This window comes from Magnolia sinica, chromosome 3 (genome assembly GCF_029962835.1).
Source record: "Magnolia sinica isolate HGM2019 chromosome 3, MsV1, whole genome shotgun sequence".
In the NCBI taxonomy this organism is placed as follows: Eukaryota; Viridiplantae; Streptophyta; class Magnoliopsida; order Magnoliales; family Magnoliaceae; genus Magnolia; species Magnolia sinica.
The window spans coordinates 79,973,580-80,117,758 of record NC_080575.1 but is presented as its reverse complement, the minus strand read 5'-3'; the positions used below and the strand labels follow the sequence as shown (position 1 = coordinate 80,117,758).

General features: G+C 40.7%; 2 protein-coding genes across 5 annotated transcripts; one reads left to right on the top strand and one right to left on the bottom strand.

Moving 5' to 3' along the window:
* Positions 1-54,900: 54,900 nt before the first annotated feature.
* LOC131240065 (uncharacterized) lies at positions 54,901-103,426 on the bottom strand. 4 transcript variants are annotated; one of them, XM_058238084.1, is made up of 5 exons: positions 103,172-103,426; positions 101,485-103,011; positions 78,980-79,223; positions 57,519-57,696; positions 54,901-55,492 (listed from the first exon to the last, which is right to left on the bottom strand). In XM_058238084.1, exons 2-5 carry the CDS (start codon positions 102,758-102,760, stop codon positions 55,079-55,081), a joined length of 2,112 nt encoding a protein of 703 aa, XP_058094067.1. In that variant the 5' UTR covers positions 102,761-103,011; positions 103,172-103,426; the 3' UTR covers positions 54,901-55,078. The 4 variants fall into 4 exon arrangements, with proteins under 4 accessions (XP_058094067.1, XP_058094066.1, XP_058094068.1 ...); XM_058238083.1 differs by having other exon boundaries at positions 103,221-103,426; XM_058238085.1 differs by having other exon boundaries at positions 103,229-103,426.
* A 27,757-nt stretch (positions 103,427-131,183) lies between these two features.
* LOC131238952 (uncharacterized) lies at positions 131,184-132,146 on the top strand. Its single transcript, XM_058236527.1, has 2 exons — positions 131,184-131,596; positions 131,792-132,146. Exons 1-2 carry the CDS (start codon positions 131,184-131,186, stop codon positions 132,144-132,146), a joined length of 768 nt encoding a protein of 255 aa, XP_058092510.1.
* The last annotated feature ends 12,033 nt before the right edge of the window (positions 132,147-144,179 follow it).

The following is a 144,179-nucleotide window of genomic DNA, read 5'->3' as shown; positions in this document are numbered from 1 at the left end:
TTGGTCTCATACTATAAAACGATCTAGAAACATAGATGGATGAAACACATACATCATGGTGGGGCTCACATAGCACCGACCACAGGTGGCAGGGGAGTAGCCAATCTGTTGCTGCGGACGCGGATTGGATAGCGACGGGTTGAGTAGCGAGACTCGCCAATAAAGTGACGTCACCAAGTTATGTGGCCCCATTATAATGTATGTTTTGTATCCATGCCGTCCATCCATTTGAAAATATAATTTTACGTAAAGATCCAAAGAATGAGTCAAATCCAAGTGGACCTCACCATAGAAAACAGTGGGGAGAGTGACGCCCACCATTAAAAACTTAAATAGGCCACAAAAGTTCTTGATCAAACTGATATTTGTTTTTTCCCTTCTTTCATATCTGTGTTAACTTGTGAACAGATTGGATTTCAAAAAAATAAAAAAAATAAAAAATCACGGTGTGCCTTAGGAAGGTTTCAACGGTAGGCATCAATCTCCCCAGTGTTTTTTGTGGTTGGGTCAACTACATATTTAGATCTGCCTCATTTTTTAAATCATACCCTAAAATTAAATCTCCAAATAGATGGATGGTGTAGATAAAGCACATACATCATAGTGGCCCATGGAACTTGGTGACATCACTTCGATAACGAATCTTGCTATTCAACCTGTCAGTAGCTAATTCGCGTTCAAGTAGGATGCGGATTGGCTGGTGTACCTCACTGCAGTTATTTAGCTACTCTATTGATGTCTGAAAGTTCTGTGGGTCCCATCATGAGCTGTGTTATATCCAAACCATCCATCCATTTGGCGAGCCCATATTAAGGCTTAAGACTAAAAATAAGACATATCGAACTATCAAGTGGATTACACTTTTTGGGGTCATAGAAGTTTTGGATCAATATGATTTTTTTCCCTCTTCATACAATTATTTGTGACCTTATGAACATATTGGATGGAAAATAAGCGTTATGGTTTGGATAGCATTAAGTGAGCACCGTTGAATCATTTTTATGGCCATAAAAGTTTTGCATCAAGTTATATTTTAAGTGTTTTCACTTCATCCAATTGGTAATGACCTTATAAATGGTTTGGATAGCATATAAACATCATGGTGGACCTTGTTTGAAGGTTTTGTTGCCAAAGGTTGTCAACCCTACACGACACATAGTGACAATCTTCCCGGTAAGAGGAATTGAGGGCATTATGAATAATGATATTTTAGTTTTCTATTAAGTATTTTACTTTATTTGAATTAAATATAATGATTTTATTTTCATCTAATAAAAAATAATTTCTTTATAATGTAAAACATGTCCAAATGGGAGATAAGGGCAAATGTGTCAAATTAACATATTTCAGACATTTAAGATCTTTGTTAACAAACAGGTTGTTTTAAATTCAGTACTTAATTTTCCGACTTTAGCCATAATTATCAAACAAGTTTTTTGACTTCAGATTTCAGATTCAAGATTCAGATTTCAGATTCAGCCTTTAGACTTCAAATTTAACAAACGGGGCCTAAGTACATTTGTTTGTTATGTACATCACTTAATCTTACTCTAACTATTACACTATAATAATACATACATATTTAGGCAAATTAAATATAATTAAAACACGGGTCATTACATAATGTCAAATATTCATCCTCTGAGGCCTAGCTTCGATGTGAATAGTCTATCATGGTAGGCCCACCTTCAATGCGGACCTTCCATCATTCGGGCCCACCTTTTTTAAGGACTATCTATTATGTTAATACTGCCTTCGATGTAGATTTTCCATCATGTGGGGCCTGCCTTTGATGTCAATTGTCTATCATGTTAGGACCACCTTTGATGTAGACCTTCCATCAAGCAGGCCCACCTTGGATGTGGACCATCTATCACGTGGGACTGTAAACACTCCCCCAAAAACAAGATTAAAACTATTATTTGACTTCAATCAAAAGTATCCATATGGCTTGACACTCGTCATGAGGCCATGGAAGTTTGAGAGGGCATGACTTAGGTGGGCCTCATAAGCAATTGACATGCCGGATCGACAGATCGAAGGACCCACCTATCCAATTCTTACCAAATCATTAAGGTCTTCCAAGAATTCAAAATTGGCATTATTTCAATAAAGTTACTCCTAACTAACCCCAAGGGCCTTAAAAAGCTAGGACGAGCCAATTAAGAAAGACTCTTGGAGCAACCTAAAGATGGTCAACAAAATGGATTGATAGGCTCGTGACCCGTTTAACCATATCGCAGCCTCTCGCCTTTGGTATCTAGGGGTCACGAACCATTTGAACCACATCGGGCAGACTCCAACAATACCAAAGATTCACAAAAATTAGGTAAAAAAAATCTTTGGTGTCTTCAAGAAATAACCACAAGATTCGATTGGCTAACACCGAAATAGACAGACGATGAAGCAAAGTTGTGCACCCCTACCCACTTAAGCCTTAGGACCACCATATGCAGCAACAATTATATGAAAAAGAAAAAAGAAAAGAAAATCCTACAACATGCCCTTGAATACTATAGTGTACGTGCGTTAGGTCCTTATGTAAGGCCAGTGGGAGTGAAGTAGAGAACCGAACCACTATATATGCTTGTATTTGTTATTGTCATTTAGTACAATTTTATTAATGCTTATGTGTTTGATTAATTAAATTGTATGAATGCTTGAATGGAGTTGTATGCTAGGTACTTTACATATATTCACACACAAGCTCAATATCTCTTATAAACTACCAGGTGGGCCATACACCTTTTTGATAAATATGATATTTATGTTTTCCCTTTATATATGTATATTACATATAATGAATAGGTTAGATGACATATAAACATCACTTTGGGCCCCACAGATCTGACTTGTACCGTTTTGATTAATCACAGGTAGGTATAGAAAAAATGGCATGGGAAGCTAGATAGATTCACTCACAATTCCTGATGCCCTAGAACCAAGCATCGATCTTATCATTTTGATCACTAGGCCCATAAAAAATCAGATCTAATCCGTTAATTATATTCAAGGCTTATGATTTCCTAAAAAATGTGTAATCTTGACACCGTATTGAGCTAGCATTGGCCCACAGTGAGGAAAAAGGACCAATGCTTTGCTTATAGAATACCTACTGCCTTGAAATGTTATGGGCTACCAGATTTGAAGATTTTGATCACTCTTTGGACATTTGCCTTCTTAAAATTTACTAAGAGAATGGATGGAGCGAATTAGACCAAAAGCCCATGATAGGACCTAGATACATCGTACGGAGGTATGTACATAAAGTCAAAATGACTATATGGCCCCATACCAAATCCCGACCCTACCACTGCCATTTGAAGCTTCTTCTCTGGGACCTTCCACCACCACTCACCATGTTTATCACTTCTTCATTCCAGCTCTTGCATCTTCCATAGAAATGGCAAACCAAGGTATGTGGACAAGATCTTGTGTATGCCAAACACCACCCTCAGTCCATGCCTAAGTGTATGCCAACCTCGACCTCTCCGAGTATGCCAACCTCGGTCGACCATCAGTGTAATTCAAGGAGGAACAAATGTGGATCATGGTTAACATGCACAATCACATCGTCCTATTGTGTATGTCAACCATGATCCAATGTGGAGGTTAACATCGACCCAATGTGGATGTCGTCCTCGACCATCAGTGGATGCCAACCTTCAATTGGGTCGTGATTGAAATGCACAATAGGTCGTGGTTGTCATCCGCAATAGGTTGTGGTTGACTGCAGATTGAGAAGGGTCGTGGTTATTATGAAGAATTGGTCATGGTTGACATGAACAATGGGTCGTGGATGTCATCCACAATAGGTCGCGGTTGACAACCACAACCCTCAGTTGTTCCTAACTTACTAATCACAATGTCCCATTGTGTATGTCAACTATACCCAATGTGGAGGTTAACCTCGACACAATGTGGATGTCGACCTCGACCATCAGTAGATGCCAACCTTCAATTGGGTCGTGGTTGACATGCATAATGGGTCATCGTTGTCATCCATAATGGGCCGTGGTTGACTGTAGATTGATAAGGGTCGTGGTTATTATGAACAATATGTCATGGTTTACATGAACAATGGGTCGTGGTTGACATGCACAGTGGATCGTGGTTGACAAGTACAATGGATCATGGTTCACATGCACAATGGGTGGTAGTTGACAACCACGACCCTCATTTATTCCTATCTTACCAATCACATCATCTCATTGTGTATGTCAACTATACCAAATGTGGAGGTTAACCTCGACACAATGTGGATGTCGACCTCGACCATCAGTGGATGCCAACCTTCAATTGGGTCATGGTTGGCATGCATAATGGGTCGTGGTTGTCATTCACAATGGTTCGTGGTTGATTACAAATTGATAAGGGTCGTGGTTATTATGAACAATAGGTTGTGGTTTACATGAACAGTGGGTCGTGGTTGACTTGCACAGTGGATCATGGTTGACAGGTACAATGGATCGTGGTTCACATGCACAATGGGTCGTGGTTGACAACCACGACCCTCATTTATTCTTATCTTATCAATCACATCGTCCCATTGTGTATGTCAACTATACCCAATGTGGAGGTTAACCACAACACAATGTGGATGTCGACCTCGACCATCAGTGGATGTCAACCTTCAATTAGGTCGTGGTTGACATGCATATGGGTTATGGCTGTCATCCGCAATGGGTCATGGTTGACAACCATTACCCTCAATTATTCTTATCTTACCAATCACACTGTCCCATTGTGTATGTCAATTGTACCCAATGTGGAGGTTAACCTCAACCATCAATGGATGCCAACCTTCAATTGGGTCAAGGTAGACATGCACAATGGGTCGTGGTTGTCATCCGTAATGGGTTATGGTTGACGGATAAACTAAAAGGGTCGTGGTTGACAACAGATTGAGGAGGCTCATGGTTATTATGAACAATGGGTCGTGTTTTACATGAACAATGGGTCGTGGTTTACATGAATAATGGGTCGTAGTTGTGTTCGTGGTTGACATGCACAGTAGATCATGCTTGATAGGCACAATGGATAGTGGTTCACATATACAATGGCTCATGGTTTACAACTACGACACATTGTTTACATCAACCACGACTGATTGTGCATGTGAACCACGACCAATTGTGGATGACAACCACAACCCATTGTGCATATTAACCACGACCATTCACAATCTGATATCAACCATGGCCCATTGTTCCTTTCAACCACGACACATTGTTCCTATCAACCATGACCCATTAAGTAATACAACTATGACCCATTGTAAATGTCAATCACAACCCATTATGGATGACAACCACGACCCATTATGCATGTGAACCATAACCCATACTGTCCTACTATCAACTCCTTCCATTATTGCAAGACCATCTGTTGAGTGTCAAATATTGCATATTTTCCCCTATTTATACTTAGTTTTATGAACATGATAAGGCTTAAAGGTATATTTTATGCATGTTTGTGTTGCAAGGTGAATATGAGAGCTTGGATTGAAAAGAATGCTAAAAGCATGGATTTAATGCTTAAGAATCACCGAGGCAAAGAAGGGACCTTTGAAGACCAAGAATGAAGAATTCAAATGGCAAAGATCCAAGGAAACCAAGTACAAAAGTTGAAGAAAGGACTCGAAAGATCGTAAAATCTGTAATAGAAAATAGACAAGTTCGGTCCGACCGAACCCATGTTTAGTCTGACCGAAATTGCACAAAACAGTCTAGCAGCAAACAATAAAATCCAAAAGCTAATTCGGATCGACCAAAACCTAGTTCGATCCGACCGAAAGTAGGATTCGGTGTGACCGAAAGTGCATAGAAAGCTCCAGCGAAGAACAATGAATTTTAAAATTAATTCGGTTCGATCGAAGATTAATTCGGTCCGACTGATAACTTAAGTTCAATCCGACCGAAATCGGGCAACTGCTGAAATAGAATCCTTTCCAACTTCGGACTCGACTTTAGATTTGACTACGGTCCGACCGAAGGTGACTTCGGTTGGTGTCCGACCGATGCATAATGAGGCTGTGTAAATTAAGATGCTTTCGTGATCAGATTTTGAAAATTCCAAGACAGTGCGTAAGATGGAGCTTCGCAAGTATAAATAGGATTACCTATGACGTTCCTAGGTATCTTATAGGGTTTAAGGAGTGGAGTAAAAAGGTGGAGAGCCGCTGTCAAGATTTTTTCTTCTTATTCCTTAATTGTTTTTATGTTTTCTTTAAGAGTTTTTACTTCAATCATATTTATGGTTAGCTAAATCTCTTAGCTAGGGTAAAGAGGTGAAGCTTATAGCGTGATTAGGATATTTTTCTTCCTTTAATTCTTGTTTATATTGAACTTCATTGATTTCTAGTTAATTTTAAGGAATATTTTCAGTTTTCTTTGGTTTGTTGTGACTCAAATTACAATAGACTCTGCGATAGCTTTGAATATCTTCTTTTCTTATTTAAGATTATGAGATTGGTAAATCCTGTTCTTTGTCATTGTCTCCTGGACATGGTTTGGTGACGGAATCCCTTCCAAATATTCACAATTCTCTTCCATTAAGGCTAGATCAATGAGAAGTTTAGAGTTTTGATCATCTCATTTTCCAATCGGATAAGATAGGACTCTGATTCCAATTGGATCTCTTGAATTAAGTAAGGTAGCATCCCAATAGCTACAAATGGATCCTTCACTCCCTATTTCCCACCTTTAAAATCACAAGTTTCAATGTACAATATTCACAATTACTCAATTTATTCCAGATTTCTAATTTAGATCTTCTTCTAGCACTACTTTTAATTACTTTCAAAAACGTATGAGTTTAGTCCTTGTGGATTCGACCTCGATCTCACCGAGATTATTACTACAACACGACACTACACTTGGGGTTGTAAACAAGTTTTTGACGTCGTTGCCGGCGACTATGGTTGCGCTTTTTTGAATTTAATTAGTTTTGGAGTTAGGTTAAGATTATGATTAACTTTCTATTTTGTTTCTAGGTTAGGAATTTGTCTGAACTTATTTTTAGAAACTAACTTTGTTCTCTGTTTGTAGGATCTTAACCTAACATCTTCTATTTGGTAACTTCGTTCTTACTCTCTCTCTCTCTTACTTCTTATTTGCTGTAGTTTTCAATTCTTAGATTTTAGGTTAGATTCTGTACTTGAAAGCTAAGAGTGTTTCATACCCACGTGAGTTCGTGATAACACTCTACGTCTCTTGAGTGAAGGATGATTAGTTGAAGGGTTGACTATCCATCATAGGATTAGACACCACTTGAGATCCTCAGAGTCAATGGAAGTGATGGTTGCTAATCAACCTGCAAATCAACCTCAACCTCCAGTTGATGAGACCCAAGATGAGAATGAGGTGCATCATGCACCCCTGCCTCGTACTTTACGAGACTATTTACAACCAACGGGGCACACCATCCCGTATGATTTTTTCAAAAAATACAAGAAATATGGATATCAAGCCATGAGTAATCCAACTCCTTCAAAAGTTCCATGGTCTTAAATCTAAAAGTCCATATCTATATTTGAAAGAGTTTGACGAGATAATTGCCACTTTATATTTTCTTAATGTGTCTGAGGACACGATCAGGCTGAAACTCTTTCATATCTCCTTAAAAGAAAAGGCTAAGACATGGTTGCATTCACTACGTCCACGATCTATTGGCAGATGGAATGACATGGCAAGGGAGTTCATAAAGAAATTCTTCCCATACCATAAAACGAACACCATCACAAAGTCAATCATAAACTTTGCCCAAAAGGAAGATAAAACATTCTTCCAATGTTAGGAGCGGTTCAAGGATCTTGTTAGTTCATGCCCACAACACGGTTTTGAGACATGGCGCATTATAAATTTATTCCATGAAGGACTGACGTCTTTGATGCGCCAATTCGTCGAAACGATATGCAATGGAGAATTCATGAACAAATATGTCGATGATGTGTGGGATTACTTTGACAAACTCGCTGAAACCACACACTCATAGGACATCTCCCCAAGACCTAGCACCACTTCTAAGCCTACTCAATCAAAGGAGAAGGGCAAAATATATCTTTTAAAAGAGGAAGATGATATAAATACTAAAGTGGCCAGTCTCACAAGGAAACTCGAGGCCATGAAACTTAAGAAGGATAAGGCTAATGCTAAGGAAGTTGTCTGCGGTATTTGTGCTTGTAACGTTCATACAACTGAGAATTGTCCAATAAACATTTCTTTTTAAGAAATATTGAATGAACAATCGAATGCCGCGAACAACTAACATAGGCCTTTCAAAGGACCCACTTCAAACACATACAATTCAAGTTAGAGAAATCATTCAAACTTCAGTTGGAGGAATGGACAAACCGCTACTCCTCAAGGAATCCTTAAGCAATTCTTAAATCAATGGAAACCTCAAGAGGAATTGGTTCAAAATCCTCAAGAGCTCATTCAGTAAAGTACTCTCCAAGCCTTACAAGAACTTACAAAGGCTATACAAAAGATAAACTCATGCGTTGCGGTTATGGAGAAAAGGATCCTCCCAGCTCAACATATCCCCAATCCTAAACTGCAATATGGAGTTAGTAAACCAAGCTCTTCAAACCCAATGGAGCAAGCCAAGTCTATCACCACTCTTAGGAGTGGAAAAACAATTGACAAATTTATTCTAGTAATGGCCAAAAATTCTAAGGACCTGGAAGAAGACATAGATGATAGACTTAGTACTATTCCACATGGATTAAAACCGGAACCTCTGAGCAAGCCTCTTGCTCCATTTCCCCAGCAGTTGATTGTACCAAAACCTCTAACTAACTGACAGAATATTCTAGAGGTGTTAAAACAAGTGAAGGTCAACATTCCTCTTTTGGATGTTGTAAAATAAATTCCTTCATATGCCAAAATTTTGAAAGACCTATGCATAACTAAGAGACGGCAAACTATCAAAAAGAAAATTTTCCTAAAAGACAAAGTGAGTGCCATCCTCAAGCAAAATATGCCACAAAAATATAAAGATCCAGGTAGCCCAACTATCACTTGTATAATTGGGAATCACCAAATTGAGAATGCACTTCTTGACTTAGGGGTAAGTGTAAATCTAATCCCTTACTCGGTATATGAACAATTGGTAGGTGAATTAAAACCCACATAGACCACGTTACCACTTGCTGATCGCTCAGTTCATGTACCAAGAAGGATGATTGAGGTTGTATTAGTCCAAGTTAATAAATTCTATTATCTAGTGGATTTTATCGTCCTGGATACTCAGCCCATCATAGACATGAGCACTCAAATCCCTGTCATACTTGCCCGCCCATTCCTTATTACATCTATTGCTATCATTAATTGTTCTAATGGGGTCATGAATTTATCTTTTGAAAATATGACATTAATATCTTTTTCAACATGAGTAGATGGGCAAAGGTGACTTCGGTCTGACCGATGCGTAACATGGCTGCGTAAATTAAGATGCTTTCGCGATCAGATTGCAGAATTTTCAAGACGATGCGTAAGATGGAGTTTCACAAGTATAAATAGGAGTACCTAGGATGTTCCTGGGTATCTTATAGGGTTTAAGGAGTGAACCAAAAGGGTAGAGAGCTGCTGCCAAGAGTTTTTCTTCTTATTCCTGAATTGTTTTTATACTTTCTTTAAGAGTTTTTAGTTCAATCATGTTTATGGTTGGCTAAATCTCTTAGCTAGGGCTAAGAGGTGAAGCTTGTAGTGTGATTAGGATGTTTATCTTCCTTTAATTCTTGTTTATATTGAACTTCATTGATTTCTAGTTGATTTTAAGGAATATTTTCAGTTTTCTATGGTTTGTTGTGACCCAAATTACAATAGACTCTACGATAGCTTTGAATATCTTCTTTTCTTATTTGAGATTATGAGATTGGTAAATCTTGTTGTTTGTCATTGTCTCCTGGGCATGGTTTGGTGACAGAATCCCTTCCAAATCTTCACAATTCTCTTCCATTGAGACTAGATTAATGAGAAGTTCAGAGATTTGATCATCTCACTTTCCAATCGGATAAGATAGGACTCTGATTCCAATTAGATCTCTTAAATCAAGTAAGGTAGCATCCCAATAGATACAAGTGGATCTTTGGCATCTTAGTTCCCACCTTTAAATTCACAAGTTTCAATCTACAATATTCACAATTACTCCCTTTATTCCAAATTTCTAATTTAGATCTTCTTCTAGCTCTAGTTCTAATTACTTTTAGAAACATATAAGTTTAGTCTCTTTGGATTCGACCTAGGTCTCACCGAGATTATTACTACATCGCGACCCTACACTTGGAGTTGTGAACACCATATTATACTCTTATTGGTTAATAATGGAGAACCTTATTGGAATGCAGGTCGAAACCAATCAGGAAGGACCACCTATTTGGACTTCAAGAAGACACAAAACTCTCCAAAGTGTTCTATCAGTTTCGTGAAGGAGTACATGCTGGAAGATTTTGAGAAGAATCCTAGCGGAAAAAATTTGTTTAAGAAAAGTTGTTTTGGATATCTACTTGACTTTCTGTTAACTGGGTGGAAGGCTCATGCTCAAGTCATGCACTGCCTAATGCAGAGGCATATTGGTGACCTGACCTTCTATGTTCAGGGCACCATACTGAAGTTTATTCAGCTCGACTTTGCACTAATCATGGATCTTAGGTTTGGACCTATTAGGGTAACTGGAGATGGAGATGATAAGACCACAAAGGAAAAGTTAGGAAAAGGAATCAGGGAGAGATACCTGAAAGCAGGTAGTGTGACATAGGAAGAATTGAAAGAAGCTTATTTGTCACTCGCCGGGAAAAACAATATACGGATGCTGTGAAGCTGGCACTTATAATTTGTGTGGAGAATCTAATAGTTGCATCTTCACAAAAAAATAATTGTGTTGATAAATATATTGACATGGTTAATAACTTGGATTATTTCAATAATTACCCTTTGGGCAGCGTGGGGTACGAATATTTGATGGAGGGGGTTAATATTGTAATTGGCGGTGTTTGCGAGAGTGGTCAGTACCCACATTCATACAACATCTACGGATGCACGTATGCGTTACAAGTAAGTTATTCTTATCCCCAGTCAGAGTTTTTGTTTGACTTTTGGTTTCTTACATGTTAACTGATGTGTAATGCATGATAGTGGACTTTAAATAGATATGGGCATACAAGCGATTCCTTATGTTGATTGGTGATAGGAGGTGGGTTGCAAGATGACTACCCGTAATGATTCCTCAAATACTAATTAGGATCCTTTTAGGGTAGGTTGATATCCTTCGATCTCAGTTATCTTCAAGGTTATGCCGGTAAGAGTGATTCTCATTGTTGCTCCTACAGTGCTGGCTTCGGAGCTTCAACCAACGGTCGAAGAAAAAGAGACTGAGGTTGTTAAAACTATAAATGATAATACATACAGAAAGGACAAGGCTTTACGGGTGACAACTACGATGGAGAGTTTGATCGAGGACATGTTTATAAAACATATTGCCAGAAGGAAGCTCAAGAGAAAAGAAGCCAGAGTTTAAGTAGAAAATGAACTAAAGGAGTTGAAGAGGAAGGCTACAGAAATGGGAGAAAAAACAGATAGGAAGAGGTCGAGGAAATAAGGAGAGTGAGTGAGGAAAGTAAACTTGAAGCTGACCTTCTTGCCTCACTTGAGACACTTGCCGACAAGGTCTTCAAACATAATAAGAAATCAAGATTCGCTATAAAGAATTTTGACCACTAACTTGAGTTCCTTGTCAAGGAAGTGGAACAAATGAGGGAGGATATGAAGTAAATTAATGGGTTGGAAGAGGAAATCAAGCATCTCAAGGAGGAGAATGCTTCTATATGTGAAGAGGTGAAGTTAGTGAGGGAGGAGGTTAATGCAAAATATCTATATGACGGTGCATTTGGTTTAATCGTTAATAAGACATTATGAATGTAATATCTAATATATGATTTTAATATAGGTCACCAGCAATTCTACGCAATTTGAAGATGGGATGAACCATCTCAATGAGAAGAATGCTTCATTAAGGCAAGAGATGAAGCTATTGATGGAAGAGTTTTAAGCAAAGAAGGTGTGTGAAATTGCATTTGTTTTAATATTTAACAAGATATAATGAAATACAAAGATAATATATGATTTTCATATAGGACACTAGCAATTCTATGTAAGTTGAAGATGGGATGAGCCATCTCACGCAATTGGAAGATGTGATGAGCCATCTCAAGGAGGAGAATGCTTCATTAAGGCAAGAGATAAAGCTATTAAGAGAAGAGTTTCAAGCAACCTAAGTATGTAAAATTGCATTTGTTTTAATCTTTAACAATACATTATGAAATACATAAATAATATATGATTTTAATATAGGTAACCATCACTTTGATGCAAGATAAAGAAGAGATGAGGCATCTGAAGGAGGATAATAGTTCATTAAGGCAAGAGATGAAGTTATTAAGGGGAGAGTTTCAAACAAAAAATGTAAGTTAAATTGAATTTGTTTTAATCTTTAATAAGACATTATGAATTACATAGATAATATATTATTTCAATACAGGTCATCATCAGTTCAATGCATTTGAGTGAGGAAGGGGGAGGACACCCTACAGGTATGAGAGATGTGAGTGGGTGGGATGCTACCGACGTAGGTGCATCGATTGTTACTCCGGTTGCGGATGTCCATAGGCCCCAACATAATGCACCCACTTCAAAATGGATGTCCTCTCCTTATACAGCTCCACATTCTTCTCTTATAAATGATTATCGTCAAGGGTTCGTGGATCCACACAAAGCGCTGACTAATGAGGAAGACAATGAGTTGAAACTTGTTAGGGAGTCAGATGCCTATCAATGACTAAATAGCATTTATGACTTAAATTCTTGGGTCAATTCTGAAGTTAGTTTCTATCATTTCTCTTTCTTTATTTTATATAAATCATTGTATAAATATTATATGACACATTTTCCTCATTACATAAGGCATGAATTTATACCTAAGCTCACGTGTCTATAGATAGGACTGTGTATTCACACAATCCATTTTTACGGTAATGTGAAATTGTAAATTATTGTTTTCTTTATCGCATCATTAATTATTTATGTTTTCTAACATTATCTAATATTGTAATAGTAAATCATGGAGGTTCAACTTGACTTGTTGTGTAATTATGGAACTAGGAACCACAAGGACCAACACCTTATAAAGATGGAAAAAGTAAATGAAAATCTTGTGACTATAGTCGAAGGTGTCGGTAGACCAAAGCAATTGTGAAAATATGAAGTAATAAGATCTTACTTGCACATGTACTTAGTCTTAAATGATATTATTAACTTTAGAAAACATGCGTTTAACTGTTGTCTTATTTGTTGTGCTTGATAGATATACGTCCCATTGAATGTAAGACAACAACAATGGTTAAAGGGTGTTGTTTATCCAAAGAAGAGAGGGGTCATTTTGTATGACAACATAAATATCGAGTGGAAAGGTAAAAGTGATTTGGTCGTTGCACAGCTAACGAAAGGCCTTAAGTGGTTATTTCACATCCTTGACGGTGGATGTAAGTTTTGGGAGAAGGCATGGACTGTGAAGATGATAACCAATAGACCGGCGCAATAGAACAAAGATGATTACGGAGTATACATGCTAAAATTCATAGACTTCCTATATATCATGAATGCAATTGATTTTCAACCTGTAAGTATATATTTTATTCATCTACATTAAATCTTGATTGCTTAGTATTTTGTTTTAATATTATTTCATACTTTTTTGTAAGAAGAAATCCTTAAATTCTGAAAGACAATCGCGTACGACTGCCTGCAGTACAAGAAAGAATCTGATGCTGCCTTCTTGGCAAAACAACAACAAAGAACAATTAGACCAATGAAAAAAAATCCAAACACTGACATTAATGAATTGTTTTCAAATGGATTTGAACAGTCCTAGAGCGGGAGTGAATAGGACTATGCCAAATAAAAAATTAACTTACTAAAATAATAAATAAATTAGAAATCTTAATAGCACCAGTATTGAAAAATTGATTCAAACTTAGTTCGTATGACAACCTTCACCAAAAACAAAGTTTTAGGTAGGACAATCTTATTTCACGAACATTTATATCAAACCAAGCAAGAGACAATAAAAATATCTATTATAAACATTCACTACATTTGCATAAATAAAATTACAATCATTCTCCACATATGTAAAAAGTAAGCATTCACCACAACACAAAGAATTATAGTGGTTTGATGTGTACACCAACTGTTCTCAAACAGCCACACCTACTCTATTCCCAATAATCATAATCCACGTGATATTGGCTTCTGCTAAAAATAAGGTTTTTACAGGGTCACCTTAAAACCTGATGCATTTGTAATTTTAAAGGGCTATCACAAGCAAAAACCCCACACTGAGATTTTGTGGCTATCTTAGAAAAACCAACAAATGAGATTTTCTGGCTATCTCATAAAAAACTAAATAAAAAGTAAAATGATACCTATCTTCACCAAAGAAGAAGTTGTAGCCATAGATCGCTTTTCTTGAATGACGAATGTTCGATGTTCAGTCCAATAGAAAAGGTTCAGTGTTCTAATTGATTTTAATTAGTTTTAAACCTAAAGGCTACTTGTATTAATTCCCTCAAATCTCAATAAGAGTAAACACTCTTTTTTGATAAATCAGAATGACAGAATTTTGAGATAAATGAATTAATGAAAAAGTTATAAAATAAAATTATAAATACCGCTTGATAGGATAGCTTGACAATAAATGAGGTTTCTCTCTCTTTTGAATTAGGGCTTTCATCGACTTAAGTTGTATTTTTAGATTGAGAAAGGACCTCTATTTATAGTCACAAAATCTGTTTCTTCGACTGGTCGAAGGCAGTCTTTGACTGGTCAAAGCACTAGATTCAGTTCCAACAAATCTTCGACTGGTCGAAGAGCCTGTTCGACTAGTCGAGTCGTTCGATTGGTCGAGCAAGCTGAATTTGATTAGATTATATTTGTTAGACTTTGAGTTGAGGAACTTTCAACCGGTTGAAGGGGATTCTTCGACTAGTCGAGGACTCCACTCGACTGGTCGAAGATGCAACAAAAATTCTGTTATACTTCAGTTGTTCCCTGGACTAGTCGAGGAATTTCTTAGACTGGTCGAAGCAGAACTTTGACAAGTCAAAATTCAATCAATTATAAGTATAAAAACTTAAATTAAATATATTTTGAAAGCCCCTAAACCTAAGGTCTTTCTAGGATTTAAATTACCTGTATGGACTAAACTTTATAGAAACTTGAAGTTCTCAAAGGAGCATGATCTTATACTTTGAAGATTCATCAGTAGGAGTTGAAGTTGCACTTGGAGCTTGATCTTTTATTATCATTTTTAGTAGAACTTGAACTTGAACCTGAAGCTTGATCTTACACTCGGAGCTTGATCTTCCACTAGCATTTTTAGTAGAACTTGAACTTGAAGGTGAACTTTTCATCTTGATTCATGTGACTTGAACTTTAACTTGACTTCAACTTGAACATAAGCTAAACTTCAACTTGAACATGAGCTTGTCTTTAACTCTAAGAACACTATGCTAAGTTGTTTTCACAAGAAGAACTTTGAAAAATTAGGTGTAACATGTGCGTTAAACATAATAGCACTTACAGGATTGTTGATGATATTGTTTTTAAATGGATTGGTGTTGTTTTTTAATGGATTGGTGTTGATATTATTTTTGGAATGGATTGTTGATGATATTGTTTTTGAATGGATTGGTGTTGATATTGTTTTTTAATTATAATGTCTATAATGGATTGGTGAATGAAATGGGCCGTAGTTGTCTTCCACTATGGGTCGTGGTTGTCATCTACGGTGGGTCGTAGTTGTCATCCATAGTGGGTCATGGTTGTCATCCACAATGGGTCGTACTTGTCATCCATAATGGTTCGTAGTTGTCGTTCACAATGGATCCTGATTTTCATCCACAATAGGTTGTAGTTGTCATCCAAGGTGGGTCGTAGTTGTCATCCACAATGAGTCGTGGTTGTCATCCACAATGGATCGTAATTGCCATTTATGGTGGGTCGTGGTTGACAGAAAATTCAAAAGGATCGTGGTTGTCATTCACAGTGGGTCATGGTTGTCATCCACAATGGGTTGTAGTTGTCATCCACAGTGGGTTGTGGTTGTCATCCACAATGGGTCGTAGTTGTCATTTATGGTAGGTCGTGGTTGACAGAAAATTCGAAAGGATCATGGTTGTCATTCACAGTGGGTCATGGTCGTCATCCACAATGGGTTGTGGTTGTCATCCACAGTGGGTCGTAATTGCCATTTATGGTGAGTCGTGGATGACAGCCATAATGGGCCGTAGTTAAAATGCACAATGGGTCGTGGTTGTTATCCCTAATGGGTCATGGTTGACAGTTACATAGAAGGGATAGTGGTTGTTATCCACAATGGGTTGTGCTTGATAGAAAATTATAAAGGGTTGAGGTTGTCATATCTTAAATATCATCATCAATAAGTAGATACAATTCGGAGGCCCTAAATTCTCATTAATGTGATTACATTATGGCAAAAAAAAATTTAATAATTTTTTTAATAATTTGGAAAGTAATAAAATCCTCAACAGTCTTAGCCTGCAGGGATAAAGGTGTATCGATGCCAATTGTGACCTATTCAATTGCATCTCGAGCATTTAGGTGTTGGCCTATCTTCTCCTTGAGATGTAATTTAAATTTTTTTCATTCTTCCAGTAGATCTTCTCGTTTGTGGAGGTTTCATATTCTCACATAAAATTTTCACTTCATTTGTAATGTTCCATTGAGTCTTGTCAAGCACTAGTAAACTGACTCTTAGTATGTTCTACGTAATAATTATTTTGTGTACAATGAAGAGCAGTATTTGTAAATATCAAGATAATACTTACCAAAAGCTGCAATCACATGAACATGAGGTAACAATATAGAACTAAACTCACCACACGTACACTTCATTCCTTTTAGCTTCACTATATCGATCATGCCTCATGCTGTCACTTGAAACTAATCCATGGAAATCGCAGTACATTGTGTCTTTCGCACTTCTGAGTGATAATGTTCACTTAATCTTTTTTCTGTCCAAGGAGTCAAAATTTCATTATAAGCTGAGGCCTCATCTCTTTTAGGGAGGAAGAAGTCTTGAATTTTACTCCTTACTCTTTCGCGAAGTTTCGTGACGTAGTACTCTCGTGGATCTACGAACAATGCATTCATGCTCTTGATGATGTTAGTGGTTACGATATTATACCTCATGTCGAGAAAGAATACAGATGTCCATCTTTCCTTTTTTATACCATTAAGAAACTAATATGTTATAGGGTTCACCATTTGAATGCATCGCATTATCTTCGAGAACGTGGATGTCATGCATGTCTTAAAAGCACCCCAAAAGTATTCCTTCACATAATCATCTTAACACACCTTCTTCATGTTTTCCAAAATATGATAAGCACAATATCCATGGATTGCGTAAGGGAAGATGTTAGGGACTTCACTGACCAACCCTTTGTGACGATCTAACACTATAACAAGTCTTGGAAGAATCCTAATTGCTTTGGATAAATTCCTAATGAACCTCCTGCAGCTACTATTGTTCTCTGATTCCCCGATCCCATATGCTACAAGGAGGATGTGATTATTTTCATCTAATGTAGTAACCATGAAAAGAACACCCTTGTACCTTCCTGTCAAAAGTGTTGCATCAACACACAAAACCCTTCGAATATGCAGATGTAAGCTTCGGATACACTGTCCAATTGCAATGAAGTATCTTTTAAAACTGTTTGTTTCTTCATTCACTTGTAACTCTGTCACAATTCCTAAATTAACAGTTCTCAACTCATAAAGATACACCGAGAGCTCATTATAAGAACCCTCGTAAGATCCCAAGACTTGTTCCATTGCAATCTATCTACCTTTCTATGCTTTATTGTAGCTGATCTCAACCCTGTACGTCTCACTCATTTGATATTGAATTTCTTTTGGCATGCAAGTCAGTCCCGAACTTATATAACTAATGCCAAACTCATTACTTATTAGACTAGTGGCTTGGTGATGATTTCCTCCCTTCCTCTTCAAAGTTACTATATTATGTCTGTCCTCCACGATCATTGATTTAGAGTGGCATGTCACCTCAAATGACATGCTGCATGTATGCTTGAAGTTGTAAGTCTTTATTTTGAATATCCTTATGTCGTCCAATTTTGAAGCATGCATCCTTCAACTACAATTTCCTATAATGCACCTAATCGTATATTTCGGCTTGTTAGACTTCAAGACTTTATACTGGAAGTTATGGTGCATCGCATATTTACTAAGAAATTTTTGTAATCAGCCTTTGTCCTTGTACACTTGTCTAACAGATATTTCAATTGGATCTTCCACCAAATCCAGATATCCTTAATGATCTGAATTAACAAAAGCTTCACTAGATGGAGCGAAGACATTATCTAGTGATCCACGAATCTTCATTTTCTTCATTGACCGATATGGGTAAATTTAAGTTTATAGGTTGTGGATTGAACTGCACAAAGGGATCAAAAGACATAACATTGACGGAAGGGATTTGGATATTGCAATTGTCAGTTGTTCTTTAAAATTGATCGTTACTTGAAGGGCCGAGTATATCGCAATCGTCAAGTCCTCAATCATGATATCTATCATTACTTGAAGGGCTACGTATATCACAGTCATCATGTCCTCGATCAAGATATGTATCGTTCCTTGAAGGGTGAAGTATATCGGAATCATCGACTCCCCGATCATTGCATGAAGGCTTGAAATCAAGAGACGATAGGTTCAAATGTAAAGTAGAATGTATGTTATTCTCTTTTACGAGAGGTATACACCTCACTTTCTCTACATACAATGGTATTTGAGTTGGTGGAATTTGTCCACAGAATAACATATATACTTCGAGATCTTCATTGTCTTTTATTCTATGTGTATGGAGGGATCCATGTCTGCATTACCATACACAACCTTAATTATCAAATCAAATTCATCTGATGTAGTCTTCACAATTTGATGTATTTCATGTAGGAGTTGCTGATACGTAATATCATCTCTCATAAAAAATCCTTTCGAGTCTCCACCAACGTACAAAAAAATTCCCTTGTCGTATACACTCTCTCCATCATAATAGCATAGGATGGGCCAACGAGCCATATTCTTCTAAGATTGGTTAACCTGCAATAAAAATGAATGGGTATAGCTTGTCAGAAATAAAGGATTGTGGTTGTCATCTGTTAATGGTCATGGTTGTCATCTGTAAAGGGTCATGATTGTTAGAAATGAAGGGTCGTGATTGTCATGTGTTAAGGGTCATGTTTGTCATATGTTAAGGGTCATGGTTGTCAAATAAGAAGGGTTGTGATTGTTATCTATTATGGGTCGTGGTTGTCATCTGTTAAGGGTTATGGTTGCCATTTGTTAGGGGTCGTGGTTATCATCTGAAAAGGGTCGTTGTTGTCAGCTATAGCAGGTCATGGTTTGACAACATGAAGGGTTGTGATTATCAACTATGAAGGGTTGTGGTTTGACAACGTGAAGGGTCGTGGTTATCAACTATGAAAGGTCATGGTTGTCAACTATGAAGGGTCGTGGTTTGACTACGTGAAGGGTCATGGTTATCATCTGAAAACAATCGTGGTTGTCAAATAAGACGGGTCAATTTTTGAATTCTTAAAGGGTCGAGGTTGTCATCTATAGAGGGTTGTGGTTGTCACTGTCAATGGTCGAGGTTTCAACTGACATTGGTTGGGGTTTGATCAAGATGTGCCCTACGGTAAGCTCCCTTCATGTGACAACTACAACCCCCACCTTCTTTACATCGATCTTCCTTGACCTTAGCAAATGACTAAAATAAAATGCTAACCTTGTGGTGGAAGAAGCTTTCAGATGAGAGAAACGACTAAGAGAAACAACATCCATAACTGGTAATGAGTCCATCAATCTTCACTTTTCTAGGAAAATGATAAAAGAATAAGGTCTGTAAAAAGTAAATAAAGGCAACGTTTGGTCCTTTCTATCATTGCACATACACTGTATGCAGGGGTACTCCATCACATATGTGCGGATTCCACTTCATACGTTGCATCTATTAACCTCAGAATTTCATGGATAACCATGATTAGAAGAATGATCCATATCTATCAATCAAACTGACCACATCATGGGAAAATATTTCTTACAGAACAGACGCTATTACTTTTATGGGCCATGGAGAGATGATGTCAGCAAGATCTTAACATCTTATTATAAAAATAAAGGGCTTCAAACAAAATGAACGGATTGGATATACATTCCACCATGCACAATGAAAACATCCGTCTACATCACTTTCTCGTGATTAAAATAATACGTGACTTCGTCCGCACTCAAAACCATATAACTACTGATACAAGGATAAGGGCATTTTGATTTTAAAAAAACACCAGCTCTTGTCAGAAGGCCACCCTCAGAATATATGGAAAGTGGAATCCCTTTTGAGAATTCGAGGATAGAACGAGGCTAGTACGATCAAAATCCCTTCCTCTTACTATTTGGTTTTCAGTAAAAAAAAAAAAAAAACTATTTGATCAGGTTCGGTGGATTGCGGGCGTACACCCTGTTGTGTACACTCGATGCAAAGGTGGGGTCCACAGTGATGTGTCAAGAGATCTATGATGTCCTATAATTTGTAATAGTCCTATTAGGACTCTAGTCCATGATGGGGCAGATCCATAGATCAGGTGGATCACATCAGATGATATTGTATTCTATCTAATGATAAGCGACGACTCAACGGTCAAATCATGCTCATATTTGATTATCAATGTTCTTAAACATTCCTAGGCTAACCTGGATACACTTACACCATTGCTTTCAAAGTCTGGTGACTATATTGTTTAAGTACCCAAGCCGTCTTACAGGAGGTTGTCAGTCCGATGAAAGGTAGATTTCATGATTCAAACTTCTAGATCTAAGGTGGATGGTTCCATCTAAAAATGGGTTTTTCATATGATGTGGTGGTCAATCTTGCAAATCAACGGATGGATGGTTTGATCCATGGGTGAAAATTATTCTAGAGGGTTAGATTGATGTATATTTGACTTTATAAGTTGATCTCGAGGTTGATTACATGATCTGGCCTTATTCCATGGTTAAGATGAAGATTGTTCATATCAATTTAGGACCAAATTTGAGAGATTGGTTTATCTTTATATTTGGATCGATTTGAGGTGTTTAGGTATGATATTACACGCCTCAACGGTAGGTTCAAATCATGGGTTGAATAATCATAAATGATGTAATCCTACATTGAGAAGTCCTGGGTTAATTCAAGGGTTGGTTGATCTCAAATTAGACAGGTACGTTATGCATCGCAACATTAGGCAATTAAATGGTGAATTATGAGCAATCAAGCGATGTGTAAGTTATATGTTATATGTGTTCTCACACGTGTTCATGCTCAATTTGATTTAAATGGTAACACCTAAGTACTGAAAAGTACGAGGTGTTACAATCTACCCCCTTAAAGAGAATCTCGCCCTCGAAATTTGGTAATGTACATCCCAACAATTACTATTACAATTAGTAAAAGTATCCTAATGGTGTATGCTAACTCGAATATATCCAAGTGTGTCATCGCAACCTAGATTTCAACAGGCTACATCTAAGTTTTGTCACCATTCTTGAATCTCTAGTCTAGCAAATTAACTATTGTACATAGGTTTCACTAAAGGTTAGAAATCTTTCTAGTATTACTAAAAAATTAGGGATTTATTTTAACGCTCACCACAATCACAATTTTCAACAGTATCTACTAAGATCAGAAGTTTGTTTAGATGGCAACTAATACTAATATTATATCTTCTTCTTCTTTTTTTAAATGATAGTCCCCAACTATCTAGAGTAAATTAATCTTTTCTGTTTTCAATGTTCGAGATAACACAAACAGATGGTTATAATGGGTCTGAGCCTGATACAATGATCTTCTACCTGATCAGGGTAGTGAGTTCCTTGGTATCCCTTCCTAATCTTGGTAAATCTCGATCTTCTACTTGATCAGGACATTGAGATCATTGGGATTTGCTAGGATAATTCGGATCAAACTGCATATACTTTGCTTAAACATGATTCCATTAGTCTGTGATCCCAATTATTCTAGACTCCTGGGAAATATCATGTGATTTTTTTATTTTCACAATAAGAATGCCCGAAATCTATGTCAAACATGCCCAAGTGACCATCACACTTCCACTACGCACTCTAATTACCTAATATACTACCTGACAATTTTAGGACCAAAGTTTCTACATGAAAATTTGAGTTTGAAATTTTACTAAATTTATCCAGATTCTCAAATCTAGTCCCAATATGCTCAGTCTAGGGTTGAAATTTATCCAAAATTCCATAACCCCACCTCTATTTATTTCTAATTACTAGAATTTGTGAGAAATATTATTTCTAATTAAAGAGATGTATTAAAGAATTCAAATTGCAATTCTTAACTGCAAAACGTGCAGGCAACTACCCATTATAAACGATGAGCCTTACAAGCAATCATAAGGGATCATGTTGCATCGAAAAACTTCTTTTTCCTAATCCAAGTAGGTTATCATCGTAAGGCCCATAAAAAGCAGAGGGGCTCTAACCATAAAAAATCTAGACTCACAGATTTCTTCGATGTGTACACCGATCAATGGCGTGAAACGCTTACAATTTGATGCTGCATAAAGCCACAAAACACATAGGCAAATATTGCAACATTTTCCCCAACCCTTATGAGTTGTCTGCCCCATAAAGCTGTAAAACGCGTAGGGAAAGATTGCAACATTTTCCCCAACCTTTATGAGCTATTTGAGTTAAGCTTTTAACCTAGTAAGCTTCTTAATTATGACACTCTAATCAGATAGAGTCGATCTCCTCTTCATCTAATCTAGAGTAGGGTGTCCAGTCATTTTAGCATTTGGTTGTACTATAACCTCTACTAAAGAGGAGCATCTGTAAGCACTGCACTATCAAACAATGGTTAATTATCAGCTTTTGACTTCAAGTGGCCCCTGGTCAAGTCGTTTACATGGATAAAAACATGCCAAGAAGACAACCGACGAGCCAGATTGGCCCACACATCAGATCACTCAAAACCTACCCCCAGGTAGCCGATTTTGATCTCACAACCACCGGGTGGCCGACTTTAGTTAGAACCGGCCACCCCTTTGCCGATTTCGATCAATGTCGGCCACCCCTTGGCCAGTCCGAACCTACCAACATACCCTTACATGCCCTTCTCCAAAATGCCTATTTAAGGAGGGTCCTCCAAAACGCCTATTTAAGGAGGGCCCCGTACTTAGAAAAGAGAGACCAAAGAGAAAAGGCAAAAGGAAAAAAACAAAAGAAGAAGAAGAAGAGAGAGCAAGGAGGCGAGAGGCCAATGCTATTAGAGACCGAGTTAGAGAGAAAAAAGGCAGGAAGAACTAGAGAGCTCCGCAAAATTCTCTACGAGCTTTCTCTTTACTCCTTTCTCTTTTTCCTTCAATAGAGAAGTCAAAAGCAACTATCTAGCTGAGGGCTAATCCTTATTCCCTTCTGCACGCTCCCAACACATCCAAAGTCCCTACACGTGGTAGTCTTGTCAATTCACTATTTACATAGACCTTTCTATAGGTTATTATTATGCTGTAATTTCTTTAGTTTGTTGGAAGTTATTTGAATCCATTTTATATATTTTAGCAAAAAAAGGATTGTGCTCTACATGGGCGAAAAAGGGTGTATAACCTGTTCCTTTTTTTTTTTTTGTAACTGAAACCATTGCCCAGACTCTATGGAGGAGATCAATTCGAGAGTAGCTCGAGGCAAGGATTCCTCGTTCTCTTGGTGATTCTACTAATCCTAGCCAGCTATAGATTGTTTAGACTTTTTTGGACCAGGGGCAACTCCTTAACTACTCAGACAAACAATTTTATTAATCTTGGAAAAGGTATTGCACAACCAAGGAAAACAAGTTAAGTGAATCTTTCACACCCTTGGAGTTGTGCCAAAGGAAACGAGTGGGGTGCACATGATGCAAGTGACATTCATGACATCATTACTTCTCTCCTCAACTCATCTTTGCTAGACATTATGCTAGCTCCACTTGGGACTTGCCAAAACCCTTGACCTTGTCTCATATAAGGCTCGTGGTAGTCTAAGTAGTCACATTGCATTCAAGACACTTCTAGTTTGAGCTCTGACTTGCCTGAATCCTTGATCCTGTCTCATCTAAAGCCAGTAGTAGTCTAGATCTCACACATTACATGCTAGTCACATACTAGACGTATGCTCTATAACTTGCCAGAATCCCGAATCCTGTCACATCATAAATTCATTCGTGCCCAACCCTATACTTATCATTCTATCATACATGCCCATGCTCGGCACATGCAACAACAGCGAGTCCAGTGAACGCCCTTACATCCTTGTCCAACATTCACAATGTTATAACATCTTACATTGTCTTACCCATCATCATTAGCATCATATTTTTCATCATTAGAATCATATTTGTTGGTGCTAATATTTTGGAAGCTCAATTCACGGAAGAAGAAGTTAAGGCGGCAGTGAATGCTATGGGAGGGGTCAAGTCTCCAGGTCCAGATGGATTCCCAATCATCTTTTATCACACTTTCTGGGATGTAGTTCGTCAAGATGTTCTTCAATTCCTTTAGGAATTCCACTTAAGAGGCAGATTGTCAAAAGGGCTGGGAGCCACTTTCATTTCTCTTATCCCTAAAGTGGCAAGTGCCTCCTCATTTGCCCAATTCAGGCCGATCAGTCTCATAGGGAGCCCCTATAAAATTTTGGCGAAGATTCTATCTGTTCATTTATCTAAAGTGATCGACAATCTCATTTCCAACACTCAAAATGCCTTCATCAGAGGCAGACAGATCACAGATGGCACTCTTATTGCCAATGAAATTCTGCACACTTGTCACAAGTCGAAGCTTAAAGCTATTTTCTACAAACTAAATGTTGTCAAGGCCTATGATCACGTCGACTGGGATTTCCTTTCCTATATGTTAGGCAGGATGGGTTTCAGGGCCAAGTGGAGAAGCTGGATCTCTGCTTGCATTGGATCAACGCACTTCTCCATCATTTTAAATGGTTCACCTTTTGGTTTTTTCAAAAGCTCCAGAGGATTGCGTCAGGGGGATCCTCTCTCACCGTTCCTATTTCTGATAGTGGGAGAGGCTCTATCCCAAATGCTTAAGAAAGGTCAGGATCAAGGTCTCCTTCGTGGCATTACGATGCCCGGAATTTCAGATCCCCTCACTCACATTCAGTTCGCTGATGATACCCTTATATTCTCTGAAGCCTCAGATGAGAAAATCGACCACCTCCTCACTGCTCTACGCTGCTTTGAAGCGGTTTCGGGCTTAAGGATCAATCTAAACAAATCAAAGCTCCTTAGTATTAATGTCCCACAGAAGTCTTTGCAGGATTTTGCCACCGTGCTTGGTTGCCGCATCGACTCCTTCCCTACTTATTTTGTCGAATTGCCCCTTTCTGTGGGCCCCCCTCCGAAGAGCATGTGGGATAGGGTTATTAGTAAATTTCAAAAATACCTTGCTTCTTGGAAATGCCGATACCTTTCTTTGGGTGGTTGGTTGACGCTGATTAAAGCTACTCTATCCAGTCTCCCTCTTTATTTCATGTCGTTATTCAAATGTCCAGGGTCGGTGCTTAAGACTATGGAAAGAACCCGAAGGGAGTTCCTTTGGTTTGGCAAAGATAATTAGAGCAAGTTTTATCACCTTGAATGGACTCAAGTGTGCAAAGTTTTCAGCGACGGAGGTGTGAATGTGAAGATTTTGAAGTTAATGAATTCCACTCTGCTGGGCAAATGGGCTTGGCGATTTACGTCGAAAAAGGATGCCCTATGGACTGTCATAGTTAAAGGTAAGTATGGGGCTTCTTAGGGGAATTGGTGGCCTAAAGATAGCTCCTACTATAAGGCATCCCACATCTGGAAAGGTGTCCTTAAGTCAAAAAATCCCGTCATGGCCAACTGCAAGTATGTATTGGGAAATGGTTCAGCTACTCGATTCTAAGAAGATCTTTAGCTGGGGGAAAAGCCTCTCAAATTCTGTCACACCCCAGACTCGGTAACCGGACTCTCAAGGAACCCCAGGGCCGATTTTGGCCGCAACAGCCTCCGTAGTACCCCTTTCTCGACTCTTAAGGTAGGTTATGGTCCTGGGATCCTACAAGGAGGATTTTCATAATAATATAATCATTTCCAATACGAGCCTACCCAAGATCACAGCAAATATATCTAAGAATAACAAGGCACACATCATAAAATTCACTAAGAATTTAAACTTTTACAAGCTTTCATAAGGTCCAAAAGGACATACATAAGATAACAGAAGAAGGAAAGGAAAGTCTGCAACACTGGGTACTCAAGCTCAGCGCTACTCCAAGCTCTGCCGCTACGATGCCTGCCTAGGATATCCTGCATGCATCAATCGTGCATAAGCTTATAGAAGCTTAGAGGATGGTGAAGGTGTGTGATAATAGTGCACAGAAGAATAATAGGGGATACAGGAAGGAAACATGATCAAAGCCAACACTACCAGCCTTACTAGGGCTATCATGAACGTAAGAAGCTATATTAAGGCAGTACAATAATGTACGAAGCCATACCAAGGCTATATAATGCAATGAGTACTGGGCATCATGCCAAGGCTTAACATGAATACTATGCAATATGAGGCTTACACAGCCGATGCAAATGCAATACGAAGTAATGCCAATGCTCATATCCAATCCACATATTAAGTATATTTTCATCATAAGAAAATCACCGGGGTCCATTACACTGCTGAATGACTGCCGCTCTACAGACCCCGCACAGTCAAACGAGCGTAAGAGACCTCACTACCCGCTTGTGAACAGCCAATCACCAGCAAGGCCTGACGGTAGAGGACCCATTCACGAGCTGGTCAGACTTAGCCTAGAAATGCCTCCTTACATCAGGTGAGTAAGGCCACACCCTTATCCAACCGACTACACGACAGTGGGAGTCACAGCCTAACAGTATAAGGCCCTCGTGCGCTCATATATTCCACCCGATCACGACGTTGGAGCAGATCCTTGGTACCATGGAAGTTTTAAAAATTTCACCCATGGGCATCCTATACACTCGGTATGCTTAAGTAGCATTTTCGGTGTCCAAACATAGCCATCCATGATGTATCTGTGGAGGCTATAAACCTGATGAAGCAATGGCGATAATGCTCATATGTTATGAAATGCTAGATGCATGAATCACACAATCAACCATGCATCAATTCCAAGCATTTAATGTGCTCAAGAGGGAATGCTATGCCCTTCAAAGAAGGTAACATGCAATGCCCAATGGCACAATATGACCACACACACTGTCACGCCCCAAACTTGGAAACCGGGCTCACAAAATTTTTGATCGCCGAATCCGGCCCTGACAGCCTCCGTAGAACCCCATTCTCGGCTCCCGGCACCCATTTACCAGGTTCCGATCTTGGGATCCTACAAGGAGGATTTCTAATATCAATTTGATTCATAATGAGCACAACCATAAGCATAACCCACGAACAATAACCACAAGAACACCATCACAAAATCCACTATGAACAAAAACTTTAAGTACAATGCATATGAAAGGAAAATACAAGAAAGTGATAATAACAGAAACTCCAAAAGCTCGACTGCACGCTCTAACTCTGACGAGGCTACGGCTGCGTCCTTGCGTCACCTGCACGCATCAATCGTGCATAAGTTTATAGAAAGCTTAGAGGGTGGTGTAAGTGTATGCACAATATGAGCGTGCTCAGAATGCAAGGTCAGAGTAATATGGAATCATGCTGATGAGTACATGAATGCAATCAGCCGTACCAAGGCTATGTGTGCAAGATATGAATGTTATCGGCCATATCAAGACCATGTAATGCGAGATGCAACTCAAGCATGCCAATTCTCATCTACAATATCAAATATCAGTACAGTTCTCATTCTGGATAATCACTGGGGTCTAGTACACTCTATGCCAGCTTGCCGCTCCTATCCGAACGTACAACTGGGAGAGTGGAAGAGACCTCACTATCCACCTGCCAATATCGGGCCCGGCTCGTCGATAGCGGACCCATTCCTCAAGTTGATCAAACTTAACCTAGAAATTGCCCCCTCACTCAGGCGGGTAAGGTCACACCCCTTTCCAACCGACCACGACATAGTGGGAGACACGGCTTACTGGTATACGGCCCTCACGCGCTAGTGTATCCACTCGGTCTCGACATTGGAGTCATCTTCTGGTATCATCGGGTTTAGGGATTTTCACCCAGGGACATCTATGGCGCCCCGATGCTAGAAACAGTATTTTCGGTATCGAATCCAACCACCCACGATGTGTCTGTGGAGGCTATGACCCTGATTTCACTAGGGCATACAATAATCACAATCACACAAATGTTAGTGCATGAATTACACTACCAGACATGCAACAATCATGCGCGTACCACGCGCTCATGTAGGGCAACTCCGCCTATCAGGGAACCCATAAACAATCCACCCGTAGGCATATGCTATGATCAGTCACTCCTCATATTAGGCATACATATGATGTGTATGATCATGAATTATGGATCTATACTAAACATGTTATATGGTGATGGGCTCTATTCATAATGAAGATGGGCCTAGACGGCCTACACACTACAAGTATGGGCCTATCAATGGGCCTTGGGGAGAGTGACAATACGGACATTTAACCAACATTATCTTTACAATGTGGACGTCAAACCATTATTGCGCCCAAAGCATAGCCCGCTATAAAGGTCAACACACAAACCATGGTGGAATCACGTTATAATGGGCCTAATGTACATCCCATTGGGCCTCGACCCATGTGCCTCTAATACATCAAATGGGCCTCATGTACATGGGTCTTGTACATATTAAGATGGGCCCCAATGAATGGCCACAACTACATCAAGATGGGCCTAATCACATGGGCCTTATATCCGTCGAGTGGGCCGCACCAGTGGGCCTTGAATACGTCACAATGGGCCCTCATATGGCAAGTGGGCCACATCACATGGGCCACACGTATATCAAATGGGCCACACCCAAATGTAAGTGGTGATAATAATTTCCACTATTAAAATTCCCAAGGCCCGCCATAACATTTATTTCCCATCCAATCCGATCATAAGGTCCCAAAGGATGTCAATGGTAGCCGTTCAATCCTCACCGCACAGTGTGGTCCACTTGATAAATAAATCTGTCTTAATTTTGTCTCAAGCCTTAAAATTATTATTATTATTATTTATTTTCTTTTTTAAAATGGTTGGATGGTTTGGATGAAACTCATGCATCATGGTGGATCCCAAAGGGATGGAAAGGATGGACAACATTAATGAGGTACATACCTCATGGTGGGGCCCACACTGATGGAAGACGTGGATTAAAATTCATACATCAGTGGGTCCCATGTGGGGCCCACCATAGTGTTTATTTGCATCCAACCTGTTTATGAGGTCACACGGACCAGGGGCCCACCATAATGTTTATTTGCATCCAACCTGTTTATGAGGTCACACGGACCAAGGGCCCACCATAATGTTTATTTTCCTCCAATCTGTTGATAAGGTCACGTGGACCTTGGGCCCACCATAATATTTATCTACCATCCAAACTGTTCATAAGGTCACGTGGACCTGGATTGAGGAGGAAAAACAAATTTTGTATTAATCCAAAACTTCTGACCCCAAAAAGGGTCTCAATGGTAGGCGTCAATCCTCACTGTTCCCTGTGGAGTGGGCCACCTGAGTCCCTGGAGGGGCTGATTTTTGGGGGGTCCACTATCCTGAAGGGGACCTATCAAATGCATAGTGTTGGTGATCGACACTCATCATGATGGGGCCCACGACTGGGACCGTGGGTCCCTGCCAGGCCATCCGTCCGTCAGGCGCAGGCGCTGCCTGCGTTCTGCAGCAGCAGCTTCAGCGCTGCCTTCTTTTTTTTTTAATCAGGTTTTCCTGTGGTTTTTCACAAGTGGGGCCCGCATAAAGGAAATCCGGCCCAACCATTGAATCATGCAGCTTAAGACCGACCAAATGAGTCCAATATGCGGCCTATTTTTGGCGAGTAAAAGGATCCAGGTGGTTTTTAACGGTAGACACCACTATTTCCTATGGTATGACCCGCCAAAAAATGGGATCAGCTTCATTTTTAGGGTCAACCCCCAAAATAAGCTCGGGAACGGAATGGATGGCTAGGATTATATAGAAACATCAAGGTGGGGCCTACATGAGTGGCCCACCCCAAAAGTACTTTTTTTTGTTAGCTGGCAAGTACACACCCCTATCAATACACGCACTCCATGTTAGCCATGCCCATCCAACGTCCAGAGATGCTAGGCTACATAGATATAAAACAAGCATCATGGTAGGCTCCACGCACTACCATGGTGGGGTCCACGTGGTAGCCCACCAAGGTTTGGATCAGCTGATGTTTGTATTTTCCTTCATCCATGCTTGGACAGTAAGGTGGGCTCCACCAGTGGGTTGTAGTGTGGTCCACTAAATGGACAACATGGATACAATATATATATCATTGAGTGGACCATCAACAATGAAAGAGTGAGAGAGAGAGTAATAGAGAGAGACAATGATAATGAGAAGGGACCCCGCCACTATGGGCCCTCCATTGATACAACACATACATCAAAATGGGTCCCATCAACAAGTGGGCCCTAAAATCATGAAATCAACGGTAGAAACTCAAAAATCACCCACCTCTAGGCCTTCTCCTTGCTCCCTTAGGCTCCTAAGCTCATTGCCTTCATCTTTGATGGAGGTTGATGGGGTTTTGATGGTGGGGATGAGAGATGAGAGGGTGGGCCACACTTGGCTTGGGAGAGAGTGTTGGACGTTGGAAATTTTGGGTTGCTTGGGAGATTTGAGAAATGAGAGAGAGAGTGAGGCAATGGGAATGATATGGATGGGATGATGTAAGGAAGGAGATATGAGGGTATGGTTTAGTTTGATTTTTTTGTAAAAGAGGTATGGTTGTGGTTGAAATTTTGTAAAGGGGAATGGTGAGGGGAGAGAGAGAGTTGACTTATGGGAAAGGAGGAATGGGTTGATGTACTTGGGTATGGTTGTACTTGACATTGATTGATTAATTGATTGATGGGACATGTTGTAGAGATTCCCTTAAAATTTGCAACGTGCGGCGTTTCTTCGGAACGAACGCTAGCCCACATCTCCTGGTCTGGGCATCAATTCGATGCGCGAGTCGCGGCGACGGTACGGTCGCTAAGATACAAGTTTCGGGTCGAGTTGACTTCGGTATGCAAGACTCGACTTAAGATTGCGTGCAAACGTCGGATACGGGTCGAAGATTGTCAGAATTCGACCAGAAGGACTGTGGAAGTCCACGGAACGGTACGGACTATGATACGGGTCTTACAACTCTCCCCCCAAATAAAAATTTCGTCCTCAAAATTTATACGATCTTTGCAAGTAAACATAACTCATGATGGAAGAGGAATCATAGTATCGTCGTATAAAATCAGAGACAACATACAAGATGGATCATGTAATCAATCATCAAAGAGATGGGGATAGCGCTCTCGAATCTCAGCCTCGCGCTCCCAAGACGCTTCATCAACAGAATGATGACCCCACTGAACTTTCACCAAGGGAATGACCTTGGTCCGGAGGACCTACTCCTTCCGATCAAGGATACGAACTGGTTGCTCAATGTAAGAAGCGTCCTCACAAACCTCCAACAGCTGCCAATCAATAACAGGAACTACGTCTGACCCACACTTCCTCAACATAGAGACATGAAAGATGTTGTGGATGCCAAACAACTAAGATGGTAAGGCAAGCCGATAGGCCACAGCGCCAATGCGCTCAGTGATCTCAAAAGGTCCTATGAATCTCAGGGCAGCTTGGCTTTCACTCCAAATCGAACTACGCCCTTCATGGGAGAAACCTTGAGATACACATGGTCCCCTATAGCAAACTGCAAGGGACGACGCCGGTGATCAACAAAACTCTTCTACCGGCTCTGAGTTAGCGCATCATCTGCCTGATGATATCGATAACCTCTGACGTCTGCTACACAAGCTCGGGACCTAGGAGACGCCGCTCTCCAACCTCGGTCCAACAACTCGGAGATCTGCACGGTCTGCCATATAATGCCTCAAAAGGAGTCATACCAATGGTCGCCTGATAGCTGTTGTTGTATACGAACTCAGCCAATCGCAGATGCTCATCCCAATTACCGCTGAAGTTAATCACGCAGGCCCAAAGCATGTCCTCAAGGATCTATTGACCCTCTCGGTCTGGCCATCAGTCTTCGGATGATACGCGGTCTTGAGCTGCAAATCATTGCCCATCGCTCTCTGAAAGCTCCTCCAAAACTGAGACGTGAACCTCGAATCTCAGTCAGAAACGATTGAACTAGAACGTCGTGCAGTCTCACAATCTCCTCGATGAATATTCTCGCAAGCCGGTCCAAAGGCCAAGTCGCGCGAATCACAAAAAAATGTGCTGACTTCGTCAAACGATCAACGACGACCCAGATGGAATCATGACCGCACTGAGTCCTCGACAAACCCATAATGAAATCTATAGATATGTGCTCCCACTTCCACGTCGGGACGCTCAACGGCTGCAATAGACAAGGGGGTCTCTGATGATCGGCCTTGACACGCAGGCATGTGTCACACTCGGCCAAAAAACTAGCGATCTGGCACTTCATCCCCGCCTAAAAATACTGTCACCTCATATCAAGGTACATCTTCGTCGAGCCAGGGTGGATAGAAAACGGTGATTGATGTGCCTCGGTCATAAGATCTCTGCGTAACTCAAGAATATCCGAGACACATAATCGATCTCTGAAGTGAAGTCCACCATCAACCCTAATCTGCCAATCTATCTGACTCTCAGATGCTGCCTCTGCTCGATAATCCTGTAACGACTCATTTATCTGCTGAGCCTCGATCACCCTTACGACAAGAGAAGGTTGAATCGACATGCTCGATAGCTGAACAATAAAAGACTGTAGAACAAAATCGAAGTCGTACTCTGTTATATCCTCAAGCATCCTCCACTCTTGAATCATCATGTGTGCCACCAGGCCTTGTGGTTGACGGCTAAGGGTATCCGCCACCACATTCACCTTGCCTGGTTGGTACTGGAGGTCGAAATCATAGTCCTTCAGGAGCTCTATCTAGCGTCTCTGCCTCATGTTCAGCTCAGACTGAAAGAATAGATACTTCAAGCTCTTGTGGTTAGAGAAGAGCTCGAACCTGACCCCATAGAGATAATATCTCCACACCTTCAGTATGAAGACGACTGCTGCCAGCTCTAAATCATGCGTGGGGTAGTTCAGCTCATGGATCTTGAGCTGACGAGACGCGAAAGCTACAGGCCTGCCGTACTGCATCAGGACAGCACCTAAACTAATATGTGAGGCATCGATAAATACAACAAATCCATCACTCCCAGAGGGAAGAGTGAGGACAGGAGTGGACATCAGACGGTTTTTCAGCTCCACGAATGTCTACTCACATGCGTCAGTCCAAACAAAATTTGTGTCTTTCTGAATCAACCTGGTCAACGGGGCTGCAATACGGGAGAAGCCCTCAATGAAACGCCGATAGTATCCCGCTAAACCAAGGAAACTATGGATCTCGGACACAGTCGTGTACTGACCTCACTGACACACTGCCTCAACCTTCGAGGGATCCACTGCGACACCCTCCCTCATCACCATGTGACCGAGGAATTTCACCTCCTCCTGCCAGAACTCGCACTTCTCCAACTTCGCATTCAGCTGGTGGGCACGGAGGGTCTGCAAAACGATCTCCAGATGCTGCATATGCTCCTCACGGGTCCTCGAATATATCAGAATGTCGTCGATGAAGACCACAACAAACTAATCGAGATATGGATGAAAGACCTCATTCATCAACTGTATGAAGACCGTGGGTGCATTAGTCAGTCCAAAGGACATGACTTGAAACTCAAAATGACCGTAACGCGTCCTGAAAGCCGTCTTCGAGATGTCCTCCTCTCGGACATGAATCTGATGATAACCAAAACGCAGGTCAATCTTCGAAAAGAACTGTGCACCCTGCAGCTGATTAAACAAATCATCTATCATCAGGAGCGGGTACTTATTCTTAATCGTGACCTGGTTGAGCTCGCGGTAATCCACACAGAGCCTCAACGATCCATCCTTCTTCTTGACGAAGAGTACCGGCGCCCCCCATAGAGAACTGCTCGGACGAATGAATCCCAACTCACGCAACTCGTCCAATTGCCACTGCAGCTCACGCAACTCTATCAGTGTCATACGGTATGGGGCCTTCGAGATAGGCGCGGTACTGGGCATAAGGTCGATCTGGAACTCAATATGGCGGCGAGGCGGCAACCCCGGAATCTCCTGGAACACGTCGGGGAAGTCACAGACAATCGACAACTGATCGATACACAAGGCAACAGGCTCCTCGACGGCGCAGGACATCAAACATGACAATGGCTCTCTTCTAGGCTCGGTGATGAACTGAAACTGTGGCAAGCCAGGTATGTAGAACGTGACTATCCTCGCGGAACAATCCAAGATGGCGTGGTACTCGGCAAACCAATCCATGCCCAAGATAATATCAAAATCTGACATTGGCAATACAAATAAGTCAACAGACAAAAAAATATCACCGACCAGAATAGGGCAAGATGAACAAAAATGGCCCAATACTGTGGTCTTCCCTAAGGGCGTCGATACGGTCAATCCCTCTCTAGCAGACTCTGTCGGCAATCCAGTCGATTGACAAAAATCCTCAGACATGAATAAGTGTGAAGTACCGAAATCAAATAATACTCGGGTGATGCATGAAGAGACTGAAAGTATATCCTCGACAACTCCTTTGGATGACTGTGGGTCCTGCTGAGCTGCGTAGAATCTGCCCTGAGCTGGCTGGGGAGGTGCCTTTCCCCTCTGAGGTCCCTGGTGCTGTTGTTGCCTCTGTGGCTGCCTGTACTATTATCTCTACTGCTGCTGGGGTCTTGGCGGCTCGTGCTGCTGCTGCCTCTGCGACGGCCTGTACTACTGTCTCTGCTGCTGTTGGGGCCTCGACGGCTGAGGTGGTTGTAGTCGCTGCTGCTGTGGTACTCTCAGCTGCTGAGGTCGAGGACACTCCCACCTACGGTGTCCTATCCCACCGCATCCATAGCAGGTATCAGAAAGCTGCCTCTTAGGTGGTGCGACTGGAGGTGCCGACGGTGCTACTGGTGCTCTGGTGGATGGGTGGCTCCTTTATCTCTGTGGGCGTCGATGCTTCTGGGAGCTACTGGAGGGGGCCTGCCTCTTCCGTCCCCTCCTCTGATCTCGATCGGCCTGCGTGCTGGCCCACTCAATCTCATAAATCTGAGCTCTCAGCATTATGGCCTGGAAAGTCAGGAGCTCATGCCCAATAACATGGCCTCGAAGACCGTAACGTAAGCCGTTCTCGAAACGGCGGGCCTTTCACCCCTCATCATCAACCAAATACGGCGTGAACCTCGATAGCGCCACGAAACAGGCCACGTACTGCGCCACGGTCATGTCCCCCTACACCAGAGTCTCGAACTCCAGTGCTCTCTGGCGTCGAATGTAGTCAGGGAAGTACTGCTCCTCGAATCGGTCGATAAAGTCCTCCCATGTCCAGACATAATCAGGTCTTGCAACACAGGTAACAGAGGTCCACCAGTGCTCAGCTTCACCCTAGAAAAGAAATACTGTCAACCGAACTCGCTGCTCAATCGTACATGTCATAGTATCGAAGATCTTCTCCACATCGGAGCGCCATCTCTCAGCTGCAGTCAGGTCTGGCTGGCCCTGGAAACGCGGAGGATTAAGCTATCTGAACTCACGAAGAAGGGCGCTCATGCGCTCCTGCTCGGCCTGGGCTGGAGAAACAACTGGGCGCCTGCCCTGCCCCTGAAGCGCAGCAATCACAGCCTGCAACATCTGTTATAACTGCGAGGCACTCACAGGCACGATCGGATCCGCACTGGCATCAGGTGGAGGAACATCATCCTCAAGCAAGGGAGCAAGGATCTCTAGCGGTGGAACGGGAGGCGCAGGTGGTAAAGCTGGAGCCTCAGGTGGTGGAGCGGGGTGCGCTCGGGTCGCTCTCCTGGGTGGCATGTCCTATAGGAAGAATAAGGATGTCAATCAACCTTGAGAATCGCATGTTAGGGAACTCAAATGGAAGGTTACACACCCGGAACCTAATCGTCCTAAACTCATAGCAAATATGTGATGTTGTTCTTGGTTATTCCCAAGTTATGCTCTGATACTAACTTCTATCACACCCCAAACTAGGAAACCGGGCTCATAAAATTTTCGATCGCCGAATCTAGCACTGACAGCTTCCGTAGAACCCCATTCTCAGCTCTCGGCACCCATTTACCAAGTTCCGATCCTGGGATCCTAGAAGGAGGATTTCTAATATCAATTTGATTCATAATGAGCATAACCATAAGCATAACCCATGAACAATAACCACAAGAACACCATCACAAAATCTACTATGATCAAAAACTTTGACTACAATGCGTATGAAAGGAAAATACAAGATAGTGATAATAACAGAAACTCCAAAAGCTTGACTGCACGCTCCAACTCTAACGAGGCTATGGTTGTGTCCTTGCATCACCTGCATGCATCGATCATGCATAAGTTTATAGAAAGCTTAGAGGGTGGTGTAAGTGTGTGCACAATATGAGCGTGCTCAGAATGCAAGGTCAGAGTAATATGGAATCATGCTGATGAGTATATGAATGCAATCAGCCGTACCAAGGCTATGCGGTGCAAGATATGAATGTTATCGGCCATATCAAGACCATGTAATGCGAGATGCAACTCAAGCATGCCAATCCTCATCCACAATATCAAATATCAGTACAATTCTCATTCTAGACAATCACCGGGGTCTAGTACACTCTATGTCAGCCTGCCGCTCCTATCCGAATGCACAACTGGGAGAGTGGAAGAGACCTCACTATCCGCCTGCCAATATCGGGCCCGGCTCGTCGATAGCGGACCTATTCCTCAAGGTGATCAAATTCAACCTAGAAATTGCCCCCTCACTCAGGCGGGTAAGGTCACACCCCTTTCCAACCGACTATGATACAATAGGAGACACGATTTACTGGTATATGGCCCTCATGCGCTTGTGTATCCACTCTGTCTCGATGTTGGAGTCATCCTCTGGTACCATCGAGTTTAGGAATTTTCACTCAGGGACATCTATGGCGCCCCGATGTTAGAAACAGTATTTTCGGTATCCAATCCAACCACCCACGATGTGTCTGTGGAGGCTATGGCCCTGATGTCGCTAGGGCATACAATAATCACAATCACACAAATGCCAGTGCATGAATCACCCTACCAGACATGCAACAATCATGTGCGTACCACGCGCTCATGTAGGGCAACTCCGCCTATCAGGGAGCCCATAAACAATCCACCCGTAGGCATATGCTATGATCAGTCACTCCTCATATTAGGCATACATATGATGCGCATGATCATGAATCATGGATCTATACTAAACATGTTATATGGTGATGGGCTCTATTCATAACGAAGATGGGCTCTATTCATAACGAAGATGGGCCTAGACGGCCTACACACTACAAGTATGGGCCTATCAATGGGCCTTAGGGAGAGTGACAATGCGGACATTTAACCAACATTATCCTTACAATATGGACGTCAAACCATTATTGCTCCCAAGGCATAGCCCGCTATAAAGGTCAACACATAAACCATGGTGGAATCACGTTATAATGGGCCTCATGTACATCCCATTGGGCCTCGACCCATGGGCCTCCAATACATCAAATGGACCTTATGTACATGGGTCTTGTATATATTAAGATGGGCCCCAACGAATGGCCATAACTACATCAAGATGGGCCTAATCACATGGGCCTTATATTTGTCAAGTGGGCCTTGAATACGTCACAATGGACCCTCATATATATGGCAAGTGGGCCACATCACATGGGCCACACCCAAATGTAAGTGGTGATAATAATTTCCACTATTAAAATTCTTAAGGCCCGCCATAACATTTATTTCCCATCCAATCTGATCATAAGGTCCCAAAGGATGTCAATGGTAGCCGTTCAATCCTCACCGCATAGTGTGGTCCACTTGATAAATAAATCTGTCTTAATTTTGTCTCAAGCCTTAAAATTATTATTATTATTACTTAGTTTCTTTTTTTAAATGGTTGGACGGTTTGGATGAAACTCATGCATCATGGTGGATCCCAAAGGGATGGAAAGGATGGACGGCATAGATGAGGTACATACCTCATGGTGGGGCCCACACTGATGGAAGACGTGGATTAAAATTCATACATCAGTGGGTCCCATGTGGGGCCCACCATAGTGTTTATTTGCATCCAACCTGTTTATGTGGTCACACGAACCAGGGGCCCACCATAATGTTTATTTGCATCCAACCTGTTTATGAGGTCACACAGACCAAGGGCCCACCATAATGTTTATTTTCCTCCAATCTGTTGATAAGGTCATGTGGACCTTGGGCCCACCATAATATTTATCTGCCATCCAAACTGTTCATAAGGTCACGTGGACCTGGATTGAGGAGGAAAAACAAATTTCGTATTAATCCAAAACTTCTAACCCCAAAAAGGGTCTCAATGGTAGGCGTCAATCCTCACTGTTCCTTGTGGCGTGAGCCACTTGAGTCCTTGGAGGGGCTGATTTTTGGGGGGCCCACCATCCCAAAGGGGACCTATCAAATGTACGGTGTCGATGTTCGACACTCATCGTGGTGGGGCCCACGGCTGGGACCGTGGGTCCCCTGCCAAGTCGTCCGTCCATCAGGCGCAGGCGCTGCCTGCATTCTGCAGTAGCAGCGTCAGCGCTGCCTTCTTTTTTTAAATCAAGTTTTCTTGTGGTTTTTCACAAGTGGGGCCCGCATCAAGGAAATTCGGCCCAACCACTGAATCGTGCGGCTTAAGACCGACCAAATGAGTCCAATATGCGGCTTTTTTTGGCAAGTAAAAGGATCTAGGTGGTTTTCAATGGTAAACACCACTATTTCCTATGGTATGGCCCACTAAAAAATGGGATTAGCTTCATTTTTAGGCTCAACGCCTAAAATAAGCTGGGGAACTGAATGGACGGCTTGGATTATATACAAACATCAAGATGGGGCCTACATGAGTGGCCCACCCCAAAAGTACTTTTTTTTGTTAGCATGTAAGTACACACCCCTGTCAGTACACGCACTCCATGTTAGCCACGCCCGTCCAGCGTCCAGAGACGCTGGACTGCATGGATATAAAACAAGCATCATGGTGGGCTCCACGCACCGCCATGGTGGATCCACGTGGCAGCCCACCAAGGTTTGGATCAACTAATGTTTGTATTTTCCTTCATCCATGCTTGGATAGCAAGGTGGGATCTACCAGTGGGTTGTAGTGTGGTCCACTAAATGGACAACATGGATACAATATATATATCATCGGGTGGACCATCAACAATGAAAGAGTGAGAGAGAGAGAGAGTAATAGAGAGAGACGATAATGGAGAGGAGGGACCCCGCCACTATGGGCCCTCCATTGATACAACACATACATCAAAATGGGTCCCATCAACAAGTGGGCCCTAAAATCATGAAATCAATAGTAGAAACTCAAAGATCACCCACCTCTAGGCCTTCTCCTTGCTCCCTTAGGCTCCTAAGCTCCTTGCCTTCATCTTTGATGGAGGTTTATGGGGTTTTGATGGTGGCGATGAGAGATGAAGGGTGGGCCACACTTGGCTTGGGAGAGAGTGTTGGACGTTGGAAATTTTGGATTGCTTGGGAGATTTGAGAAATAAGAGAGAGAGTGAGGCGATGGGAATGATATGGATGGGATGATGCAAGGAAGGAGATGGGAGGATATGGTTTAGTTTGATTTTTTTGTAAAAGAGGTATGGTTGTGGTTGAAATTTTGTAAACGGGAATGGTGAGGGGAGAGAGAGAGTTGACTTATGGGAAAGGAGGGATGGGTTGATGTACTTGAGGCATGGTTGTACTTGACATTAATTAATTGATTGATTGATGGGACATGTTGTATAGATTCCGTCAAAATTCACAACGCGCGGCGTTTCTTCAAAATGAATGCTGGGCCACATCTCCTGGCCTGGGCATCGGTTCGGTGCGCGAGCTGCGGCGTTGGAACCACGGCGACGGCGCGGTCGTTAAGATACAAGTTTTGGGTCGAGTCGACTTCGGTATGCAGGACTCGACTTAAGATCGCGCGCAAACGTCGGATACAGGTCGAGGATTGCCGGAATTCGACCGGAAGGATCGTGGAAGTCCACGGAACGGTACGGACAATGATACGGGTCTTACACATGCAGAGCGTCAACCAAGCATACAATGATGTACATGGGTCATGAGGATGAATTTAATTGCACTATATGGCGATATACAATGTATATTACATTCCTCCTATCCAAGAAGGAACCAAGACTAGGCACTTAGACAATATCCTCAAGGAATCCAACTTCTAGTGGTGGCCCATTTACCTGGGGTATCCCACGAGGCAAAGTATACAAGCTACAGGTCTAAGTAATATAGAAATGAGCCTAGTAAGAGTTTAAGATGATAATCCAATCACTCTTAAATACAACCGGGCCTAGAGGGGTCCATAATTGGGACATTTAACCGTCATTCCCCAAAAAGGCATATCAACCATGAACTACATGGATAAAGGCCCAACGCCTACATTTAAGATAAAAATAAAGGTAACCATATACATATATTCCTCATAATAGGCCATAAAAAGATATAAAACCACTTTTAACAACATGGGCTCCAAGAGGGGAATTAAGGCCCGAGGCTAAATTCCCAATGGCCATAGAATCCATGCATTAAGTCGGACTTGGTGGGCAGCCTGCGTACACAATATACAACCCAAAAAATAAGTTTAACTTTAGATGAAATGAGCCCAACTACGTCAGCCTAATAACTAGCAATTTAAGTGGGCAACAAGGGCCCAATATTATCCTTATCTCAGCCCACAAGTCCATCAAAATGGTGGAAGTCGGCCCAATATATGGTTGGGCCAAATTGGGACGTCCCAACCCACTCTGGGCCCATGTGATGCCCCAAAAACCTTATCTGAGATGGGGTCCTAATGTGATCATTAAAGGTGACCCAAAAGAATGCACTGATTAAGCCCAGAGATTATAAGAAAACATAAGCATGTAACACGTACACAAGTTCTTAATATGGTCGGCCCTATGGCCAAATAAAGTTTTAACCATAAAATTATACTTCTAAGGCCATTTGATAAATTTTTGGCCCGTTTGACTTTCTGGACCTGTTAAGGTCCAGAAATTAGTTAACTATGTGGAAATAATCTCATGAAGGCCAACTATACTCACTGGAGGACCCTACCAGATGGAGAGTGTGTAAATATCCTGAAAAGATCAAGTGGACCTGCTACTGGATTGTGAGTCTAGCAGCAACCCAAGGCAAAGAGTGCTATGATCGGGCGATCCAAGGCTTGAATGGCGTGGACCATCATACGTTAAGGTAGGCTCCATATACATCCATATTTAGCCTTAAATAAATGGCCCAGGGTCTATGGTGGGCCTTTAACCATCCATAGAGAAACCCATGGGCCTACCTTAGGATCACCCAGGAGGACATCCAACCTCAACTGGGTCCCAAAAGGTAGCCCGCTACGCAAATAAAGTAAGGTCTAAGGCCCAAGCAATGCATGGCCTAATGGGCTATACACAAGCCCAATTCATAGGCAAAATGGTGGGCCCTCAAGCAAGGTTTGGGTCTAACCGTAAAGGTCATAAATCTATATATTGTAGTGGGCTTCATGGGTAGCCCAATAGTTCATCCTTATGGGAAAATTTCATATTTTACGCAAGTGAGTTGGGCCCCACTTTTTGGCCCAAGTACAGGGTCAACTTAGTGGGCAGTCAAGGGCCCAACTACTTGCATATTATAGCCCTTAAATCTATCACAATAGATAGGAGAGCATAGGCCCAAGATCAATAGGCCTATTTAAAAGGATTTAATCCACAAGGCCGAAGGAACTAGTCTTTCAATCACATGCAACATTCCATTAAAACTCAACTTGGGTGGGCCTCATATGGGCCCTAATTATACTCAATAATATTATAGAAAAATGGTAAGATAACTGATTTAAATCCTCTTCAAATCTAGTGGGCCATACTGCTCCAAAACAAACATTTATACGCAACAATTATTGGGCTCGTTGCCAAATTCCAGCCCAACCATTTTCTGAGTTGATTGGAATCCAACAACAAAAATTATTTTATAGTATATGAAATTTTTGATGGCCCACATACATAACAGTGGGTCCCACCAAATGAGAGGGGGACATACAACTCATATATCAAGTGGGTCATGTCGTTGGAGTGCAGGCCCAGCAGCAGCCAAGACAGGGATGCCTCATGTGTAGACAACCCTATGGGCTCGGGTATTTAGCCCAGAATCTCATCCAAATGAGCCCTAATTGGAAACCACCGAAGGGGAAGATGATCAAGTCCCTTAAGGACCCCATATGGGTGGATGATGGGATATACAATACGTCCAAGAGGGCCCACAAAGCAAGCTGGACGGCTAGCTAAGGCTGGACGCCCCAGCCTGGGCGTCCCTGCCTAATGGGGCACTCTTGGCCGCACTGCGGGCAGTACAAGAGCCCGATGGCTCTGAAATTTTGTAGGGTGATACTTCCATTTGTGGACCACACCCCCACAAATTTCAGAATTATTGGACATTTATAAATATTTTAATGAATTTAAATAAAGCAGTCTATCCAGAAAATCGGACTGACCTGGACGTCCTAACGTGGTGGGCCGGTCCAGCACATGCCACGGTGTGCACAGGGATCCGTTGGCCCCAAAAATTAGTAGGTGGATCCTACCATGGGTGGGCCACCTCTCCACAAAATGTCAAGATTTTTGGACAACTAGAGATATTTTAATTTATTTTAAGAAAATAATCTGTCCTGAGATACTTCCTGATCTGGATACCACAATATAGTAGGCCGGTCCAACCACCACCATGGTATGTACTAGTGTCCATTGGCCCCCAAATTTTGTTGGTGGGTCCTAAAATGGGTGGGCCACCTCTCTAAAAAATTTTACAATTTTTGAGGTAATATAAGTATTTTATTTAATTCTCACAAATTATGGACAACAAAGTCCAGAAATAATTCCTGCTGAAACAATGTTGCTGCCCTTGACTTGTGCACCCCATTAGAGTGGGCCCAGATCTGCCAAATTTTAAGAAAATCTAGGGTCAACATCCCTGTACAAGTATACAACAAGGTGGGGTCCACAAAGGTGGGCCACCGTTTCAGAAACACGTCGATATTTATGTTTTTACAACATGCAGAGTGGCTGGACAGTCCAGAAAATCTGGACTGACCAGCCTTCTTGGCCCACCTTTTTGGGTGATCAATCAAGGGTAGATGGAGGTGGGATTCAACACACTTCAAGGTGGGGTCCACACCTCCAAGAATTATCTATCAATGGGGGTGAAACATCTCTCTTATCAGTCCATAATCCTGACCCAAAAACCATCCAGCAACTGTCCAAAAAATTTCTAGACAGCAACATATATATGAAATGAACTGAGCATGGAAACCAAAATAAGGGGAAATCACCCCATGAAATCAATGTTGTGGTTCACCTCAGTGGGCCCCACAAACATCCAGACCAATTTCCCTTGATAAAACCTATTGCATACATCCGATATGGAGGAATTAGGGTGTCAACGTCTAAGGAATGGACAGTCATAGGCGTCTACCTTGCTTGGACGGTCTGGATATTCCAAGGCCTCTAAGTGGGCCACACACATCAGAAATGAAAGATAGAAAAAGGGAAAAATGAAGGTCCGGCCACAAGGGAGGATTTCCGCCACTATTGAGGTCCTCCCTTCATCACAACACATTCATGTCATCCATTAGATTATATACAATCTAGATCTGGCACATGCATAGAGTTAGGAATCAATCCAATGGTGGGAATGCCTTTCCCACTTAAATATATGGTCTAGATGACCCCTAAAAGACATGTATCAAGGAAAAATGCCATGATGGGGTCCAAGGAGAATGGTCCCATCCATGGAGCTTGCATGCAACAGAAAGGACCATTAGCCTCAATCATGGAAACAAGAGGGACCTCCATCATCACTTGATGGGCCCCACAAGTTCCTGAGGATGAGATGAAGGGGAATCTACCACAAGAAAATTAGAAAATACTAAGATAAGTACACCCACCTTAATGGATCTTCAACATTCTCCTATCTCCAAGCTCCTTAAGCTCCAGGAGTTATAGATCTATGGTTGAGATTACTTTTCAAAGGTTAGATTGGGAGGTTTTTGAGAGAAAATGGGCTGGAGTTGCTGGAATATGGGGGACGTCCAAGGGCTTCTCTTGGGTTGCTAGAGGAGAGAAATGAAGGATATGAGAAGAAGATGGAGTGTTGTAGAGAACTCATCATTGCAATGTAAGGAAATCATTGCTTTTTGAGAAGAAAGCTCATGATGACCCTTTTTGGGAAGAAAATCCATGATGGCTTGTAAGAGAGTTGACTAGATGGTTATAAGTAATGATAGCTCTCATAGGAAATGATGGAACCACGGTGGGTCCACCTAGGAAAATGTGTACAAGCACCAGGTGGGTCCCACATCTTGTTCAATAGCCCAAATAATGTGCAGCCTACAACTTTTGATGCACACGTCAGATTTATGCACGAGACGCGGCTTTGGAACCGCGGCGACGATGCGGTCACAATGGCATAGGTCTTCGGTCAATTCGAGTTAGATCTATATCACCAAACTTAAGGATGACCACAAACACTACCCAAGGGTCACGGGTCACCGGAATTTGACCGGTAGGACCGCGGGACCAAGATGAACAAGATGCATACTCACACACACACACACATATGCACACACGTGAACTCAGGTCGGGTCTAACAATCCTCCCCACTAACAAAGAAATTTCTTCCTCGAAATTGACAAAATCGGAACAATCAAATGCATAACATCATCACATATATATATCGCAATCATCAATCACAAGAGAAGATAATACAAGTAATACAAACAATCAATCATCAAACAAATGGGGATAACGCTCTCTAATCTCGGCCTCTCGTTCCCAAGACGCATCGGCATCCGAATGATGACCCCATTGCACCTTCACCAAGGGAATGACCTTGGTCTTGAGGACCTACTCCTTCCAATCAAGAATACGAATCGGCTACTCAATGTAAGTAGCATTCTCACGGACCTCAAGTGGCTGCCAATCAATCACAGGAATAGCGTCCGACCCACACTTTTGCAACATAGAAACATGGAACATGTCGTGGATCACGGACAACTCAGGAGGTAAGGCAAGCCTATAGGCCAAGCGCCCACGCGCTTAGTAATCTTAAAAGGTCCAATAAATCTTGGGGCGAGCTTGCCCTTCACACTAAAGCAAACCACGTCCTTCATAGGCGAGACCTTGAGATATACTATGTCCTTGACTGCGAACTCAAGGGGTCGACGCCGACGATTAACAAAACTCTTCTGCCGGCTCTGAGCTATGCGCATCCTCTGCCTGATAACATCAATAGCCTCTGACGTCTACTGCACAAGCTTGGGACCTAAGAGACGACGCTCTCCAACCTTAGTCCAACAACTTGAAGATCTGCACGGTCTACCATAAAGTGCCTCAAAAGGAGTCATGTCGATAGTTGCCTGATAGCTGTTGTTGTACGCAAACTCGGTGAGGCGCATATGCTCATCCCAACTGCCCGCAAAGTCGATCACACAAGCTCTGAGCATATCCTCAAGGATCTGGTTGACCCTTTCGGTCTGCCCATCCGTTTGCGGTTGATAAGCGGTGCTGAGACGCAAAGTGATCCCTAGCGCCTGCTGGAAACTCCTCCAAAACTAAGACGTAAATCTGGAGTCTCGGTCTGAAACGATCGAAATTGGGACGCCGTGCAGTCTCACTATCACCTCAATTAACACCTTTGCAAGTTGGTCCATAGACCAGGAGGCACGTACTGGAATGAAATGAGCCAACTTCATTAGATGATCGATAATAACCCAGATGGTATCGTGACCGCACTGAGTCCTCGGCAAACCTGTGATAAAGTCCATCGATACATGCTCCCACTTTCACTCTGGAACGCTCAACGGCTGCAAGGGACCAGGGGGTCTCTGGTAATCGACCTTGACACGTTGGCATGTGTTACACTCGGCCACAAAACTAGCGACTAAGAAAAAAATATTGCCTTGACAACAAAACAAGCCAACAAGCTCAACATTGGCAATACAAAACTATTTAGCGAGCAAGAACATCTCACCAACCAAAACGGAACACGATAATATCATCGGCTTAACACAGCGATCTTCCCAAAAATGTCGATACTGACAATCTCTTACGGCAGACTCTAATAGCAATTTCAGTGAACAAAAGCCCTTAGATACAAAAAGGGTGCGATGCACCAAAACAAAAGACTCACATACAGAGACAAGGAAAATACCCATAAAGACTCCCCTACTAACTAAGGGTCCCATTGAGTCGCGCAAAATCAAGCCTAAGGTGGCTGGGGAGGTGTCTATCTCTTCTGCATTTGTGGTCTCTGCTGCTACTGGGTCATTGCAAAGGTCCATCCAGTTGATGGTGACTCTCGCACCTATAATGTCCCATCTGCCCACAATCGAAGCAAACTCCGGCGAATGGTCTAGAAGAAGGGACTGCTAACTGCGCTGATGATGAAGCTAGTTGGGTAGAAGATGGCACTGGCTGTGCCGTTAGCAGTCGAAACCCTAAACATCTCATACTTCAACAATACTGACGCTAATAGTAGCCACTAGAATGCGCCTTCCTCTTTCAGTCTTCTCCCTGAAGTAAATACACAGTCATCAGGGCTCGATGAGAAGTCGAATCTCGCAAAAGGGGGCTTGCACGCTCCTGCTCTGCATGTCCGGGCACCTCAGGAATGGGTTGACGAGTCTGAAGAACATCAGTGACGACCTGCATCAACTGTTAGAGATGCTCAACTCCTACAAGAATCGTCAGATAAGCGGGGGTAGCACTGGCCTCTAACGAAGGCACGGGTACAGCGGGAGCCTCAGTAATAGGTACGGCAGGCTCTAAAGGGGAAACAGGAATCTCAGATTGTGGAGCAAAAGTCACTCGAATCGCTGGAGTGGAATGAGAACCATGTCCATGAGCACCACGACCATGGGCGTCACAATCATGGGCACCTTGACTATACGGCATGGCCTAAAGAAAGAACAAAGGTGATGGACACCTAAGAATTAGAATCCTTGAAGGCTCAAACGGAACAAGGGAAACGCACTCGGGACACTACTTGCCCTAAGCTCGCAGCAGATATGTGATACGATCCTAAGTTATTCCAAAATTACTTGCTATGCTCTAATACCAACTCCTGTCATGCCCCAGACTCGGTAGCTGGACTCTCAAGGAACCCGATGGCCGGTTCTGGCAACAACAGCCTCCGTAGTACCCCATTCTTGGCTCCTGAGGCAGGTTCCGGTCCTGGGATCCTACAAGGAGGATTTCCATAATAATATAATCATTTCCAATACGAGCATACCCAAGATCACGGAAAGTATATCTGAGAATAACAAGACACACATCACAAAATCCACTAAGAATTTGAACTTTTACAAGCTTTCATAAGGTCCAAAAGGACATATATAAGATAACAGAAGAAGGAAAGGAAAGTCTGCAACACTGGGTACTCAAGCTCAGTGCTACTCCAAGCTTTGCTGCTACGACACGTGCCTAAGATCTCTTGCACGCATCAATCATGCATAAGCTTATAGAAGCTTAGAGGGTGGTGAAGGTGTGTGATAATAGTGCACAGAAGAATAATAGGGGATACATGAAGGAAACATGATCAAAGCCAACACCATCAGCCTTACCAAGGCTGTCATGAACGCAAGAAGCTATACCAAGACAGTACAATAATGCAGGAAGTCATACCAAGGTTATATAATGCAATGAGTACTATAATGCAATGAGTACTGGGCTATAATGCAAAGAGTACTGGGCGTCATGCCAAGGCTTAACATGAATACTATGCAATATGAGGCTTACACAGCCGATGCAAATGCAATACGAAGTAATGCCAGTGCTCATATCCAATCCACATATCAAGTACATTTTCAGCATAAGGAAATCACCAGGGTCCATTACACTGCTGGATGACTGCTGCTCTACAGACCCCGCACAGTCAAACGAGCGTAAGAGACCTCACTACCCGCCTGTGGACAATCAATCACCAGCAAGGCTTGACGGTAGTGGACCCATTCACGAGCTGGTCAGACTCAGCCTAATAATGCCTCCTTACATTAGGCGAGTAAGGCCACACCCCTATCCAACCGACTACAAGATAGTGGGAGTCACAGCCTAATGGTATAAGGCCCTTGTGCACTCATATATTCCACCAGGTCACGGTGTTGGAGCAGATCCTTGGTACCATGGAAGTTTTGAGAATTTCACCCATGGGAATCCTATACACCCGATATGCTCAAGTAACATTTTTGGTGTCCAAACATGGCCATCCACGATGTATCTGTGGAGGCTACAGCCTTGATGAAGCAATGGCAATAATGCTCATATGTTATGCAATGTCAGATGCATGAATCACACAATCAACCATGCATCAATTCCAAGCATCCAACATGCTCAAGAGGGAATACTACGTCCTTTGGAGAAGGTAACATGCAATGCCCAATGGCATAATATGACCACACACGCACAGTATTAACCAAGCATACAATGATGTACATGGGTCATGAGGATGAATTTAATCACACTATATGGCGATATACAATGTATATTACATTCCTCCTATCCAAGAAGGAACCAAGACTAGGCACTTAGACAATATCCTTAAGGAATCCAACTTCTATTGGGGGCCCATTTACCTGGGGTAGCTCACGAGGCTAAGTACACAAGCTACGGGTCTAAGTAATATAGAAATGAGCCTATTAAAAGTCTAAGATGATTATCCAATCGCGTTTAAATATAACCGGGCCTAGAGGGATCCATAATGGGGACATTTAACCGCCATTCCCCAAAAAGGCATATCAACCATGAACTATATGGATAGAAGGCCCAAGGCCTACATTTAAGATAAAAATAAAGGTAACCACATACATATATTCCTCATAATAGGCCATAAAAATATATAATACCACTTTTAACAACATGGGCTCCAAGAGGGGAATTAAGGCCCAAGGCTCAATTCCCAATGGCCATAGAATCCATGCATTAAGTTGGACTTGGTGGGCAGCCCACGTACACAATATACAGCCTAAAAAATAAGTTTAACTTTGGATGAAATGAGCCCAACTACGTCAGCCTAATAACTAGCAATTTAAGTGGGCAACCAAGGGCCCAATATTATCCTTATCTCAGCCCACAAGTCCATCAAAATGGTGGAAGTCGGCCCAATATATGGTTGGGCCAAGCTGGGACGTCCCAACGCACTCTGGGCCCATGAGATGCCCCAAAAACCTTATCTGAGATAGGGTCCTAATGTGATTATTAAAGGTGACTCAAAAGAATGCACTGATTAAGTCCAGAGATTATAAGAAAACATAAGCATGTAAGACGTACACAAGCTCTCAATATGGTGGGCCCCACAGCCAAATAAAGTTTTAACCATAAAATTATACATCTAAGGCCATTGATAAACTTTTGGCCCGTTTGACTTTCTGGACCTGTTAAGGTCCAGAAATTAGTTAACTATGTGAAAATAATCTCATGAAGGCCAACTATACTCACTGGGGGACCCTACCAGATGGAGAGTGTGTAAATATCCTGAAAAGATCAAGTGGAGCTGCTACTGAATTGTGATTCTAGCAACAACCCAAGGCAAAGAGTGCTTCCATGATCGGGCGATCCAAGGCTTGAATGTCCTGGACCATCATACATTGAGGTAGGCTCCACATACATCCATATTTAGCCTCAAATAAACGGCCCAGGGTCTATGGTGGGCCTTTAACCATCCATAGAGAAACCCATGGGCCTACCTTAGGATCACCTAGGAGGACATCCAACCTCAACTGGGTCCCAAAAGGTAGCCCGCTACGCAAATAAAGTAAGGTCTAAGGCCCAAGCAATGCATGGCCTAATGGGCTATACACAAGCCCAATTCATAGGCAAAATGGTGGCCCTCAAGCAAGGTTTGGGCCCAACCGTAAAGGTCATAAATCCATATATTGTGGTGGGCTTCATGGGCAGCCCAGTAGTTCATCTTTATGGGCAAATTTCATATTTTACACAAGTGAGTTGGGCCCCACTTTTTGGCCCAAGTACAGGGTCAACCTAGTGGGCAGCCAAGGGCCTAACTACTTGCATATTATAGCCCTTAAATCTATCACAATAGATAGGAGAGTATAGGCCCAATATCAATGGGCTTATCTAAAAGGATTTAATCTACAAGGCCTAAGGAACTAGTCTTTCAATCACATGCAACATTCCATTAAAACTTAACTTGGGTAGGCCTCAAATGGGCCCTAATTACACTCAATAATACTATAGAAAAATGATAAGATAACCGATTTAAATCCTCCTCAAATCTAGTGGGTCATACTGCCCCAAAACAAACATTTATAGGCAACAATTATTGTGCTCATTGCCAGATTCCAGCCCACCCATTTTCTGGGTTGGTTGGAATCCAACAACAAAAATTATTTTATAGTATATGAAATTTCTGATGGCCCACATATATAACAGTGGGTCCCACTAGATGAGAGGGGGACATACAACTCATATATCAAGTGGGCCGTACCGTTGGAGTGCAGGCCCAGCAGCAGCCAAGACAGGGATGCCTCATGTGTAGATAGTCGTATGGGCCCGAGTATTTAGCCCAGAATCTCATCCAAATGGGCCCCAATTGGAAACCACCGAAGGGGAAGATGATCAAGTCCTTTAAAGACCCCTCATGGGTGGATGATGGGATATACAATACGTCTATGTGGGCCCACAAAGCAGGCTGGGCGTCCCTGCCTGGTGGGCCACTCCAGGCCACACCGCGGGTAGTACAAGGGCTCGATGGCTCTGAAATTTTGCAGTGTGATACTTTCATGGGTGGGCCACACCCCCAAAAAATTTCAGGATTTTTAGACATCCATAAATATTTTAATTAATTTAAATAAATCATTCTGTCCAGAAAATCAGACTGACCTGGACGTCCTAACATGGTGGGCCGGTCCAGCCCTTGCCACAGTGTGCACAGGGGTCCGTTGGCCCCAAAAATTGGTAGGTGGGTCATACCATGGGTGGGCCACCTCTCCACAAAATTTCAAGATTTTTGGACAACTAGAGATATTTTAATTTATTTTAGAAAAACAATTTGTCCTGAGATACTGTCTGATCTGGACACCACAATATAGTGGGCCAGTCCAACCACCACCATGGTGTGTACAAGTGTCCATTGGCACCCAAATTTTGTAGGTGGGTCCTACCATGGGTGGGCCATATCTGTGCAAAATTTTATAATTTTTGATTTAGTATAAGTATTTTATTTAATTCACACAAATTATGGACAGCAAGGTCCAGAAATAATTCTTGCTGAAACAATGTTGCTACCGTTGACTTGTGCACCCCATTAGAGTAGGCCCAGATCTGCCAAAACTTGGGAAAATGTAGGGCCAATATTCCTGTACAAGTATACAATAAGGTGGGGTCCACAAAGGTGGCCCACCGTTTCAGAAACATGCTGATATTTATGTTTTTACAACATGCAAAGTGGCTGGACAGTCCAAAAAATTTGGACTGACCAACCTTCTTGGCCCACCTTTTTAGGTGATCAATCAAGGGCGGATGGAGGTGGGATTCAACACACATCAAGGTGGGGTCCACACCTCCAAGAATCATTTATCAATGGGGGTGAAACATCCCTCTTATCAGTCCATAATCTTGACCCAAAAACCATCCAGCAACTGTCCAAACATATATATGAAATGAACTGAGAATGGAAACCAAAATAAGGGGAAATCACCCCATGAAATCAGTGTTGTGGTCCACCTCAGTGGGCCCCACAAACATCCAAACCAATTCCCCTTTATAAAACCTATTGCATGCATCCGATATGGAGGAATTAGGGTATCAACGTCTAAGGAATGGACAGCCATGGGCGTCCACCTTGCTTGGACGGTCTGGATATTCCAAGGCCTCTAAGTGAGCCACACACATCAGAAATGAAAGATAGAATAAGGGAAAAATGAAGGCCCAGCCACAAGAGAGGATTTCCGCCACTATTGAGGTCCTCCCTTCATCACAACACATTCATGTCATCCATTAGATCATATACAATCTAGATCTAGCACATGCATGGAATTAGGAATCAATCTAATGGTGGGAATGCCTTTCCCACCTAAATCTATGGTCTAGATGACCCCTAAAAGACATGCATCAAGGAAAAATGCCATGATGGGGTCCATGGAGAATGACCCCATCTATGGAGCTTGCATGCAAAAGAAAGGACCATTAGCCTCAATCATGGAAACATGGGGGACCTCCATCATCACTTAATGGGCCCACAAGTTCTTAAGGATGAGATGAAGGGGAATCTACCACAAAAAAATAAAAAAATATTAAGCTAAGTGCACCTACCTTAATGGATCTTCAAGATTCTCCTATCTCGAAGCTCCTTAAGCTCCAAGGGTTATAGATCTTATGGTTGAAATTACTTTTCAAAGGTTAGATTGGGAGGTTTTTAAGAGAAAATGGCTGGAGTTATTGGAAAATGGGGGACGTCCAAGGGCTTCTCTTGGGTTGCTAGAGGAGAGAAATGAAGGATATGAGAAGAAGATGGAGTATTGTAAACTCATCATTGCAATGTAAGGAAATCATTGCTTTTTGAGAAGAAAGCTCATGATGACCCTTTTTGGGTAGAAAATCCTGATGGCTTGTAAGAGAGTTGACTAGATGGTTATAAGTAATGATAGCTCTCATAGGAAATGATGGAATCAGGGTGGGTCCACCTACGAAAACGTGTACAAGCACCAGGTGGGTCTGACATCGTGATCAATGGCCCAAATAATGTGCAGCCTACAACTTTTGATGCACATGTCGGATTTACACACGAGAGCGGCGTTGGAACCACGGCGACGATGCGGTCACAATGGCATAAGTCTTGGGTCAATCCGAGTCGGATCTATATGACCGAACTCAAGGATGACCGCAAACACTACCCAAGGATCGCGGGTCACCGAAATTTGACCGGTAGGACCACGGGACCAAAATGAATAAGATGCATACTCACACACACACACATGCACACACGCGAACTCGGGTTGAGTGTCACAAATTCTCTTTTCCGTGAATCTATCGCCTCTCTCCTGACAGAGATATCCTCATTAATAGATTGGCTACTCATCTCCCGCCCACTTTGTCTGGGACATCTCTTGCACGAGAAACCTATATGAAACTGAGGTGGATGAATTCATGGCGCTAGACGATTAGATATCCAATCTCAAGATCATCCCCTCGCCGCCTGACAGCATTGAATGGATGCTTGAGAAATCTGGGGCGTCCTTAGTCAGGTCCCTCTATGCAGATCTCTACTCTGCGAACAAGTCTTCATGCGATGCGACTCCATTTCTTTGGAAATATCATGTCCCTCCCAATCTCAAATGCTTCGGGTGGTCAACGACCCGGATCGGGATCCTAACTATTGTCAATCTAGTTAAGAGAGGCATGCACATAGTTAACATTTGCTTGTGTTGTATGAGCCAGGCGGAATTGGTGAACCATTTACTGGTTCACTGCCCCTTTATTTCTTCCATCTTCTCATTTTTGCGACCTCTTTTCCCTCTCCTGGTGTCCCAAAGAGTCGGCTGCGAAGTTGTTGACAGTGTGGAACGGGGTTAAGCTTGAAAAAAGAAAGTTGAAGATCTGGTGTATGCTCATTCTGACAATTTGGTGGGCGGTTTGGAAAGAAAGAAATGACCGATGCTTAAATAACAAATCGTCGGTTTGAGAATGGGCTGTCAATGTTAAGGATATAAACAGTGTTGATCTTTCTTTCTTAGGTTGTTAGGAGTTTTCTGCTATCTCAGCAGTTTTGCTCCTTTTCTTTCTTTTCTTTCTGTATTGTTTTTTCTCCTTTTAATGGATTTTCAGTTCGTTGCTTAATAATAATAATAATAATAATAAAGAACTCAAATTTTTCATTCATTGTATTTACTTTACTCGAGCCAATTACATTGGCTACAATACCAAAAAAAATCACTCAATCCTCACAAAAAACGATCAAGCTTTTTTTTTTTTTTTTTGCCTTTCTTTGGAAAGGTCACAGTCAAACATCCAATTACAGTTATAGCCTATGAATTTTATAATAGTTTCTATCATACATGTGGTTAAGAGCCAACAATGGAAATTCATTTAACTGACCAAAATTACCTTCTTCAATAAAGCCTAGAAGCTTTCCCTCCGTACCAAGCCTTCCTCTCTCTGTTGTGGAGGGGACCATGATCGTCTACAACCCCTGTTTTAGGCAGTGTGCACAACACCCAAGCTTTGTGGGAGCCACCATGTTGTATGTTTGACATCCAATACGTCCATCATCTGATAACCCTTTATGTTCACTGTATATGCAAAAGATCAGCCCAATAGAGAACACAGATGGGCCACAGCATTGGGAACAATGCAAAAATTGTGCCTAAAACCTCGAAACAAATCATTGCAGCTTTTGATCTTCACTCATTGTTCGTCCATTTCAATCTTTCCTGCATCCAAGGGATTTTCTAACAAAAGCTTGAAAGCTGTGTGATCATTTTAGATGTACAAACAGCTGACACAACTGTTTTAGTTAGCAACTTTGACTTCTACATTATTATCAAAATTATGGAACCCAAGGAAACATTTGTAATCCCTAAACATAAACAAAAGCAAAAGCTTGCTCAAGTGATTTTTAACCTTTCAAAAATTCTAGTCTTCGGATTGTCGGAAATACTTCCCCGAGATTGCGACCAGCATGTTCAACATCACAACTTCATCATCCAGTTCTGATTTCCCAGCCCGGAGGCTTGCGCACTTCCTAAGCAAACACCTGAGGGAAGCACTCATTTCTGCATCAAGGGGAACATCAACCGCCGCAGAGAGAGCAAATACCCACAAGCAATCACCCCTGGATAGCCTGGCTGCAGTCTGCAGTGAGTTTATGCGGCTTCTTAGCATCTTAGCTCGGGAAACGGCATCCATACATAGAATCACCGACATTGTTGGGTTGCTCTTCGGGCTCAAGAGATCATCAGGAATTTTGGCCAAACCTGCATTGACCAATGCAGGAGATGGCAAGCCATGCAAATTTTCCATACTGGAACCTTCCAGCTGTGACAGAGCCTGAAATCAGTTGAGAGGAACATTGTAACAACACAAAAATTACTGTTCTCCTAGGAAATGATAAATGAGATTTTATCTACTATACTCAACTACAGAATATCTAAACTCCACTCAGCAAGGTATTCCATACTGGTAATGGTGGCCATAACGGTCACCACCATTACCGATACGGGTATCAACCGTTATGGCCGATACAAGGGCGTAATGACCGTTACAACCTTCGTAATGGTTGAAAATTTTCTTTTGCCTGAAAAATTCTGAATATATATATATATAGAAAATCCAGAATAATGTAAATATTCCAAATATGTGTTCATTTTTTGTTTTGAACATGTTTATGGTAGTGGAACGGTCCACTCTTTGGTGAGAGTGTTGTATTGGGCTATCTAGTGAATTTGTGAACATGATTATGTGTCTAATGTTTACACATCACAATCATGCATTAGAACTAGAAATCATGAAAAAGGCATAAATACTACTTTTTCAATTTTTTGAAAAAAAAAAAAGGCCTTCGGAGCTTCTATTCGCTCAAATCACTTCAATCTATGGTTGTAATCTTAAAAACTGTAGTAAGAGTGGTCGAAATTTGTTGTAAAATTATCTAGGAAAGTTTTTGGAATGAGAAAAGTGAAAAAATGAAGAGAAAAATGGATTTGAATAGGGAAAAAAAAAAGTGGTTGTTTTTCGACCATTACACATTATGGAGGTAACAGTCATTATGCCTCGTAATGGCCTTTGTGGCCACCGTAATGGCCGATACGGTCCCAAAAAGCCAACTGCCCCATTTCACCCCCTATCACGTAACGGACATGGCCATTACCTATACGTATTGGCCTTTAAGTGTGTATCGTAACGGATACGGAACACCATGCCGCTTAAGCTTTTAGTTGGTACAAATGAAGTCCATAGACCAAGGATCCAATCACTAATAAGATAACACAAACCATATTATGGACATTGCACAAAAAACCTCTTGTGTGGGAAGAACTGAAATCCTTCAATTGGAAACAGAAAACACAAGGCTAAGCAAGAAAATACAGGAAAAAAAAGAGCCCAAATTTGATAGGAAAAAAGGACCAATTATCCATTGGCTTGCATCTTCCAATCCGTGCATTGATTTGGTGCATGGGTATCAAATGGTTTAGACTACCGAATAATGGACCACATTTGAAAAAACTAATAGCCCAAGGAAACTCTATATCAGTGTTACCTGGACACATGGCCTTGGTACCCAGTGTCAAAGTGTCCTCCAAGTATCTAGCACTAAAGGGTACTTTTAGAGACTGATATGTACATAAATAATTGACCAAAGAAAAAGATTTAAAAAAATAAAATAAAATCTGAAGAGATTGATTTAGGTCCAATTGACTTCAACTTCTAAAAGTCCAACTAAGCAGCTCATCAATTTAGGAATCAACAAACATAATGTAATAACTATTTTTTAAAAACATTATAGCCTATATAAAACATCTTGGAATGAACATCAAATGCCTTGAAAAAAAAAAAAAACTAATGCATTGAATTTACTTTAACATGTGACTTTATATTAATACAAAAATAATAGGTTGAATTTTCTTTAACATGTGACCTTATATTAAAAAAATGAGAAACAAACAAGTGACAGTAAACCCTGAGAAATATGCAGACTCATCCTTGAATATTTCTGTGTCAGATAAAGGATATACCTTTGGCATCAACAATGGAAACCTGCTTGATAGAATGATGGAAAATGAAAAGCAAAACAGAAGTGTAACTTCCAAAGATCAATGTGAAAACACCTCATTTGAGTTATATGACATGATTCTCTTTTTTGTGACACCATCTATACAGAATCCTGAAGTTCTTCATTATATAATGTAGTGCCCCAGTGTCTCCAACTGTCAGCATGGGAAAATGCTAGAGTAGAGGTGTCTTGATAACACTTCTCTAGATATCATCAATCAGCGAGGAAAAAAAAAAAGTGGTAAATGTTCTCAGGTCAAGCATTCTAGGATAACCTCATTATAAGTAACCAGGCCAAGGTTACCTGTCTGAGCTCTGAGAAATCGGCAAGAAAAGCATCCTCCCATTGTTTTGATGGCATTAGCTGCTCTGGGCACTTTGCAATGTCAGGAATATTGGGCATATAAGCCGTCTGTTCTCTGTTAAGCTTACCCTTGTCAAGCTTTGCCACTTTCACTTTTGGAATTTTTGCAGCTTCCCACCTATGCATAGAAGTGTAAACAAAACATTATTCATGATATTCTGCACAGAAAAATAATAATAATAATAATAATAACAAAATAAAAAATCAAATGGAAACTGCTTATGTCAACTACGTGACTGCAATGAATTCATTGACATTCTAAGCTATCACAGACCCAAAGCTTGGTGACAAACCAGTTCAAATGACTTCCCATCTAATGACCAAATGGCGATTATTAACAAAATCCATCTTCATAGAACCAATTAATGATCAGAATTCAAAACTATGTTTGTCCAAACGGCAACAGTTAACAATAACCATATTGTCCATGTCCAAGTTTAACAAGTTACCGAGGCATACATAATACCATCCATATCCAATTTCCACCAGTTATTGATGTATATCATTACTCAACCTCTTTAACAGAATTAGTTGTTAGGTATCAAAGAAATAGCATTATGTTGTGTGTGTGTGTTGTGTGTGGTGTGTGTGTGTGGGGGTGCAGACGGGCGGGCATGTGTCAGTATATTCTATATTAAAATATTGTCATATTCTCATTAAACTTTAATATGTTTTTCATAATTTTAAATAACAATTATTCACGTATGTCTGACCCATACCTGATACAAATCCCATACTTGTACCCATGTCATGAAACGTGCAAAAGGGTATTCCAAGGTATTTAGAGGATACGGGTATCATGGCTAATGATAAACTTGTAATTTTATGGTTAATGATTTCCTGTGTACGCATCGGGCCTGGCGGCTTTCTTGACCAGCTTATTTGAAATGAATTCTGTATATATTCATCCCAAAAGGTAATCAAGCTTCTTTTATATTTTCTCCAGCTTGACAGAATGCATGCATGTGGTATCCTAGGCACAAGGGCACATGCATGACTATACATGCATTTTTAGTTATATGCTTGGTGTGAAGTTTCACATGCATGCATGAGCATGAATATGCATGCATTTAGTTATAATGAGCAAGCACCACATGGGAGATCAGAGCTGAAACACTTATAGAATCAGCCAAATATTGGGGGCCCAGGCATTGAAAGCAATTCAAAGGGTTGGAGCTATTTTCTCTTAAGGCATTCGCTTTAAGGTGGGCATAGGGTCAAGAATCAGGTTTTTGGAGGATACGGGATGTGGTAAGGGACCATCAAGTACACAATGCCATAGAGGCTAGTTTCCAAGAAGGGTTTGAAGATAAATCAGCTCTTTAATCATGTGGGTCAGCCGGATGTTGCTCTTTTGAAGGAATCTTGAAGAGATCAACCTCAGACTTCTGAAGGGTTTGATGATGTCTCCACTCGTAGGAGAGATCAGGACGATAGAACTGAGTATCTGAAATCTACTTGCAGATGGTGACCCAGACGCTCCAACTACTGGCCTTCATCCAATACCCTCTTAGGGTTACAATGTATTGTTGGATGTCTTCCTAGGATTCAAGCTATTTTCTCTCGAGGCATTCACTTTAAAGTTCACAGCAGGTAAAGAATCAGAGTTTTGGGATGATGGTTATGTGGAAAAAGACCATTTATCAAGCACACAACACCATAGAGGCTAGTTTCCAAGAAAGGTGTGAAGATGAATCAGTTCTTTAACGGTCTGGGTAAACAGTTCAGCAGCCAGCAGGACATTGCTCTTCTGAAGGAATCTTTAGAAGATTGACCTCAGATTGCTGGGAATGTTTTGAGGATCTCTCCACCCATGGGAGAATGAAAATGAGAGAACTTGGCATCTGAAATCCACCGGCTGATTCTCAGTTTTGCTCCTTTGCCAGACTCCAACTGCTAGCCTTTAGGTCAATCCAAGGCCCTCCTGATTGTAGTGTATTGTTGGATGACAGCCTAGTAAAAGGTTCTGATATTGATCGCTTGCATTGTTTAGATATTTCTGGGCCGTGGGCCTTCTCTCTCTGCACCATGGACCATTTCTTATTCTCCTCTTATTTCTCTTATTATTTTTCTTTCTTTTGTTTTCTCTCTTTTGCCCTTGGTTCCAAGGCGATTTTATGTAATTTCGAACATCACATGATATAAATATAAAGGGGGCTGGAGATTCTTCCATGGGCTTTTTTCTCTCTGACATGGTATCAGAGCAAGTAAAAAAAAAAAAAAAACTCCTAGGGTCTTCTCCACATCCTCTCGTCTTGATTTCCCTTGTCTTTTCTCTTTTTTCTTCTCCTCTTCTTTTCTTTCTTCTCAGATTCCTTGCAACCTAATTAGTGATTGAAAGTGATTAACAAGGAGAGGATCTTAAGTTTCTAATTTTCTTTGATGATTTGTTGGACATTCAGTTTTGATAAGGTTTTTGAGGCATTTTTCTTCCATTTTTTCATAAACCAGTTTGCGACAACTACGGTTTGCTAGATATTTTCATTTGGACAGTTTTTTTGGTTCTTTTTATCCTGATTTACAACAATTCTTTTGTGGCCAACAATAAGGTATTTGTGATTTGTTTTTATTTTTAAATATTATCAAGATTTGTTGATATTTGGTAAATTTATCCATTAGTCAAATTACAAAATACTTCAATTGTAGTGTGACGTTTTTTTTTTCCTAATCATTATATTTTTCAGGATTTGAAGACGAAAAAGCTGCTTGGTGGTGGATGTGAGAAGGATGGACTATATACATTCTTTATTTGAATTCTTCAAGCCAGTTTAGTAAATATTTTTAGTATTAAAATTTTATATATATATATATATATATATATATATATATATATATATATATATATATAAACTTTATATTTGGCATTGTCGGTTTGGCCATCCTTATGGTTTAGTTTTACAGTCTTTATTGCCTCAATCAATTGAGTCCAGATATATCAAGAATTTACAATGTGAGACACGTGTTTTAGCCAAATATTATAAATATATTTATGCTCTTGTGAAGAAAAAAGACTAGTAGAATTTTTCTTTGGCTCATTCTGACATTTGCGATCCAATTCCCATAATCCCATTACTTCTAATGGATTTAAGTATTTTGTCTTTTTATCGGTGATTCTTCTCGTAAGACATGAATTTATTTGATGAAAAATAGAGATAAGGTTAACTCCATTTTCAAAGTGTTTCATAGTTGGGTTAAAATTCAATTAATCGGAATGTTGGTACTCCTCATATAAATAATGCAAAGAAATATCTTTCCAATTTATTATTTCTTAACTTAGGAGCATGGTATAATTCTCAAACCACTTGTGTGTATACCCCACACCAGAATGGTATTGAATAAAAGAAAGAATAGGCATCTCCTACAAGTTACTTATGCTCTTCTCATTGATATGCCTGTTCTTAAAATTTTATTATCGGATGTTGTCCTTACTGTATATTGTTAGATTAATCATTTGCCTACCAAGGTTCTTTCTTATTAGTCTCCTATTTAATATTTTTCAGCATTTTATCCTATCCATGAAATTCCATTACGGGTTTTTTGGTGTGTTTGTTATATCTATAATACCAATTCTCATTGACATCAATTGCCATATTGGGCCGTCAAATGTATTTTCCTGGGATATTCATCTTCACAAAAGGAATATGTGTTTTAATCTGGTTATTAAAAAGCATTGTCTCCATGAATGTTGAGTTTTTTAAAGATGCCCCATATTTTTCTATAGGTCGGGGAGCACAATACAATGGTTCATCCTGTTCATGTTATTTAGTTTGGTTCGATTGTTTCTGCTCTTTTTAAACCTGACAGAGTTAGACAAAATGTTGTTTCTCATTCACAATCGACTAAACCAGACTTGAAGATGCATGAAAGAATGACTCTTCGTACTCCAGTTCTTCCTTAGGTCACCATGAAGTATGCTCATTTGGTGACAAATCCTAATATTGTTCCTACTAGCCTGACTATTAATATTGATCCATATTTGGACACATCCTTGGATTTGGCTTTTTTTTTTTTATAGGCAATAACTTCATTTATTAGCAAAATGGAGAAGCAAAATAACTACAAATCTGACTAGCAAACAAGAAAATAAAATCTTTTACCCTATTATATTGAAAGCAATAGCCCACCCTATAACATTCGATTTCACCCTGTTGAAACAATCCAAAACCCGCCAACTTTGGTTTCTAAAATATCACCTATTTCTCTCCTCCCATAAGGACCAAATTCCAACCATCAAGGACAACCTCCATATGGTCTTCCCTCTCTTACCTTCCCTCCAGAAAGAATATTAGGATCCATGGGTCAACCACTAGGTCTAGTGGGCCAAACTATTCGGGCAGGCCAGCAAAGTGGGGTAAGCAGCCCCACTTAAGATAGTCAATAAATTTGAATTTAAATTTGGATTTTGAAATAACATCTCAACAATCAAGGGAGTAATTGGCCTTGATTGTAGGAGAGTACATTAGCCTTGAATTTGAATCTTAATTCGAACTTGAATTTGAATTTTGTGGGATGCCACAATTATTTATGTAATTTTCAACCATAAATGAAATCAGAGAAATTTTCCCCAGTAATCTTTTGCTTAATTACAAGAAGGGTAGGTCTATCGTCGAATTTGGGCTAGTTATCCAAAATCATCCAAGTACAGTTCCACCAATTGGCATCAAAGACAGGTTTGGGTACGCCCAAGCACAAGATGGAGGACAGAGTAGCGGTCATCAAGAAGAATGTAGACGAAATGAAGTCTGCCATGCAAGAATTCAATGAATCTATGGAAGCTCTCCTAATTCAGAATGAGACCTTTCAAAATCAAACATGTCATAATCGCAAAGACCACGAAGAATTGGAGGTTTCAAATGGCAAAAACTTCAACAAAGGATGATCGATTCAAGGGCGATATGCTAGGATTAAATTTCTAGAATTCGTCGGATCATATCCAACAAAGTGGGTGCATCCTGCAGAACAATTCTTCAAATTTCAAGGTACGCCAGAAGAGGATCAGATGCTCCTTGCATCTTTTCACTAAAAAGGTGAAGTAAACCATTGGTTCCAATGGTACGAGTGCATCAATCCCACGATAAAATGGCTAGATTCGTCAAGGCTTTGTTTGTGCAATTCGGGCCGTTGACCTATGAAGACTTTGATGAGGCCTTGTCAAGGTTGCACTAAACGGGGACGATTCATGAATATCAAATGCAGTTTGAGAAGTTGGCAAACCACGTAGAAGTATGGCCTAAGAAAGCACTGGTTGGGTGTTTCATCGCGTGCTTGAAAGATGAGATTTGTGTGGACATTAAGCTTTTCCATCCAACCACAATGCTAGCCACAGTGGATTTGGCTCGTGTGCAGGAAGACCGATAACAAAAGTTGCGACACAACTCCAAAACCTTCATGTCGAGGGTTGCCGCACCTCCATCACCTTTTGTGACCATTAAACCAGGAGGAGACCTTCTAGGAAGTGGCTCAATTGGTTTGAAATGCAAGCTAGATTCAAAAAGAGCTTGTGTTATATTTGTGACAAAAAGTTTGCACTGGGCTACCAATGTAAAACGCAGCAATTATTTTTGCTAAAGGCTGCTGAAGAGACCAACAACACGCCTGGAGTGGAAAAAGAAAGCAGAAGAAGAGGTACCCGAGATCTCCATACATGCCCTCTCGAGCCATCTATCCCACTAAACCATGCATGTGGTCAAGTATATCACACGACAAAAGATTTCCATCCTCATCAACAAGGGAAGCACTTAATTTCATCAATGGAGGCATGGCGCATCAGTTGAGATGGCCTATCCATCACTCCCCAACTTTTGATGTATTGGTAGCCAATGGAAGCAAGTTGGAGTCTTTGGGTTGATGCAAAGATGTAGAGATTAACATCCAAAGCTACCAATTCAAAATCAACACATATTGGCTACCCTTAAAAGGATCTGATAAGGTGCTCGGTATCTAGTGGTTGCAACAAATTGGTTCCCTCCTATGGGATTTCAACAAACTCACCATGGATTTCTCGATGGGATGTCGAAAGTATCATCTTGAAGGCGACCCCAATATGCCACTAAAAGATACAAGCGCTCACTCCATGGAGAGAATGTTCCAGCAGCATGTTGGTGGCATACTTATGCAATTGGTACGTGAAAAACGTATTGAATCTTCCATAAATCCTAACATACAACATTTAATTAGTGATTTTGCTCCAATTTTTTAGGAATCCAAAGGGTTACCTCCATACCGATCGCAAGACCACCGCATTAAGATTTTACCAGGGGCCACACCAGCCAATGTGAGATCGTATTAATACCCACATATCTAAAAGAATGAGATCGAGCGCATCGTGAAGGAGATGCTCGAAGCAGGGATTGTACGGCCCAACAACAGCCCTTGATCGTTTCTGGTCTTGCTCGTGAAAAAATAGATGGCTCTTGGAGGTTTTGCGTTGATTATCGAGCACTCAATCATATCACCGTGAAGGATAGATTTCCTATTCCCGTTATAGATGAGCTACATGGGGTTCATTACTTCTCCAAGCTCAATCTCCGATTAGCTATAATCAGATTCATGTTTGAGAAGAGGAGGTGCCAAAGGCAGCGTTTTTGTACACACAACAATCATTACAAGTCTCTAGTGATGCCGTTTGGGGTGATAAACACGCCATTAACATTCCAAAGCAGCATGAATGACGTGTTCAAGCCCCTTCTCCACCGGTTCGTATTTGTATTCTTTGATGATATTTTAATTCATAGCCTTTCATGGATGGACCACTTGTTTCATCTTCAAACGATTTTGGAGGCATTATGCCAACATCAATTGTTCATGAAAATGTCCAAATGCGCATTTGACCAAACTGAAGTTGGGTATCTTGGTCACATTATTTCCCAACATGGGGTTGTGGCCGATCCTAAGAAGGTGGCCGGCATGATCGACTAGCCAAAACAGTCCATTATCAAGGCTCTTCATAGATTTTTGGGGTTGACAGGGTACTACTGATGCTTTGTTCGAGATTATGGCAAGTTGGCTACCCCACTTACCGCCATGTTACAGAAGGACCAATTTCGTTGGACGAAAGAATCAGAATTGGCATTTCCACACTTGTTTTGGCACTGCCTAATTTTTCCCAGACATTCATACTTGAAATTGATGCTTCAGGAGGTGGGATCGAAGTTGTCCTTAAGCAAGAGGGATGGCCGATCGCATTCTTTAGTATGGCACTTTCGAGGCAGGCATTGGCTTTGTCAACCTATGGAAAAGAGATGATTGCAATCATCCAAGCAGTCACAAAGCGGCATCCCTATTTGGTGGGTTGTCGATTTAAAATTCTAACCAACCATAAGAGTCTCAAATTCTTCCTAGATCAAAGAGTGGCAACATCGGAACAACAAAAGTGGGTACCCAAGTTATTAAGGTACGATGATGACAGTCTATCGGGCGGGATGCGAGAATGTGGTAGCAAATGCATTATCTCGACAACATATAGATGGTCAATCTTTCGATATCTACAGCTTGATCTATGGGCTGATATGCAAAACCTGCTGAAAGTGCAGAAATTCAATCAATGATTCATCGGATACGTTCTGACCCTACGGTTTTGCCGGTGCACAGGGTCCAAAATCAACTACTACTTTATAAAGGATGGTTCATTATTCCTCAATCTGTTTTCTAGAGTTCTTTATTGAGAGAATTTCATTCAACACCAACAACAGGCCATCTGGGATACTTTCGTATGTATAAACGATTATCTTAAAATTTATATTGGAAGGGGCTTAAGTCAAATGTTAAGAGATTTGTAGCCCAATGTGAAATTTGCCAAAGGAACAAGTATGAAACAATTGCACCCGCAAGACTTCTACAACCGCTTCTGATTCCAAATCGAGTTTGGGAAGTTATCTCCATGGATTTCATCGATGAACTGCCCACATCGAATGCTAAGACATCCATATTAGTGGTTGTTGATAAGCTTTCAAAATATGCCCATTTTACTAGTTTTTCGCATCCACACACTGCATGTGTCATGGCGGACACATTTGTACGAGATGTGGCAAAGCTCCATGGCATGCCGCAGACCATTGTATGCGATCGTCATCCCATATTCATTAGCAGGTTTTAGCGTAAATTCTTCTCTCCAAGGGGCACAACTAAAGATGAGCATTGCCTATCATCCACAAATGGATGGACAAACGGACGTACCAAATTGTTGCCTAGAAGCTTATTTATGGTGTTTTGTGAGCGACTGACCTAAACAGTGGGCCAGATGGCTCTCATGGGCTGAATGGAGTTATAATACTTCATTTCATTACGCCACTGGCATGACTCCATTTGAAGCCGTCTATGGTCAGCCACCACCTCCTGGTTTGTCCTATGTTCCAGGAACTACTTGCGTGGATATGGTCAATTGCGAACTTCGTGATAAGGATGCCATTCTCCGAGGTCTCAAAGAGAATATCAGTGTCGTGGAATCACATGAAAGTGCAGCATGATCGGCACAGATTGTAGCATTCATTTGAAGTGGGAGACATGGTTTTCCTAAGATTGAAACCGTACCATCAATCTTCTCTCCTCTAAAGGTCCAACCAGAAATTGGGTGCTCATTTTTTTTAGCCTTACAAGGTGTTGGAGCGAATTGGGCCAGTCGCATATCACTTAGAGTTGCCCCCTAACTGTAAAGCACATCCCATCTTCCATGTTTCTTCGAAGAAATTCATAGGGTCACAGATCACTATCAACCCCACTCTCCTGGCAGTTTCTTATGCCGAATTATTGACCCATTCCACAAGCAATTTTGGATCATCATTGTTCTCGTCAAGGGCAGAAGATAATCAAAGAAGTTGTGGTACAATTGGCTAACGTTCCTTTTGAAGATGCTTCATGGATCAAGCAAGATCATCTTTTGCAACAACTTCCCAAAGCCAACCTTGAGGACGAGGTTGTTGCTCAAGGGGTGGGGAATGTTAGGATCCATAGGTCAACTAGTGGGCCTAGTGGACCAAAACATTCGGGCCAGCAGAGTGGGCTAAGCAGCCCCACTTAATCAATAAATTTGAATTTGCATTTGAATTTAGATTTGAATTTTGATTTTGAAATAACATCCCAACAATCAAGGGAGTAGTTCACCTTGTGTGAGGAGAGTAGATTAGCCTTGAATTTGAATTTTAAATTTGAATGTTGAATTTGAATTTTGTGGGATGCCACAGCTGTTTATATAATTTTCAGCCATCAATGAAATCAGAGAATTTTTCCCCACTAATCTTTTGCTTAATTGCAAGGAGGGTTGGCCCATCCTCGAATTTGGACTAGTTATCCCAAATCATCATTATACAGTTCCACCAAAGAAATTCCTCATCATTCCGGGCGATGCCCACGTTATTCCAGACAGTGTAAGAAGCTATCCCACAGCTCATTAGCAAATGAACAGTGAATAAAAAGATGGCCAATTCTCTCATCATCTTTCATACAATACAACATACATTCGATAGCACCATCTTTCATCAACAAAGATTTTCGATTGTTAACGCATTGTTCCCACTAACCAGACCAAAACTACAACCTTAGATGGAGCCCCATGATGCCAAATAAAAGCTATATGGTGAAACTGACTTTCCGAAGAGGACCACTGAATAGTTTATACATAGATTTCACAGAGCATCAACTTGACTTCTCTTTGTTCCACACAATAGTATCTTTATACTCGAACACCAGCCTCACATAGTATAACATCTTTAACAGGTTAACAAAATTGATGCAGGGACATGTGATGACCTAATCCTAGATGTATGTATAATCAGGTTAAAGAATGTTCAAATAAATACACCAATTAACTAGTTGTTTCCAATCAAAGGGATTATGAAAATCTCAACACAAAGATGAGGTTATTCCATCAAGATCATGCCCCTTAGCATAAGATCACGTAAACAATAAAAAGGGAGGACCTCGGGATATGATGATATCCCAGATCTAGCATAAGTCAGCCCACGATTAAGCTTGGATCTGATTCTACTGACTAACCATCCCTCTTTTCCATTCGAACTAGAAAGGGGATATCCAGAGAGGAACAAAAGGGATGAAGGATGAGGGGTTCGAAATAAAGAAGGTATAGGTCCTTTTGTCATCAAAAGAAAAGGAGGATGATTCTTACCTTTTCCTGCATCTCAAAGATCTTAGAAAAAGGGAAACTTGAAATCGGAATTGAATCCTCAACACTCAAGGGCCAATTCTGAAACCCTAATCTCTTGAATAAAGAGGAAGAAAAGAGACGAATTTTTATTCATTCAATAATGACGAAAATAGAGTTTTTCACAACGTAGATATAAGTTATGGAAAAGTAAAAGTGCACTAAAGCCCTTGGAAACAAGAAAAGGAAAAAAAAAAGTCTAAAACTAAAACACACGTGTGGTGGGGTGTGAAATCCGACTCATGGATCTAAGCTCGAGGTGAACACCCGTGTGGTAGGGTGTGAAATCCAACACATGGATCTATGGACGGGGTGCAGTCATGCTACTCCTGCACTCGTAGCGCATCGGAAAGTGGGTCCGATGGACACGTCGTTCATCCACATTAACTCCTCCGCTCTGGTACTCTGTTAGCGACGTCTGATACACTCTAAAGGGTGCAACACTGATGTCGGCATCAATTCTTCCCACATGGGAAGAATTCGCCACTGGCGAAAGTGAACTCCTGTATCTCTCGAGCAAATCGAGGTCAATGCACTGCAGCTCTGCCTCTGTGATCCAAGAGTTATCTGTAATGGGCCTATTCCTCCATTTGACTAGGAATTTCTGGAAAACCCTGGAGCGAGTGGAAACCACCTCGGAGTCCAAAATTTCCTCGATCTCATCTCTTCTCGGTGCAGGTGAAGAGAAGGTAAGACGGGTACAGGAAGATTAGGCTATGGCCAAGGTCCATATATGGGGGGTCTGGGAAGAAACAGGGGAACCAGTGGACAGAGGTAATGGCTCGTGAAAGGGAACTAGATCTTCCACATTAAATGTGGAACTTCCCTAAATGATGCCCATGGTAGCAGGGATATCAACAACATAAGCATTAGACTCCAACCTTTTCACAATTTTATGTGAGCCTATGCTACAGGCATGAAGCTTCTTCACGAATCCAGGTGGAAACCAATTAGACCTAATACAAACCATGACGTCATCTCCGGGTTGAAATTCCCTAAATCTCCTGTGAGTGTCAATAGAAAGTCTATAATGTTCATTACATGAATTAGTCTTCCACCTGATCTCACTATACAATGCATGTATATGCTGGGCAAATGACTCTCCTAACTCTGACGAACATTGTGGGGTAACCATGGGGATCAAACTTATTGGGGCTCGAGGTCTAAGACCTGAAACAATTTCAAACGGGCTCATTCTTATAGACCTGTTCACTGAAGAATTATATGCGAACTCTGTTGTGGGAAGAACAATGTCCCAGGTCTTGTGGTGGTCTCCAACTAGACATCTTAACAAATTCCCTAGGCTACGGTTCACTACCTCTGTTTGACCATCTGACTGGGGATGATATGCTGAAGAAAACTGGAGCCTCGTACCCAAAAGATGCCAGAGAGTCTTCCAAAAATAACTAGTGAACCTAGTATCTCTGTCAGACACGATGGATCTAGGTACTCCATGGAGTTGCACAACCTCCTAAAAGAATAACTTAGCGACGTGGGAGGCATCTGAGGTCTTATAACAGGGTAGGAAATGGGTCATCTTAAAAAATCAATAAACAACGACGAGTATGGAGTCGTGCTTACGAATAGTCTTGGGAAGCCCAAGCACGAAGTCCATACTAACATCTTGCCACAGGGCATGTGGAACTAGCAAAGGAGTATATCAACTTGTATTTTGCTTCCTCTGTTTTGCTAGTTGACATGTCCGACACTGCCCTACAATCTTAGCCACATCTCGCTAAAGATTAAGCCAATAGAAACGATCAGACACAAGGCCAAATGTTTTATCTTGACCAAAGTGACATGTCATCCCTCCAGCATGCAACTCCCAAACTAGAAAATCGCGGAGGGATGTGTGTGGGATACAGAGCTTGTCCCCTCTAAAAAGATACCCATCTATAAGAACCAACTCCACATTCCTTGAGGGCAGGTCACTAGACAATGATGCATAAATGATCCCAAAATCAGGACAGTTTGAGTACTCACCCTTGAGTTGCTCAAAGCCTGTAACTTCAATGCTCATGGACCGCAGCCTCATGATACGACGGCTAAGTATATCGGCAACCTTATTCTCTTTTCCAGCCTTGTGTTTAAGCACAAACGTGTACTCTTGAAGAAATTGTGCCCACTTGGCCTGCCTAGGGCTCAACTTCTTTTGAGAGCTCAAATATTTCAAGGCCTCATGATTAGAGAACATGACGAATTCTTAGGATAATAAATAATGCCGCCAATGGCGCAATGATTGCACAACCGCATAGAACTCCTTGTCATAAGTGGAGTAGAGTTGTTTATCCTCGTTCAGCTTCTCACTGAAAAAGGCCACAAGATGTCCCTCTTGGCTTAGCACTCCGCCTATGGCAATTCTTGACACGTCACACGCTACCTCAAAGGCTTTGGTAAAGTTAGGTAGATGCATGACTGGTGCTTCCGTCATCTTCTTTTTAATTTCCGAGAAAGCCCGTGCCACGGCTTTAGTCCTGAAACTCCCCTTAACCCCATGAAGATAACACAGGAGTTCAAGAAGGAACACTTCTTGAGGTTCGCATAGAGCTTTTCTGCGTGCAAGGCGTTGCAGACCTGCCTCAAGTGCTCGATGTGCTGGCTAAGGGATGTACTATAGATGAGGATATCATCAAAGTACACAACTAAAAACTTGCCCATAAAGGGTCGCGGCACTTGGGTCATCACCCTCATAAACGTACTTGGGGTATTAGTTAACCCGAAGGGCATAACCAACCACTCGTACAGCCTGTCCTTCGTCTCGAAGGCAGTTTTCCATTCATCTCCCAGGCGAACACGAATTTGGTGATAATCACTCTTGAGGTCAATTTTCGAAAAGATAGTAGAAGTAGCCATCATGTCGAGCATGTCATCAAGCATTGGGATGGGAAACCGATACTTGACAGTGATCTTGTTTATGGCTCTACTATCAACACACATGCGCCATGTGCCATCTTTCTTTGATGTAAGAAGCATGAGCACAACGCACGGGCTCAGACTCTCACGAATGAATCCCTTTTTAAGCAATTCATCCACCTGCCTCTTCAACTCGGCATGCTTGGTGGGGTTCATTCTATAGTGAGGGAGGTTTGGTAGGGTCACCCCTGGGACGAGATCTATCGCATGCTGAATGTCTCGCATTGGTAAAAGCTCACCTGGAAGGTCCTCAGGGAAGATATCCCGAAACTCCTCTAGGACCGGGCGAGCCTCCTAGGGTATCCTTATAGCAACCTCAGGTGTACTCTCCCTAGCTAATAGGTCGCACACCATAGTCCCCGCCTTAGTCTCTCTCTCAAACTCCTTAGCATCTATGATGTGGAGAGACTTCAACTGAGGCGCCCTTTAACTCTTAGGACCGACTGGGGACGCAACATCTTTCGCTCATGTTGACGACTTGGGAGGGAGCGGGCTCAAGACAAGCTTCTTTCCTTCATACTTAAATACACAATTAATAGGTCGCACACCATAGTCCCCGCCTTAGTCTCTCTCTCAAACTCCTTAGCATCTATGATGTGGAGAGACTTCAACTGAGGCGCCCTTTAACTCTTAGGACCGACTGGGGACGCAACATCTTTCGCTCATGTTGACGACTTGGGAGGGAGCGGGCTCAAGACAAGCTTCTTTCCTTCATACTTAAATACACAATTATTCGTACACCCAAATATTGTGACATCTTTGTCATGGAGCCATGGCCTTACCAAGATGATATGACCAACGTCCATCGTGACCACATCACACCCCAACTTGTCCTTGTATGATCCAAACTCAATCGGAACAAGGCATCTCTAGGTCACAGGGAGGGATGTCGCATCCACCCAAGAAACTCTATATGGGTTGGGGTGAGGGACTGGTTTCAACCCCAAGCGACTCAAAGTAACTGGGGAAACTACATTCTCACTGCTCCCACTGTCTATGATCACTTTGTAGCTCTTTTCCCTGCACTTGAAGTAAGTGTGGAAATGGTGGTTTTGCGCCAATCTTCGCTTTCCTTCATCTGGGTCAAGGCGCACCTCACCACTGCAAGTGGGATAGTCTCCGCAGTATCATCCTCGGAATCACTAGCCGGGTCAAGGGATGGGATAATGATCTCCTCATCACCCTGGTCACCATCAACTTTATCGGCCACTTCTTCTGTGGGGTGTTCGGAAACAAAGGCAATGCGCCCACCGTTATTTGAACGCTCAGAAGCGATGTGACCCGTGCCAACACAGCAGTAGCACTGCCCTGGCATCGCGGGCCTAGTACTTGGTCCAGCCATATTATTACTTCGATTTTTGTTTAATGGTTGTTTACCAGGTTGAGCTCTGGGTTGAATTCTGACCTGAGGTCTCGCTCCCTACAAAGCTACTCTAGGCATAGTAAGTCGAAAATCAATCCCCCTCACATTGGACTGGCGCACACAATGCTCCAATTCCTGCACCACCTGGTAAGCATGTTCTAGACTGGTGCCATGTGAAACGTGAGCTCCCGCTGAAGCTCAGGCTTGAGGCCCATACGAAAATGGGAGAGAACCACAGCAGGATCTTCATCAACATTGCACCTCATAATATATTCATCGAACTTAGCGATGTATTCCATCACCATCATAAATCCTTGGCGCAAAATGCGCCATTGATCCAACAGCTTCTACCTGTAAGAAAAGGGAACATACTTCTCTCGCAACAACTCTTTCATCTCAATCCAAAAGAGAACTGGCCCCTCTCCAGATCACTCTCGGCAATGCTCCACATTCCCCCAATATAGTTTTGCTTGGCCCACCAATTTCATCTTGGAGAACCCGACTCGTCGTGGGTCTGGCAGACCATGCTACTCAAAGAAGTGGTCCATGTCTGCTAACCAGTTAGAAAAAACTTAGGGGTCCAATCTCCCATCAAAATTGGGGGCGTCAACTTTGATGCCTTTCATGACCCTAAAAACAAGGTCCTCATGCTCGTGATATCTCTGTGGGTGCTGACGACACACCTCATCATGGCCTTCCCATTGGGCAGGAAGAACAGGATCACGATTGTGTGTGGTGGTAATGGATACCACCCATTGTGTCTATTGCCAGGCCCACGGGCTTGGTCTGCGCCCAAACCATCTCTAGGCGGATCAGGGCCCACAACTTGGGACTGATCGACAACCCCATTGTCAGGGGTCGCCTAGGCTCCACCTACAGTGGCAATTGGAATACCAGCCTCTAGACGCACAACTCTCTCCTCTAGACGCATGAACCTACCATCCTAATGTGCAAACTGCTGCACAATATTATCCCTCAAGGTTCAAAACCGTTGATCCATTCTCTTAATTAAGCCCTCCATAGCCTTGGCAAATTGATCAGAGTCCATGGTGTAATGGAGACCGAACCCACGACTAGTGCGCGTGGGCATACACCCGGAATGACAAGTGAATAGTCCTAGATCTGTGCAAGAAAAGGGTAAAAACAATGATACCAATGCAATGCAACTACCTTATATGGCCTAGATCTATATGGGGACTCAACAAAACCTAGGAAAAAGGGTTGACTAAACTCAACGAAATATGACCTCTACGCAGCGCCCGAAACCTAAACAATTTTTAAAATTGGGGTAAAGGGTTTCTGTAAAAAAATTTCACCACAAAGACATTGACAATAAACTGACCTTCGCTAAAACTGTTCTCTGATACCAAATTTGATACAGGGACATGTGATGACCTAATCCTAGATGTATGTATAATCAGGTTAAAGAATGTTCAAATAAATATACCAATTAACTAGCTGTTTCCAATCAAAGGGATTAGGTAAATCTCAACACAAAGATGAGGTTATTCCGTCAGGATCATGCCCCTCAGCATAAGATCACGTAAACAGTAAAAAGAGAGGACCTCGGGATATGAGGATATCCCAGATCTAGCATAAGTCGGTCCACAATTAAGCTAAGATATGATTCTACTAACTAACTATCCCTCTTTTCCGTTCAAACTAGAAAGGGAATATCCAGAAAGGAACGAAAGGGGTGAAGGATGAGGGGTTCAAGATGAAAAAGGTATAGGTCATTTTGTTGTCAAAAGAAAAGGATGATGATTCTTACCTTTCTCTGCACCTCAAAGATCTTAGAAAGAAGGAAACCTAAAATCGGGGTGGAATCCTCAACACCCAAGGGTCAATCCTGAAACCCTAATCTCTTGAATAAAGAGGAAGAAAAGATACGAATTTCTATTCATTCAATAATAACGAAAATAAGGTTTCTCACAACGTAAATATAAGCTATGGAAAAGTAAAAGTGCATTAAAGCCCCTAGAAACAAGAAAAATAACAAAAAGACGGAAAATTAAAAAAAGTTGCAATAAAGCCCTTGAAACAAGAAAAACAACAAAAAAATCTAAAACAAAAACATCTGTGTGATAGGGTGTGAAATCTGACCCATGGATCTATGGTCGGGTTGAACACCCATGTGGTAGGGTGTGAAATCCGACCCATGGATCTATGGTCGAGGTGAACACCCATGTGGTAGGGTGTGAAATCCGACCCATAGATCTATGGTCGGGGTGTGGTCATGCTGCTCCTACATTCGTAGCGCGTCTGAAAGTGGGTCCGATAGACCCGTCGTTCATCCACATCAACTCCTCTACTCTGATACTTTGTCGGTGACGTCTCCTCCTCTGGTACACTCTAAAAGGTGCACCACTGATGTCCGCATCAAAAATCTTCCCTTTCTTCCTTTGTCATGTGTCTGCAGCATGACGAGGCCCAAACCATCTCTTCTCCTAGTAGAGATGCACATTTGTGCTATTAAAATATTATCCTTTGACGTGATTCCCTCTAGCCTTGGAAAACCATCCCACAACACTTTGTCCACCAACCAAATATCTTCCCAGAAACGTATCCTCTGCATTTCCCAAAGAATAGCCCACCTTCTCCACAAGTTTACCCCTTAACCTAGTCACTGACTTCCATAATACGAAGCTCTACACCATCCCCCCTCTTGTACCCCATAACTTCTTTCCATGGGCCGCCTTCCTCTGATCCAAACCTCCGCAACCATTTTCTGAGTAGGGCATAATTCACCATCTCTAAGTTCCTTAGACCAACTCGTCCTTTGAATCGCTCGCATTGCATACCTCTTCTCATTTCATCAAGTGAAATTTGTGTTTGTCTAACACTCCCTACGAAAGAAAATCTATCCTTGATCTTTCCACTTTATCCAGCACTGATTTCAGGCATCGGAAAAGAGAAAGTAGACTGGAAGATTGGACATTACCGCCTTGATTAGTGTCAAACTACCTCCCATTGAAAGATGCTTTCTCATCCAACATGAGATTTTTCTTTCGAACTTCTCAATTACTTTGTCCCACAAGTGTTTAGTCGCTTTTCCAATGCTTAATGGCAAACCCAAGTTGAATTAGGGAAGGATGTCACTTTACATCGGAAGATAGTTGCAAACTTGTTCCTCTCCTCATTTGTGAGAGATGCCCCAAACAGCTCACTTTTGCTTATATTCACCTTAAAACCAGATACCACTTCAAAGATAGGGATAATTTTCCTCAGGTTGTCCACTTTTTCTTCGCGCATCGCAAAAGAGCATTGTGTCATCCGCATACTATGGATGAGATACCTAGAAGTCCAACCTATCCACCTTGAAACCTTCTATTAACCCCACCAATACACCTCTATCTATCACTCTGCTTAAGGCCTTTGCCACAACCACAAACAAATAGGAAGAAAGTAGATCCCTTGGCCACAATCCTCTAGATGCCGAAAAGAAGCCTTTGGAGATCCGTTAACCAACACCAACAAGCCTTTGACATTAAAGAATTTCTGAGAGTGCTAGAAGAAATATCTCCTGAACCATCATCCACGAGTTAAAAGTGTGACAAGGAATTGGAGGGGTGCTTGTTGGAAATGTCAAAGGCTTTATGAGAGTCTAGAACCTGTTTCTTTGGATTCAATCCCTAGTTGTATTTGTGCCTTTCTTGCTTTGATAGATTAACCATCCATGAATTTAATGTATAGTTGCACGAAGCATGAAGTGAAGCGCCAACAGATTCAAGTGTGGGAGCGGGGAAGTGTTAATTTGCAAATGTTAGCAAGTATAATCAGCTAGGAAGTGGGAGTGGGGGCACGATTTTGAAGCATGATACAAAGCAGGAATGGCACCCAATTAGAGGGATCATGCAACTAAGATTTAATGTGCACATATGCATGCATACCTACGTAGCTTGGTCAAGACAGAGGTGCGGTGTGAAACACAGATCTAGGGTGTTGGACATGGTGCATTTTAGAGGTCTGATTTGCAGCACATCTGTACAAATAGTTAAAATAATAAAAGTTAATAGTGTATCCTAATTACTTATATCTAAGAAGGCCCCAAAAATAAATAAATAACAAGAATAAATTTAAAATCAACAGTATGTAAAAACATTTCCCAAAAATAAATCATAACATAAATTAAACATACAAGACTAGGCTTCATATGAACTGTTTCCCAGAGAATTAGACACACATCCCCTAAAAAGTGGAAATTTTTACATAAAAAATAAATAAATAAATAAAAAGAAGGCTCGAGCCACCCTCCTTCAACTAGATTCTTTATCACATGACCACTAATTCTTTCGCCATTTTTATACTTCTTTATTACATCCCCAAACAAGTTCTTGTTCCAAGCTTTTAGTACATTATTGTCCAAAGCTTGGGCTACCAAGGTATATATTAGACCCAAGACTGATTTACTTTACCATCCATATCCCTGTTACATAAATGAATGCATGTAGCCATGTACACATCTATATGTATTCTTGCATGACTATATACATACGACATGCATTATAGCATGTGTTCATGATTCATACACATGGATGTTTGTGTCTATGCATTTGATGATGCTTCCAAAGATACAAGTTCAAAATGACCTCATCTTCTTTGGTAAAACAGAAATACTTATTCAAACCTACACAAAATCTCCCTAGATAATTTCTAGCAAACTTCACCTACTGAAATGTTTTGGAAAGTGTTCCAAATATCAGCAATATTATTGATAATATTACTGATATTATCGGCATCACTAGATCAGCGATACCGAAACCACAAGCAATGTAGAAATTTCCAAATAGCACCAATAATTTCGATAATATCAACGATATTTGACAATACCAGCGATATTTTGGTCTCTGAATAGTATAAAATTTCCCTGGTATCAACGATACTAGCGATAATATCGCCAATACCAGGGATACTTTCTTAAAATGATAGAAATTTGCAAGAAATTCAGGGGGAAATCGAGAAAATAAAAAATAAAAAATCATCATTTTTTGTGGGGATTTTTTTTTCCTTAGGTGATTTCAACAAATGTTTTAAATATCAACGATATCAGCCGATATATCCCACGATATATCTTGTATCCCACCTGTGCGATACGAAACAGACAAGTAGTGCCAATATATATCCCACATGTTCGATCCAATGAGCATTTTCAATTTCCGATCCCTTTTTTGTTGAAATTATATTAAATCAGTATCAAATGGTTATAAATCCATTGGTTCTTCATGTTTTGCATGAAAAATCATGGAGTTGGAGCTTTGATTTCGATATCCATTGGTTCTTCATGTTCTCCATGTTTTTTTTGAAATTTTCCTTCAACCAGCTATCAATTGAGACTAATTTCGAAATAGTTATGAGTATTTGATGAAATGATCATCACATACACTCTAATTTCAAATTTTGAGTGCAGGTGGTTTGATTTAGGAAAATTTATGGAAAATTCAAAATTTCCCCAATTTCTCCCAAATTGCTTGTAATGTTGCACTCCAAATATGAAATCAAGCATGTATGAAGGTTGGTCTACTAATTTGTTAAGTCCTTGTCAACTTTTGAAAAATAAAAATCATTTTAATTAAAAATTATTAAAATATCAAAAAAAAATTCAAAATTTCCCTTCAACTAGCTATCAATTGAGACAAATTTCTAAAGTATTTAGGAGTGTTTGATGAAATGATCATCACACTCTCTAAATGTTATGCATTCAATTTGAATATAGTTGCATTAGTTCAGTTAAATAGAGCATAGCTTAGGACCCTATACAAAGGAAACCTATTATGCACACTTCTTTTTTGAGATGTTATTATTTAAAAGTGTATATTAAGATCTTTTTTAACAATCTTTGAAGTTTCATTGAAAATTTCAACCATTTTCACAATGTTTCCCAAAAAGTACGATAAATTACTCGATACAGACGATATGTCCCGTGCGATAACTGATACGTATTTGTATCCCAAGGATGTGATACGTAATGCGATACCGATATTTCGAATACTGATTTCAACCACTCCTTTTGGTTCTTATTGAATCAAAGCTTGGATTTTGGGGGGAAATCGCAAAAGTGGAGACAGGCCAAAACTGAAAGGTAACAAAAAATCCATGAAACTTCATTTTTTGTTCAAATGTTAGAATGGATTGCAATGTCTATGCATGATTCTCGTCCCTTGACATGGATTTGTGGCTCAACATTTGAGCAGTGAAGGAGGGAAATTGGAGAAATCCTAATTTCCTCAGTTTTTAGCCTCAAATTGAGAATGGATGTTTTATTACTTGCATTTTATGATATTTGAATGATATGAACTCATTTTAGATATAACCACACTTTTTTTCCGGATGACACATTGTTTAGGGCCCTATAAAATGATTTTTTTTAGGATGAATTTTTATTTTTTTATTTTTTTTATTTTTTGCAATATTTTAATTTCTAGAGGATTAATCATGTCTTTTGACATCTCTTAAAGTTTCACTGAAAAATTCCACCTTCCCAATATTTCTCCACAGTTGGTGATATTTTTCAGAGCATCAGCGATATCTATGCCCCATCTCTGTATCCCCAGTCAGCGCTACATGTAAGGATATTGATACTCTGAACACTGCTTAGAAGAATACAAAGCTCAAACTGAGAAATCAAAATCAGTTTTGGAGTGCCACTCGTCCAGGAACTGAAAGTATGACTCATTCCAACTTGGTCAGACAACATACATGTTTCAGGATATTGTTTCCTTCTGCATCAAAACCATATCCAATTAGATCAGATGAATTTTCTAATCAATTATTCAAACACAACATTCGGTTGAAAAGATTAATCTGATTCAAGAAACAATATGCACGACTACAGTAGATGCCGTCTAAACTCATAAAATGTTGCATGTGCTTGATTAATGATCAAAGTATTATTGAAAAGAGGAAACAATAAGACAAAAAAATAATAATAATAAATAAAAATTAAGTATGCTGAAATTTATGTAGTAGTACCTCACTCGTCTAAGATATTCTAGCCCATCCTGTGGTGGGCCGGATTCAAAATCAGGTTCTCCTTCAACTAAAAAGGCAGGTCTCTGAATGTTATCATATTCATCATCACTGTTCTCATCTTCATCGCATGCCTCCTCTACAAAGGTGCGGCTCTCTTCACTAACATCCACAAAGTCACCACTAGCAAAATCAAAGGAATTCACCTCTTCAGAGATCATCTCCATGCTTTGAAAGTGTACTTCATCTAAAATACATAAACAAGAAAAGAGCATCTAGTCATTCAACATGAGATTTAAGAAATATTTGCTGGAAGATATTTCTTAGAATATGTGAAAATTGTTCATCAAACACCACTTCATATGTGGAGAATTTATTTTCATTTAAGTACTTCGTGAAAATTGAAGTTCCTAGCAGTTTCCACTAACTTTTCTCATAATTCACAACATATATAATCAGTTTCTGCATGTACAATTACAACATATTATATCGACATGTGAGGGTGTTTTTCAGCAATCGGTATCCAACAGGGTCAACAAAAAGCACTTTCATCTACGGAGATCTGTTCATGTGCCTATGCTGCTTAAAATGTATCATCTGCCTAGGCATTCAAAGTCTAGTGGTTCCCGACAAGTATATTGCACATGACTTTTTGGTTTGCTTTTAGCAATCTTCACTGTGCACATATTAGCAAACAGTCCCTCTCTTTGATGCCTCGTCACACCTGTGGACATTCAAAAACCCATCAAATTGACTCTATCATCTACATACACCAAAGAGAAGAAACAGCAGCAGAAAACTCATTCAGAAAAGAGAAAAGGCTTGTACTCTTGAATAACATCATAGCTTTCTTTGCAAACACTTCCTACCCACCAAACTTTATAAATGGTCTTCAATTTGAAAGGGAAATTTTCCATATATATTTTAGGTAGTGCTGAAAAAGACATGAGATTTTTCACTGAATCAATATATATATATATATATATATATATATATATATATATATATATATATATATATATATGGAGTGCTGGTCTCCTAAGAACCAGACCGCAGAGACCTTAAGTACGATCTTTAGTTTTTAGACTGCTCAAGTGCGCCCCACCGCAATGTTTAGGTGAAATTTGACCCAACCACCAGGTAAGCCATCACATGTTAGCCCCAAGGCCCAAATATAGACCCTACTTGTGATTCAAGTGGGCCACACCAAGGGAAACAGTTTGGAGGGAGAGTGTTGCCTATACACTTTTCAACAGTGTGGTCCACCTTAATCGCATATAGAGCTGGTTTTTTTTTTCCTAGATCTAAAATTGGGTCACCGACCTGCTGGTTGGAGTGGATTTAAAAAATATAGGATGGTGGAGCCCACCCCAACTACATCATCTTGGAGCTCAACCCAACTACACCTTTACCTTAATTTTATGCAGAGTTGTTTACATGGAGGTGGATTCTACAGGGAGGTGGTCACCACTCTTTACTATGGTGTTAAGATTGTAGGGTTCACCATGATGCATGGGTTTTATCCACACCGTCCATATGTTTCTCTAACTTATTTTAGGGCTTCAGACAAAAATTGAAGCATTTAAAAAGCTCAAGTGGACCATACCACAGAAAACGGTCGTGATAATAACGTCCACCATTGAAACCATTCTAGGGTGTACAATGATGTTTATTTGTCATCTAAACTGGTCATGAGGTCACATGGACTTGGATGAATGGAAAATGCAAATATCAGCTTGATCCAAAACTTTTGTGGGCCCAAGAAGTTTTTAATGTTAGGCATTCAATTTATATTGTTTTCTATGGTGGGGTAAACTTGAGTTTTGAAAGTGCTTCAATTTTGGGCTCAAGCCCTAAAATGAACCGGCGAAATGTCAGGACAACGCGAATAAAACATATACATCACGGTAGAGCCCCCCCAGAGTCTTCACCCCACATTAAAAGGTGTAACTGCCTCATTGTGCATTCCCTTCCACGTAAAAGCCTTTTACGTCAGAAAAAATACATAAATTCCTGGTGATGGGTTATATAGATGGCGTGGGCCCCACCATCATGTATTTTTAAAATCCACTCCAACCAGTAGGTCAATGACCCATCTTTAAACCTACAGATGAAAAATCAGCCTCGTCTACGATTCCAGTGGACAGTTTGATTGGAAACAATGTATAGACATCGCAAACCCTCCAAAATGTTTTCCCTAGCATGGCCCACTTGAGTCACAAATAGGTTTGATATGTGTGGGCTTTGGGCCTAACATGGGATGACGCACTTGGTGGTCGAGGTGGATTTCACATAAACATCGTGGTGGATCCCACATTAACCAATCAGGCCTCGGGACTGGAAGCGGATTGTATTGTGTTCCACACACCACCGACCCTAGTGGTGTCTCAAGATCACCAAGTTCCTTCGACCCCGCCATGATGTGTGTTATATCCACATCGTCAATCCATTTTGCAAGATCATTTTAGGGGATGTGCCAAAAAAATGAGTCGGATCCAAAGCTCAGGTGGACCACATCACAAAAACTAGTCAAGACAGTGACATCCATCATTGAAACTTTCCTAAAGCCCACCATGATATTTATTCACCATCCAACCTGTTCATAAGGTCACACAAACCTAGATGAAGGGAAAAGAACAAATATCAGCTTGGCATTCAATCCCCACTACTTTCTGTGGTGTGGTCCACTTGAGCTTTGAATCTACCTTATTTTTTAGCCCATGCCGTAAAATGATCTTGCAAAATGGATTAACGATGTGGATATAACACATACATATGGTGGGGCCCACAGTACTCGGTGATGTCAACCCACCACCAAGGTCAATGCTCCACGCAATCCGCTTCCCTCCAGACCGTAAATGTTTACTTACAGTCTAGTGTGCATGGGACCATTTCGTAATATTCAATATAAATACACACACACACACACACACACACACACACACACACACACATTGAATATTACGATTACAAATCGATGTAAGAATTTAATGGATGGTTATGCACACATGTATAGATGAATTATTAGTACACGACTAAGCTTTCACAGGGTAGCATTCATGTTCATGCAATGAAATACCTTCAATATATATATATATATATATATATATATATATAGAGAGAGAGAGAGAGAGAGAGAGAGAGAGAGAGAGGAATGCTCACCTGTGCACAAGTTCTCACGACAACTCGTGAGAACTTTTTGAAAACTCATCTCCCATGATATGAGTGCAAGATTTGAACAGTCCACGTGCACAAGTTCTCACGACAACTCGTGAGAACTTTTTGAAAACTCATCTCCCATGATATGAGTGCAAGATTTGAACAGTCCACGTGATGCAGCACCCCATGAAACTCTCAGGACCCAACTTTTACCCCGATTCGAAACTTCGGTGGGCCATGGAAAAATAAAACAGTTTCCTCCCTTGATTTGCCTCTCTTTTGCCATGGCCCACCAAAGTTTTGAATCAGGGTAAAAGTTGGGCCCTAGGGGTTTCATGGGGTGTTGCATCATGTGGACGTTTAGATCTTGCACTCATATTACGGGAGATGAGTTCTCAAAAAGTTCTCACGAGTTGTGGTGAGAACTGGTGCGCAGGTAAGCATTCATATATATATATATATATATATATATATATATATATATATATATATATATATATATATATATATATATAGAGAGAGAGAGAGAGAGAGAGAGAGAGAGAGAGAGTGTGTGTGTGTGCTGGTCTCCTAAGAACCAGACCGCAGAGACCTTAAGTACGGTCTTTAGTTTTTAGACTGCTCAAGTGAGCCCCACCGCAATGTTTAGGTGAATCTGACCCAACCACCAGGTAAGCCATCCCATGTTAGCCCCAAGGCCCAAATATAGACCCTACTTGTGATTCAAGTAGGCCACACCGAGGGAAACAATTTGGAGGGTGAGTGTTGCCTGTACACTTTTCAATAGTGTGGTCCACCTTAATCGTATATGGAGCTGGTTTTTTTTTCCTAGATCTAAAATTGGGTCACCGACCTACTGGTTGGAGTGGATTTTAAAAATATAGGATGGTGGAGCCCACCCCAACTACATCATCTTGGAGCTCAACCCAACTATACCTTTACCTTAATTTTATGCAAAGTTGTTTACATGGAGGCAGATTCTACAGGGAGGCGGTCACCACTCTTTACTATGGTGTTAAGACTGTGGGGTTCACACATGTATAGATGAATTATCAGTACACAACTAAGCTTTTATAGGGTGGCATTCATGTTCATGCAATGAAATACCTTCATCTTCCTCCACAGATGGAACACAATGCCATTACTAGAAATTCATGGCCAAAAATTCTAGGAGTCGGCTAGTTTAAGGGACCCGGCTATCTTTACAAGGCAAGGAAGGATTATTGCCATTAGAGCTACATTGTCCACTTGCCATGATCATCACACGTCAGTCTAGAATAGAAGGCAGTGTCCTACAAAATCTGTAATAATTTCCCATCGTATTGGAATCAATAAAATGCACCAGATTCATTTGGTTGCTTGCAAAGGCATTTGCCATTCCAGAGGAAGAGGCTCGGAATCTAACTAGCCAAGATATAGCAAGGCTCCTTAGGAGAATCAATATGAAAGGTTCCTACAAAAGCATTCAGCCAGGATGAAAGGTCACTCAAAAGTCAGCTCTTTTATGCCCCTCTAATGTTGTATTTGCTTGTTTTTTTCCTTTTTGCCTTTAGCAAAATTTGAGTTGTGAAGAGAGTGAATGAGCTGGATCTAATTGTAGGAAAATGGGATCTGGCTTGGTCTTTTAGGAGAAGACTTCAATGTGTCCTGGTTTGCCTATGAGAAGTAGGGTGGTGGAAGGTAACTACAAGTATGAGAAGTTTTTTCAGTTGGATTCATAGAATGGACTTGATTGACAACATGGTATTAAAAAACGGTTATGATATGGCTGTAACGGCCATTATACAATGGTAACGGTGGTGACCATCGCGCGATGAGGGATCATAATGCCCAATTCCAAAAAAACGGCCCATGACATGCCAATACAGGGCCAATATTTTTTTTCCTTAAATAAATTTACTGTTACAAGACCGTAATAACCATAAGGCTAGCTGTTACAGCCACCGTTATTGTTATTGAATACTTTGATTGATATCCCTCTTTAAGAAGCAGCCTTCGCTTGGTCCAACAATCAAGATCCCATGGTGACAATAATTGATTGGTTTTTACCTCAAGGGAGTGGGAGGCAATATATCTGGAGCTGCGGCAACATGCAATCTAGTGCCAATTTCAGACAATTTACCTATCCTTTTGTCATCTAAACAGGACTTATGGGGTTGATTCCCATCCATTTTTCAGATAATAGGGCTTCAGGAATGTCGACACATAATGTGTGTCTTTGAGGAAGGTTTTACCCTGAGGGTCAAAGATTGTTGGGACTCATTCCAGGTTGAAGGGAAGTAGGTTAGAAGGTTGAGATTGAAACTAAAGTTACTCAAATTGAAAATCAGAGAGTTGGCAAATGCATAGAGGAGGATCAATCACATTCAAAGCCTGGAAGTGGATGGAACAAAAATTGAAATTCCACAAGAGACACCACTATGATTGGGGAGTTATATCGCAGTCCATATTCAGAAGAATATGGAGGAGACCAAGTCTAGTAAACTTAGAATTTATCTAAATCAACGAAGAAGAGGACAACACCCTTGAAAAACTAACCAAAGAAGAGGAGGTTAGGGCAAAGCTAGATGAGTTGGAGTAAATGGAGTTTTAAACAGCAAATAGTGTGTGGCATAGTGTTCACCCCTCTAAAGCGAGAGGCGTAAGCTCCACGCTACTTCTTGAATTTTAATCAAGGTTGCACTTGGTTGCACCAATTCATGATATTCTGCACCAAATCAGACTGATTAATAATGAAATTTAACAAAATTCCATGATATTTGTGCAACCAAACGTAACCTAAAGTAATAGGAAAGGGCAATGATTAAATATAAAGGTAAAGAAAGAGCAATGAAACTGATTTAACGTTGTTGCTTATATTATTTTACTCAGTGTTCGCAATATCGATACTATCGACCAATATATCGGCCAATATTTTCGGTATCGCGGTTCAGCGATACGAAACTGCCCAGGAGTATCCAAAAAAAAAACACCCTGATCTTGTGTGACATATGGACGATAACGCAAGTTATCGGCAATATCAGCGATATATCGCACGATATCGTGCGTTTTTCTGTTTATGATCCAAATATTGGTTGATATCTTTGGCAACAATCCACTTTACCATTCCAAAAATTCAAAAACATAAAAAAAATATAGGAAAAAAATCTCTAACCTTGTTACTCAAGATCTGCCTGGATTTGGTAGGCCAATCGCAATCAACAACGTCAATCATGTAAAAAAAACTTAGAACCCTTTTTTTTTCTTCAAAGAGAATTGGGAAACTAGATTTCCGCAGAGGTGTATGGGGAATTGGGCTGGGTTTTGAAAAAAAGACGAAATTAGGGAGAGATTTTTTGGATTTTAACGGATTTGAATTCTCGAGATGAGGCATGAGGGCTTGCGAGTTTGCGGCTTTAACGGAGAAGATGAGTAGAGTTTCGAAGAAATCTCTCACTCTCTACCTTAATTAAGGGAGTGGATTTGGTGCTGACTCGGCTCCACCAAATACGGTGTGACCCTTACGGTGCAACCCACGTTAATGTATGTATTGTATATCCATGTCGTTCATACATTTTGTGACACAAGGAAGGATGTGCTGAGGTCAATCACCGTCTTCCTCAAGGGGATAACTACTAATCCACAGAGCTTCACTGGACTCCTCACAGAGATACCTCGAATCCACAAGGGGAAAAAAAAAATCTAGAAAATTCGAAAATTCATTGGTAGATAATAAAAACAAATTTACAATCCTTGAAATAGTGATACCAAAACTTGGAAGAAGTTTCAGAATCAAACTCTAACTCAAACTCCTTAAAATTCGTAACTTACTATAAATAGTAAATTTACTATTTATAGTAAGTGTCCTATCTAGCTTAACCACGTTATTCTCTTAATTTTTCTAAGCACTTTTCATGTTGGACAAAACTCCTAATACTCAAACGATGAAGAGTTATAATCAAACTAAAACTTACTATAAATTGTAAAAACGGAAATAAAATGGATTTTCAACCGTCGATTTGATGGAATCTCGCAAATTCAGCATGGGCAACTCAGCATAGCTGGGTTGGTTGGCTAAAGTAGCTTCTCCTACCCCAAAATCATAAATGGTACGTCGAGTAACTCATTCCGGTTTGCGAGATATGCCTATTTTAAGGTTCTGACGGTCTGGATCACTTATGCCTCCGATTGGGTCTTCTTTGGTCCATCCTAGACATGAAAGTGACCGCGACCTGCTCTACATCATTTTGTCAGATCATTATATGGCATTAGATAAAAATGAATTAGATCCAAATCTTAGGTGGACCATACTCTAAGAAATAGTGGTATTTGAACCTCCACCATTAAAAACTTGTTAAGGCCCACCTAATGTTTCTATAATGTTTATTTGTCATCTAACCTATTGATAAGGTCACAGGAACGTGGATGAAGGGAAAATAACAAATATGAGGTCGATCCAAAACTTTAGTGACCCATTTGGAAGTTTTAATGAGCAATCAGGACTGTTTCTTACGGTATGGTCCACCTGAGATTTGAATCTGCTTCACTTTTGGGCTCACGCCCTAAAATGATTTTTAAAAACGTATGGACCAATTGGATATACAATAAATATACCAAGGTGGGCCCCACCATAAGTGTTGTACCGTCTTGGGTTAGGCTAGGGTCGCACTTAATCCTCTCCTTTCAAAAGTAATCAAATGACGTCACCAAGTTCTATGGGCCCCACCATGGTGTATATGTTGTATCCACACCGTCAATCCATTTGGAGAGATCATTTTAGGGCATGAGCCAAAGAATGAGGCAGATCCAAAGCTCTAGTGAACCCCACCACATAAAACAGTGGGGATTGAACGCCTACAATTAAAATTTTCTTGGGGGCGACAAAAGTTTTCGATCAAGCTGATATTTGTGTTTTCCCTTCGTCCATATCTGTGTGAGCTTATGAACATGTTGGATCTCAAATAAACATCATGGTGGACCCTAGGAAGGTTTTAATGCTGGGCATCAATGTCACCCTGTTTTCTATGGTGGGGTCCACTTGAGCTTTGGATCGGCCTCATTCTTTGGCTCGTGCCCTAAAAAGATGTTTCCAAATGGATGGACGGTGTGGATATAACACATACTTCATGGTGGGGCCCACAGTCAAGGTCCCACCTGCATCTCTGGTCTTACGTGTCGCAGGTGCGGATTGGCTACTACCCAACTCTGTCAAAAGTGGGAGCTGATTAGGTGAGACCTCAGATCCACCAAGGTGCATGGGACCCGTGGGGCCCACCTTGATATATGTGACTACATCCATGCCTTCCATTTGTATTGTAAACTCATTTTATGGCATGATCCAAAAAATGAAGCAGATCGAAATCTCAGATGGACCATAGTACAAGAAACATTAGTAATCAATCATTAAAAACTTCTTGTCGGCCACAAAAGCTTTGGATCAAGATGATAGTTGTGTGGTCCACCTAAGGTTTGGGCATGCTTCATTTTTGAGATCATGCCCTAAAATGAGCTTTGAAAATGGCTGGAGGGTGGCCCAAAAACTAAAGCATATCCAAAGCTCAAGCGGACCACACCATAGGAAACAGTGTGAATTGAATGGCTACCGTTGAAAAATTCTTAAGGGTCACCAATGTTTTGGATCAAGCTGATATATGTGTTTTTCCTTACGGCATGTATGTATTGCATATCCATGCCATTCATTTATTTGTACTTCTTATTTTAAGAAATGGTCCCAAAAAATGAAGCAGTTACAAGTTTCAAGTGGATCACACTACAAGAAATAATGGTCCACCGGTGAGGTTTATTTGCTCGCTGCCTTACATGATCTCAAACGTTGCCTTATATGCACGGTCCCAAATAGTGGTGCACCAATGAGGTTTCAAGTGGACCACAATATAAGAAACATGGTCCCAAACACTAAAAAAAGTGGTGATTAAACACCTTGCCGTTGAAAACTTCCTGGGAACCACCATGGTGTCTATTTGACATCCAGCCATTGATCAGGTCCACTAGATGTGGACACAAGGCCCACTCATGAGGTGGATTTAGAGTTCAAGTGGCCCCCACTAAAGTAGGACAGTGGAAATGAATACTTACCATTGCAAACCTTCCTAGGGCTCACTCTATTGTTACCTGTTGTGTAACCTGGTGAGGAGGTCACCAGGGCCTGGAGGTGACCCAGGCCCCAAAACAAATTGCATGTTATGAACAGTGTTGATCTCATGCATTAGTGTGCGTTAGTATAGAACATACATGTCTTGATACATTTATAAATGTTATGCAATCAATTTGAATATATTTGCATTGTTCAGTCAAACAGCGCATAGCTTAGGACCCTATACAGAGGAAACCTATCATTTGCATTTTTATTTTTATTTTATTTTTTGAGATGTTATGATTTAAAAGTGTATATTAAGATTTTTTTAAACAATCCCTAAAGTTTCATTGAAAAATTCAACCATTTTCCTAATGTTTCCCCATGTTTCCCAAAAAATGCGATAAATTACCCGATACAAACGATATATCCCGTGCAATAACCAATATATATCTATATCCCAAGGGTGTGATACATAGCACGATACCGATATTTCGAACACTAATTTACTAAAAGCATTGAAAAGATTAAACTTATTTTTATTAAAAATAGAAAAACTTAACCAATCATTGAAAACATTTATCGATTTCCATGTTGTAGCGAAAAATAACTTGTAATGTGAGCTATGTAGTGTGTAGCTAATGCAAATTATCATGTAGTGTAGGTTACATGCGACTTAAGCTATTTTCATAAGCTACATAGCGTTAAGGCTAAGCTATGCTACATAGCGTAAGCTACATGCTACATAGCATAACTATTTAAAACACTTGCGTTCAAATAAGGCCTGAGGTAAGAAAACATGAAGTAGTATGTCTCTATGGACCGAGAAGAAATGGGAGCTGAGCGAGAAGAAGATTATACCAAGAGTGAAGCAAAGAGGTTAACCTGTTTCAAATATACGGCCTGGATTCTGGCAATGCAATGGAGTTGGACCCTCATGTCAATCCGAATGAATCAATCTTTCCACAGGCCCTTTCAAACAACTTGATGCACTATTCCCCTTCAACCCTTCCAGCAACATGTGGCAAAAGAAAGGAAAATCCATGGACTGACCCCATCGTCTCCACCTCGTAGGAACTACGAGATCGCCCCTTGCAAAGTATACCCTTTTATTGATGGTTTCTTCGTATACCAACAGGTGGAGATCAAGGAGGGAGGAGACAAACATCAAGATTACTTGAATAGCAAAGGAGTTTCCTTTCATTAGATGAATTGTGGTGGTACATATCTTGAGAGCCCTATTGATGCCTTTGTTCCTTAATAAAGGTAAAGATTAAGGACGTAACATTAGTAGGAAAAAAATTGTGATGTTATACGGAGGTTCTACAAATATGATCCGATCTTTTTATTATTTTAAAAGATGATGAATTTTATTAGGTCCAAAGGCCATGAAAACAAAGAGACAACAAAACAAAAAACAAAAGCAATGCCAAAAAAAAAAAAAATCTAAAGACGAGCAACAAAAAGTAATAAAACCAAAAGACTACCCCCACACCCATAACTAAGGCACCCAATCTCTAAGATACAAATGAACCCGATTACGGACACCATTGACAGACCCATTGACATTATGGAAGTAGTGACTGCAACTATCATTCCACAAGGACCGGAGGGTAGCTAGCAACGTAGCTTTCCATCTAGATTTGCATAGCCTGCCACCACCTTCAGCATGCCACGAATGGAACAAGCCTTCGATCAAGCCCAAAATCACCCAAGACACACCTAAACATCGAAGGATTCCAGACCAAATAGTCCTTGAAAACGAACAATGAATGGACAGGTGGTCTACCAATTCCTCGACTCACTGTTTGAAGTATCTCTAATATTATCAAAATATCTCTGATATTATATATCGACCAATATCGTCGATATTTAAAACATTAGTTGCACACAGTGTTCAATTTGTCAACGACAATATCGATAATTCGTTATACTATTGTTATCCTAACATAGGCAATATTGAGACCATAGTCTTTCATTTCCTTTCTAGTTGTTGATGAATCGTTGGCAAATATCATGTGTTGCTGATATTTTGAAATATCAATGGATGTTTGGATGGAAGGTTGGAGGTTGGATGGATAGATGGGATGGGTGGGATGGTTGAACCGATTTCTTACAACAACACATGCTTTTAGGACACCATTAAATGGAAACTTATCATTTATGCATTCTTTTTGCAATTTTTTTATTCCTAAATATGCAAATATGTATATTGTAGCATCTCCTGAAGTTTCACTGAAAAATTCCACCGTTTTTCCTATATTTCCCCAATGTTTCCATGCATTTTTTGTTACCAACGATATTGTCAACGATATCAATATTGTTTCTGTATCCCCGACCAGCGAAACTTGTGGCGATATAGGCACTTCAAACACTGCCTCCACTTTCATACATAGCACAAAAACATTCAACAAAACCATCCATCTCTTCCAAAGATTATCAACAATAAGAACTTTGCTCCTCCCAACAAGCCAAGCAAAGGCGGAGACTTTAAGGGGGGCTTTATAAGACCACACAAGAGCGGTATGACTAACAGGTACGAATGAACTTAAAAGCTATGAGAGAGAATCTTCAACTCTAGGGAACGGGAACAAACCCTCTGTAGATAGCCCAAAAAAGATAGCCTCCACTTTCATACATAGCACAAAAACATTCAACAAAACCATCCATCTCTTCCAGAGATTATCAACAATAAGAACTTTGTTCCTCCCAACAAGCCAAGCAAAGGTGGAGACTTTAAGCGGGACTTTATAAGACCACACAAGAGCGGTATGACTAACAGGCAGCGCTCCTAGCATCAGCCTGAGTCAGACTCAGAGAGAAGGAACCAACTTAAAAGCTATGAGAGAGTATCTTCAACTCTAGGGAACGGGAACAAACCCTCCGTAGATAGCCCAAAAAAGAAAGAAAATCGTCAAACCCGGCATCAGAAATATCACAACAACAAGGGGGTGGAGGGGTCCATTCCCCCCCTAGAATAGCAATCCGCTATTAAGATATCAGAAATAGGGCAAAGACGGGCTAAACCCAGGAATGACGCTTGAAGTGGCAAAACACCACACCAAACATCCTCCCATAATCAAACCCTAGACCCCTCACCTAGAACAAAACTAGAGCCATTGAAACTTTAGAAGCCACTCAAGATATGCCTTTCCGAAAAGAGGAGGAACGATACAAAGGAGCTTTTAGTCCACCAACCCATACTTAGCCACTATGATCATTCTCTAGAAACTGCAGCTTTCCACACCAAAATGCCACACCCACTTACAAAGCAACGCCTCATAAAAAGCTACCAGGAATCTCGAACATGAGACATCCCGCTCTGATACCACTTTTGTCACAAGATGACTAACCACTTACTCTAAAAGCTCGAACTAATAAATTGTGGCAAATCAATCCATTTATCTCATAGCCCAAGCCAGGCCCTCAGCCAAACCCCCCTCGTGGGCCCCACTTCACATGGGTCCCGCCTCACACGGGCCGCCCACCCCGAGTGTGCACTCACTTCACACAGGCCACCCCACTCGAGCCTAGTGTGAAAATGCCCCTAAATTACCTATGTATGAGGATGAGATAAATGTTGGGGAAGATGTAGTGAATATGTATGGTGATGGGGGAAAGTTGTTGGTTATCCAATGGTCTATGCTATCAATGCCCCGGGTGCTTGATGAGGGGTGATGATTGCGACACTATCTTCTGCATCAGTTGTACTTCTAGTGGGAAGATATGCATAATTTTAGTCAACAGAAGGAGCAATGAGAAAATTGTCTCACAAGAAATGGTGGATAAATTAAAACTCAAAGAATATAAGTATCTATGACCAAAGCAGATTCGTTGGTTCAAGAAAGGAGAAGTGTTTGTTAACTCAATGTGTTAAGTTTCCTTCTCTATTGGATCTAAGTACACGAATGAGGTATGGTGTGACATGGTCCCCATGGATGCATACTACAATTTGTTAGGGAGACCGTGGTTATGAAACCAAGATATGACGCATTTAACTCGAGCCAACACCTATTCCTTTGTCAATGATGGTCTTGATATCACATTGCACTCAATGAAACATCTTCCAACACCCAAATCTAATAAAGAGGGTAAAAAATCACTCAGTGTGCGTAAGTTTGAAGAGGTAAGCCAAGGGACCGGCATTATTTATGTCTTGGTTGCTAAAGAAGACACAAAGCAGTCAGATGTTTCGCCTCCAATACAAGAGCTCCTTCATGAATATAACAACTTGGTGCCAGAAAAATTCCTAGTTGAACTTCCTCCGAACATTCAGCACCAAATTGATTTAGTGTCGAGTTCGAGTATACCAAATATTGTGCATTATCGGATGAGTCCAGATGAACATGCTGAGCTCCACCTACAAACCCTTTCAGAGGTTTGTTCTTTCCACAAGTTTGTTACATTTTACCAGAGATTTATTCGAAATTTCAGCACCATCATCGCATCTATCACCGATTGCATGCAAGTGGGGACAAGTTCGAATGAACTAAAGCGACGGATCAATGTTTTGGTGCCATAAAAAATAAAATGATAAAAGCTCCAATTCTTGTATTGACATTGGCGCGGTGTTGAGTTGAGAAGGGAAGTCGGTCACTTTCTTTAGCTAGAAGCTTAATACTGCATAGAAGAACTACTCAATGTATATGCAGTAGTTTGGGCACTATGACATTGGAGACATTACTTGATTCATTGGAATTTATTTTATACTCGAACCATGAGGCATTGAAATATCTCAACTCCTAAAAGAAGCTAAGTGCGTATCATGCGAAGTGGATGGCTTACCTACAAGAATATACTTTCCTTTTGCATCACAAAGATAGAAATCAAAACAAAGTGGTAGATGCTCTAAGTAAGAGAGTGGTTTTACTAGGAACTCTCACCATAGAAGTCGTTGGATTTGAGGCATTAAACGAACAATACAAAGAAGACTCCATTTTTTACAAAATACTCGACAGGTGTGTGAATGGCCAAAATCCAAGGTGTGAATTCATCTCACACAATGGATATTTATTCAAGGGTTCTCGCCTATACATTTCTGAAAGAATGTTACGAGAGAAGATACTATCCGAGCTACACGGAAGAGGACTGGGTGGACAATTTGGACAAGATAAAACATTGGCCATGGTGGAGGATAAATACGATTGGCCTTGAATGCACCATGACATTGAATGGTTCATGGCACAATGTCACGATGTCACTGATGCCAATTCACCAAAGGTCACGCGCAAAATACCAACCTTTATAAGCCGCTTCCCGTTCTAGCCATACCATGGGTGGATATTTCTATAGACTTCGTTCTAGGTCTTCCTAAGACTTAAAAGAGAGTAGATTTGATTTTCATTGTGGTGGACAGCTTTTCAAAGATGGCCCACTTCATTCCATGCAAAAGGACAATGGAAGCATATCGCAAACGTATTTTTCACAAAAATTGTGCACTTCATAGGGTACCAAAAATAATGACTTCGAACTGTGATTCGAAGTTTGTGGGCCACTTTTGATGCACTTTATGGAAGTGATTGGGGACAAAGCTTTAATTCTCTAGCACATATCATCCTCAAACAGACGGCCAAACCGAGTTAATCAACAAGAGCCCTGGTAACCTCATGAGGAGTATCGTAGGTGACAACATATCTCAGTGGGGCTTGGCTTTATCCTAAGTCGAGTTTGCCTACAACGACTCAATAAATCGTACTACCAAAAAATCCCCATTTGAGTTCGTAAATGGGAAAGTCCACATCATGTGCTTGACCTAGTACCATTACCAGTACAAGATAAAGTGAGAGAAAATGTCGATGCTTTCGCCAAGCACGTCCAAGACTTGGAAGCTCAAATAACGAAGAAGATTGAAGATAGCAACACTAGGTACCGAGAAGCTGTGAACAAACATTAGCGTAAAAAGATACATAAAGAAGTTGACTTAGTTATGGTCTATCGCAAAGAAAAGTTTATGAGGGGAACTTACAATAAGCTCAAGTCTAAAAAGATTGATCCATGTTGAGCCAAGAGAATGTTGGGTAATAATGCCTATAAAATCGAGTTGCCAGATGACATAGATATCTCACCGACTTTCAATGTGGCGGATTTATTCAAGTGTCATGGCGAGGCATTGGATATGCAAGATAAAGCTATTATCGATATAGATAAACAACTCCCAAAGAAAAAGGAAGAATTTGAAAAAGTGTTGCAGATGAAGACAACTAATACTCGACGGGGCCAACACAAGCAATACTTGGTGAAATGGAAGAACAAGCCCTATTTTGAATGCACGTGGATAAGTGGCGACGAATTGAAAAGATTAGATGCAAATCTTTACTACTTGTATGAAGCATCCAACTCAGCGGAGTCAAGTTCTTTCCAACCTATGGAGAATTATGCAAGGCCACGGCCCACTGTAGGGCCCAACAAGAGAGAGGCCCATAGCCCATGGTAGGGTCCGACATGTGTTGATTTTTGGATTGTTTATTTATAGATTTGGGAGCCTAAATCAAGGATTGCAATTTACTATTTTGGAAGATATGGGGGTTGATTTATAGATGTGATTGATGTGATTGAAGATATGGGGATGATTTAGAGATGTAATTAGGATACTTTCTATGTTTGCTTTTACTATTACTAGGCTTTTACCATTTTAGGCAGATTAGATTAGTTTGAAATAAATCTCTTAGTTGAGGAGATTTTCATTAAAGATTCATTTAGGGTCGATAAAAGTGGAAGTGGTGTACGAGTAAGCAATTTCAAAAATGTCTGAGTTCTTTTCTTAAGTATTGTAAGAAGATGTTCAATATCAATAAAGTTATTTATCCCTCTCTACTCAAATATTCTTGTGAGTGTAATTCTTGTCTACTTCTTTGTAATTCGGTGTTGATATCTCATTGATTTGATAACCGAGTTGCGCGCAAACTCACCAATGCCCACCTCAACAAGTGGGCCATTAAGCAAATGGACCTAGCTCAAGTTCAGCGATGTAGACCACGAAGACACCGGTAGCAATCTCTCTACCAAAGAGATCCTCCTTGAAAAGCCTAGGGCACCTAGTTTGTCCTTCAAATCCCTTGCCTTTTCTTCTTCTTTTTTTTTCTAGGATTTTTCGCGATCAAGAGATGATCATGTGTTAATTTTGAAGGACTATGGACAAATCATGGAATCTACAGATGGACTTCGGGCACAAGAGCTGTCGATGTGAAGATATTTCGAATAGGGGCTTATGTTGATTTGGTTAGGGGCTGGAAAAGTAGATTTGGGGATGATGCAGAGTTAGTGTTTGAATTTCAGGATGTACAGGGATCTAGATTGGATGGGTTGTATCGGGAATGTATAGTTTCTAAGGTTCAGGCATGGTGAATATAAAAACATCACTTGTTACAGGTTGATGGTAGAGGTTGTTCATTGTTCACAGTATCGGTATCAATGCATGTATCACACCTTTGGGTTACGGAAACAAATCAGTACTGCAAGGGAAATATTGCATATATCGGGTAATGTATCACTGTCTGAGGGAAACATTGGAAAACATTGGAGAACGGTAGAATTTTTCAATGGAACTTCAGGATAAGTTCAAAGAGAAAAAAAAAAATATATATATATATATATATATATATATATAAAAGAGTTAAAAGAGACAAGACTACACACTTAAAACTTGAAACATCATAAAAAACAAGTACGCATAATCAGTCTAGTTTAAGGCACTAGGCTAACCATAGGTGCAACTGACCCTTAAATGCCCGATACACATAGGTGCACGTAGTGTTCCAATTATTGACAATATTGATAAAACGTCGCCAATAATATCGGTATCGCCTATTCAGCGATACTGAAACCCCAAGTAAATAGATACTTTCTTGATATCGCCGATAGTTTCAATAATATCGACGATATCTAGCAATAATATCATTATCACCAATATTTTCACTCAAGCCCAGTACATAATCTCCCCGGTATCGTGATACCAACTATATTATCAGCGATGCCAACAATATCATTGCCGGTACCAGGGAGACACCCGGAAATTTACAAGAAATTTCCCAAATTTTCCTGAAAGTCAAACTTATAATAATAATAATAATAATAAACTTGTTTACTTAATCATCAATTAAGGAATGGCTCATAAGTTTCGGTGTATGCCATTTTTATAGGTTGTAGGCAGCATGTTCCTACAAGCCGCAGTTGTTTTTTTTCTAATTATAGTTATGATCTCAGCAGTAAATTTACAAAATTGCTATCAAGAGTACTCAATATGAAAATATAATATAGTGAACTGGTACTGCTAAAAGAAACTAATTTTTCCATTTCTAAATAACGCTGTATACACAGCCGTAAGGACCAAAGAGCCAACTGGTTTCTGCATCTTTCCCCAAATATATCAACAGTTACTACTACTTTCCATGAACAGCAACTTCTTAATGTAAAGCTTCCCATACTGCAACTCAATGCTCCATGCTTGCTGACATCTGAATAGAAACTGCTGAAAATAGGAAACCAGCTTGCTGAAGTCGCTGAAAATTGATTCAGGCTGCTATAACTTGCTAAAAAAGGATTCTGGGTGCTGTAAACTTTTCAAAAATCACTGCTACGCCAAGAAATTGAACAGGAACTGCAGGGGCAGGATATGGTTGGATTTGTGGAGCCCGCTGTATAATCAGACACCCTACCAAAGACTTCCCTCGCAAACGTGTATCAACTGGATGCCATCTCGGGACCTCTGCAGGCCACTATGGCCAGGGTGCTTCACAATCTCTCGAGGACTAAGCCTCTCTAGGGATTTGACCAAAAGCAACATAAGACAGTGAAATCATCCACCTATTCCATTAACAATAAAATACCACTTCTGTGGTACTGCCTAGGGTCCAGACACCCAATGAATAACATCCTTCGAATCCCTTCAATAATAAGCCAATCGAACGAACCAACGGTAGTTTTAGATAGATGCAACCCGGGTCCTTATCGCTTCCAAGTCCACTTGGTTAGAATCCCAAAACCCCGATATCCAGAGAAAGCTAGATTTATCCTTCCTTGATCGTCTCTAATGCACACCAGAGCATCTTGTGTTCCCTATCTAGCACCCTTCCACATTTAGCTTCTAGCACCACACAGTGATGAAAAATATTAATCCTCTTCTTTTATCCTACCTAAACGAAGTCATTCTTTTTTATGCAACATCAAATTGACCAGATTTTCTTGTCCTAGTTTCCAAGTAGACATGTCCCAGCCTACTAGAGAATGCCTTGGAGGGTTTCCTTGAGTTCAACTGCAATGGAAACATCACAGGGAGTCCAAAGAAAGATAGTTTTGGGAAAGTATTTCATTATGAGGATGTCAACTTTGGAAATGTTATAGCTTATGGTTGACTTTTCAACATTAAGGTAGACAGAACCAATTGCCATCTCAGAGGCATTAGTAAGTGGCTGAAGTTATGGTTTGCTCTCCTCCTAACTCCTAACCATGTTGTTGGAGTTGTGCTATGGAAAACCAATATGAGCCCAATCCACTAGCCACGTGGATGTGATCATGATTATCTCAATTGTAGACCATGAAGACTAAGTGTCTTTGGTGGACAAAATGATATGCCTTAGTTAATATGTGGTATCACCTTAAACATACATAAATGCAAGTTAAAGTGAAGTGATTCCTTTGGTTGTACTTAAGAACTTGAGATTAGACACAACAGTCATTGACCAAGGGAAAGTTGTGGTCCATGGATATTGTACCCTATTATGACCATCACATGCTATAGGACAAACATGTGGTCGTTAGTTACTTAATGAAAAGTACGGTCATCTTGTGTGAGAGAACTAACTTGGGTCAAGATGAACAATCTCCACCATGGGGGGCCAACTTGGTGTCAATATGACTTTGCCCTACCCCACATGAGAGTGTAAGCGTTCCATAGATATAGGATCTTGTTAGACCTTCGGGCACTTACATTGGTGGATCAAGATCAAATCACTAGTCCGAGAGGCCATTAGCCTAGACTGACTAGCTGATGCATAAGAAGTTAATTAAACCTTCGACCTGAGGATGTGTAAGGGTTAGGATGTTGGTTGTATGGCATTGGCTTGCTTTACAAGGCTACCACGTGACCAACAAAAGTGGGTGTAGCTAAGTACACCCATCTAGGTCCATTGATTATTATATGGGCCAAGAAGAGTCCATTGGTTTCTTAAGGATGAGTTTATGATGATATCTAATAGATCAAAGACTCATCAAGTGGTTTTCCATTGAGCCCAACGCTTGAAAGGTTTTAAATGGCTTTACAATGGTTTTCAACTGTGAAGTTTTGTTTTAACCGTTAAAACTATTTTCATCACACTTAATAATGATCTGATGGCCTAAATCTAATGATCTACTATTTTATCATAATGGGATATAGGTCTTTGGTGGATGGTCATGACGGTCAAGGTATAAAAAACGGTTACGTAATGGTAACGGCCATAACCATTACGAAACAGCCGTTAAAGCCATTACAGAAAAAACTACCTATAATGGCCCCGTAACGGTCCAGAAACATATTTTTTCAAAAAAAAAAAATCATAACGGCCATTACAAGGGCCGTAACAACCGTTTCATTACTAGAGCTGGGCAATCTTGACCCGATCCGGTGGATCCGACCCGATCCGAACTGATCCGACGGCCTGGATCGGTGCAGATCGAGTAGGCCAGTCCAGATCCGAAAGCTTTTCGGGTCGAGTTCAGATCCATACCTATCCGAACCAATCCAATCCGGAATCCGATCCGATTGGATCCGATCTAGACCGGGTCTAGTATTTTTATTAATATATATTTAGTTATTTACTATTTTACCCCTAAAGTATATATATTACTTTTACCTAATTTTATTTTTTACCCCCTTTCTACCCGCACCCGAACTAGCGCCGAACCCTAAATCCCCAAAATCCCTACCTGCTGGACGCTACCCGGCCTCTCTACCCGCTAAACAAGATGAGGATGTGATCGAACTTGCATTCAGCAGGAAAAAGATTGAAGCAAGGAAAAACTGTCTCCTCTAATTCGAGGTAAAAGATAAATACCATCTAAGTTTTGCAATTGAAAAATCCATCTTTTGGTTTTAGTATTCTGATGGAGATTTCATCTTTACAGCCGGAGACCCACCTTGAGCATAAAGATAAGCGCATCAAGTACAGTGACTTCGTTAACAAGGAGCTTATATTGTTTTCGATGGCGGATTTGCAACGATCAATCCCATCCATGGTTGATGGCCTAAAACCAGGCCAAAGGAAGATCCTTTTTAGTTCTTTCAAGTAGAATTTTGTCAAAGAGGCAAAGGTATGCTTACTATCAGTACATCCAAATTCAGGAAATTTCTTAGAAACTTGAGAGAAGATCTTGGGGCATTCTTCCAATATGGTCCCCACAGTTTATATGCCTTTATCTGAAAATCTGGCCGTTCCAGTCATTAGGTGAGTCATGGGTCTTGATCAGGATTCTTTAAAACCATCCATTTAAAAAAATTAATAAAATAAAATAAATCTGGACCGATCCGAACCGTGCCCAATCCAATCCGACTCGGTTTTCCTGACCGAGTCGGACTCAGATCGGATCCGACAATGCACATTTTGGATCGGATCGAGTTGGACCCAATCCGATCCGATCCGGACCGATGCCCAGCTCTAATCATGACAATGGCGGCAGTGGCCGTTACGGCCACCTTTACCGTTATTGAAAACCTTGATGATAGTGGTAGGATTGGATCATGTGTATATGGATAAGGCAGTTACGGGTCCCCATTCGTGTGAAAGGGTTATCGAAATTTGTAGGGTGGTGGAGTACCATAATCGGTACACTCCAGAAATCCTAAACCTCTCCTTATAAATAAATATCCTATTCTCAGGAGGCAGACCCATCTGAGTGATAGATTGGTCCTAGTGCCAGAGAGAGAGAGAGAGAGAGAGAGAGAGAGAGAGAGAGAGAGAGAGGCTTTCACCGTCCTCCTCCCATCTCCACATACATGTGAGGTGACCCACTAGGTGGATGTGCATCGCTTGGCCCTACCCCGAGGCGGACAAAGGCTCTCACTCTCCCTCCATTTGGTATAGATCGGGAAGAGACCTCCTACATTGGAGGATCAGCATCGGCAACCATTTGGGAAATATCAAAATCATGTGAATCGTGTTAAGGTACAATCTACACCGTTCATCATAGGTTTAGAATTTTAGAAATTTAATATTATCAAAGATGAATTTTAGAAATCTAAGATCATCAAAGATAAGATATCATAAGGTTAATCTAAAACTGGATTTTAGAAAACATGTTCAAATTCCACTCCATTTCCAATAAAATCTAACATATGCTGATATAAAGAGTGGTTTTCTGGCACTATTAAGACTAACCCAAGGAGCCTTCTCGCCTTACAGCATTGATAAAACTCTTGGGTCTCCCATATCTGATTGAAATTTTTGGTGCCTTAGCATTAAGTGAAGGTTGAATGCTTTCCAAATCATTAAAAGATCTTTTATGCTCATACTTTGGTTCATGAAGCATTCGTCAAGCTCGTACACTGGTTTTATAATAAAGCATTGATATTTTTTCCAACAACTATATTTACATTTTTTTTGTTACAACTGTACAATTTATAATATTGAGTAATATAAAACTACAAGTAATATCTAATATGCCCTATGCTAAAGTATATTGGCATCATCATTCAAAACCTCAAAACTCAACTTGGCTCAAAAGTACATTAGATCAAGTTGAGTTTTTTAATCAACTGAAAAATGCAAACTGGAGGGGGGCCTCAATGGAAACAAGTTTCTCATTTGATTTGACTCAAAATCCAATTGACTCGAGTTGACCAAGTCAAGTGTTTTGAGTCGACTCGACAATTTTTTTTATACTATGCTCAGCATCTTGTACGAATTCCTTTAAGCTTTTCCTCTCCAAACTAATGATGTTAAAAGTATAATACCATGTGATTCAAGATATTTGGTGTGATGCAGAACATGGAACCCAAAAACAAAGCAACAATCAGCATACCTACAACGATATAAGTATTTAGATAGTACCAGTGCTTTTTTAGAGTATATTTTGTCCAAAGTCCGCTTGTTTCTAATGTGTAATTTAACTCAATTCTCTACAATATATTTCATGAATCTACAAGAACTACTAAACGACCAACAGAGATTATGACACATTCAACAAACAAAATCCCCATGAGTTAATGAACTATAATGCGCATCAGATATTAATCCATGCTCAAAAGTAAAGAACTAGAGATTCAAAACAGGAAATAAAAAGGTAAAAATAAAACCGTACATACCAAGAACCTTGGCAGCCTCTTTCTTCTTTCCCAAGGACTGCCGTTTACCAGCATTCTTGTGGCTCTGATTCTGATTAGCCAATGAGATTTGATCGAACTCTCTAGAGACAACAGGTCCCAGCCCTAAATATATCTCATTCCATCTACTCTGTTGTTCTTCAATCTTCACATACCTCAGCGCCTCCAGCTCACTCCTCAAGTAACTTCTCTTGGATCCTTTCTCCTTCTCACATACATTTGGGACTTCAGCATTGGATTTTAACTTGTTTCCGTTATTGACGGTCTCCAAACCTTTTCTATTGTGTTTCACCCTTCTCGTAGAAAGTTTCCCCTCATGTTCGACCGTTTCCTTAATCACATTCTGTCTGCCATCATTTCCAGCCTTCCCCACTGTTTCTTTCTTTTCTTTGTTGTTGGAGGCATTCTCTAAATTATTCTCACATCCCTTGCATTTGTACTCACATAGCGCCCTTTCTTGCAGTTTTTTTACATCCGACTCACAATTATCACATCCTTGCCTACTGTTTGGCATCTTTCCAGCATATTGAGACTGGCATACAAATTCAGATTCGGTTCCGCCAGTTTCATACTTCCCATCAGTCGCCAAGGAAGTTCCCAATCTTTCTTCCAATCCTCTCAAACTGTTCTCCTTAGACGGAGCTCCATAGACAGAGTTCTTCTCATCCTCCACAATCTTTCCCCATTCTTTGATCGGGGATGACTCCTTAACGAGATCTCCACAGTTACTCCTGAATTCGACCACCTTACCATTTTGAGGATTTTCTTCAATCACAGATAAGCTTCCCGAACTTCCCTCACATCCCTCTTCAACCACAGGCAAGCTTCCCGAACTGCTCATCTTCTTGTTGCCGAGATACCGAACCTCGGAATCAAATCCCACAACCTTTTCCACCATTTCTTCCTTTTCCTCAACTCCCAACAGACTTTGCTTCCATTCCGTCATATCTTCAGAGACAGATTCCAATTTCTCTTCTATCGCTGATGAAGTTATTGATCTTCCTTCGCATATTTCCTGATTTCGAGCTTCGAAGAAGAACTCCACCTCGTTTTCCGAAGAATCTTCCTTTCCATCCATCGATCCACATATTACCCTTCCAATCTCCGCAACTTCTTGCTTTCTTTTGAGATCTGAGAAAATCTCAGAGCTGTTTCCGAATTTTCCAGCTGGAGGGACGGAATTTGGACCCTTTTTCGCAGTTTCTACTGACGGAGAAATCATATTCTCGAACTGATCGGAATCGAGATTTTCGGACATGGATTATTTAGAACTTCGATTACGAGATCCTGGAAAAGGGAAGACAGGAGAGGACGAGTGCTAGGAGCAGAGCAAGTCCATGGAAGTAAGAAAGAGAGTAGAAAGCAAAGAGAAACCCACCTTTAAAAGAAAAGAACCGCGCTAGCTCGCAGGTTCGGGGCAGCATGTGGGGAAAACGTGCGTGAGATCCATACCGTCCACAAGGTGCGTTGCTTCGTGTCACTCTGGAACCTTAGGGCCTGTTTGGATGCCTGTAAGCTGGGGTAAGTGGGAAGTCACTTACAGGTGGTGTTTGGGAGAGAAAATCCACCTGTAAGTGACTTACAGCCTGTACAGGTCACTTACAGGCAAACCTACCAAAAAACTGCAGGGGGATGGGGGTGAGAAGTCACTTCCATGTAAGTCACTTACAGGCACAACGGTCGGATTTTTAAAACGAGGGGAAGCGTGAGAAACGCACCAACCCACCAAATTTAGAACTGTGAAGAAGAAGCACCAGCCATTGAAGGAACCCACCAACCACCAAGAGGGATTGAAGCTTTCGTCTCTCCATCCCAATCTGTCTCTCCCTCTCTGCAATCTGTCTCTCTTTCTCCCTCTCAGCAATCTCTCTCTGCAACTACCGCTCTCCTCCCCAAAACGGTAGGGTTTTCATCGCAACCTCCCTTCTTTTTGAGAAATTTACCACTGTGGACGCCACCTTTTATCTAGCGGTTTTTATGAAACAAACGAAACTTAGGGCCCATTTGGACGGGTGGATTCGAACGGTAACGGACGGCTTAGGATGGATTGCGGAGTCAAATCCCGCCCCATACGACAGACGACGCATTTGGGATACGTGAGAGGATAAGAACGCAGCCACAGGCGAGGGATTCTTTGTGGGATTAGGTAATCCCTTCGGATTGGCGACTCTGGAGGTGGATTGCGTCTCGAGCCCATCCCAATCCCTCTGCATGCAATCGATCGTGGGGACTATGGGATGGGATTGGAGAGTCAGGGCGGGAGTGATGGCAGGAGGTGAATTTTCGCGGCCAAACGGGGCTATAAATCCAGGTATTGTGTGGATCGCGATGGCCATGAGTTCCTCCATCATCGTTGCCATCGCCGTCTAACGGTTGGGCTGAGGGCAGAGGTACAACTTCTTCCTTCCTCTCGAAACCCTCATGTATGTCAAACCCTTATGTGCAGCCCGTAAGATAGCCCTCCGAGATGCATGGCTATTGTCTGCTTTCTGCCATGGCTTCCGGTTAGGGGATTTTTATTGTGCATGTTCGATTTCAGCCAGGGAATTGATAAATACACTATTATATTTACTCTTTTTCTCCTTTAATCTTCCTTTGGTCACTGAATAAATTGGATTATCTCAAATTTCGCTGCTAATATTACTGGATTTTGGGGGTTTTTAACATGTTTCTTTCTCAATCCATTTACTCCCCAAAAACATGGGGCTGTTGGGTAATTTGTAATCGTTTTCCTGTGTTTACACCGATTCTGCGTTAATCCTGCTATGGTTAGCACAGAATTTTTAGAAATTTCATTTTGACGCTGTTCATGGCTTAGGGATTTTGGGGGTTTTAGACTATCGATGTCTCAAACCATGAATTGCCATGAAAATGGGGGTATCTGGATTTTGGGAGTCTTGTGTTATTTTTTATGTAAAAGTTATAGATTTCAACTAAAGCATGGGTAAAGATGATCAACTTGGGATTGCACAGATTTTTCAGTCCATGGAGTCTACATTATCCTCCATGTCCATCAATGAATTTATCTATAGCCTATAGTGTTTTCAGTTCTTCAATACTATTGGATTCCAACTACATATACACAGTTAGATTCCTTCATCTACATAGTGTCTTTCGACACCTAATGCTTTGAGTTTTTTTTTTTTTTTGGTAAATTTGTTGCTAACTCGCAGCCTGGTTTTACTGAATAGAAGGTCATTGATCTCCAACCTTGCATTTGATAAGGATCTCTGGTATGTTCCTTTCAACCATCTTACTTTATTTCTATCCGATTAATTGCATTTGCTATTCATGTCTGATTCTATCAATGGATGTTAATGTAATGGTATTAAGCTGAGCTTTCTCTTTAATTTCATTCTGGACTTGTTTGCAATAGTTGGGTTTTGCATATATGTTGGCTATGATCATATATTACCGGTAAAGCCTGTTTTAAATTCTTGAGTAAGGATTCTTCTCTTACATCATGAAATCCACTGTTACCATTATTTCCACTGTTACCTGTGGTAAGAAGTGAAGGACCAATGAAACAGGCCACCGTGTCTTTTACTAGAAGAAATGATGAATTTTCCATAAAGCAGGTCCTATTTGTACAGCTGAAACTTTTTAGTAGGGAAAAAGGCAGCTGAGCAAACATTTATCTGTTTTGTTAAATCCTTTTTTCTTCCTGCAAGCTTTTTGAAGAAAACAAGAAGAGAAATGTGGTTGTATGGACAGCTCTTTTAACTGGTTATGGCTCAAACAATAAACATGAAAGTGCATTGGAAGTTTTTTTTAACATGTCAAAGGTCAGGATAGAGCCCAACCAGTCCACTTTCACCAGTGTATTGAGTTCATGCTGTAGGCTAGAAGCTCTTGATAGAGGAAAAGCCACACAAAAATCATTAATTTCATCTTGGAGCTTGCACTAAAATTCTTGATAGAGGCAGTCTACATTCACTACCTCATTGAATCAGGACCCATCCATTGACATGAGGTTTGAACACTATGCATGACTGTAGGATTCATACATACTACTAGTGTCTTAACTCTAAATATCAACCTTGAATCACGCACATCAACCGATACATACATACATCATATATGGATTCATACATACCACTTGTTTCTCAACTCTAGACATCAACCTAGGCTCTGTTAGATGCCTTGACTCTAAACATCAGCCTAGGCTCCATTTTGATGGTTAGGATGGTTATTTTTTTGTTAGATGCCTTGACTCCAAACATCATACTCAATTTTTTGTCACACCATAGTAGCTGATCATTTGTTATTCTTAACATCCTCAGCACCCTTGATACTAATGTCAAGTCTACCTTTGAAAAGAAGAGGGTATCATCTGAACAATCTCCTTTTGGCTTCTAGAACTTCTTTACTATGCAGTTTCCACTTCTCTGTATGTCTTTCAGTTTCTTCTCCTTTTGCAATGCAAGACAATTAAATGATGGTTTCAAAGTGTTTCAACAACATAATAACAAAAAGGAGCTTAAGCACTATTTTCTCTATTGAATTCTGTTCGTATTTTCATGTAAATGTAGGAAAAAATTATGAGATATGCTGATCTGGCACGCAGCATTAAGGTGGGCCATCTGGAGACCACATGTGCCCATGTGGCACACTTGTGAGGTTCCAAGCACTACATTGTGCAGGTTCCACTTTGTAGATGCCCTGGTCCAAAATTTAAGTGATTCATGAGGGAACCTATTGACAGGTCTGATTTTTGGGCTAGGACTTCTACAGAATGTGATTCATGAGGTACATGCACACACACACATGTAGGGTTACAGAACATCATAAAAATCTATTTAAATCTTGGGATGAATACTTAACAGGAGAAATGATCACCTACAACCAGTTACATGTAGCCCCAATCTAAATTTATATTCTTTCTTTGACCCTTCAAAATATTGGAATAACTTTCTGGATTGGTGGAAAGGAAAGGTGGTTATTCCCACATAACCTTTTGAATATCTGCTTGGATGTTGGCCAAGAGCTGTGGGTCTGAAGGGTCTTGAACCTCTGCTTGAGAGCTCAACAGCCCCTTTAAAATGACATGAGCTTCATCTCTGTCGGCCTTGATGAATTCTCAAAAAATCCTCATCGATTCTTCCATTATGTCCCCTAGCATTCTGCTTGTAACCGCATCGTTTCCTCCATTGTTATCCACCATTTTCTCCTTATTCGAACAGTACTGCAATGCAAGCAGACTTAGTACAATTTTATAAATAAGACAGATAATGATCACACACTGAAAGGGAAGAAATGGAGATGGATATAAAAGGTAAAATGGGTGTAGGTGAAGTGGGGGCAGTGGTCTAAAGTTTTTTTTTTTAGTCTGTTTGATTGTTGTTATGTGAATCTTGCTTGAGAGATCTGCTTGATATATTGGAATCTGTAGACTTGTGTTTGAATGGTTTCATTATTTTTATTTTCATTTTTTGATATCGATGATGGCTTCTTTTGTCGAAATTCATGAATCTTCATTTCTTGAATTGTTTCTTTGATCTACAAATTAATCCAAATGCTTATATTGAATTCTGTTTGAATATTACATGAATGCAAGCAAACACAATGCAAAAAAGATGATTTTACATTAAGGATATTTCTGAGATGCGAATTTCGGTTTGGAATATTGATGTAAATGGGAATTAGACAATGGTGGTTTTAGTAATTTAGTAGCAGTGCATATCAACCTTGGGGCCACATTTCCAAGACCATAATTCATCATAGTCATGTAAGGAGTCTAGGTCCCAGTCAGACCTCATCAGAAGTGACCTTTATGTATTTCCATGGAAATCACATATGCTAAAACAAAAAGGTTATTTATGATTCTTTTCCACAAATTTGCTCCAACGTGACATTTTTCTTTCCAGATCTACTTTTTGGGATTCCTTCCACCAGTCCAAACAGACTTGACATTTTGAGAACCATTATTACCCATCTTATGCTATGTGCATGTAAGTTCCAAATATTAGTTGTATGATCCTTGTAACTAGGTGGCACTTCCACTCCAAATCATGCTTTGGACTCATGCTCCCATTCCTGCTTTCTAACTGTTGATACTTGCTAACATTTTTAAACAGATGTTTCCTCACCTCCGAACCTAAATCTGCACAGACACATATATATAGGAACGGACACCTTGATACTAAATCGCATCGAGCTGGGGATCTTCTTGGAAACGGGAAGATCTAGGATAGGCAGCTCGCTGCTTTGAATTGTGCTTCGTACAATTGCATTCCAAACATATTGGAATTATCCCTACAAAATATAGGCATCAACCATATATATTGCCTGATAACAATTTGAGAACTCCATGGATTCTTTAGATGAGGATGAGATGAAGACGGTAATTATGTCTCAAGCGGTGTCAGCTTGTGTATAGGCTGTTGGGAAATATTGTCGCTACTGCATGTTCAAACAACCGGCGCGTCATGGGGATGATGAGCAAGCGAAGTTCATCAATTCTATTATTCGGGCTAGCAATGGAGATTGTCTAGATCAACTTAGGATGAATCGAGATTCATTTTTTGAACTATGTGCGTTGATACGCGAGAAGACAAGACTCCGTGATACTCGTAATGTTAGTCTTGAAGAACAAGTAGTTATTTTCCTACACACATTGGGGCACAATGTTCGCAACCAGGTTTTAGGTCACAGATTTATTCGATCAGGAGAGACTGTCAGTCGGCACTTTCACCGTGTTCTAATGGCAATTGTATCACTATACCCCGATTTAGTTAAACCAGTTGGAACAGAGACGTCGTTGGAGATCCAAACAAATCTAAATTGGTCTACTTACTTTCAGGTAATTTTTCAGTAGGTCTGTATTCCAAGTCTGTAATTTTCACTTCAATTCAACGTGTGGTCCTTTCATGATAATTGGTTCGTATGGTTTAGGATTGCCTTGGTGTAATTGATGGAACACACATTCCCGCACATGTTCTAGCAGTTGACCAAGCGAGTTTTCGCAATCGTAAAGGGGTCCTCTCCCAGAATGTCTTGGCAGCATGTTCATTCGATATGAAATTTACTTATGTATTGGTCGATTAGGAGGGTTTTGCTTCAGATACGAGGATGCTACATAACGCAATGACTCGATCAGATGATCCCTTGATTGTCCCAAACGGTACTGCTTATATGTTAAAACAGTGTCAGTCTAATTTATCACTATGATTGCATCCAGTTTTTCACTTAATGGAACTATGATTCGAATGTGTAGGAAAATATTACGTTGTCGACGCTGGATACGCTCATTCACCTGGTTTCATGGCTCCATACCGGGGCGTTCGATATCACTTACAGGAGTATCAAACCGGGAGAGCGCCTGCAAACATAAAGGAGCTGTTTAATTATCAACATGCACAATTGTACAATGCAATCGAGCGTTGTTTTGGTGTTTTGAAAGGCAGATTTCCCATATTGAAGAGCGCTATGCAGTATGAATTTCAAACACAAGTCCAAATTGTGATAGCATGTTGTATCCTACACAATTATATACGTACCGAAAATGAGTCTCGACTGGACAGCGATTTCGTTGGTATATCTGCAGCCGATGGGGTGGCTATCCCGACACTTGTAGAGGTATCAACTAATGATGAGCGCCAATGGTCCATTTGAGTAACTCAGCGTGAAAAAGATGCTTGGAATCGAGTACGCGATAACATTGCAGCCAGAATGTGGGCAGATGCTCAGCACAATAGTATGAGTCGATAGTCGATACTTCCTGTGTCATTTACATTGCATTAGTTGGATGATAATATATTTCAAGTTTACTTAACTTTAAATTTTTGGAAATATAATCACCCAGTTACATTAGTTGGATGATAGTATATTGATAATGATCAATGAATTTATCCCTTTTTGGCGTATATGTTAATAGACGTTGTTTTCACGATTATGATTGACATTGGTAAAATATCATACATACTTCGTATTCAGGTGAAATGATAAACTCCTTTAATGTTACATCAACACCGACCCAATCACCCATAAGAACACCGCCGGTTCCCACTCGAAGTTCTCCGCGTGGGAAGACGGTGAAATCTCTAGCGGAGCCTCTATCCAGAGCTGCAAAGATCAAATGGACTACTACTATGGATCAGATTCTGTTCGACACATTTATCGAACAGGTTACATTAGGGCGTATAACTGATAATGGTTTCAAGTGGGAGGTATACCAAATTGCGGCTGAAGAAGTTACGAAGAATACTGACGTAGCCGTCCAATGGCAAAACGTGTCGAATCGGTTGAGATATTATAAAAGAGAGTATAATGCAGTGAAAGACATGCTAGCAGCGAGTGGGTTTGGTTGGGACAATGAGAGGATGGTGGTCACGGCTCTGGATGAAGTCTGGGAGAAGTATCTTAGGGTAAGTTTTATTGGTTTTTAAAATCCCATCATACATCTCTATGTAGTTTTAGCCCTTAATTACAACTGACTTATTCATATGGCAGTCTCACCCACGTGCCAAACGACTCCGTGGGAAACGCATCGAAAGGATGGATGACCTTGCAGTAATTTATGGATCTGACCAGGCCACCGGACGCTATGTGCAAGGCAGTAGGAGTATGGCTGCATCAACATCATCTTCTCGTCTTCAGCGAGATCTTAATGAAGCATGGAGAAAGGTTGATGATATGGATGATACTATTGACCTATCAAAGGATTATGTAACAGACTCCACAAGGACCATTCCATTACCATCGGACAGTCCTGTGATGGGACATCATGACTCCCGCAGTACTCCCACTCACACTTCTGATTCTGATGTTAACCGAGGAGGGACAGGTACACGGAAACGTTCGCGCCCCCCTCGTCCCTGTGATGTACTGGGGACCTCTCTGTAGACTGTAGCCGACTCAATGATGAAATTTGGGCTTGGCGAAGAGGTCAATCGCATAAGCAAGGTTCTTGATGTGCTAGAAGAGGTGAAAGGCCTGACCAGCTCTGAATTTCTTAAAGTTGGTCGAATCCTGAGTAAGGACAAGTCACTTGCGTCGTTCTTTGTCAGTCTCCGACCCGAGTGCCGAATGGAGTGGTTAAAGAAAACACTCCATGATCACTTTGGTGATGGAGGTGTTGGACCTATCTGACATTGAATGAATGGTTGTCTTAATCTATTTTAAAAACTGGGCATGTAATAATTTTCTACTGTTGGTGTGTTTGGTTTGGTTTTTTTTTTTTTTTGAGTGACATTTTTTTTAACTGCTACTTTGGACTTTGATGTGCTGATTTTCTGGGATTATCATTACCACTATGACTTTTGTGATTATGACTATATCAGATTATTTGTTATTTGTCTTTTCGTATATCTACCAAAATGCATGCATTATGCATGTTAAGCCGGAACGGAGCACACACTTGATTTACTGGAGGATGGTACGTATAACGACCTTTTCAATTCTTGTTCAGGGTAAATAATTCATATTTGGATTTCTTATGTTTCTTCATAGCATCAAGTTGCTACCATAATCAACAATTTGAGACGTTTGTCGTCACTAACCCTCACATTTCAATGCAGATGGGTAAAGAGAAGTATTATGTTGTCCTCGTTGGACGTCATCCTGGTATATACGTCACATGGGACGATGCATGAGTAGAAGTGGAGGGATTCAGTGGGAGCAGACACAGGGCCTTCAAGAATTGGAAAGAGGCTGTGGCATGTTGGGAAAGTTATTTCGGAAAGGCTAGGGAACCGTCCAGACCTGTTACAGATTATCCTATTCGTCAGGTTGCTACTTCATCTGCTGAGGTGGACATCCATCACGCGACCACCTCCTCTTTCCGACAGACGACACAACCAACCACGGTTGTGGTGGAGAGGGCAACGTCGACTGACGATCGTGGGCTATCGGATAGCGAGAAACTCGTGGCCCTTTTAGTTGGCATGTTGGTTGTTTTCTTTTCGTTGCTTATAATTTTCAAATTTTAGAAATTATTGGTGTTGTACTATTGAGTATCGCACATTATGGATTTTTTGGGTTCTGCTGGATTTTTTTTAGCATACTGACTTACTCAGTACGCTACCGTACTGAGTTAACTCTGTTTAGACTTACCACCAGATTTTTTGCATCTTATTTTTTAGATGGAAACCATCAAATAGGCGAACCGATGGAATAAAGATTTGCACCGCTGAAATTTTGATCATGTGGACCATAACTTAGTCCGCAACACAGAATAATGATCTCCACCGTTGAAACCATTAATCAGGACTATTCTAATAATTATTTTACTGCCAAATGGTCGTAGGATAAAATTACCATGGATAAAGGAAAAAAAATTAATATCATCCTTCATATCTTACTTCTACCGGAACAGTGGTAATTGACTGTTAAAAACTCTGTGGACCACGATGCATAGAAGAAAAATGGATGGGGTTGATACATGCAGGTCTGTATGAACTTAGGAACAGTTTGGATGACAAATAAACATTATACTAAATGCTAGTGGTTGGCGTTCAACAACTATTTCCTGTGGTGTGGTGCGCCAGAGATTTGGAGTTGCTTCACTTTTGGACCCATGCTATAAAATGATCTGGCAAAACTGATGGACAACGGAGATATACAATCCGTACATGGAGGTTGGCCCCAGGGTAATGGTTTTTCAGCAAATGATTTCTTCCGAAAACCCGAAATGAACTGCTACAAAGGATGGACGGAGTGGATACAATGCATGCATCCTGGTGGACCCCACAGTGGGGAGGCCGTACGGAATCCCCTGCAGGAGTAACAAGGCATGAGGGTCATTAAACAGCTGGATGCACATTTGCCAATTCCAAACACCTATTACAGTGTATTATCCTGGAATAAATGAGATTGAAGCCTAATCCCATGCCTGTCCAAACAGGATGGATTGTTGCAATCCCTGGATTACCCTGACCGTCCAAACACGCACAGGTAATGGGCATAGGATCAAGGAAGTTAATGGGATTAGGGACAATCCACTGCCAAGCATTAAAGAACCTTGGGATATGTGTAATCCATCCAAAGCCATGACAATCCCTTTCAATCCACCCGTCCAAATAGGCCCTTAACTTACTAACTTAGACTTTCACGTACGGACACCGAATTAGACGAGTATAACCGTAGCCATAGATACTCGTTGATTGAATGAAAGGTTGGGCCTTGGTCGACCTAGTTAACTAGTTAGGATCGATCGGGTCAGTTGTCTTGCCACTTGTGTTTTTAGAATTGTCTCTTTTTTTGTCTTATATCATAATGAGAGTAGTCAATTCATTTTTTAGTTTTGTCTCATTTTTTATCTTATATCATAACAAAAGTAGTCAAAATGAATTGACGTGAGACCCACTTAGCTTTCAATAGTAATGAGTTCCTACCCTAAGTTCTTGTGGGCAATATGCATCCCTTTGGATTATAGGGAATTCATATAACCCTAGGTTATATGCAAGTTGCATAACTTTTAGACAATTTTGTTTGCATATGGCTCAATTGAGTTTTAAAACTCCTTAATTGAATAACTTAGTTAGAGTCCAACAGTCTCACTAGGAGCTTTTATAAAGCCCACTATAATATGTGTGTTTTATTTAAGTTGTTCATTCATTTTGAAAATCATTTTAAAACACAAGCTTAAAAAGAAAGCAAATTAAAAACACAAGTAAATCACACCCACATCACAACAATCAGTAATGATGATGATATTGCTGTTGAAATCTTCTCAGAGCCTATCGTGATATATATTTGTCATTGAACCTATTCATAAAATAACATAAACCTGATTAAAAGGAAAATATAAAAATATCAACTTGATCAAAAACTCCTTGAGTCCCTAAAAAAGGTTTTTGGTAAGTTGTGTTCAAGCCCCACCATGTGGCGTGGTCTACTTTAGCACTAAAGCTTCTTCATTTATTTTATCATCAAAACTTTCCTGGTAATTCAGTGAGAGAACCTAGGAATTGAGCGAGGAAACCTAGGAATTGAGCAAGGCAACCGAGGAATTAAGCAAAGAAACCTAAAAATTGAGTGGGAACCTTGAAATTCAGCGAGGCAACCTAGAACTTGCACAAGGTAACGTAGAAATTGAGCGAGGCACCCTATAAATTCAGCGAGGCAACCTAAAATTTGAGCGAGGCAACCTAAGAATTAAGTAAGGCAACCTAGGAATTGAGCGAGGCAAACTACAAATCGAGCGAGGGAACTTAGGAATTAAGCGAGGGAACCTAGAAATTGAGCGGGGCAAAGTGGAAATTGAGCGGGGCAAACTAGAAATTCAGTGGGGCAAATATGAAATTTAGCAGGGGAAACATGAAATTGAGCGAGGCAAACATGAAATTAAGTGGGGCAAACGTGAATTTCAGCGAGGCAAACGTGAAATTCAACGGGGCAAACACGAAATTCAGCGGGGCAAACTAGGATTTTAGCGGGGCAAACTGGAAATTGAGCAGGGCAAACATGAATTTCAGCAAGGGAAACATGAAATGCGTGGCAAATTAGAAATTGAGCTGGGCAAACATGAAATTGAGCTGGGCAAACTGGAAATTGAGCGGGGCAAACATGAAATTGAGTGGGGCAAACTAGAAATTCAGCTGGGCAAATATAAAATTGAGCGGGGCAAACTGAAATTTGAGCGGGGCAAGCAGGAAATTGAGCAGGGCAAACATGAAATTGAGCGGGCCAAACTGAAAGGATATACAAATTCAGCAGCAATAAAAGGATATGGTCATTGTTCAAAGAAGACCAACATATCAAGGGAAGAGAACCAGCTTAATAGAACTTCCTACATATGTCAGAAGTTACAATAAGAGGATATACAAATTCTTTCTCTGGTCCAGTTCAAAGACTGTTTAACCAAATATAACATAGTTCCATTGCCTTCTTTTTTAGGCAACCACATCTTATGGGGAAAAAAATATGAACACTTCCTCTCAAGGCAGAGTATCCTAATGTTGCCCAGCTTGGTACAAGCCTTACATAATCAAAACTCACATAATCAAAACTCAGTGGACCTGGTCGACCCTGCCTATCTAAAATCAGTGGACCGGATTAACCAGGTGGACCTGGTCGACCCCAACTATCTGTCCACTTACCCGGTCGACCCCGTTTGGATACCACTAAATAAGTTACTTTTTCTACTTGCAGCAGTAGATATATAACTTATTTGAGATAAGTAAGTTTGGTTTATGATATGGTCTTGATCTCTAACCCAGACAGTTGGTTGGTTCAGGTCTTCAACCTGGATGGTTGGATTTTAATTCATTATTTAGATATTCAGCTTGGATGGTTTGATCTTTAGTCAGGACCCTCATATGGGCTTAATCTTTAATTGCTTGGAAATGGTACTCCTTGTGGTCTCCCATTAGATGATCTAATCGTCTTTCGTTAAGTCAATACGATCATTTCACTCATGGTTGTAGCCCATGGGTGGGCTTAACATCCCCATCTACCAACTTCGCCATGAAGTTAACAGTGTGTGCTGCCTTAATGGCTTGTATTACCCGCACAAAAATGTCATGGCATTAATGAACTAGAGCATTTTTGTGGACATACAAGCCTTGGATTGTCAAGAAGGTGAATTAGGTAGTGATAGCTTTCGCCAAATCCAAGTTCCCATGTGCTTCCTTCTTGTTCTCATTGCCACTGTCGTCATCATCAGTATCATCATCATATACTTGTCCCCACTATTGGAATTGACTTTACAAATCCTCAATCTTGTTCTCAATAATCAAGATTTGAAACTAGAATTCCCATGATTTTTATGAATCATAGGCTTTATGAATCCTCAATCTTGTTCTCACCAATCAAGACTTGAAACTAGAATTCCTATGATTTTTATGAATCATGAGAGAAACACATGATTCTTTATGTAAGGAGAGAAACAATAAGATTCTTAAGAATAAGATGGAGGTATGGAAAGAGAAAAACAACAAGATTCTTATCAATAAGATGTATGGAAAGAGAGATCTAAGGAAAGATGAATAAGGTGTATGGAAGGAGAGAAACAAATAGGATGTGTCAGAGCCTTCTTGGAGGGGAAGTAGCGAGAAGTTGGATCCAAGATAAGACACTACAATGGGAGATGAATGGCTTTTGTGGTCTTTCTCAAGCTCAATTTCAATAGAAGTTCTCTTGTTAATCTAGGTACAAAGTGGAGTGGTTTCTCTTCCATCATCGTCATCTTCAACTAAGCCTTATCCCAATTAATTAGGGTCGGCTTCGCCATTCCACTCTATCAAGAGCCACAGCTTGAGTTAGACCATAGATCATTAAGCCTTTTCTTACGATCTCCACCCATGTCCTCTTAGGCCTTTTCTGATTTTTGTGCTTCATTGTCAAGACTTACCTCCACCCATGTCCTCTTCGCCAAACTCACTTCATGTTGATTATTTAATTCCCAGTCGTTTCGTAGGCTGACATAGTCATTGGTCGAGGGAACCATTAAAACACCAAAAGCTGAGTAGAAAATTTGTAGCAAGTCACTTTTGTAATCTTTATCAAGAACATAAAATTCAGCAGGGCAAGTATGAAATTGAGTGGGGCAAGCATGAAATTCAGCGGGGCAAATTGAAAATTAAGCGGGGCAAGCATGAAATTGAGCAGGGCAAATATGAAATTCAGCATGTTTATGGAAAGAGGATTCTCAAATTCAACATGAAATTGAGCGAGGCAAACTAATGATCATCTCACTATTTCCCTTGCACATCACATTGACTGTTTCCTAAACCATCCATTCAGCATGTTTATGGAAAGAGGATTCTCAATCAACTTCTTATGAATATCCTTGGCACTTCTTAAAGGAAGATGTTTATAGTAATGGTGCAAATGATGTAAATTCAATGAAATTATACTGTGTAAACCTGTTTAGGAAGTTTAGGCCAAAGCCATTCTACAAGACAGTCATCTATTAATTCTAAAATGCATATTTTTTCACTTTGATGTTTCTACAGAAAGATGAAACTCTCTGAGAAAAGATTTGGTAGTCCATGTAGCACCAAACCAGATGGATTTTCTAATGTTGAAAGGGCAAGACCATGAAATTCAGCGGGACTAAGAACAAACCAATGCTCATCCTATTATTTGATGGAGCTCCATCTATACCCAAGGAGATGCAAATTCCAGACTCAAGCATCTCTTTTATGGGAGCGAAGGCTAGCATGCGCATTACAGCAGTAGGACAATGGGAAACTTTCACACCAGCTCTTGAAAGAAAACCAATCTGTTAACAAAGCTGGCGGTTAATATAATGGCATATGAGAAGGTTGCTGCTTGCATTAATTTTACAATCTTTTGTTCCATCTATTGCTTTGCATGTGGATATCTTTACAAAGGCTCTTACTGTTGAAGTTGGATGGTGTCTTGTTGGCAAGTTGGGCATGATTGATGTCTATGCCTCAGCTTAAGGGGGAGTGTAGACACATATTTATGGATCATGACCTTCCCTCTTTAGGCCATGGGCCATCTCTTATTTTCCTCATATTTCTCTTATTATTTTTCTTCATGAGAAGGAGTTGAAACATAAGTACGGAGTATCACAATAAAGGTTAAACAAAAACAAAAAAGACTGATCCCTAGCACAAGGACTTGTATGGTATCCTCGGGTCCCAACTTTCTATGAAGGGGCCGTTAGCTGTCTGATCCTAATTGTTGACCTGATGGGCCAACATAGTAGATTGATCCTGGCCCGAAAAAACTCTCCTCAATGGGATAATTCCAATTGTTCAATTTGGTGGCCTATACAAAGGCAGTGAAGAAAAGAAATAGAGAGACAATCCACATTGATTTGAACAAAGGCTAAAGATCGGATAGCTAGGAACTTCTAAGCTGGGAGATTTTCCAGGCATGGTTTATGAGTGCATACACCTGTCCATGATTCAAAAACAATATATTAGTCAAAACATGATAAAACACATTACATTCAGAGATGATGTTATGTGACAAGTGCATTATCCGTTCATAACACCAAATTGCTTTGGCGTATGGTTTATCTCACTATTTGACAATTACGTAGGTCATGGTCAGCTCACCTATTAGCAAGGCACATTCTGATACTGATTTTGAAGCTCGGTATGCGATCAAAACTGGCAAACACCCTTCAAGGCTTTGCTCTTACAAACATGATCACAGATCAATACATGTAAGAATTTTTTTTTTTAAAAAAGGAAAACAGATCAAGGATCTTTCGAATTAAACAGTTACCGTAAAATATGTGGGACAAAACTTGCAATCCTGAGGATATGCTATTGACAGTTCAGACTTCCGTTTGTCAAGAAAATCGTTGTATTTGTCGATAGCCTAATTAATAAGATAGTACGATTTAGCCATAGATTAATATAATAATTAATTATATGTCAAACAATGCATATAGAGAATAAATTAATAATGCTTACCTTGCTATCAACCCACGCATCCTTCATCCATATCGTACTGAACCATTTTCCCACTGCAATGTCCTTGTTCGCTTCATACCAGTCCTCTGCCTCTTTCAATTCATGCGTGGATAGTATCTTGAATGGATCCATCTGTAAAGGAAATGGTATCGGAGAAGTAGCAAAAGCTGTTGCTAGCTCAGGTTCGGGACCCTCCTCAGGGGTTGTATCAAATGCAGACAGGGATAAGTATGGAGAAACCTTATAATACGAGGGCTTCAGTACCCTTTTAGATCTCCTTTGATAGACGGGATGAGAAGTGGATGCATCCAACACATTACCTTAGGCAATATTATACGATTGCACATCTAACTTCCCATGTCCAGGTTCTTTCTCTTCAATATCATTTACTTCCACTCTCTTCTTCAACTCCTCACCCTCCTCCTCCATCATAAAACGTCCCTTCTGTGTACGACAATCTTCCTTCTCCTTATTAAACTCCTTTCTCTCCTTCGCTAATTTTTTCTTGTCCTCAAAAAACAAATCCTTCTCCCTCTTTAATTGTGCTCTCTCATTCAACTCCTCTCTATCCTTCTTCAATGCTTCTTTCTCTTTTAGTTACGCCTCCCTCTCAAACCTCGCTTCTTTCCTTCTCAACTCTTCCTTCTCTTTTCTCAATTCATCCCTCTCCTTCTTTAATTCCTCTCTTTCCTTCTTCAACTCTTCTCTCTTAACCCAGAATTCCTCCAAAAAAGAACATTCTTCATAATACCCTCCCTCGGTCCCTCTCCCTCCACGCCTTTCTCATCATTTTCATTTGCTTCATCATCCTCCTCGTAATCATTCTCATTACCCTCATCCTCATCGTCTTCATGGGTCTTAGTGAGCTACAAAATGTATTGATGGATATGTAAGAGGAAGGATACTTTTACAATGGCAAAAAGAATATAGTTCATTTTTCATAACATCTTACCTGGAAACTATCCTGGACCGAGAGAACGGCATTCGTTTCCCATTCTTGTAGGGTTGGTTCTAATTTCATTACTACTGATGTCTGCAAAAGAATAAAGAGTAATGTTAAATAAAAAAGCGTATACGTCAAATTAAGCAAAGTAAATGTCAGAGAAATATATAAACTTACAGCTTTACTCTTGAAAATAGTATGTTTTTTGTTGTACCTCCAACCCTTCCAGCCTCGATATTAAATGAAGCATGGAATTTGATGGGGAACATACGAAACTACACACTCTTATAGGGCCGGTAATATCTCTACTGCCCATACCTGTTAGAATGAAATTGCACCAGGTAAAAAATCCACAATTGACTATAGATGGTAAACATGTAGAAAATAAAAGGTGTTCTTACTTGTAGAGGAATGATTCAACCACATACAGTGTATCGAGGGGCACTTGATGCGGCAACACCAGCTTCGATTCCTTACGACATTGTATAGTATCCTAAATTACCCTAAGGATAGCTATAGAAATCATCTAGTGAGTTCATCAGGTGAATATAATCCATATTGGACATGGTTTTCGGTTCGGTTCCCCTAAGAAAGCACTCCACAACCAGAAGTAGGGCAAACTTCACGACATCCTCATGCTTATTGGTGTCAACTAATCTATCAAACACATCCATTAGATGCTTCTTTAATATTGAATATTCTTTGAAGTATTTGTCTCTTAATGTACTCGTAATGCAACAATTTTTCGGTGCCGTAAGATCTCCAATCTTAAGGCCTGTAATGAGGGTGAAGTCCATCTCGATAAACTGTAATCGTCTCCTCATAATCTCAAATACTAGATCACATTTATATCTTAGAAAAAGAATGTGAAATAAAGCCCCTATAAATCTAAATGATGTAACATGCAATAAAAATAAAAATAGGGATTGACTAAACAATTTTAGCCGACTATCATACTTCTCTACTCCACCCTTCACCTTTTCAAACCACTATTTCAGTGTACACCTAGAGGTTGGGTTAGGGATTACAGCAAAATATTCATCACCTGCAAAGATGAATTGAAAAATATATCAAACATAAAATTCACAAGATAAATATAGTTTACATAATCAAACATAATTGAAAACAATTTAGCATTTCTTAAATTTGAACAAGCTTCATATGAAATAGAGATAGAAATTGAGTAAGGAAATACTAAAAATTGTGCGAGACAAACTATTAAAATAAGCGAGGTAAGCTAGAATTTGAGCGGGGTAAACTGCTAATTGAGCGAACCACATTTGGATATTGAGCGAGGCAAACTAGATATTTAGTGGGGCAAATTGGAATTTGAGCGGGGTAAACAACAAATTAAGCGGGGTAAACTGGATATTGAGCGGGGCAAACTAGAATTTGAGCGGGACAAGCATGAAATTGAGCGGGCAAACATGAAATTTAGTGACGCAAATCATGAAATTTAGCAGGGCAAACTTGAAATTGAGCGGGGTAAACATGAAATTCACCGGGAGAAACATGAAATTTAGGGGGGCAAACTTGAATTTCAGCGAGGGAAACATGAAATTTTGAGGGGGAAACATGAAATTGAGCGGGGCAAACATGAAATTGATTAGGGAAAACTGAATATTGAGTGGGGCAAACATGAAATTCAGCGGGAAAAACTTGAATTTCAGCGGGGCAAACATGAAATTAAGCGAGAGTTTTTGGTCCATTTGACCTACTTCTCGGCAATTTTCACCTTGCCTCGCCCAATTTCTAGTTTGCCTCGCTCAATTGCTAGGTTGTCTCCCTGAAATTCTAGGTCACCTCGGTGAATTTCTAGGTTGCCTCGCTCAATTTCTTGTTTGGCTTGCTCAATTTTTAGTTTGCCTCGCTCAATTTCTACATTACCTCGCTGAACTTTTAGCTAGCCTGGATAAATTTCTAGGTTGCCGCGCCCAATTTCTACGTTGCCTCACTCAAATTCTAGGTCACCTCGCTGAATTTCTAGGTTGCCTCGCTGAATTTCTAGGTTGCCTCACTTAATTTCTACATTGCCTTGATCAATTTTTAGGTCATGTCACTGAATTTCTATGTTACCTTGCTCAATTTCACCTTGCCTCGCTCAATTTTTTAAGTTGCCTCACTCCAATTTTTTAAGTTGCCTCACTCAATTATCACCTTGCCTTGCTCAACTTCTAGCTTGCCTTGCTCAATTTTGAGCTTGCCTTGCTCATTTTCTAGCTTGCCTCACATTGCCTCGCTGAATTTCTAGGTTGTCTCGCTCAATTTCTAGGCTCCCTCGCACAATTTCTATGTTGCCTTGCTGAATTTATAGGTTGCCTTGCTGAATTCCTAGGTTGCCTCATTGAATTTCTAGGTTGCCTCGCTTAATTCCTAGGTTGCCTCGCTCGATTACTAGGTTCCCTCGCTCAATTCCTAGGTTTCTTCGCTCAATTCATCGGTTCCCTCGCCCAATTCCTAGGTTCCCTGGCTCAATTTGTAGTTTGCCTCGCTCAATTCCTAGCTTCCCTCGCTGAATTTTGAGCACGCCTTGCTAATAATATGAGAGCTACAATTCTAAGAGATTGGAATCTTCGAATAATACATGAAGGAAAATCTCCCCAAACGAACATCTCAGTTTGAGCAGGGCAAGCATGAAATCGAGCGGGGCAAACATGAAATTGAGCGGGGCAAACTGGAAATTGAGTTGGGGAAACTAGAAAATCAGCAGGGCAAACTGCAAATCGAGCGGGGCAAACATGAAATTGAGCGGGGCAAACTGAAATTTGAGCGGGGCAAATTGGATATTAAGCGGGGCAAACTAGAAATTCAGTGGGGCAAGCATGAAATTGAGCGGGAAAAACTAGAAATTGAGCAGGGCAAATATAAAATTTAGTAGGGCAAACTGGAAATTTAGCCGGGAAAACTAGAAAATCAGCGGAGCAAACTGAAATTTGAGCAGGGCAAACGTGAAATGAGCGGGGCAAACTGAAAATTGAGCGGGGCAAACATGAAATTCAGCGGGCAAACCGAAAATTGTACTGTAAGCTTGCCATAATACACAACTCGATTAAATAATAGGGGACCGAGTACTCACGTTGCATAATAGATGAGAATGATAAAGAATTTAAGGAAATAAAGAGTAAGCAATGCGTTAATTTTTTTAAATAAACAACTAGAGAGAGTAAACTTATATGGATTAGGGCTTCAAAGATACGAATGACTTCATGTGGTGCTCGCTAAATTCAATGACGCTATCTATCATGGAATTGCGTGAGGCAAGCATGAAAATTGAGTAAAGCAAGCATGAAAATTAAGTGAAGCAAGCTAGATATTGAATGAGGCAATCATGAAAATTAAGCGAGGCAATCTAGAAATGGAGGAGGGAAGCATGAAAATTCAGTGAGGCAAGCTAGAAATAGAGGGAGGGAACCTATAAATTGAGCGGGGCAAACATGAAATTGAGCGGGGCAAACTTGAATTTCATCGGGGCAAATATGAAATTCAGCAGGGAAAATCATGAAATTCAGCGGGGCAAAAATGAAATTCAGCGGGGTAAACATGAATTTCAGTGGGGGAAACATGAAATTTAGCTGGGCAAACATGAAATTCAGTAGGGTAACTTGAATTTCATCAGGGCAAACATGAAATTCAGCGTAGGAAACATGAAATTCGGCAAGGGAAGCATGAAATTCAGTGGGGAAACATGAAATTTAGCAGGGCAAATATGAAATTCAGCGGGGCAAATATGAAATTCAGTGGGGCAAACTTGAATTTCTGTGGGGCAAACATGAAATTGAGCGTGGCAAACTGAAAATTGGGCGGGGCAAACTAGAAAATCAGCGGGGCAAACTGAAAATTGAGCGGGGCAAACATGAAATTGCACGGGGCAAACTAGAAAATCAGCGGGGCAAACATAGCAGATAATTTCATGGTTTGAGCCCAAAAATCTAAGCATATCTAATGTTCAAATGGACCACACCACATGATAATTTTAAATTGAACTTCTACTGTTGATCATTTCTTAGGGGCCACGGAAGTTTTGGATCAAGCTTATAATTATGTTTTCTATTAATCCATGTCTGTATAATCTTATGAACAAGTTTGATATCAAACAAACATCACTGTTGGGCCTACTATGGTTTCAACAGTAGAAATCATTATCCCCACTGTTTCTTGTGGTATGATCCACTTGATCTTTTGATATGCTTCGATTTGGGGCTCAACCCCTTAAATTAGATGGAAAAATGGATGGATGGTGTGGATATACTACATACATTCAATGTGGGCCCAACTGAGTTTAAAATTTACCTGTGGTGCGTGCTTTCTTCACTGGACCGACCATTTTCAGAAGATGACAAAATGCTGATGTATAGAGAGGATGCAATCCAATGCTGATAAGGAAGGAGCCACAGAAAATGGGCTTTTTGTTTTTCTTACTAGAAAGGGAGTGAGGAAAGGGGGTGAAAGAAACAGCAGTGAAAGCAATGCAGTGAAAAGGAGGGGTATTTTCGTCCTCAATTCGGGTGTCCGTACGTGCAAGGTCTAAGTTGGTATGTGAAGTTTCATTTACTTCATAAAAACCACGGGATAAAAGGTGGGGTCCACAGTGGTAAATTTCTCCTTCTTTTTTTTTAAAAAAAATTTTTTTGCTTTAAAAATGGGAGGGGTTTAGGTGTTACTATTGTGGAGGCATGCTAGCTGCGCACCTGCGCATGTGTGCAACTTTACACACGTGTCATGGGACTTTAATTCGAATGGTCCATGTGATGCAGCATACCATGAAACCCCTCAGGACCGATTTTCAACGTAACCTAAAACTCTGGTGGGCATATAAAAGAGATATGCAAATCAAGGGAGGAAAATGCAAATCAAGGGAGGAAATTGTAAGTTTTTTCATGGCCCACCAAAGTTTTGGATCAAATTAAAAGTTGGGCCCTGGGGTTCCATGGGGTTTTACATCACGTGGGCAGATTGGATAAGCTGCACACATTTATAGTGTGCACTGAGTAAACTCAGTACAATAAAAGTATATCATGGGGCCCACCTTGATGATGTGTTATATATCCACTCCGTACGTCCGTTTCTCCAACTCATTTTAGGACGTGGTCCCAAAAGTTAAGTAGATCCAAATCTCATGTGGACCCCACCATAGCAAACAATTGTGAGTAATTAATGGAGTATTAGCTTTGTTGCCTGTTTCTAATGGTGTGGTCCAACTGAGATTTTGCTTTGCTCAAGTTTTGGGATTTCATCCTAAAATGAGGTGGAAAAACAGGGGGTCAGCCTGGATATAAAAAATATTCATATGGTCAACCAAAGGAATGAATGGTTAGAGAGGATGATTCTCAAGTGACAAATTTTAAATGCACTTTTTATCGTTAAAGAAGACATTGTTAATGTACTTTGATTATTATATTTGCTATTAATATTTTTAAGTTTATTCCTAATGTTTAAATTGAGTTATTGCTTCATATTATGTATATCTTGAATTCATAGAGCCACTTTTATGGCCCACTTGATGATTAGTTTGGCCTAATAATTAATTCAAATATTTATCTTAATGGGCTTAATAAAATGACATATTTGATCTTATTCATTCTTATATGATCATAACATTTTGGAACAATTCCCTAATCCAAGCTCTGCTTGGTGGGAATATACAGGTTTTCACATGTAAGTGACTTACAGGTTACCCAAACATAAAAACTAACTTACCTGTAAGTAACTTACAACTTATATCCAAACGGGCTACCTGTAAGTGACTTTCACCTGTAAGTGACTTACAGGCATCCAAACAGGCCCTAAGGCGATTGAAAACTCAGCTAGGCGGAAGACCACATCCTTCGAAAATTGAGAGTGGATTCAATCAGGTTGGAAGCGGATTGGCTGGTGTACCACACACCACCAATATAGCTGGTGCGTTCACGTCACCAAGTTATGTGGGTCCATCATGAGGTATGTGTTATGTTATGGGAAAATATGAACCGGCCTCGGAAGGAATGGATTCGGCTCGGCTGACTAAGTGAACTTGCTGTAGCAAGCCGAATGACCAAGGTCGACGAGCGAAACCTCGGCTTGGAAGCAACGGCTAGTCTAACCCAGTCTGGTAGTAACCAAAGTTCAACTCCCAAGTTCTTTTGTAGAGCTATCACATCAGCCTAAAACATGGAATAAGCCATTACACACCTCCACTGTTAGCTCCAACCCGATCTTTGCCGACCAATGGTCAGGTTCGACCTACGTATAGGTTCAGACTGTTAGAAGATGGACTCAGATCGTAGGGTCGGCTCGGACATGGATGAGAATGAGGTCAGCAATCACGGTGAGGAATCAACTCCAATAACGTACGTGAAGAGTGGTTTTCGGAGCACAATTATGAGATAATTGTCAATATCAATGCACGTGTCGTTCACACCTAATGGCAGTAGTCGTGCCGAGAATGACAGGCACAGTTACGTCAACCAAAAGGTATAAATAGGAGGCATAGCTATAGGAACAAGTACATAAAATCTGACACCCTCAGTCCCAGCTACACTACTTAGACCCATATTCCTAGCCTGTCTTTGGCATCAGAGGGTCCCCTGCTCTAGTCAGGGTCTCCTTTTTCCTTCTCTTATGCAGGCTTACAGGGCTCGGCGCGAGTGCTCAAAGCTCGGTGAGGGTGAACTAAATTCTTGCATCAACATTTTGGCGCCGTCTGTGGGAATATGTAACAAAAAGTCTTGATAACTTTACCAAAAATGGAAAGTACTCCCAGTAGCAGCCACAGAACCTGAGCCTACTGGACAACGACGTTCATCTTCAATACTTCATGCTGAATCGGCTCCAACAGGGTCGTCTCAAAGGACTCGGAGCTGAGGAGGCAAGTATCGGGCGTTGTAGAGTTAAGTGCAGGCGTTGGTCGACGAGATAAATCAAATGAAGCTATGATAGAGGACAGGACAACAACCACCCCTTGATCGGGGAGAGGTCACCCCACTGGCAGCAGAACAACCTGTTCTTGTAAGTTCGCGAGCAGGAGCATCCTAGAGTATGTCAGCTCGGGTTCGAACCCCGTACGAAATGCAGCAGCTTGAGTGCCAACTTACGTGTCTGAGACCTCGGTATTAGCCCCGAATGACCTCTGTCATGAGCTGGAAAGAAGAAGAAGGGGCAAAACACCTGAAGTCAAAGCTCCTCGTGAAACACTTGCTGAGAATAAAGATCCATGAGAAGTCCAACTTGATGAACTTCGAAACCAGATCAAAAGTTAGCAACGAGATCAGTAGATGCAAACTCCTACAGTGGTAGAAGCGATGATGGAGGAGACCGAACCTCCGTTCACTAGTGACATCATGGACGTAGCAATGCCTCCGAGGTTCAGAATGCCCCCCATCATTCAATACTCAGGTTCTGGGGACCTGTAACGTCTCAAAAAATTCGTACAAAGACCCGAGTACCACCTCACGCAGAAATTACTAAGGACCAAATCCTTTAGAAAATTAGACAAAAATTTACTAAGTGCTAAACTAGATTAGCTATGAAATTAGTTTGAACCACTTTAAATACAAATGGCAAGACCCAAAACTAGCAGAATCGCTAGCTCTATACTATCTGAAAACATAGGATCAACTTCAAGACCCAGTTACTCTTAGGAGCATCACGAAACTCTGTATTGGACTTGGACCGCGCGTCGAAAGTCTGATTTTCACAAAACTGTACAACTATGACCGCTTTATTGGGCTTGACAACCACCTTGGAAACTAAGTCCTAATAGTAACTAGAAACATACAACTTGAGCCTGGAGCGAAGTGTGTGAGAAACGCGAATATCTTTAGGAAACAAACTAAAACTTAAGTGAATTGAGTCGCTGGCTTACAGGCCAAATTTAAGGTTTCAGATTGTCAGATTCTGACCCAACTACACCCTCGAGTCAGGAAAAATTTCTAACACATGTCAGTGTACTTGTGGCCCTGATCGAGTACCGGTGACCGTTGAACTGAAACAGGTCCGCCTCGGTCGATCTATAAATATGATTGGACCGAAAACTTAACTTGACCTAGATCCAATGTTAGGAGACTTACTCCAGACCGTATGCAGAAAAGGGGCCTCCAGATGCGTTCCGTTAGACCGAAACGGCCACTATTTTGTTATAACCTAAGGATACCATGGCCCTGGGGCCATTGAGTTCAGTTTTAGGCCTATATAAGGGCCTTAAACCCTCTCTCTCCCTTCACATACGAATTTGCAAACCATAGAGAGAGAAGACAGAAGAAAGAGAAGGAAAAAGAGAGAAAGTGAGAGAGAGAGTGGCGGATTGTTCCTGGGATTCTTCCTTGTCATTCCACATGCTTAACCACCGTTACCGTATCGCTATTCCGGCGATTCTGACTCCATACTTGGGTAAGAAATCCTAACCCTAATCTATTTTAGGGATTTAAATAGAGTGAATGGTGGAATAACTAACCTATTTCATGCTATAGGTTGTCGTTGTGCCGTAAACAAAGACTTAGTGTTTAAACTGAGTTCGTTACGAGTCTACAGGCGAAAGGTGCGGACTATAGATGTCTAGGTTATGGTTTTCAAGGCTTTTAATGTCAGTAATGATTTTTGACTTGTTTGGTTGCTACCACATGTGCTTAGATACGAGGTTTACCGTATATTATGCATATATATAAACTATGTTGATTTTAAATGCATTCCATGTGTTTGTTGAAATGTTGGAATAAGTATGGAACTATGATTTATGTTTACCATGATTGTATGATTGAGATTACATGATTGTTGTACGTATGGAAACTCCGAATTTGCTATAATATATGCTATAACAAATTTATTACATGTATGTGTTGTGTAGTCTAAGTGTTTGATGAAATGCCTGAATGAGAAAATGTTTGTTTAAATGTATGTCATCAGGGTGTTGAGATAAGATTCTCAATTTCCTCATCTATGGTTACGGATTTCTCTATGTAACCTGTCTTACTACTTTGTGAGTTAGGGATGAAATGCCTATGTATGGTAGTATGTGTAGTATGTGTTTTGTTAAATTGCTCAAGTAAGATTTACATCTGATTTTAGTTGTCACATGTTGTCTTGGATTGCCATATGGGAATGTTATTGGTTGGAGTGTGATTGGGACTATGACATAGTCAGGCAATCGGTAATGGTTCTCGGTTAAGTGGAGGAACTACTCCCGCTACATCAGATGCATTCGGGGAATCCGAATCGTACAGAGATTTGCCGATAGTGGTTAGGCCACATGGAGTGCTTATGCACTCTATGTTGACCAAGTTAATGTACGCTCGTAGTAACCAAGCTTGTCAAGTAACCCGATTAACCCATTATATGTTCACCATGTATGGATGCTATTATTTGAATCTAAGGTACTAACTTACCAGTACAAAGCCCGTTAAACCTTGATACCTCGATCCGCTAAGACTCATGAGTCAGGCATGGTGGTATGGGACACTGTGGTCATGCTGTCGGCCTACGCTGGGGTGACGAGCCTCCCCGTAGTGACCAGTGAGCAAACCAAACTTGTGAGCTAAATACGGTGGTATGGGACACTGTTTTGAGCTATCGGCCTACGATTAGGTGATGAGCCCGTAGTGACCTCGAGTATACAATAGGTCTACGTTGAGGTGACGAGCCTTTCCGTAGTAAACTAGAGTATAAACCAGGCCTATGCTGAGGTGACGAGCCTCTCCGTAGCAACCTGGAACTATCTATCATATGTAAGTACTAGGATTGACAACCTTATATGGATCAATGTTTGGGACAATAATATAAAGGGAGGTACCTTAGCTTCCCAACCTGTTGTATGAAGATGCTTAATTAAGAACTTGGTTAATCACGCACAGGCACAACATTGCATGTGCCTTTGGCATTGGAGTTGAGCACAGCGGGAGTGTTGCATGCCGCGATCGTGAGATGATGTCGTAGAGGGAGTGCAGGCGAGGGCATACATCATTATTGCATATCATCTTTGCATTAACAAGAGTACTTAGGACATGAGTGTTGTACTGCTTTATCATTACTGCTTGACTAAATTAATAACATGTTAACCTTTACTTTATAGCTCCACTGAGTTGATCACTCACTCCCACGTTCTAGGACGGTGTTTTAAAACAATAACCAGACTCTAGTTTAGTTGCAGATGATGGCGATGCTTGTGAGGCGGAGCTTGATTTTTATGATGACGAGGAGGAGTTCTCCTTCATGCAGTTATCAGGCAGGTTTATGTAGGCCCTGTTCTGATTGACCAGGACTACTTTGATGCTGACTAGATGACATTACACATTTTGTATATTTTGGAACTTTACATGTAATTAATTGAACTGGTAACATGATCATATTCTGGAGACTTGCAACCACTTATATGCTTTATATACTTATCATAGTCTTCCGCTTGCATAATTCAATTATCTCTGGAGTATGATATGCTGCTTTGGTATAATCCCATTCATGTTTAATGCACTAATACGGCCAATATTTAATCATCATTATCTATGTTGCATAAGTGATGCATTGAAACTCGGGAGTTGGACATTTGCATGACCCCCGATTTTCAGGGCGTTACAGGACCAGACAAAGCACATGGAATCCTGCTGCTCTTGGATGCAAATCTAGTCGGCATCAAAGGCAATGATGTGCAGAGCATTCTTCATAACCCTCACAGGGGCTACGAGAAGTTAGTATCGACAGCTCAAGCCAAAGTTAATCAGCATGTTCGCTAAGCTCAGTAGGGCATTCTTAACATTGTTCATCGTCGGAAAGAAGAGTCGTAAGCCATTGACTCACCTACTCACCCTCAAGCAAAAAAGTGGAGAGTCATTGAAAGATTACATCTCTCACTTCAATGAGGAAGCTCTACAGGTTGATGACTACTCCGACAAAATGGCTTTGACCGCGATGATCAGTGGGCTCAAGGACGAAAGGTTCCTCTTCTCGATAGGGAAGAATCCACCGACTAAGCTTGTGGAGCACATTAGTCGAGTTCAGAAGTACACAAATGCGAAAGAATTCTTTAGTTCGCGAAAGTATAATCAAGGTTCAGAGCATTCATCCAAAGAAAAGAGGCAGAAGGATGAAGTGCACCACAAACCAATAAAAGGAGGTCAGACGAAAATAACTCCAGTGATTGCAGGCCAAGTATAAGACTAGAAAGCAAATTTAGCGCATACATTCCCCTCAACACGTCATTAGAGTAGTTCTTATTGGATATCCGGGACAAAAGGCTACTGCATTGTCCGAGCTGTATGTAGACAGAAGTAGGCCAGCAGGACAAGCGCAGGTACTGTCACTTTCATCGTGATCATGGGCATAACACCAGTGAGTGTGTCAACTTGAAAGAAGAAATTGAAACCCTTATTCGTAAAGGGCATCTGCTGCAGTATGTGAAGGAAGAGAAACAACCTCGGAAGGACGAACCGTTGAGCCGAGCAGCGGACGATGTTGTCGAGATCTGAACGATATATGGGGGCCATTAGGAGGTGGGGATTTGAATCAAGCTCAAAAAGCCCATGCTCATAGTACTGACCCCAAGCATTACGTCTATCTTGCAGAAAGGCCGAGTAAGGAGCCTCGGATGAGCTCGTGCAGTTTGACATTCACGAAAGACGACACGTAAGGGATTCAGCACCCCCATGATGATACGTTGGTAGTCGCAATGACCATAGCCAATCGAAAGGTATACCGATTTCTGATTGACATTGGGAGCTCGGCCGACATCATGTATTCCGAAGCATTCGATAAAATGAGAATCAACAAATCATGCCTTCGACCCATCCAGACCGCGTTGCACAGCTTTGTGGGCGATAAAGTAATTTTAGAGGGAGCGATCTCCCTCCCAGTGATGGCTGGAGAAGGTCGGAACTAGGTCACCCTATTGGTAGACTTCCTGGTAGTAAACACGCCCTCGACTTACAATATCATCCTCGCGTGACCTTCCCTCAACTTCATGAGGGTAGTAGTATCTACGTACCACTCAATGATGAAATTCCCTGCACTAGGGGGAATTGGATACCTTTGAGGAGACCAACGGGAGGTGCGCCATTGCTACCCTGTGGCAATTAGGAAGGGAACGGTAAAATAGGCCCATACAGTCAACATGCTTGATCGTGGTCCTTCTTCTTGATGACGCGGATCTGACCAAGACAGTTTAGCTCAGATCGTTGCTATCTGATAACCAACGGACATTGATGCTTAACTTCCTAAAGTAGCACAGAGATGTCTTCACCTGGTCTCATCATGATATGCCAGGTATCCTTCCGAAGGTGATCATCCACAAGTTGAATGTGGGACCTAAGCATAAGCCAGTGAAACAGAAAAGAAGAGCCTTCGAGCCTGAGAGGTATGCTGCAATTGTCAATGAGGTCTCTAAACTCCTCGGCACTAGCTTCATCGAAGAAATTCATTACCCAGATTAGATCGCGAACGTAATGCTCATGAAGAAAGCTAATGCGAACTGGCGGGTCTACATGGATTACTCGGATCTGAATAAAGCTTGCCCCAAAGATAGCTTCCCTCTTTCCAGGATCGACCAATTGGTCAACAGCACGACTGGGCATGAGCTTCTCACCTTCATGGACGCATACTCCAGCTACAATCAGATAGCAATGCACCCTCCAGATAAACAGAAGATGACCTTCGTCACAAACAAAGGGCTATACTGTTACCAGGTCATGTCGTTCAGCCTCAAAAATGCTGGCACAACATATCAGAGGTTGGTCAACCAAATGTTTGCTCAGCAGATTGGCCAAACTATGGAAGTTTATGTTGATGATATGCTCGTGAAGAGCATCCGATCATGTATAAGAACTCCAAGAGACCTTCTCAATCCTGTGGCGGTATCGTATGAAGTTAAATCCAGCCAAATGTGTTTTTGGTGTAGGGTCAAGGAAATTCCTTGGTTTCCAAGTCAGTCAGAGGAGAATCGAGGCAAATCCCGATAAGATTAAAGCTCTCCTCGACATGAGTTCACCTCGAATAATGAAGGAGATCTAGTGCCTCACTGGAAGGGTTGCTGGCTCAACCCTTTCATCTCCAGAGCCACTGATAAGTGCCTCCCAACGGTTAAAGCAGAGTGGACCCTAGATTGCGAGCAAGCCTTTCAACGGTTAAAGCAATACTTGGGGTCATCACCACTACTGTCCAAGCTAGAGGAAGGAGAGCCATTGCTTATTTATTTGGTAGTTTTTGCGTTAGACATCATCTTGGCCCTTATCAGAGAAGCTGGAGGCAAGCAACATCCTATCTATTATACCAGCAAAGCACTAGTTCTGACAGAAACGAGATACTCGAGTATGGAGAAGCTTGCCCTGCGTCTGGTCCTCTCTACACGGCGGTTACTCCCATACTTTCAAGCACATTCCATCATCGTTATCACAGATTCGCTGCTCTGACAAGTGCTCTAAAAACTTGAAGTATTCAGACGCCTGACCAAGTGGGCTGTTGAGGTCGTAGAGTTTGCAATACAGTATCGATCGAGGACTGCGATCAAAGGCCAAGCAGTGGCCGATTTCATAGCGAAATTCACCACTTTGAACTGCGAACCCAGATGTATTAGCTTAGAGGTTCCAGCGGACTCGACGGTGAGCCCTGCCGTTCCCCCAGTTCCTTCACCCCCCGAAGACACTGTGGCAGAAGTAAGGTCTGATAAGTGGACCTTGTTCGTGGATGGGTCATCCAACTCAAAATGAGGAGGAGCGAGGATCATCCTGGTCGCACTCGATGCAACCCCCATCCAGTACGTGATTAGGCTCAGGTTCAAGGCATCAAACAACGAGGCAAAGTATGAAGCGCTGTTGGCTGGGCTCAGATTAGTCATCAGCCCAGGAGTTCAGCTCGTCGATGTCCGATGCGATTCCCAACTCGTTGTGAACCAGGTGTCAACAAAGTATGATGCGAAGGAGGCGAGGATGATAGCCTACTTAGACGAGGCACGAAAAATAATGGAAAAATAATGATATTCAAACCGTCCGTCCATTTGGCGAGCTCGCCGAAAAATAAGACAGATCCAAATAACAAGGAACCTTTTCCGATTGTATGCCTTACTTTTAAGCCACCGTCCTTTCTCTACCCCTCCGAACTTACTTTATTAAACTATTACCCTACTGTAGGAGCGAATTTTTACCAGACCAAAATGCCCCTGCTTTATTAGAAATGCAATTTCTGAAAGTTCTTGTTCCCCTCACACAATTTAACCCTAACAATAAAACTCCCATTTTTTATTTCTTCTCTCATCTTTGTGAAAGTCTACCCTAACAGTAAAACTCTCATTTTCTAATTTCTTCTCTCCTCTTTATGATTGTCAATCATAGCAGTAAAACTCCCATTTTCTGATTTCTTTTCTCATTTTTGTGATTGTCCACCTGAGCAGTAAAACCTCCATTTTCTTTCTATTTCTTCTTTTAGTTGAGAATACACTTGCCACATACATCATTTTCAAGTTTTGCCAACCAAAGATAGGACAAAAATGGTGCCCCCATCAAAGAAGTTACGAATGGCAGGTATATTTCAAAGTATTGACTTCATTATATGGACCCCACTGTATTTTATATGATATATCCACACCGTTCACAATTCAGTTATTTTATTTAAACATTTTAAGGCATGACTCGAAAAATGAGGCAAATTCAATGCTTAAATGACCCACATTGAGTCTTTTTTTAAACCAAAGAACGAAGATCAAAGTGAAATTGAACAAAGACTGAGTGAAATAGATCGAGGACTGGCTGAAATTGAGTTAAATTAATCGCGAACTAGGTTAAAATGACAGAGATGTAGGTTAAATTAACTACGAACTAAGTTAAATTGACTATGAACTAAGTTAAATTAACCGCGAACTAGGTGAAATTGATTGAGGACTACTTGAAATTGACATCTTGACTAAGAACTGTGTGAAATTGACCGACAACTTAGTCAAATTGACCGATAACTGCTTGAAATTGATATCGTGTTGACCGAGACCTTTTGAAAATTGACCGACGGCTTCATGAGCGAGTTCTCGGTCAATTTCACTCACCTATTGGTCAATTTCACTTACTTTGTAGTCAATTTAACTCACTTCACGGTCAATTTAACTTAGTTCGTGGTAAATTTCTCTCAATTATCGATCAATTTCACCAACTTAAGCGAGTTCTCAATCAATTTCACTTAGTTATTGGTCAGTTTCACTCACTTACGGTCAATTTCACTAAGTTCGCGATCAATTTCACAATGTTTGCGATCAATTTAACTGAGTCCTCGGTCAATTTCACGATGTTCGCGGTTGATTTAACTCAGTTGAAGATGTCAATTTCAAGTAGTTATTGGTCAATTTCACTTAGTCCTTGATCCATTTCACTTAGTCCTTGGTCAATTTCACTTCGTCGTCAGTCAATTTCATGATGTTCATGGTCAATTTCACTTAGTTCGTAGTCAATTTCAATCAGTTCACAATCAATTTTAATCAGTTCGCGGTCAATCTCACTCAGTTCACGACCAATTTCACTTAGTTTGTGGTCAATTTCACAATGTTCTCAGCCAAATACACAACATATAACTCAAGAAATTGATCGAGAACTGACTGAAACAGGCCGCAAACTTGTTGAAATTCACTTGTAAGTCGGGCATTTTGGTTTGGAATTCACCTATCATTGCAACTTATTAACACTGGGTGTACCCATTTCTATCATTTCTTTAATAAAATCTTATTTTGTCAAATATGGACAGACGTACGTATTGGTGAACCACGACAACGGTCATTGGTACTTGATGGTCATATACCCTCAAGAACGAGATATTGTTATTCTCGATAGTTTATATTCGAGGGTAGTCAGTCAATACAAGGAATAGATCGAGCTGATGAAGGAAGGATTGCCTATTATATTCCATGCTACAAGAGATACGTCTACGCTAAACGGGAGGGATTGGACCATCAGAGAAGAGATTTTCCTACTAAAGCAGACGAACGAATATGATTGTGGCATATTTGTCATAAAATATATTGACATTTTGTGCAGCGGTCGAATTTTTTTTAAGAATAGACTTGCAAAATTTCACTCCCATTTTTCAGAATTCAATAGCCTATGATTGCTTGAGTGTCCACGATAGATGATGATATTTGTCTTAGGCATGAGAAGAATGGGAAAATTTTGTGAAATGTTGTAATTTATTGTAAATGAAATCTTGTATAAAATTTAGGGTGAATGAGGACCTGCTTGTAAATTGCTAATTAATTTATTTGTGAATAATGATTTCATTATGAATGGTGATTTGTTTGTGAATTAATATCAGTCAATTTCACTAACTTCGTGGTGAATTTTAGTCACTTTGCGGTCAATTTCTCTCACTTCGTGGTCAAGTTCACTCACTTCATGGTGAAGTTTACTCACTTCGCGGTCAAGGTCACTCCCTTCGCAATGAATTTCAATCACTTCACGGTCAATTTCAGTCACTTCATGGTGAAATTGACCGCAAAGTGAGTAAACTTGACCGAGAAGTGAGTGAAATTCACCGCGAAGTGGGTGAACTTGACCGTGAGGTGACTGAAATTCACCGCGAAGTGATTGAAATTCATTACGAAGTGAGTGAACTTGACCGTGAAGTAAGTGAAATTCACTGTGAAGTGAGTGAACTTGATCGCGAAGTGAAATTGACTGCATATTGAGTAAACTTCACCTAGAAGTAAGTGAACTTAACCACGAAGTGAGTGAAATTTACCACAAAGTGGGTGAACTTAACCATGAAGTGAGTGAAATTGACCGAGAAGTGAGCAAAATTGATCACGAAGTGAGTGAACTTGATTGAGAAGTGAGTGAAATTCACCATGAAGTGACTGAAATTGACCGCAAAGTGATCAAAATTTACCACAAAGTGAGTGAAGTTCACCACAAAGTGAGTGAACTTGACCATGTAGTGAGTGAAATTCACGGCAAAGTGAGTGAACTTGACCGCGAAGTGACTGAAATTCACTGTGAAGTTAGTGAAACTGACCGATACCAATTCACAAACAAATCACCATTCACAATGAAATAACTATTCATAAATAAATTAATTAGCAATTCACAAGCAGGTCCTCATTCACCCTAAATTTTATACAAGACATCATTTACAACAAATTAAAAATTTCATGAAATTTTCCCATCCTCTCATGCCTAAGACAAATATCATCTATTGTGGACAATCAACCAATCCTAGCCCATTGAATTTCTAAAAATGGGAGTGAAATTTTGTAAGTTTTTTCCAAATAAAATTTGACCGCTGCACAAAATATTAATATATTTCATGATAAATATGCCGCAATCATATCCGTTCATCTGCTTCGGTATGGAAATCTCTTGTTTGACGGTCCATTCCTTCTTGTCCAGCGTAGACATAACTCCTGTGGCATGGAATATAATAGGCAATCCCTCCTTCATCAGCTCGATATGTTCCTTGTATCGCTGACTGCCCTCAAATATAAACTATTAAGAATAATAATCTCTCATTCCTGAGGGTAGATGATCATCAAGTACCAATGATGGTTGTTGTGGTTCACTGGTACGTATGCCTATCCATGTTTGATAAAATAAGACATCATTAAAGAAATGATAGAAATGAGTGCACCTAGCATTGATAAGTTGTAACGACAGGTGAATTCCAAGTCAAAATGCCCGACTTACAGGTGAATTTCAACAAGTTTGCGTCTTGTTTCAATTAGCTCTCGGTCAATTTCCCGAGTTTTATGTTGCGTATTTGGCTAAGAACATCTTGAAATTGACGTCAAACTGAGTGAAATTGGCTGCGAACTGAGTGAGATTAACCGCGAATTGACTGAAATTAACCACAAACTGACTGAAATTGACCACGAACATCATGAAATTGATCGATGACGAAGTGAAATTGACCGAGGACTAAGTGAAATTGATTGAGGACTAAGTGAATTTGACTGATAACTACTTGAAATTGACGTCTTCAACTGCATTAAATTTACCACGAACTTTATGAATTTGACTGAGGACTCAGTTAAATTGACTACGAACATTGTGAAATTGACTGCGAACTTAGTGAAATTGACCGCGAAGTGAGTGAAACTGACCTATAACTGAGTGAAATTGACCGAGAACTCACTTAAGTTGGTGAAATTGACTGTTAACTTAGTGAAATTGACTGCGAACTGAGTGAAATTAACCGATAAGTGAGTGAAATTGACTAAGAACTTTCTCATGAAGTTGTCAGTCAATTTTCACAAGTTCTCGGTTAACACAATGTCCATTTCAAGTAGTTATTAGTCAATTTGACTCAGTTCTCGGTTAATTTCATGCAGTTGTCGGTCAAGAACAAGAGAGTATGCTCATCTCTACTCTCATTAAGCATAATGGAGCCCTTAGATGGTCGATTGCGGACCTCAAGGGAATTGACCCTTTGATTTAAACTCACCGCATTTATCATGAGGATAATACGAAGGCCTCTCATCAATCACAACGTAGACTAAATCGAAAAATGAAGGAAGTGGTTAAAGACAAGGTTCTTAAACTATTGGATGTGGGTATCATATATCCGATATCTGATATTCAATGGGTGAGTCCAACTCAGGTGGTTCCCAAGAAGTCTGGAATCATTATCGTAGCCAATGCCAATAGTGAACTAATGCCAACTAGTGTTACTACTGGTTGGAGAATGTGCATTCACTACAGGAAGTTGAATACTGTCACGAGGAAGGACCACTTCCCTTTGCCCTTCATTGATCAAATCTTGAAAAGGCTAGCTGGTGAATCGTAATATTGTTTCCTTGACAGGTATTCGAGCTACAACCAGATAGAGATAGCTCCTAAAGATTAGGAAAAGACCACATTTACATGTCCTTACGGCACCTTTGCTTACTGAACGATGCCATTTGGGCTATGTAATGTCCCTGCCACTTTTCAGCGATGCATGATGAGTATTTTTTCTAACATGGTGGAATAATATCTAGAAGCCTTCATGGACGACTTCTCTGTTTTTGGTCCATCTTTCGGCGATTGCTTAAAGAATCTTAAATGTGTGCTGAAAAGATGTGTGGAAAAGAATTTGCTACTCAATTAGGAGAAGCGACATTTCATGGTTCGTAAGGGAATTGTCCTTAGACATATTATCTTGTCTAAGGGAATTGAGGTAGATAATGTTAAAATTGATCTTATCTCTAACCTACCTCCACCCAAGAACGGGACGCGCGATACTTCTTAAGACACATCGGCTTTTGTCGGCATAAAGGACTTTAGTTATCTCTCTCGTCCTTCGTGTAATCTCCTTCAAAAGGATGCACCATACGAGTTGATTGAGCAATGCCAGGAAGCTTTCATTAAGCTTAAGGGCATGTTAACCACTGCACCTATCATGCAGCCACCAGATTGGAACCTTCCTTTCAAACTTATGTCTGATGCGTCTGACTATGCTCTTGGGGCGGTTTTAGGCCAGAGAAAAGAAAAGAAGCCCTATGTTATTCATTATGTAAGTAGAACTCTAAATCCCGCCCAAGTGAACTACTCGACTATGGAAAAAGAACTCTTAGTCGTAGTGTTCGCTTTGGACAAATTTAGGTCATACTTGATCGGATCTAAAATCATCATTTACAAAGATCATGCGGTGCTCAAGTATCTTCTTTCTAAGAATGATGCTAAGCCCCGCTTGATTAGATGAATCCTCCTACTCCAAGAATTTGATTTGAAAATAAAAGATAAAAAGGGAGTAGAGAACGTAGTGGCTGACCATCTTTCCCGCCTTGATCTCCCTAATTCCCTTAAGATGACAGATATCAATGACATGTTCCCTTACGAACAACTATTCAAAGTCTCCCATTCACCTTGGTTTGATGATATTGCTAATTATCTTGCCACAGGTTTCACGTCGACACATTGGACTGCACAAGATAAGAAAAAAATTCTTCACAGAGGTTCGTAAATTCTTTTGGGATGATCCGTACTTATTTAAATATTGCCCAGACCAAATTTTAAGGAGATGTGTACCAGACAATGAACACCAAAGTGTCATCTCCTTTTGTCACTCTCAGGCCTGTGGTGGTCACTTTTCTGCTAAAAAGACCACGACAAAGATTCTACAGTGTGGATTTTACTGGCCCACTATGTTCAGGGACACTCATGAGTTTTGCAAAGCTTGTGAGCATTGTTAGAAATTGGGAGTATTATCCCGTTGAAATATGATGCCCTTGAATCCCATTCTTATCATAGAAGCATTTGATTGCTGGGGCATTGATTTCATAGGACCATTCCCCCAATCAAACGGTCATTAAGTTTTTAAAAGAGAACATCTTTTCCTGATTCAGAACGCCTCAATCCATCATTAATGATGGCGTCTCACATTTTTTGTAATAGGCCATTCACAAACTCAATGAAGAAATATGACATCTCCCACAAGGTGAGTACTCCATACCACCCACAAATAAGGGGGCAGGCTCAGATTTTCAATAGGAAAAATAAACACATTTTGGAAAAGACAGTCAACCCTGACCGTAAGGATTGGTCAATCTAATTGACTGATGCCTTATGGGCTTACTATACTGCATTTAAGACCCCTTATGGAATGTCTCCCTTTAGACTTGTCTATGGGAAAGCTTGCTACTTGCCTGTGGAGTTGGAGCATAGAGCCTACAAGCGATCAAAATTTTGAATTTTAATTTGGCCAACGCGGGCTTGCTACGCAAACTTCAGTTGAATGAACTCGAAGAAACCCAGAACAATGCGTACGAGATCTCGAGAATTTACAAGGACAGGATGAAGGCATTCATGACTAACACATTCTTCGAAAATCATTCACACAAGGTTATAAGGTCCTCTTGTATAATTCTCGGTTACATCTCATCCCGGATAAGCTTCAATCTCGCTAGACCGACCCTTTCACTGTTACCAATGTTTATCCTCATGGGGCTGTCGAGATTCAGAATCCAAACAATGACAATGAATTCAAAGTGAATGGACATCGATTAAAGCCATTTGTTGAGCAATTTGATTCAGAGGACATGTCCATCCACTGAATGATCATGTTTATCAGCATTGATCTCCTAATCTGACGGAGGTGTAGTTAGGTTTATTGCTTTATGCCGTTTTAGGATAGTCGACTTTATGCTGTTAGGATAGTTTACTTTCTGTTTGTTTTAGGATTGTTTTTAATTGGATAACTCTTGTGCTAACCCACCTTCACGCTGAGATCCTTTGAAAAAAGCCACAAAATCTCTTCATCAGGTACTATCTCTCCATCACTCTTCTTTCAATTATGTTGTCTCTTTTACAAATCTTGCATATTTCTTTTACATTGAGGACAATGTAGATTTTAGGTTGGGGATGGGAGATTAGGTTACTTAATCAATATTTTCTCAGTTTTGAGCAAAATTTGAAAAAAAAATTGATAAATTTTCAATGTTCATCTGTTTAGAAAGCGATAAGTTGTGTATTTAAGACTGTTTTGAGTATGACAATAAGATAGAAATCGAGTTTTGAATTATTGGAGTTGGAGCAACTAAGTAATCTATCACTTATGGTTCTTACATTCACTTGGTTAAGAGTGAGTTCAAATATTATTTTATTCAAATTGTTCCTTGTAAATAATATTAGATTTTCTAATTGTTAGTATGGTGATCATTGAAAGATATTGAGAACCGAGTCTGGAGAATTTTATCCACCTTAAAATAAAAAAAGAACCAGTTAAAAAATATGAGATCGACAAAAAGGTTATAAAGAATGAAGAATAACAACATCTTTGAGGGGAATGAAAAATGTCTTTGAAAAAGATGTAATGTCTATAAAAAAATAGATGAAAAGACTAAATGAATACAAATAACTATCGATATAAAATCGAAAACTTGAAAAAGAAGGAAAAGGGGATAAGTTTGGAATCAGTACTTGGGTTTTCAACTAATCTTGAAGTGATGAGCATGGCTAACATTATGAAAAGATAGTATTTTCACTAAGCACGTTGAAAAACTTGATATGCGAACTATGCTCTGACCTAATGGATTAAGGATTTATTTGATTGGTTACTTATGTGGTTCGGTTCCAGGTTTTCAACAACTCACTTTCTCATCTTGAGTCTACTCATGCATACTTAATAACACGAAAGATTGTTTTCTGAAAAAGGTTGAACATTGCGCATTAAACTTATTTTTCGCATACTTTGCTCGGCACTAGCAAAATGCTGGTTGGGGATTGTGTTGAGGGTTAAATATTGCATATTGGACCCCATTTATTACTTGGTTTTATCCACATGATAATGTTTAATGTTCTATTTTAATCATGTTTGTGTTGCTAGGCGAATTTAAGAGCTTGGATTGAAAAGGATACGAAAAGCAAGGATTTAACGCTTAAAAATTAAATTGTAACACCTCGAACTTTTCAATACACGTCCTTCCCCTCATTACTCCAAAAACTTACTTTATGTCCATCCATTTATGAAATTGATCATACACCTACCTGTATGCACTGTTAGAGTACCAACCATCAAAGTTTCACATTTTTAGCAAGTCACCTAGCCGCCCATCATGTTTGGATCTCCCAAATGAGCCATTAGAATATTAGGATAATCTAGTGATTTTGAAGATCTTAGGTTATATGTCCAAACCACCGGGTAATGTTTCAACTAGACATGTGTAACCTTAGTCCTGAAGCACGAAGTTTGTTAGCCATTTAAAAAAACATCTTGGACATCCTTGGGAGATCAGGACCCAAACTGGACTGACGGAAAGAGCATTAAAAATGGTGGATATTCGCTAAATATCAGGGCATTTGGATGATATACTCTAACATAATCGATGTCGGAAGGTGATTGAGGAATTGATGGCAATTGTGTAAATAAAGCTAGCACCATGCATGCCACTGTTCAATAATATTAAAGATTTAATGGTGAGTGTCAATTTCCACTTATTTAGATGGTGTACCCCACTTGATTTACGAAACTTCCTCATCTTTTACCCCGTATCCTAACATAGTGGGACAAATACGGTGAATGGAGTTGATTGCTCACCAAACATCATAACGGACCCCACCTGATGCCGTGACCAAAATGTATCAATGTTACGTTGCCTCAATAGGCATGTTAGAGCGTTAGTACGGTTCGATTGTCAAATGTGTTGTGGCCCACCTAAGACTCAGATTTGACCCATATTTGACACCATAACTGGGTATGACCTTGCAAAGATGATGGATGGAGTGGATTTCTAAGAAGGTCATCAAAAGTGGACCCCACCTACTCTAATAAATGAACCGAATGCAGCATCCTTCTGCTCGCTATAACAGAGTTTGAATAACTCACGTTTCTCCCTTTTTTACGTTCCTACTTAGGAAAATCTGATTAAGGGACCTCCGTCCAAATTAGATGGAGACCACCTCCACAAGGGATAAGAAATTAGAGATGTTTATTGTCCAACTTTCCAAATTCCAGGCGGATAGATCCTTGCACCAGGTGAGATCGTGGGCCACAAGCTATAACGTCTCGAAAAAATCCGTACAAAGACCCGAGTACCACCTCAGGCAGAAATACCTAAGGATGGTTTTCCGTAGAAATTTAGGTGAAAATAGGTTAAATGCAAAACTAAATAATCAGTGGATTTAACTCAAACCACCATTTAGATAAATGGTAAGACCTAAAACCATCAATATCGCTAAATCAACACTACTTAAAAACCTAGGAAAAATCCCAAGACTCTATTGCTCTCGGGAGTACATTGAAACTCCATATCGGACCTGGGCCGTACGTCGAAAGTCCGATGACCGCACAACTATAGGGTTATATCCGTCCTACTGGGCTTGACAACCATCGCAGGAATCGAACCCAGACTGTGTCTAAAATGCACAACTTGAGCCTTGAGTAACGTGTTTGAGAAACGCGAATATCTTTAGAAAGATATTGAAACTTAAGTGAATTGGGCTGTTCACTTATGCGCAAAATTGAGGATTTCGGACCGTCAGTTTCTGACCAAACTTTACCCATGGGAAAAGGAAATTTCCCTACTCATATCCGTGTACTCGTGGCCCCGATCGAGCAAGTACGACCATTGATCTGACACGAGTCCTCAATGGTCGATCGGCCTATCCAGTCGCGCTGAAATCACATCCTGGCATAGATCCATTGTTAGGGAACTTGCCCCATGACATAAGTGAGTAGTGGACCTCCATATGAGCCCCATTTTCCCAAAACAGGCACCCTTTGGTTATAAATTAAGTATACCATGGCCCTGGGGCCATTTGCATCAATTCTGGGCCTATATATAGCCCTTAAACCACCCCATTTCTATTCCATACAAATTTCTCTAACCCTAGGAGAGAGAAGAGAGTAAGGAGAGAAGGGAAATCTTTGGAGATCGCTGTAGTGGTTCTCTCCCACTACTCCAGGTACAGATTCACCTCCCCATCTCGCTACACACTCTGATTCAACCACAATTTAAGTAAGAAATCCTAAGCCTAATCTTGATTTAGAAATTCGGATTGAGTAATTGATAAACTAGCTAACCTATTTCATGGTTTAGGTACCCGTTGTTCTATTTTCGGGAGCGTAGTGCTTGAACCGAGTTCGAATCGAGTATTCCGACAGAAGGCGCAAACTATAAACATTTAGGTTATGGTTTTCAATGCTTTCAATGTCAGCTAATGATTTATTTCTGACTTGATTGCTACCATATTGCCTTAGATACGGCATTTTCGATATACTATACATATGTGAACTATGTTGGATACAAGATGCATCCTATGTGTTTGTTGAAATATTTGAATGAACATGAAATTGTGATTTATGCTTGCCATGGCTATTAATCTAGGATTCATGTTTGTCGTATGCATGATGATCCCTTTGTGTAAGGAATTACCATAATATATGTCGTAACTAATCTAGTCTATATATTTGGTGAAGTGTAACTTAGGTGTTTGATGAAATGTCTGAATGAGAAAATGTTGATGAATTGTATTTATTAAGTGTAGTAAGATAGGATTCTCAATTACCTTAATCATGTGCATAGTTTCTTTCTCGTAACCATAATTGCCGCTACGCGATATATGGATAAAATGGAAGTGTTTGGTAACATGTTCGATGTGTTTAATGAAATGCTCAAATGAGAATTTTCACTTGGATTGTTTGTTAAATGCTAAATTGGTTATCCCATGTACTTAATTGCTGCATCTGAGTAAGACTGGGGCTATGACCTAGCTCAGGCAATCGGTAATAATTCTTATCTGGGTGGCTAAATTAGTCTCACCACATTGGGTAACTCGATGAATCCGACTGGCACGGCGATTGTTGACAGTGGTTAGGCCACAAGGGGTGCTCATGCGCTCTATGTCGATCAAGTCTACGTGTGCTTATACCAATTGAACTTACCAAACAAACCGATTGGCCTATTATGTGTTTACCATATATGGACATCACTGCTTAAATCTAAGGTACCACTTATATCACGCCCCAGACCCGGAAATTGGATTCACAGGAATCCCGAT

What these genes read in the sequence shown, in the direction of transcription:
- LOC131240065 (XM_058238084.1), bottom strand. Translation starts at nt 102,760, where the DNA reads ATGTCCGAAAATCTCGATTCCGATCAGTTCGAGAATATGATTTCTCCG. An exon ending in GAATATCTTAGACGAGTGAG is followed by an intron (nt 57,697 to 78,979) that starts GTACTACTACAT and finishes TTCTATGCATAG; the next exon opens with GTGGGAAGCTGCAAAAATTC. An exon ending in ATTTCTCAGAGCTCAGACAG is followed by an intron (nt 55,493 to 57,518) that starts GTAACCTTGGCC and finishes AACTGATTTCAG; the next exon opens with GCTCTGTCACAGCTGGAAGG.
- LOC131238952 (XM_058236527.1), top strand. Translation starts at nt 131,184, where the DNA reads ATGCTCATGAAGAAAGCTAATGCGAACTGGCGGGTCTACATGGATTAC. An exon ending in CTCAATCCTGTGGCGGTATC is followed by an intron (nt 131,597 to 131,791) that starts GTATGAAGTTAA and finishes TTTCATCTCCAG; the next exon opens with AGCCACTGATAAGTGCCTCC.